At 49.7% G+C, this 121,896-nt stretch overlaps 5 protein-coding genes and 2 long non-coding RNA genes across 14 annotated transcripts; 4 read left to right on the forward strand and 3 right to left on the reverse strand.

Annotated features, from left to right (window-relative positions):
• Positions 1–26,297: 26,297 nt before the first annotated feature.
• On the reverse strand, positions 26,298–30,107 carry LOC114011921 (uncharacterized). 2 transcript variants are annotated; one of them, XR_008748244.1, is made up of 3 exons: positions 30,000–30,107; positions 28,879–29,188; positions 26,298–26,954 (listed from the first exon to the last, which is right to left on the reverse strand). It is a non-coding gene; the product is annotated as an uncharacterized LOC114011921 (long non-coding RNA). The 2 variants fall into 2 exon arrangements; XR_003554066.1 differs by lacking the exon at positions 30,000–30,107 and having other exon boundaries at positions 28,879–29,213.
• Positions 30,108–30,637: 530 nt separating this feature from the next.
• GATA4 (GATA binding protein 4) lies at positions 30,638–58,851 on the forward strand. 2 transcript variants are annotated; one of them, XM_013298499.3, is made up of 6 exons: positions 30,638–31,186; positions 50,217–50,386; positions 53,086–53,211; positions 54,370–54,457; positions 54,722–54,864; positions 55,976–58,851. In XM_013298499.3, exons 1-6 carry the CDS (start codon positions 30,661–30,663, stop codon positions 56,156–56,158), a joined length of 1,236 nt encoding a protein of 411 aa, XP_013153953.2. In that variant the 5' UTR covers positions 30,638–30,660; the 3' UTR covers positions 56,159–58,851. The 2 variants fall into 2 exon arrangements, with proteins under 2 accessions (XP_013153953.2, XP_005236694.2); XM_005236637.3 differs by having other exon boundaries at positions 50,220–50,386.
• Positions 58,852–63,158: 4,307 nt separating this feature from the next.
• On the forward strand, positions 63,159–68,521 carry NEIL2 (nei like DNA glycosylase 2). The gene is made up of 4 exons (XM_005236639.3): positions 63,159–64,074; positions 65,103–65,434; positions 66,663–66,859; positions 67,331–68,521. Exons 1-4 carry the CDS (start codon positions 63,937–63,939, stop codon positions 67,645–67,647), a joined length of 984 nt encoding a protein of 327 aa, XP_005236696.1. The 5' UTR covers positions 63,159–63,936; the 3' UTR covers positions 67,648–68,521.
• A 989-nt stretch (positions 68,522–69,510) lies between these two features.
• FDFT1 (farnesyl-diphosphate farnesyltransferase 1) lies at positions 69,511–83,110 on the forward strand. Of its 2 annotated transcripts, XM_055811241.1 has the most exons (8): positions 69,511–69,688; positions 71,126–71,223; positions 76,112–76,295; positions 78,807–78,935; positions 79,410–79,601; positions 80,648–80,824; positions 81,095–81,247; positions 82,504–83,110. In XM_055811241.1, the coding sequence occupies exons 1-8, from the start codon at positions 69,572–69,574 to the stop codon at positions 82,723–82,725; spliced, it is 1,272 nt and encodes a 423-aa protein (XP_055667216.1). In that variant the 5' UTR covers positions 69,511–69,571; the 3' UTR covers positions 82,726–83,110. The 2 variants fall into 2 exon arrangements, with proteins under 2 accessions (XP_055667216.1, XP_027641328.1); XM_027785527.2 differs by lacking the exons at positions 69,511–69,688; positions 71,126–71,223 and adding an exon at positions 71,275–71,817.
• A 1,738-nt stretch (positions 83,111–84,848) lies between these two features.
• On the reverse strand, positions 84,849–96,873 carry CTSB (cathepsin B). Of its 4 annotated transcripts, none has more exons than XM_055811249.1 (10): positions 96,775–96,873; positions 90,981–91,132; positions 90,345–90,430; positions 89,818–89,932; positions 89,447–89,565; positions 88,626–88,711; positions 87,776–87,922; positions 86,966–87,082; positions 86,291–86,419; positions 84,849–86,197 (listed from the first exon to the last, which is right to left on the reverse strand). In XM_055811249.1, the coding sequence occupies exons 2-10, from the start codon at positions 91,104–91,106 to the stop codon at positions 86,100–86,102; spliced, it is 1,023 nt and encodes a 340-aa protein (XP_055667224.1). In that variant the 5' UTR covers positions 91,107–91,132; positions 96,775–96,873; the 3' UTR covers positions 84,849–86,099. The 4 variants fall into 4 exon arrangements, with proteins under 4 accessions (XP_055667224.1, XP_055667225.1, XP_055667226.1 ...); XM_055811250.1 differs by lacking the exon at positions 96,775–96,873 and adding an exon at positions 96,636–96,657; XM_055811251.1 differs by lacking the exon at positions 96,775–96,873 and adding an exon at positions 96,402–96,424.
• Positions 96,874–96,931: 58 nt separating this feature from the next.
• On the forward strand, positions 96,932–116,602 carry LOC129784942 (uncharacterized). Of its 2 annotated transcripts, XR_008748242.1 has the most exons (4): positions 96,932–100,494; positions 100,987–103,516; positions 104,480–104,864; positions 105,126–116,602. It is a non-coding gene; the product is annotated as an uncharacterized LOC129784942 (long non-coding RNA). The 2 variants fall into 2 exon arrangements; XR_008748243.1 differs by having other exon boundaries at positions 104,480–116,602.
• Positions 116,603–119,657: 3,055 nt separating this feature from the next.
• LOC129784941 (gallinacin-13-like) lies at positions 119,658–121,222 on the reverse strand. Its single transcript, XM_055811254.1, has 2 exons — positions 121,068–121,222; positions 119,658–119,934 (listed from the first exon to the last, which is right to left on the reverse strand). Exons 1-2 carry the CDS (start codon positions 121,126–121,128, stop codon positions 119,813–119,815), a joined length of 183 nt encoding a protein of 60 aa, XP_055667229.1. The 5' UTR covers positions 121,129–121,222; the 3' UTR covers positions 119,658–119,812.
• Positions 121,223–121,896: the final 674 nt, after the last annotated feature.

Below are 121,896 nucleotides of genomic sequence, written 5' to 3' on the forward strand. Positions count from 1 at the left end.
TTTCACTTTCAATCAATATCTTTATGTCAAAGTCTGGAGTAAAAGAAGACAACTTGTGCCTTGAATTGATTTGAAACTGCAAAGGAAAAAGAAATTTTGCAGCCAAAGAAATTCCAAATCGGGTGTGTTCATTTTATAAATGTATTTTGCAAAAAAGCAATGACTCTCAGAGTGCGTCCTTTCATTGGTGGAGAAGGGTATATGTGGTCTTTGGAAATATTGCTGCTGAATTCCCCTTTTTTGGTCAGACATGTTTCCTCCCCACTGTGCCGAGACCCATGGGGGACACAACAGCTTGGGTGCTGGGGGTTGTTTCCATCACCTCAATGGGAATTTCATCCTCTCCTTCCCACGCTGCCAATGGGAAAGGGTCTCAGAGCTGGAGGTCCTGGCACAGGAGACTGGGTTGACCATGAAAAAGAGGGGGATGAGGATGGAAAGAGCAAGGGGAGAGGCGAGCTGTATTGATTGGTGTGTGAAAGGCTTCCTGGGAGCTCCGTTGCTGAGAGACAGCCCTTGGAGATGCAAGGCTGGAATTAATAACTGCTCCATTGGGGCCCTGTTTGCTCTCCTTGCCCAGAGCCAGAGGACTTTGGACACAGCTTATCACCCAGCAGAAAGCCCCAGGAATGTAGTCACAGGCAAATGTGCATGTTCACACAACATCTATTAATCAAACGGCTCCCCCACCCTTTAACTCTTTGCAGGTCAAGGAGGGGGAGGAGGTGAGCATAGCTGTGCTTTGTCTAAAATCAGGGTCCCATGAGTCTCTTTAGAGCAACTGGAGATAGGGGTAAGTCTCCTGTGAACATGAGTTAAGATGCCATCCCCTTGCTCTGCATCCAGGGCTTTACTAAAAGGATATCCCCCACCCTCTTCAAAATCCTTCATTTTGGTACCTGCATCTGAAGACATCCTTTTTCAGTGGGAGCTAAGCATCTAACCACCTTAAAATGCCTAGGAAGTCCCAATAATTGGCTCTGAAAAATTATCACAGACTTTGCTTCCTCTTGATTCTGTTTCACATTTCAGGTGTTGCTTGCACTCACACCATGGTGGTTGTGCTACAGCTTCCCTGAGCTGCCCGTGGCTACAGTTCCTCTTCTGCTGTACATGTCTGTAATGGGAAGATCTCCACTCTGAACAGCACAGAGCTAATCAGACATGCTCTTTCTCCCCAGCTTTCACCTGGGGACACAAAATATCACAGGTAAAGGGCTCTGCTGCAGCAGGCAGGGTTTACCCCCAACTTCATGTCTCCATGGCAAGACCCTCTTGCCTTGCTATTGGGTGCTTTAGTCTCAGCAGTGTGCAGCAGAGTGTGTTCCTGCCTGGACACATGAGGTTGAGGAAGGTGTTTGGGCTTTTGACTTGTCAGCAATTGTTTAGGCAGCTAAATTAGCCAGAGATTCTCTGTAGGCCCTCAATGGTAAAGGGAGAGACAGTGGTACATCCCGAGGGCAATTTAGCACATCAAAGTTAGGCTCCTGCTCTGTATCATCCCCTGGAAGACCCTGATGACAGAGGTCCCGGGAAAATATCACCTGCTGAATTAAATATTGCAAGCTGGCCAGGATGGACACGACTTCATTGGTTACCTTGAGATGTCACCTCAACCTTGCCAACACCCTGAAACCCACAGATTGGACCAACCAGTCAATCAAAGATGGACAGACACCAAAGAGACCCTTCAGGAAGGCACCAGGGATGCTCCACTGTTGCAAAGTACATGTAAGCCCTGAAAATGTAATCTGGGCATTAGAAGATGACCCCTACAGAGGAGTGAGGCTCTGGGATGCCCTCCTAGGAGAAGCAGATGAGACAAGAAGCCCACCCAACCTACACATGGACTCTGAGCAACTTCTGGTCTGGTAACTCAGAGTGGAGGCTGATGCTGCTCCTCCCTGCCCTCTCTCCCCTGTTCCTGGATAAACAATGCCTAGTGATAAGGTGCCCATTTGTAAATGGGGTGGGGACTGAGCAGTCTCAAGAAGTGTGGTCACTTTCCCATCACCTGAAGTTTTCCACCCGGACTGGCATCTCCTCCCACAATGCCACCTGCAGCAGCCATGTTGGGTGACAGGAGGAGGCCGTGGCTTTTGCCACAGGCTGGATCGGACTGGATGACAGAGTGGATGGCTTCTAGCCTTCCCGCACTGGGAATGAAGGAGAGATTTTTGTGCATCATGTCTTGAGAAGTCTTTAGCCCTGGGTCCTGTCCTCTTTACTTCATGTCAAGAGGAGGAGCAAGAGCTGAAGAAGGGGCTTGGATGAAGACAGAAGGCATCACCCCATAGGTGGGGTGTGGCATGTTTTTAATCTGCAATTGGGTTCCTAGCCTAATGAATGAAATCTCCCAGGTTTTGCCCCCAGGGTCTCCCAAGCAAAAGGTGCCAGGACAACAGCCCCCTTCTCATCAGGGCAGGTTTCATTAGCTGATATTTTTAGGAGTGCAATATTTTGGGTTCTTCTAGCTGTCAAAGAACCAAGCACATCCTTTGCGATTGACTCAGTTAATCTCTGAAGCATCACCACACTCCAGTCTCTGTTTTGAGCCTTGAAAAATTCCTCCTCAGATCCACCTGTGCCTAAAAACCTAAAATCCAACCAATGCACTACAGCTGCTAATGAGTCTTTTTGTCTATGGGACCCTTGAAGGGCTGGCCCAGAGGAAACCCCTGCTGAAATGTGTGTGGTGTGGACATCATGAACTGAAGACCAACAGATTGGCTCCGTGGACCTACTCCTATGTAGCCATCCCACTGGCTGATGTAGTTTTTCTTCTTGCTCTTCCACAGCCTGTTGCATAGAACTTGCCACGTGTCTGTGCAGCACCCAAAGCAAAGGGGCCCCAGCAGGAAAGACAAGCACTAATGAGGACTAACTCTCAAAGGATCCCATTCCTCATTTCTGATGAATCAATGCACAGAGAGGAAGAGATAGGAACAGGAAAAAAATGCATTGCAAATTCTGAAGTCCAAACAACCCTGGCAAACCAGGTATTAAGAAAGGGAAAGGGGGTGGTGGTGAAAAAAAAAACCAGAAAAACACTAAGAATTTGATACTTCTACCTGTAAATAATTATTCATCCAAACTCTATCGATAAGCGCATGATGCTGCCTATGCAGGTTAGGACCCCACCAGAGAAGAAAACCCTTCTTGCTTTCCTGCCTCCTTTCAAAGGCTGTATCGTTCCCAAAGAGTTAACAGCAAAGCAGGTCTGCAATTACCCGGGAATAATGGGGTGTGATTGGGGCACTAAAGAGCTGGAATTGATTTTTTTTCAGGCTTTCAGCCACAGAAGCCCCTCCCTGACTTCCTGGTAACTCATGACCAGCAGGGTCAATAGAGCAGAAATCCTTCTAAAGGGCCAATCTGTATTTGAATTATTTAAACAATGTAGTACAGCCAAGTTAAATGGGGCTTATCAAATATTACACCTCTTAAAGCACAATTGGAGACAGAGGGATATTAACTGCTGAATGCTCCACTGATGGCCCCAGAGAGGGGACCTGAGAAAAAAGAGGGGAGAAAGAAGAAGAAGGGAGGTCCAAGGCAGGCTGATTTGTACAAGGGGAGGAGCAGGTGTCTGCTGCAGGGTCCAGCCAGAGATGATCTCTTCTTCCTTTTGGAGACCCCCCAGCTTACCTAAACTCAGGTTGGCTTTACCATCTTTAACCAAAGTAATTAAAACCCCAGTCCTGGGGTATTTGAGTTCTTAATCTGCATCACCTCCCCACAGCTGGGGATGTGGCACTAGAGGATATGGGTCTTTTCTTCGTTTTTCCCAAAGGAAATACAAGCAGAGGTTGTTTCCACGTCATACAGGCTGTGGGTTATTATCCCTGTGCACAGCTCGGGATGTGCACTTTGCCCAGGAAGGCTGAGACACGGAGCCATCCATAGGGTGCAGTGGGAAAAGTAACAGGAAGCTAAAAACCATAATAACAGAAGAATTTTCCTCCAAATTTCGGAGCCAAACAAAAAACTTTCATCTGCTGAGAGGGGTTAAGGACAACTAGGGAAAGTCCAGCTCGCCAAGCAGCCCCAAAAGATGTCTGCGAGTATTTTTCCCATAAAAGCATTGAGTTTGCTTAGGTTTGGGAGCCAAGAATTTGTCCAGGACGACAGCCCTCGATTCTCTTACAAAGGTGAAAGCAAACAAGAATCCACCTGGACATTTTTCTGGCCATTTATCATGCTTTACCCCAAGTCTTTCATGGTGTTTCAGGTGACCAGCCATGCATCAGGAAGCTCGGAGGGTCCCTTTTGGGATTCAGGGGGTAAATAGTTCACAGGTAATTCACACACTGACATTTTCACATGGCTTACTTGACCCAGAGAAAAATATGTTTGCAAGTAAGAAAACGTGATCTGCCAACAGGCTGCAGACAGACCCCAAAAGCTCCTGAATTCAGTAGATGATGTATAGACAAGTGAGAAATAATTCACCCACTGACAGCCATGCAATAAGGATATAGGGGAAAGGATTTATAAATTATTCATGGCCTAAAATGTAGAAATATTGGTTAACTGACCCACAAAGGTTTTACCAGAAAGCCTTGAGTTTAAATCAAAGGAGAGCAGACGGGGAAAAAAGCAGATTAACAACACCGTCTTAAGGACCCATGTCCTTCATTAATACAGCTACTGTGCTGCCTCTGAGATAATTAACAGAGTTAATTAATGGGAATTCAAGCTGTTTTCTCTATGCTTTGTGCATAGAGGTACCAGCTCCCCTAGAGATGATTTCTAGGGGGGGGGAGGTTTTTGCCCCCCCCCCTCGAGCTGAGCTGCTGTGCCTAAGCTGAACCTTCAGCCTGATGGCAGCGGGTTGAGGATGTGCAGTCGGCCAGAGCTGGCCAGGAAAACCCTGAGGGAAACATTTCCTGCTGCAAAAGGCTCTCCCATCCACAGTGGAACATTTCAGGAGATGTTGCTGATTCCACTGAGGTTGTGGGTTGCTTTTTTTGTTAAAAAAAAAAAAAGAGGGGAAGGAGAGGATAGTTTTCCTGACTCTGTTCCATCCGTTTTATCAGAGGTTAGGAATATAAGAAGGTGCCTCGCGGCTCAAATCCAGCCCAGTGCTATCTCAGTATTTGACATTATTTGTCATTTGGGGAAGAATTTCAAAATGTTTAGATTTCGTTATGGTTCAAAATTAATCCCCAAACTCAACCCTTCCTCCCCCTCCCTGCCAAGCAGCGCTTGCCATCCTTCCCCAACCACACTTTCAGGACCATTGTGTGCTGCAAACCCAAACATGTTTTTGGGACAACATCTGTAACCTCCAACTCAAACAAAACCAGGTGCTGGGTTTGCTCACTTGGCCGTGACAGATCCAGGCCCAGGCACAATCTGCCTCCACATGCATGGGCAGGGGTATCCTGTCCCCACTGGCTCTGGACGTCACATCTCCGACGAGTTCTTCCACCTTGAATGCTGAACGTCTTGGCGAAGGTCATCATTGCCAGGAGCCCCTGCTTTTGCACGCTGCTTTCCCACCCCACAGCACTGGGTGACATTGGAAGGGGACAGGATGATCACAATATTGAGAAAGCTCAACCCAAGCAAACGGAGGATTTATAAACTCCTGGCCTAGCCCCCAGGCTGCAAGGTCACCCCTTATCTGAGTTTGCAGAGGGTTTGCAAAGTGCTGGCAGCCCTCCAAATATGTTTGGGAGTTTTTACTCTAACCTAAGGCTGCCGGACTCCCACATTTGACATTTTCCAAGTGCTGTTAAAAGACAAGGCAGCGACCGGGAACAATGTGTGATTCTAACAGCTGGCTGGGATAGGGAAAGCCGCTAGCTGAGGTTTTCCAAGAGCCGTAGCAAGTGTGAAGGCTCAGCAGCCTGGCTGCCTGCCCTGCAGGAGCTGTCTTCACCAGGGATGCAGCAGGGTGGAGAGGGGTGCCAACAAAGCCAGCGCTTGCCTCTTGAAAGTCTTTTAATTCCAGCCCAAAGGTGGAATAATGAAATTTTGCAAAGGGAGAAAAGTTGAGGTACCTTTTTCAGAGCTACTCCAGGAGCATCCCTGCCTGGTTGCTTCTGCTTTGCCTGCAGATACCCCATAGGCTGCATTGTTGCAGTGCAAGACCCTGCAACGGACCCTATGTATTGCTCTTAGACCATGGAGTCTGGGCTGCCACCCCCATTTCACAAAGAAATTAGACAAAAAGTAACCATATGGATGATTCAGAGTCAATAAAAGAGCTTGTGGACTTGAACCCGGGTTTCTCAAGGTCTTCATTAACCCCTGCATAGACTGTTCTTCCCCTTTGTGCCTTAATTAATCCGTCAGTAGCAAGGGGTAACCACAGCTAAGCAGCTGCATTCATTGATGGATGTGCTCAATATTGCACAATAATTTAAATAAGCTGAGGTGCCTTAATTCTCAGCTGCAAATATTGCTGTTATTTGGTGGAGAAAAGAGGAAGAGAGGAAAGCCATACTGAAGCCAGATAAAAATATAAACAACTCACTCATTGTTTTTATTTCCCCTTTTTCATCCTTTTATCTGGCTGGAAAACTGACTATGCAGGACAGGGAGTAAAACAAAACAAAAGAAAGAGGAAGCAAAACCAAAAAACAAAGGTGTTGATTTTCCTTCTATCTTTCTCAAGAAAAAAAGTGTAGAAAATTTCTTTGAAAATATTTTTTTCCTCTCAACAGCCACCCCCACTTAAAAATACATATTTTTGAGAAGGGAAAAGAAAGGAGAGGAATGGCTGAGAAGTGAGATGTGCTTGAATACCAACTGCACTCGAAGTGCAAAGGGGTTTATTAGTCAGAGAAGGAGGATATTTTTTACATCTCGACCATCTATACAACCATGCATACGACCACTTAAAAGAAATGTTGGCTTAATAATCCTGGTCAAAGTCCTCTGGTTACAAGGGAGGCTTGTTGTACTGTGGATTAAGGGGGGGTGGGGGTGGGGGGGGTGGGTAGAGGGCAGTATAAGAGATTCTGTATACACAGGTTTTCTGGTTTTGGTTAGAAACCCCAGGGTCAGAGCAAAGCTCTGATTTCAAACTGTATTTCGAGTGAACCTGTTTATTCCAAGTGTCTGCTGAGGCTTTGACTCCAAGCTATTAATACAAATTAAGTAATTTTCACATGAGCTGTTTTTATCTCTGTTGCCAGAAAAATAAAGAAAGGTGGCCACAGAAGTAACATGTGTGAACAGAGAGAAAGGGAGTGAGAGGGGCCCATGGGCTGCTGTGATTTTTTCAGCTCCTAAATGACAGACAGAGCACTGCTGGCAAAGGATGCTGAACGAGACCACCTTGGCCAATACAATGAAGGATGCTTTGCAACACACAGGGTGGTGGGAGACTCCCAGGGTGTGTTAGACCATGGGTTTTATGGCATCTAAATCCACCGCTGTTTGAGAGGGTGTGTGACCTGCAATAAAGGCAGCTTAGCCTCTGTGAGCAGTAGCCTCAAAAGCTGCCCATTGCAGATCCTGCCAGGCAGATGTGAGCCCAGACGATGCAGATGTGCTGGCACAAGACCCTGCAGTGTGTGAAAATGCATCCAGAGACCTGTATTTCTGTGGAGCTGGGTGCAAGTACGTTTTTGGGGAAGCAGCATCCCACCACAGTGCTCCCAAGTAGGTTTCCAAGGGTTCCCTCTCTAGGAGTGTCATTCCCCTGGTGTGGGACCCATCCAGGCTGGCTGGGATGCATTTGGACCCACAGCATTTGGATCCTCAGGGCAGGGGGGCAAGAGGTCAAGAGATAAAGGCAGCGGGTTCCTGCTCAGCTGTGTTCCCAGCAGATGCCAGGGATGAGCTGTATTTGCACACCTGCAGCCAAAGCCATGCTCATACACTCACAGCCCACTCACCTTCTCCACCAGCTGCTTTTCTGGTCCCCTTTTTGCAGGTCAGTGTCTCGAGTTCACTGGGTCTCTGCATCTCGGCACCGAATTTCAGATCTGGTGATGGAGTGAAATGGGAGGGAAACTCAGATGGTAGCATGCACTCCAATGATGGCCTCAGAGATGGGAAATAATTCTGCAAAGCCTCTGCAGAGGTCACAGGGCCTTTTGTGCTGTACTTGAAGGACAACCCTGCTATTTGTCTCCAAGAACCACTCTAAAGTCTCCAGCACTTGCTTGTGAACCCTGTAATAAAGGGGCTTCGCTAAGGTTTGGAAGTTCAGAAATGATGGCAGCCTTGTAGGCCATCAGCAAGGAAGAGGCAGCTAGTGAAAGTGCGGAGTGATTGCCTCTCAAAGTCACAGCCCTTAACCTATATACAGGTCAGGCACTCAAGTCTGCTTGGGCAAATGGAGACCTCTGCTAACACCATGGCCCCTCCATGGAAATAAGCACTAGCTGGACCAGGGAAGGCTCTCCTACCTCTGCTGGATACAAATCATGGAAGGATTGCAGCCTGACTCCCAGGTGTTTTGCATGCTCAGACTCAGCCACCAGGAAGGATCTTCCAAGTTCCTGGACAAAGGACCTGGAGGTGGAGGCTCCCTCCAGAGCAGACAGGGGATACTGATTGCTGCAGAGATGTGGGAGGTGTTTGCTGGAGCCTGAGAGTCTGCAGGGAGAGCATCATCTGGAAAACTATCTACCATTCACACCTGGGTCCCATAGTTTTGTTACTGGGTTTTAAGGATCTATTAAACTATGTATTGATCAATCTAGCTGGCTAGCTCAACCTTTATTAGGCTATAAAAAGAGATACATTCATTTAAGCTGTAAGATCTCAAAGACGGAACTGTGTCCTACACAAGGCGAGTGCTGCAGTATTTAAACTACTGGGATGCAGAAGAAGCAGACAAGGCTTTAGATATTCAGGCATTTCTTAAGGAAAAAAAATGAAGATAAATATTTAAACACATTTATATCAGTTCCGATTCTGGATATTCATCACCTGAAATTTTCTAAAGGCACGGGGAGTATTCCAGGGGGAAATCACTACAAGTTCACTTTGGCCTCATCTCTTCCCACAGATACCTCCTAACATCCACTATTTCCAGTTTGGGCAGAGGAGGTGTAAACACAGTCCATCACTGTCACAAATCATACATTTCAGTTTTCCATGTTTGGCAAAATCAGGGCTCAGCGTACCCCTAGCACAAAGCTCTGGCTTGATTTTACTGTCACCCCTGGAGACCCCAGGCATCACATTAATAAGGTCTTGATCTCAAACAGAGCACCTGTACACCCCGTAATGTGGCTAAATGTCAATAAAATTGTACATGTCCTGCCCATCGTCCCTGGCAGGGCTCGATATCTGCAATGTCCCAAAGGAAATCTAGGACTAACCCGAATCTGAGGTCCCCCCAGGACCAAGGCAGGAGAGCAGAGCCAGCTGCCTTTCCTGAGCTGTAGGCATCTATTAACAATTAGCTTTTTGGCTCCACTAAGTGCACTCAGCCTGACTTGGTTTTATTGGCATCACCCATCTCCCAGTAAATGTGATAAGAGAGTCTGATTAGCCGCGGTGTTCAGAGCAGGCTCTGAGCTAGTCTCCGGCACGGCTGTCTCAAGGCTACTTACCACATGCACTTTCCACGCCACGCTTCCAGACCCGGGAAGTGAATGAAGATTGTTCCTGGACCTCATTGTTTACTTTTAGGCAAGCATCAGAATTAAGACCAATTTAGCTGCCCATTCTTTTCCTTTTCTGTTTTTTTCAGGAGGCTCAGTCTAAACATGCATCTCAAGAAAGAGACCTTTTTTATTGCCAAGACAACACGTGATAAGGAAAGATCATCTGCTGTCTGCAAGAAAATCACTTTGGTGGGGTTCAGAAAGTGGTCCCAAGGGTCTGATTCCAGCACAGCAAAAGCCCCTGGAGAATATTAAAGAATTATAACCCCCACAATAAGGCACTTTCTTTCATAGTTTTTTATTTCATAGCAATAGTCACAGCTTAAAGATAAGAACAACATACATTTTGTTTAACTAGGCTCTTGTTCCTTGGTGTGGGGCTCACCATGAACTGACATCCATCAAACTCTTTTGTGATTTACATGAATACCTGATTCTTCTGATAAGGGGGAGTGTAAGTCAACACAGTTCTGTTGTAATTGGGTGTTACCTGTTTAGATACTGAACTGCTATCTCAGCATCAGTTCACAGGCAAGCTCCGACTTTACCTTTCCTTGCTAGGTGCAGAGAGAATGTCTTTTGGCTTTGCATTGGCCCCCAGGAGCTGCAACAAGCTGCCTGGAAGCATGTTTTCTCTCCAGTCTAGTGGAGGTGGCCACAGGACATTGCAGATGCAAAGCCAATATGCATTCAAGCAGGGATGGGAAAAAATTGCAGAAGAAAAATCCCCAGTTAAACCCAGAGTTCTCGCTTCAGGTTCAGCATAATCCTCGGCCACAGGCTGGTGGAGACTGTGTGGTCTAGCAAAGATGTATTGCCATATCCTTATTTTACTGATATACTTATTTATCTTAGTAAGCAGCATTTCATGCCTATAATATAAAAAAAAACAACTGATGTGTGTATGATTGCAGCAATCTCTCACTCCCAGCACACCAAGACTTTTTTTGCACTAGATGATAGAGATACTGAGACATCTCAAAGCCTGGTAAGTTTGCAACCTAAAAACAAACCAGAAAAGGAGCCATGAAGCAGGACTTCTCAGAAGACAGACCATAGCTCCTGCCTTGGACCATACCACCTTTAATTAGGTGCTAGTGTCCCAGGAGACAGATGCTTACTTCTGACAAAAATGAGAGTGCCTGATCTTCCATAACAAGCATAACTGGAAAGAAAAAAAAAAAAAAAAGGCAAGACCATGAACAGACTGTATCTCTCCACCTGAAGCCTCTGATGGCCAGAGGATTGAAGTAATGAAATGCAAACCACTAACCAAAACTGCTCACTTTGGACAAGGCATACCCCAGAGGCCACCCCATGTTTGCTCTCTCTCTTGCCTGACATCTTTATGAGAGCTGAGCTCAGGAACCTGAAGTGGAGAAGCAGGATGGCAGTGGGCCATTAGACCTTCCCCATGGATGTGGGCCAAGCCTCTTCTGCTTCCATCTCAAGTTTTAACATCAGCCTACCACACTTAGGATTTCCCTGGCCTAAGTCCCTGGAGCTGCAGAGGTGTAGACAGTAGCACAGGACTGCAGGGAACTCTCAGGAGAGGCTGGTAGAGGAGTCATAAGACCACCCACCAGCAAGTTGCAGATTGGGAAGATCCCATGCAAAGGCTGTGAAGGGATGTTTGGATCTATCTCTCAAAACAGAAAGTGAATCTGGGTGATTTTGCCAGCTCCTAGCTGCCATGATCCAGGAATGCCCAACGCTCTTTTATTATGCCAAATTGTCCTCTTGGTGTGAACCCACCTGATCACATGAAGGTGCAGCAATGCTTTGCCATGGAAGGGCTGTTCATGGCAGATCTCCCTGAACCACAGTGCTAACCCACGCGCTAACCCTACACCACTACCCAGATGGAAGGAACATTGCTTCCTGCCAGCAAACGCTCAGGGATGGATATGTAAGAGGAACAGCAGAGTGGATACGGCTTTCTTTCCAGAAGCGGGATCCATGTCTTCAAAAAGAGTAAAACTCAAACCTCAAGCCCTACTCAGCCTTACCAAAAGCTTCTGCTGAATGCAAAGCCTTGGTCAGGCCCCCCTTACGCAAGTGTGAGGCTCCAGGGCACAGTAGGTCACACACCACCTAAAACATCATCTTGGCCACACTTTGCCAAGGCCCCTCTCTGTGCAGCTAGCTACAGGTTGGGTGGGCACCTCTTGGCAAGCAAAGACTGTGGCTCTGTTGGCCTCAGGTGTCCTCAGAGGGTGCGAATGTTTGATATAAAATGCTCCAGCCTCTGTAGTTGAAAAGGCAGCTTGTTGTATTGGCTTATTTTTATGAGTTTAAAAGAATTTCTTGGCCACCAAACTGCTAGAAGGCAGGGGATTTATGGTGGCATAGTGAAAGACAGATATATAGATGTGCATATATATAAAATGCTAAATATACTTTTAGCACTGGAGAGCTGAGATTTAAAAGGCTATTTCCTGGCTTAGTCTAATTATCTCACTAGACACTTTCCTTCACACTAAGTGAAATTCTACTGAATTAAAGACCCGCTTTTCCTCTTATCTGCTGTTCCTGTTATCTAACTTCAAGGCAAAGGCTGGGAGCTGAAAGACAGCCAGGGCATACCATTTTACAGCTCACCTACCCACCATTCCCCCAGGCTTGAATCAAATACCAGGATGATTTGTTAAAAAACAGTCTGTCATTTTCAACCCAACCATATAGGGGGAACCCCAATGGGAAAGCCACAAAATAGGTCACTTTGCTGGATATCTTGATTTTTTTTAAGAGCAGTCTCCCAAGATCTCCTACAAACCCCAGTGAAATGGTTGCACTATGACCTCTGTGGACCCGGGAACATCCTTTCCATTCACATGTGCAAGCATCCAAGGGTATCATGAAAAGGGAAGGAATAAAATGCACCAACTCCATTCATTATCTACTGTCACTACTCGTTTCTGACTCCTGAAACAGATTGGTGCAGCTAGCAGGAGCCAAGAGACCACAGTGCCCTCCTTGACTTCACCACATCCTGCTTAGCCCTGGGCAAGTCCCTCCACTCATTTTCACCTCTTTTTTTCCCCTTCAACAAAGTTTCTCTCTTGGTTATAAAGATTGTCAGTTTTGGGGGAGCAGGATATATTTGTCCAACACCAAACACAACTGAGGCTCCTACTTCCAACTGATCCTCTTCATTCCATGGTGAGAACAATACTCATGTTTAATCAGGGCAGCCCTTAATGAAAAAACCTCTTTTATCCTTGGATTTCTCGCTGTGTCTTGTCCCAGAGTTATGCACATACCTTTCTCCAGGTTTCCTCCAAGTGTCCCCTTGTCTCAAGGTATCATAAACCGCTTCCACACTTCTTGTTTGTGTGTCCCAGGCTTTGCAACTGAGTTAGCTTTGCCAAGAGATGCACCCCTCACTCAGTCCAGGTTTATTAGGTTTGCATGGACATTGTGTGACATGTCCATTCCCTAAATTAAGAATACACTGCTAGTCACAGAGGTGTTTAGAGCCCTTGAAACCAATTAGCTACTGTCCATTTTGCTCACATACAGGCTCCTTAGATATATCCTTAATGCAGGGTTCTTGCAGCCCACCTCCTGGCAGCATCCTGCTGTCTCTGGTAACATCAAGCAAAAAACCACCAGCAAAATAAGTCCTTTCTTTTTATACATCCTTCCAAGAAGGACCCTCTTCCATGGTCAGCTGGGAATTGCAGCAGCCTCAATGTCAAAGTATGGAATGCCAACACTGGGTCTCAGGAGAAGCTGTTGTTTCCAAGTTTTTCCAGAAACAGACAAAGCAGCACAAATTTAGGTCTCTGGCAGACTGCACAAGCTGCAGTTGTGCCACTGCAAAGTTCTGCCTGTAAAGAAGTGTCAGAATGGGTATTGCCACAGGTGAAACATGGCTGTGGTTGGACATCCACTGGGGAACACTATTGGGGGCTGAGATGGTGCTGAATGCCCAGGTGTTGTTACTATTCCTTCCTCCCTTTTTCACCATCCTCTTGCACAGCCAGTGTTTCCATCTAGACCAGGAGGCCAATAAATGTCAGGAACTGGGAACTGGCAGATCCACTTCTGAGACACAGCCAAGAGGTCTGGGTCTGAAGCATGATCTCATGCCCAGACCAACGAACAGGCACAGAGTTCTGCCTGTCCTCCCAGCCGTCTCCCTCACCCTCTGAGGAACTTCAGGAAAGTCTTCTGCTCTGATTTTCCCTCCTGTAAAGCAAGAGGGAAATCTGCTTCCCCTGAGACTGGCTAGTGAAACGGGATGTGCAGCATCATAAAATGATGATGATTAGAATGATATGCCTCTTCCTATTTGAAATGGATACAGATCTGGCCCAATAATTCCACACAAAAAATCTTGACCTCAATATCTTGAATACACTGATCTGATTTAAGAAGAAACAGAAACCTGGAGTTAAAAAGCAGGTGGGTTTTATCACCTCTTTTATTATTTAATTTGGCTGGAATGTCTTTTGTTTTAAGCTGAATGAGCTTTCTGCTGACAGCAACTCCCTTATTTTTGCTTTCAAACCAAAACTGACAGGATTTTAGGGGATTTTCTGTTTAAAAAAACCAGCACCTTCCTAACAGTAGGAAGTGTGTTCAGCTGCTGTCATGAAAAACTCTGGCTAAAACCACAGTATCCTTCTGGGGAAGTTACGCTATGTAGAGTAGTTGCAGCCCAGAACATTTTCTGTCTTTCCTGCTCCAACAGGTTTAGATGTCCACATAAATTCAGGCTGTGGTAAGGACAACTTTAGGGCTCCTGAAACCAGGTCAGCATCCCTGCACCTACCTTCCACAATGCACTAATCAGGGCTTGGACCTCTTTATGGTTATGGTGAATCAGGTGGTGCGCACCTTGGCCAACACAACCAAAGTGTGGCTCACCACGCAAACTCCAGGGAACTCAGCCTCTAAGACACACAAAACTTGGTACAAGAAACCTTGCCATGGTATATGTCTTCCTAAAACCAAGCACTTGCTCGCACACTGCCAGAAGATGAGTATATACAGCACCACCCAGTTATACCTCCCAAACAATGGGCTCGGCCCCATCAATCTTCACTCACTCAAGTCCTCCCCTGTGAATCTATGGAGCTACTCAGTTAGATAAGACAAGGTAGCTGCAAATTCAGCTCCATGCCAAGCCTTACAGAGGTTTAGGTGGTATGGCCTTCACAGACAAGTGGCACAGAAAGGTTGGCTCACAGTATTGTTGACCAGCTCCCCAAGAAATAACATCACCAGCAAAACATCCTGGCTTATTTCATTTAGGTGAAGATGTAAACAAATGATCATCAGCATTACCTCAGCGACAGCTAAGCAGGGCCAAACCTGTGGATGCCCAGTGTTTGCTAGTAAAACTCTTTTTAAGCAGGAAACATGTGGCTTTCCCTCTAGACAAACGTTCTTCTGAGCAGCAGCATGAGAGCTGAAAACCCCCCATCTAGCACAGCATAAGCTGGAGACCTCTGAAACTTTTCTGAGAAACCTTTGATTTTTTGATAAAAAATAATAGTCACTTCTTTGCATTTCTTCTAGCACACCACATGGGCCTGTCCAACTAGCCATCATCAGCACCTTTACCTCCCTCCTCTTACCCTCGAGGAATGCCACCACTTAGCCCAGCAGTGAAGGACCCCAGCTGTCCCAGGAGACTCGTAAAGCAGAGCAGCAGCCTTACAACCTGAATAGAAAATACAGCAGGCAGCTACGTATTTTCTGTAGACAAGGCACACTGGGGACAGTTGGAGCCTGGATTTTGTTTCTTCACATTGTGTGGCTTATGAAGGTTTTTTCTTGCTGCAGCAATAGCCTGTGCTCACTAGCAGTAACCTCTGCATCTTTAAGTGCATAACTTGTGGGCTCTGGCAAGCGGACAGGAAATTCATGAAGTTTAAATGAAGAGGAGCTCCCTCTTCTAGCCATCTGATTAGTTATTTTGATTTAGTGTAATCCTGGCAGAGCACTCCTGATCTAATCACAGGAGATTGCACTTCATGATCCAATTACTGCAAGGTTTCTGGATGTTCCTATTGCTTTGATGGGAACATTTAGATGTGTGAGCTTCACAGGGACCTGCCGACAGCTCTCAGCTCTGGGATCTCATTTTCATTACAGACCCAGTAGGAAGGGGTGCATATTGGTTGTCTCAAAATATCACCTCCTAAGAGCAGGTTTCTCTTTATGGGAAAGCTAGAAACCCTTCATTTGGGGGGGTGGAGAATAAAACTCTGTGATTTTCCTTAGAACAGAACACCTGCTTCACCTTTAGCTAGTCTTGCAGCCTGCCCATAGCTCAGACACACAGAGTTCCTGGCTCAGCATTGCTTCTAGCCAGGGTCTATGAATCCTGATACCTGGTACCTATTCCTGCTTTTACCTGCAGGCCTCCACACCTTTCCCAAATCTGGTTTGAAGTAATCAGTAAAAGTAAACACTATCTGGACGAACGTGCAGCCAGCACAGTCACATAGTTTTGTTTCTTAAAAGGAAGCTACAGACACAGAGATAACATAGAGACTGTTTTCCAACAGCCTTCTCCAGCACAAAGTTGGGCTGAGAACTGATGATTTCAGTACACTTGGTGAGGGGGGCCAAGACATCTGCTTTGCACACTGATTTTCCAGTGCTTTCACCCAAACGCCACCACGCTGTACCCTCAGCCATCATTCATGACCTAAGGTTGCCACAGTCACCCTTAGGACACACAGACCCCCTTCCCAACACCACCGGGCAGAGAAGGCAGCTCCCAGCATCTGCCTTGCAAGACAGCATTACCCCACGGACTACCAAAGCCTTTCTTGCAATGACACTGCCCGATGTTTGCTTATGTCCTCGCATTGTCCCCAACCCCGATAACTTCTCTTGTCAGCATTATCGTCTTATCACCACAGTGGCACTGCCGAGCCATCAGCCCTCCAGATTTCTCAGGGAGGGCACCAAGCTCTAGCCACTGATAGACCTATCCATAAACCCATTCAGGATTGTTTTGATCAATGCCTAATCTCTGTTTGCATGGTCAAATCCCTCCCTCCCTTGTCTGCAAGCTGGATGTTGGGATGAATGTCCCCTCGGCCATCTCAGAGTCTGGCTATGTGGAGAGCATGTCGCAGTCAAAGATTCACCATTTGCACCCCATGGGGCTTTACTACCTTTATTTTAGCAGATGAGAAACTGAGGTCCCAAGGGAGGTGCAGTGGCCTTTCCGAAGCCTCAGGACAATTGAGAGTTGAGCTAGGGTTTTCCAGGCCTTAAGGACATCCTTCTCCTCCAACAATGCTGTAAAGGACCAGTCAAGTCAGGGCATTATTGTGCTGACAGCCAAACACAGCAGCCTTGGCCAGAGATACCTTTCCACCTAAAGTCCTGGTATCTTTTGAAGACGTGACCATTCCCTTGGCTTTATTTACTGAGCAACCCTCTTCCAGTTAATGGAGCAGAGATAAGCACCTGTAGAGATCTTGATGAGATCAGGACTCATCTGACAGAACAAGAACAGGGTGGAGAAGAAGAAAGAAAAAAGTAAAAGTAAAAGCTCTGTGATAATCCAGGCTCCAAATCAGGCCAAATCTGAAGGGTAGATTTCTCCCTCAAATACTTCTATTGTTTTGTGGGGGTTTTCCCCAAAAATGGCAATATGTAAGGCATTTGGGCTCCAGTATTGAACCAGCAGCAGAGAGGAAAAAATGAGAGTAGGGGAGAGAGAAACCAGGAAAAACTGATAAAAATGTGGAAACGCTCGTATGAAAAACCTGAAATTGTCTAAGAATTCTGGAAAAAAAATTAATCACCAACAGAAGATGTCCTCATCTTCCACCATGTTTTTAACACTGGTGGCCAACTGTATACAAGGGAAGGAAAAAAGCCCCATTTCTTAAAAGGATGACCTGGCCTGGAGGCCAGCTGGACCCACTTCAGATGCTTCCCAGTGTGTCTAAATTATTGTTGGTAACCAACAGAGAGGGACAGTTCCTTCACCTGAGAAGCACCCTCTGGAGTGACTGCAGAGTGACATTAAGCCTACATGACTTGACCAGAAGCTCCTGGACAGCTCACAGCAGAGCTAAGGGAATTGGCCACAGCATCTTTAGGAACATCAAGTAAATTATAACAGAGCCAGGCTTGAATTTTGGCCAGGTGGCCACATCCATCCTATTGAACTCCAGCTCCCAACTCAGAGTGGCAACAGCCAAGCCACCTCATGGGAATGGTTTGGGATATGTGTTTGCTTGCCCCTGTAGCTGATGTCCAGAACCCTTGCTCCACTGTGGCTAAACCTACTAGGAGACATCCTGCCTCAAAATCTGCCAGGAGACCCTTAGCAGAGAATTGCAGAACAAAGCAGACCCACAGCTGTCCACTGCCATCATCTCCTGATCTCTGCATTTAATGGGACTTTACCAGCTTCAGTCTATGGGCCCCTGGAAAAAGGGAAGGGGACTAACCCTGGAAGATTAAGGGGTGTGACTGTGGCCTTGCTTTCACCAGCTAAAACTCAGCCATGGTCCTGCCTGCAGTGGATGTGGTATATGTATAACTTGGGTTGATCCTGTTCAGATGAGGATGAAAGTGGGACATTCATTTTGCAATTCACAGGAGGAACATCTGGACAGCAGAGGAAAGCGGTGGATCAGAAAAATTTCCATGCTTACAAACAACCCCTGAATTTTGCCCCCAGCCTTGAAATTCAGAAGAAAGTAGAGACGGTGAGAGCCATTCTCCAAGAATCTCCCCTGTAGCCACAGCGCCTAGGCTCCATCAGATGTAAAGAGCTCTGCATGGCACACTAGCTCACAAACCTCTGATTTGGGGCTGAAATCCCAAGGACAGACAAAAAGCAGGAAACAGGACAGGCACAGCTAAGGCTCAAAGATGCTCTTCACAAAACTGGTCACTGGAAAATGGAAGATTTTAGGGTGCCCTCGAAAAAAACCTGTGATTTATTGTGAACGGGATATGAAGACGTGCAGAACAAACTGCAAAACCTCTGTTCCTATGTGAATCTCACCTACAGCCTCGAGGCCAGGGATGATGTGACCCAACTACAATGCTGAGATTTGTTTAAAGAACAGGTGAGTGCAAGAAACATCTGCAAGGGGTGATGACAGAAATGTTCATCCAATGCAAGCAAGTGAGAAAAAAAACATCAGAGACTTCTCTGTTATCCTGGTATTTGTGCTGCAGAGCTGCAGCTCTTATATTTTTAATAACATTTTCCATGGAAGATGAAAAGCCAAGAAATAAACAGTTAAACAACAAAGGTCCCATTGGGTGTTTGGGGGTTTTTTGTTTGTGAGTTTGGGTTTTGTCTGCAACAATATAAAACATAACATCTTTTGCCCATTCTGTGTTTTTCCGACTGCATGCTGTTAACAGCCAAGGCTTTTCAGGTGTGCAGGCGTGCAATAAGAAGACAGAGTTTTGAAAATGTTCTTTCTTCTCTATATGAACAACAAAAAAAAAACCCCAAAAAACCCAAAAAACAACCACGACTCTGGAAAGAAGGAATACATTTTTACTGCAAGCTAAGGAAAATATTTCAAAAAAAATTCAGTTATAATTAGTAAAGCCCATCTGAATTCATGATCCCATTATATTGCCCTTTCAAGAACAAAACTTCAACCCTAGATGTACCTGAAGACAATTAAAAATGATTAAAGTTCTTGTTTATAGCAGCTCAAGCCTAGTTTTTCTTTTTATTGAGTTTAAATAGCAATTCATCCAGAAATGTCTTCAAATCTTCTTAAAACAAGCAAACCAACCAAAACCAAACCAAAAACCCCAAAGTGAAATTAAATTCAATTAAAAAAAAAAAAAATTGAACAAAGCTATTACACTTCAGAGTTTTGTCCAGCCAGAAATACAAAAAGATTGAACCTCCCAGTTTGGTAATTTTGTATTTCTTCCTCTTCCAGATGAAACACAAATGATATTTTTCTTGATTTTGGGAAGATTTTCCACTGAACCAAAAAATGCATTTCCTAATCAGTTCTACTTCTGACATGTGTTTTTTCCTTGAGTGAACATTAGACGTACAGCTCTACCACAGTCTGTATGGAAAGGTGCTAAATATTGCCCTTTTGGCATGTCAGAAGACAGTAAATCAAAAGTATGCATTTTGCAGAGGAGCCCTCCGTGGGTGCATGCAACCATTTCTCCATGATGGTTTACGTATCTTTGGGTCTTAACAACTGGAATATGCTCCAATGTCCCACTAGCATTACAGTGAGACTTCACAGCTGTTCTGCCAAAAATACATAATCCTGTGTTAAGTAAGGCACGGGACTAAGTGCTCTGTGAGAGGCGGGTCCCATCCTGGATCTGCTGTCCCCCACAAGACCTTTAATCATCCTTTCCCTTGTATTCCCAGATATGAAGATCTACCTACCCTGCAGTGCTGTTGTGTGGCTTAACTTGGTAATCTTTATAAAGGGCCCAGGGATCCTTTGTAAGAGAGAAAAGAAACAGAAAAGAAAAAAGAAATTATCCAGCCTGATTCTGGTCTCATATGGCCGAGGAGTGATTCCCAGGGAGCTACAGCTGATCGACACAAGCAAGCCCAAGGTCAGATATCCCTCTTGGAGGTACCATGGCAGAACACAGGGGCCATCCCTCATTTAGCCCCTTGGGTACCAGTAAGGGTACGTGACACACGTTTTTCCAGCACATGTAAAGACCTGTGCTTTAGTGAAATCTTTGCTGTTATGTACTAAATCAAATTCTGCTTTGTCCCCCTTACTTGAAATGCTGTTGGTATATCTTTTCACCAGTGCAATATTACCCTTAGCATCAACCATGAAGATGGTGGCCACCCAGATGGGAGGGCAAAGGAAGACCTCTGCCTTTGCCTAGCCCCTCTGAAATGTCAGGGAACCCTGCTCACCCTAAAAAAGGTGAGATCTGTCAGGCAAAAGCATACTCTCTCTTTTTTTTTTTTTTTTTTCCTAAAGATGTCAACTGGTCTAATAAAAGCTACACCCTCTCCCTGCACTCCTGCTCCTCCTTTATTACTGGTTTTGCGCTACTGGCAAGAATGTTAAGCCAAAGAAATCTCAGACTGGTTACAGGGCAAGATCCCACCAGCAGGTGCAAGATGCAGCTCACACTGTCCAGCTCAAGCAGAAGTTTCACTTTCCTTAATGACAACATCTCCCAGTACCTTCCTTAGGGCATCCATCTAGTCCCTGGTACCTGGCCAGGGTAGGACAGCATGGGGCTGAGCCTGTGCTGTGCTCTCCTGTCTCCTGCAAGCCAAGAGGTATATACACCTACCCAAAGCACCGTCTATTCAGCCAGGTAGACTCCAAATTCAAATAGCTGCATGTATAAGCATATCATGTATCTAATTTATTTTATCTAATACCTGCATGTATAAGCATATCATGTATCTAATTTTTTTTGCCACCTGGAACAATAGATAAATTGATGTATTGATTGGCAGATGATAGCTAGAATTACAGACATTCAAGTCCAGGCTCCTCCTGCCTCTGACTGTTTGGTTGGGTTTTTTTCCCAGTAAAAATCTTCAAAACTCAAGTAATACCCAGGAGTCCACCTCTCCCCCTCCCACGCTGCCAGCCCCAGGACTCACAGCATCCCTCCCAGTTTGTGTGATGGACAAGAAATCAGAGCTGCATCTGTCTCCAAGTGCATTGCCTAACATGTATTACTGTTTATTAACAATATCAACACTGTATTATTGATCTAAGAATGAATTAATGATCTAAGAATGAGGGCTAACTAGATATAAATTTGCCAACATACCTGAGCATTCGTTCCACGGTGTGCTGCACTGCTGTTTTGCCTAACAGTAACAATATAATTTCACGATAAATTGAACTTTCACATTACAGGGCCTTTGACGATTATAGCACGTTGTGTATTTCCTCTCTTTTCCCCACAGGTGACAAGATGCCACCTTCACTCGAGACTTTCCACCCTGGAAAGCAGTCCTAGGTTGGTGTGAAGCTTCATGCTGAGTCTGAAAGCCAAAGCCAAGCTGGGTTTCAGCAGATTTAAGGGAGCATCAGCTCTGTGGTTGTCCAGTCACGCCAATGCATCAGCAATATCAACACTGGTGATATTTTTCTTTACAGTACAAACCCAGAAGTGGAGAAGCAAAAGAGCGAGCAGACTCCTCCTGATGGTAAAGGGAAACTGGAAGCTTTATTTGCACGGCCATAGGAATCTCAGTGGCATAGCCTGAATTCCTGCTGCTGGGAGTGAAGCCAGGGAAGGTTGCAGTGATCAACTTCGCTGAAGATCAGCAGCACAGGGGGTGCTCTGAGCAGCTTTTTTGTGGGACATTTCTGGAGTGTTGGGTGGACATTAATTAGGAAATAAAAAAATGTCCGTGGTGTTGCCTCTACTCCAGAAATTGTTGTGTAGATCACACGGAAATTAGATATAATCCAAAGGACTGGCAACACCTGGAGATTAACAACTATTTAATAGCAACAGATCCATTTATCCAGCCTCTGATCCCAAACATCCCCAGCTCTGATGGAGCTGAGTGCTTCCCACATGCAGCTACCCTAACACCTAAGGGTGCCTGAGGCTTTTAAGTCCCCAGTTCCCACAGGAGTTTGGGTCCCCTTTCCTTTGCAAAGCTGAGGCCGGGGGATTTGGGGGAGGCTGTGTGAGCATCTGCATGTGAGCACTGTTCCAGGCTCAAGGAATTTGTCTGTGACAGATCCAGGTGAAGAGAGGAAGGTTCATAGAGAGTTCCCAGACGACTCCAGTGTCCCTTGCTGGAGGACACTGTCAGCCTTAGATCACATGCTCACCCTGCGCCAAAGGGTTTTTTTTGCCTTGTTGAAGAAAATGAAGGAGTTTTATGCCTTTTTTTCAAGTTTTCCATTTTTAAAATTATCAGTGTTTTGTGGGGTTTGCCTGTTAATCTAATCCAAGGTCAAACCAACCTACGGTGTTACTGCTCAGTGCTGCCAGCACCTGAAACTGTTTGTCCTTTGCTCGTGTGAGACAATTTCACATGGATTTGGCGCTTGGAGGTTCAGTGCTTGGAGTCCTGAGCATCGATATGGAAAACTGCTGTTTAGCTCTGTCGTTTCAATTCTGTTTTTCTTTTTGTTTGTTTTTTCCCCTTTTCAGAATAGTTTTTTTCCAGTCCAGAAGAAAATCGGAGATGAAGCCTCCATCCTGACACAGCATCTGCCACTCAGGGGCAGAGGATATGGGTCAAGACTGGCCCTTTCTCATCATATCCAACCCCACCGCTGCAGTTGTCACAGCCCAGCACCTGGTGTGTGATGCTAGAAGGGGGAGCAGGGGCATCCCCTCCAGGTCCAGCCCTTCCCTTCCCGGCGGCGACGGGGCTGGCCAGGGGGCTGACCCCAGCGCCGGGGAGTCTGGAGTGAAGCCGGCGGACGGCCGTCGCTCCCTGCCATCAGCCCACACCTCATCAATAGGGGCTGACAACCACGGCCTCGCTGCCCCGACGGCACTGCTGACTGCACGGCACGGCTCGGCTCGGCTCGGCTCAGCTCGGCACGGCTCGGCACGGCTGAGAGTCAGGGCTGCAAGCAGGCAGCCCCCTAAGCTGGGCTTGCAGGCTCGAGGGTCTGAGGTGTGGGCAGCGCCATCAGTCTGAGCTGTAGGGAGAGCAGTGGGTTCGGGGTACAGCTATGGCAGAGTGCAGGCAGGGCTGTGGGTCCTGATGGAGGCAGTCCCAGGTGTCTTTGGGGTACAGGCAGCCTACAAGTTGGAGTGCAGAGAGCCTCGTGGGTTGGGTTGCAGGCAGCCCTGTTGATCTGGGGTAAGCAGCCCCATGGGTCAGGACACGGGCAGCCCCATAAGACCAGGGGTTGCAGGCATTCCCATGGCTGCCCCACAGGTCTGGGGTAGCAGCAGCATCACTTGTCAAGGGGTACAAACTGCCCTGTGGGTCTGTGAGACAGGCAGACCAGAGAATCAAGGCAGCCATGGATCTGGGAGGTCACAGGCAGCACCATTTGTCATGGGTTGTAGGGAGTCCTACAGGCCTGGGGGCACGGGCAGCCCCATAGCTGGGGTGGTACTGACTGCCGCGTGGGTCGGGGCTTAGCGCACGGACCCATAATAGACATCCAGTGAGGGACACACCAGTGCAGCCACACACAGAGATACAGTGACAGATAAGGATATACAGTGAATAGGTGTAGGCAGATAGACATATAAGTGAAAGAGACATAGACACATGGATACCCAGGTATAGAAAAATATATAGGTATTTTGGCAAGTAGATAGGCACAAATAGGCAAATAGACATAGGAATGACTGGAAAATTACATAGACATGTGGCTAGATGGCTAGCTAGATGGATAGATGGGTAGTGATACTGACTGGCGTTCTGCACTGCCAGGGCTCCAGCCCATGCATTCACAAGCAGCTCATCCTTCTGCCTGCTGCAGGAGGCTTTTCCAGCCTCTCCAACATGGGAAGGGGCTTTCCATCACTACTGCTGTGACTGCTGGACAGGAGCGGATGGGGACACTGTTACTGCCTGGGCCTGAGTGGTACCCAACAGCCATAAAAGTGATTTTATAAGCAGGTGTGCTCCACACATATGGTTTTATTGGTGCTTTGACATAATGACACTAAAACCACATGTGTGGATGGTGGTGTGAGCGGGCAACAGGGACTCCAGGGCTGACACACCTCCATCCACCCCTGTGGTATCACCCCACCCCTGGAGGTGATGCTCACCTATTCATCCCTGTGCCAGCAGCCCCGGGGGATGCCCCCACCCACCAGTGACATGTGCCCACGGCACAGCCCCTTGCGCCTGGGGGAAGCCCTCTCTGCACTGACCTTTCACAGATCCCTGCCAGTTGAGAGGGTCCCAGACTGGGAAATGCAGAGCCCTGATATTTGAGGCTCAATTCACTTGATTTTGGCAGTAAAGCTGAACAGGAACATAGCACATTGATCCACACGGTATTTTCAGTATACCCTGGGACATCTCTGTCACCTGCAGCAGGGATCCTCCACTCACACGCAGTGGTGCAGACATGCGTGGCATCACACAAAGGTATACATGTTCACATCATGTAGCCCCATTTCCCTAAAGAGTCTGATTCCACGTGGGCTTTGAATCCTGACTCTCCCCCAAAAAACCCAGCACTGACCCTCACTGCTCAGCCTCTCTCCACTCCTGCTGCATCGGAGCACAAAGCACACTGCTCCACGCACCCTGCATCCCACAGCTTTGTCCTTAAGGAAGTCATTTGTATTTATTTCCATTTGGGGGGGTGGGGGGGGTGGGGGTGGGGGTACGTGGGGAAGAGAAAACCAAAAAGCAATAACAATATTTGGGGGCAGTCAAAAACAATTTAGAAATGCCTCTGGAGCATCACATGATGCTCTTTGGACACCCTTCTTCCAAGTGGTAGTACCTGGTCTTTGGGAGGGGGGATGGGTATAAGTGGAGGTGTGGGGGGGTGCATTTTAGGACCACTGTCATCCTGTGAACAGATGTGATGTTTATTTAGGAAAGTGTCTCTGAAGGTGTGGCAAGGGCCTCTGATAAACCGGGCACCGGTGGTAGCCAGAGCCGGGACCCCTGCAGCTCTGGGGGTTTCCTTGGGCCGGGATGTCCCGATAGGGGCAGGGGGGTGCAAGGGGGTGCAAGGTGGTGCCAGAGCAAGGACTGCAAGGCTAACCTGGGGATGGGGAGAGCCAGGATCAGCCCCCCGGGAGGAAGGACTGTTTCATACTCACACACGGCACAGTATTCCACTGGGGTTTAATGCTCGGGAGTCACCCCCTTGCTCCGTCTCGGCCAGACGGGGGGCGGGCAGGGGCGGGGGGCGGTTAGCGGCATCCCTCCCCTCCCCCCTCCCTCCATCCCCAGAGCCCCAGAGGCTGGAGGGGAGGCAAGGGGAGGTTGGTGTGCTCCGCCGCGGTGCCGCCCCGAGACATCGCCGGGCTCGCAGGGCGCCTGGACACCCCCCTCCCTCCGTCGTCAGCCCCCCCACCCCGGCCTGATCCTGCCCTCAAAGCCGGGGGTGCATCCGTGCACCCCCCGCCTTCCACCTCCCCAACGGCACCGGCTGCTCTAATACAAGACAGCGCCGTGCAAACACCGCGGGCTGCATCTCCGTAGCCCCTGTACCTATCGATGGATCCCTATAGATGTATCCCGGAAGGTCTATCCCTACATACGTATTAAGTCTGTCCCTACGGATCTATACCGCCCGTAGATGCCACGCAGCCGAGGGCACCGGTGTTTTGAAGCCCGGTTGCGCGCCCTGCGCTACCCCGGGATGGCGCGTCCCCTCCCGCAGCCCGTAACGCCCAGACCCTCCTTACACAGGACATGAAATAAATAAAATAATATATTAAAAGAAAAAACAAGTTCACACCCCCCATCCCCGTGCAGGTTTGTCACAGCAGCCGCCGGCTGCATTTAGTCCTTTCACTCTGCCAAAACCATACTGTTTGGCTTGGGGGTTTTGTTGGGTTTTGTTTGTTTGGGGTTTTTTACCCACTGTTTAAAGAATTTTTTCGTGATTTTTAAAAAATTCAATTTCCGGCAAAGTCCTGAGGAGAAAATTTTAAATAAATCTTTCTCCCCCTCTCCCCTCAGCCCCAATACCTAATGTTTGGCGGCGTGGTGGTGGTGGTGTTATTTTTAAGTTCCCTGCTACTCGCGGGTGCATCTATCAACACCCGGAGTTTTAACTCTAGAACCGCCGAGGAATTCGATGCGGGGTGGGAAACCAAAACAACTGGCATCGTATCGATTTATTTCCTCCCTGGGGGAGAAGCGGGGCCTGGAAAGGAGAGTGGAAAGGCTGAGATTTGTTCCGTTGGGTTATTTTCACCCAGATTTCGTTAACGGCTTCGCTTTGCGGGCGAGCGCGCTCCGGAATCGCAGGGGAAAAAAATAAAAATGCCGGAGTGCAGAGCAGGGTTTTGTTTCCTGTCGCTGCGCTCCGCTGTGCCCCATCCTCTGCTGTTTTGGGAGATAAAAAGTGTCCCAAATCCATCCTCTCCCGCCCGGCTGGGGGTCGGCTCGACTCCTCAAGGCGCTGCTTTTTCGGGGTGCGCTCCCCGGGATGCGGTGCTCGGTACCAAGGGCCGATATTTCCCACTGAACGCGGCTGAATTCGGCCACTCACACGCAAAACCGACCTCGGAATACTTTTTTCTTTTCCTGTTTTTTCCTGGATGAGGCAAAGCCAAAGCAGGTCCTTGCAATCGGCTCTGCTCCTGGGGGAGATGCTCCGGCGGTTTTAATCGGGTTTAACTGGATTTTTTATTTCTTTTTTAAGGAAAGGGCTGTTATTCAGTAGGAATTCAACGGAGGTTCAGCAAAGAGAGAATCACCAGGGATTTTGCAAGGCTTGGAGAGGGAGATGCGTGTCTGAAATGCCGGATACTCTGCTGCTTTGGAGAAGAAAAAAAATAATAGAAGACATCGATATATTGAATTATCCTTTCTTTCTGTGCATGCCAATGGCCCTATGTTCAACAACGTATTTCTATATATACACGTGCCCACAGCGTGACATAAATTACACTGGATATTCAGATATGGGAGTACATACATATTGATAGTAACACACGTTCCCGTGTCCAACATGCATTAAGTCCCATCTATACGCAGTGTTTGTATCGGTATGTATATAACTATACACTCATTATTACATACCTATTTCCTCCGTATGCTTTAAGTACAAAGATCTGCAAGGCACACAGCGGCACCGTTGCCGATATTTCCCTGTGCTGTACTTCTGCCCCTGTAATTTTATTTCTATACGTGCCTATAATCATCTTCGTGCCTATATTTGTGTATCTGCCCGGATTTACCTCTAGCTGCGTTTTATTCTATTGTAGCATCCCCACCGGTCCCGCTTCCCCGGAGCTCTCCCTTTGCCTTCTGCCCCTGCTTCAATAAATCGCTTTCCCCCCCACCCCCCCGGCCTTTCCCCCCCCCCTTCCCCCCTCCTCCCTCCACCTTTTCCATACAGAGATTTTTAATTTCCTCAGGGATTATTTTTCTTTCCAAGTCCCAAAAGCCACTGCCAGACTCCCCCCACACCGCTTCCCTGCCAGGACCCCCCAGTTTCCAAGGGAAACCCTGGAGCTGGAGTGTAGGAAATATTCAGGGTGCGAGCATTATTCCCGGGGAGCAGGGCTCTGGGACGCCTCGGCAGCTCTCAAATGAGCCCCTGGGAGAAGGGGTCCGGTAGGGGCTGACCCCCCAGTGGCCTTTGGCCCCTCGGGACCCCACGTTGGTGGAGGGGTGCAGTTGCCCTGGGCTGTCCCTGCGCTGCACCACTGACTTTAAGACCCAGCGGCCTCTGCAGTGCACAGGGAGGAGGCAGGAGGCAAAAGATGGGTGTCCAGGTTTTCTTTTTTTGGGGGGGCACCCCTAAACAGGCTGGAGTGGAGGGGAGAGCAGCTGTAACCTCATCTCTTTGCTCGAACCATGGAGAATTTGGGGCAGGAGCTTGGAGATACCCCCCCCTCCCTGCAATATCTCCAAGGCAGGGGGTTGCCTCCAAAGCGATTGGGGAGCTGGTGGGGGGTGGGAGGGTGTCCATGCCCCCCCAGTAAATGCCTTTTGTTACTTCTGTGAGCTGGGCATGGGTGTCCTTCCAGGTGCACAGGGAGGTGTGGAGTAGGGCTGCCCGGCTGGACTTTGCCTGCAGCACGGGGCCAGCCGTGTGGCCATGCCCATGGTGGTGGTTTGATTGTATTATTTTATTCCTTTTTTTTTTTTTCTTTTTTTTTTTTTCATAACGCAATGAAACCTGGCGCCCAGCTGATGGTGCAACAGATATTAGCAAACCTCCACCCCCTTTGCCCCCCCACACCCCCCCACTTTTACCTCCCATCGCCGCCCACTTCCACGTGATGTGGGCAAACCAGTCAGCGAGTGGGACTGGGGAGTCTGGCCACACTGGGAAGCCAAAGGGGGGCCGGGGGATGGTGGTGGGGAGCAACACAGAGTCCCGCTGCCCCTAACGCCCCCCCTTCCCACGAAGCAGGAGCAGGCAGGAGCCAGGCATCTCCTAGCCCTCTGCCTTTCCCGCAGAGAGGGGGTGTCCTGCCCCACGGCCTCACTCCTTCCCACCCCTCGCCCCCCCAGCACCGAAGGTGGGTAGCGCTTCTCTGTCCCCTCGCTCCTCTCCCTCGTTGTCACACTGGGACCCGGCGAGCCCCTTCCCATGGGCCTCCCCTGAAAGCTTCCTCCTGTTGTCTCCTCAGGCTTGAAAACGGACTCGATTTTCCTTTTTGGGGTCGATTATTTTTTTATTATTATTATAATCATTACTATTTTTAAGGCAGGAGGGGAAGTCACTCCGTTTTGGCTTCATTTTGAGAGTCCCGTGGAAACGCTCCATCCCAGGCCGGTGACACGCACAGAACCAGCCGCTCCTCCGTCCCCTGGGTGGCGGAGGGAAGCAGAGGTTCCCTTAAACCCCCTTTTTCCCAGCTTGCTTCCATCCTTACCCCTTCCCAAAGCTGCCTCCGGCTTCTCCCCCTTTCCTCGGCCGCCTGCCCGTCTCCCGCTGTCCTCGGGGGTATCAGTCCTTATCTGCCGGTTATCTCTTCTGCTGCTAAATTCAGCCCAGCGGAGGGGTTCCGCCGGGGGAATCTGCTAGTTCAATCTAAATCAGTCCCAAGAGTTATTTCTCCGGCCATAATACACCCCACCCACCCCACCCCCACTCCAGCCCTTCGCCGGCTGTGATACGGTTTTCTAGGATCCCGCCATGATCTGCAGGGAAAACAGCACCTCGGGTGGTTTCACCCCCCTCCCAGACCCTCCTTGGGAAGGGTATTTCACCCTGAACCTCCGCCACAAGTGGGTTTTGGGGTCTCACCATTGCAAGACACATGCACACACCCCACCTCCACCCCGACCCCCCTCCCGTCACAGGAGCCCGAATCAGAAACCAAACCACGATGGGCAAGAAAAAGCACCCACCGCACCCACCCTGCCCCCCGGCTCTGGGAAGTGCCTCCCCCCCTCCCAGACCCACGGCATCCCCGTCCCCACAGCATCCCCGTCCCCAGTGGGTCACCCCGCTGCGCTTCCAGCCTCTCCCCACGCGGGAAAAGCCGGGGTGGTGGTGGGAAGAGAGGAATTATAAACACCCGGGGGGGGAAGTTTTGTGGGTGCTGCTAGGGGTCTGCTCCCCACATGCCATCACTTGCAAGTGGGTCCAGGCAGCATTGATGGGGGGGTGATGCCCCCCCCCCCCTCCTTGTAGGCACCCGTCCCCACGCGTGGCCGGCCTTTGGGGGGTGCGGACACACGTGGGGAGGGCACGGGGTGGGAGGGTCGAGTCACCCTTCCTCCTCCTCCTCCTCCTCTTCCCCCCCTTTCCCCACTGTCTGCCTAATTTAATACTCTATCCCGCCCCCCCCCAGCCCACATCAGCCCGGGCCATTAACAGCTTAAAGCACCGGTCGTACCTGCGGGACAAAGCTTTTTGCTCCAGGCCTTAGGAGAGAGCATCGCTGTCTCTCACCTTCCCGGCTGTGTGCCCCTCTCCCCTTCACACCCTCCCCACCCCCCACACACCCCCCACCCAAGACTGCTCTAACCTCCTTATCTCCTCCGCCCCGAGTGGGGCTCCGGGCCGCTGCCTCCCGCATCCCGGCCGCATCATCCCCTGCCTCCCCCGGAGGTGGTGTTGGACGGGGCGGGGGGGGGAAAGGCGGGGAGGAGACTGACCGAGGGTTTTAAGCAGCCCAGCCCCATCGTGGAGCCGGGGGGGAAAGCGGGGGGGGGGGAAAGCAGGAGGTGATGGATGGAGCCCAGTGGGAGAAGCTAAAGCCAGGCGGGAGCTAAATCTCTCCTCCGGAGGGACCTGGGCTTCTGGCTTGGGGTCTCGAAGAGGCGGCCAGACCTGCTGAAGGTGGGGAAGGTGGGTGGTGGGGAAGGGGGGTGGGTGGACGGAAATCGCATCTCTGGCGGTATTTCGGTTTTGGCTGGAAGGCTGTAGCACTGCGAAACCTCTCTGGCCACTGCTGACCACAGGGGAAAGCGAAGCCTGGGGGTTTCTCACTCGCTCCCCATCGCTCTGGATTGTGGCTGGGGACCCGGCTGGGGTTTGGGAAGGCCCATCGCGAGATGTACCAGAGTTTAGCCATGGCAGCTAACCCCGGCCCTCCAGCGTACGAGGGGGCAGGTGGCTTCATGCACAGCGCGGCCGCAGCGTCCCCCGTCTATGTGCCCACCACGAGGGTCACCTCCATGCTCCCCAGCCTGCCATACCTCCAGAGCAGCGGCTCTTCCCAGCAAGGCAGCCCCGTCTCCAGCCACTCCATCTGGACTCAACCCGGAGCCGAAGGTGCCGCTTACAACCCTGGATCTTCTCATCGTCCCATGTCACCTCGGTTCTCCTTCTCCACCAGCACCCCCATCCCTGCCACCTCTTCCCGGGAAGCTGCGGCGGCTTACAGCAGCTCCTTGAACCTTTCTGCTAACGGGAGGGAGCAGTACAGCAGGGGTTTCAGCAGCTCCTATTCCAGCCCCTACCCAGCTTATATGAGCCCTGAAATGGCCACAACCTGGACTTCTTCGCCCTTCGACAGCCCCATGCTGCACAACCTACAGAGCCGAGGGACGCCCGCAGCCGCCCGGCATGCCAACATAGGTGAGCGCAGACAGGGTTGGGATAGGGGAGGGAGGGTTGCGCCCCACTGCCCCCCCTAATTTTTTGTGCACGCACCCTGTTTTGGGTCAGGCGAGGAGGCAAGAAGGGCAGGAGGGAGAAATTCGGCATATTCAGGATGTCGCTGCTGGAGCCTCCTCTCTGATTGCAAAACTGCCATTTCAAATTATCCTCAAGGACCACAGTTTTAAAAAAAATAAATGTAGTTTAGGGTAGGTCTGGACTGGCAAGAAATGATGTGCTGAGCTACTGCACAAGGGCCTGCTGGGTCTACAAATAGCTCTGAGGGGATTTAGGGGATGTCCACAGTGTATGGGACCACAGTGCTCCATGGGCATGCAGGCAGTCCCTTCCTGGTCTTGCTTTAGGTGTAAAATAGGGAAAATTTATTTGGAAAATAGGGAAATGAAATTTGGCCTGTGAATCCCAGATCTTTCCTTGGGGCTGTTGCATATGACATCTTTTTTTAAAATTTTTTGAAAGGTCGGTTTTGGCTAGAGAAAGGGAAAGTGAAGGGAAATCTAGTGCTGAGAAGATATTGATTATCGTGTTTCCTGGGGGGCTCACAGGCACATCTGACTGACCCAGCCCTGTATTTCAGTGTCTGCTTGCCCCATAAAATCTCAGCCCTGATCTCTTGTGCCGATCCTGATCTCAGAACCTTTCAGTTCAATATGCGCCCCAGGTCCCACAGCCAGAAATCATCCCGAATGGCTTAAAAAATTGCTTTTGTATTTGGTATGGTGGAAGAAGGAGAAAAGGGGAGAGAAATGCGGGGCACATATTTGTATCGCGGTTTCATAAACCCTTTTTTCCTCCCTGCCTTCTCTCTATGAAGGTATTTCTGTCAGCTTCGGGGTCGGGGTTAACAAAGAAAACGACTCATATTTGTCTGCAAATAAATTTTAAGATTGAGTTCTTTAACCTGAATTTTGAAGGGTAATTTTTCCATCGTATCTAGCAAGATTTGCTTTATCTTTAGTATTATTTTAAAGCACTACAGAAAAGCAAGTTGGGCGCTGGTGAAGGCTTGGCCTTGCCAAAGCCTTCTGCTTTTCTTTGGGCATTATGAAATTGCTAAAAATCAGAGGCAGATTACCTTTAAGGGTAAAGTTTTGGCCAACTAGGCAAGTTTTTTGGGAAGCCATGAGAAGGTAGAAAGCATAGGAAAAAAAGCAGCACAAATCAAATAATCAAATAATAATTGGATATTTTCAACAAGGACATATGTGCATTTGTATCTGGCTACAGTGCCATCTCTCCCTTGGGGAAAAATATATTACCTTTTTGCAGTGGTCTCAGAAGGGTTCTTAGTAATAAAAATAACTTAAAGACAAAATAATGCAAATGAAGAATTGCAGTTGCAAAAACACCTGGCAGATTTTAAGGTGCCAGAGATTAAGCGTAGTGATTTTGGGGTTTCAAGCTCTGTGTTACGCAGCTGTTTGCGTTGCAGGTCTTGCAGCCTGCATTTTGGTGGCAAGAAGTGGTTTTTATCTGGGCCCTTAAATAACACCAGGAAGATGGGATGAATTGAACCAGTCCAGAAAACATTAGCAGTCGCTAACGAAGGAGGAAGGAGCTGGGATCCTTTTCATCGCCAGGTCCTGATTCGGGTGCTGCACTCACAGTATCATCTCCAGCATCGCCAAGGGCAGCACGGCAGAAACTGGGGGATTTATTAGCGTGGGTCTAATCATGTCTCTGCCTTGAAGGTGGAAAAAGCACTTGGGTTTTAAATAAAAAGTGCTTGGGTTTTGGTAAAAAAACCACCAAAACACAACCAAAAAAACCAAAAAACCAACACAAACCTGCTCGAGAGCTGGTGAGTTTTAAATTCAGGATTAATTTAAATTCAGGATTTTTTTGGAAGGCAGCTCCCCTGGCAACTATTTTAAGGTCTAGACCTTCCCCTTCCCCTCTTCTCCCTGAGTTGGGACGTGGCCGCTGCCTTCCCCTCTAGATGCTGGGGCAATGCTGTAGGCTGCAGGTACAGAGGGGGTTGTATGAAGCGTGGAAAGGCTGGCTGGTGGTTTCTGAGTGGGGAGAAGCGGGGATTTTTTATGAGCAAAGGTGAAAAGCCCCGATAGGCTGAAAAACTGAAGGCACTGAAAGATGTAGCAGGGGGGTGACACACACCGTCGTGGACAGACCCACTTTAATAACACATCCAAGCCTGGCTCGGCATCTGAGCAGTCCCTGGCACAGCAGTGCTTACTCCTTCCTTTGCCATTCCTTAGGACTAAAAATATTTTTATTCCCTGCACAATGAGGAATCTCAAGGTGGAAACGCAATCCTTAGTGCAAGGCTGGGTTAAATCCAGTGATTTTTGCAGCACTCTCATTTTCTTCCAGTGATTTTGCTTCCTGGAGAACCACCACCTCTGGATAGCACTAATTGCAGAGCACCCCTGGGATCTTTAGAATTTTAATTATTATCAATTTTTAATGATGAAGATCAAGTCTATGCAGGTGTAGGTGAATATGCAGACACAGATATGCAGTCTATGCAAGTGGGCATGACATTTTTTTCCTTGCTGTAAAGCAATGCACCAGGAAAAGAAGTTTAGTGAGAATCTATTCAAAGAAAATGATCCTTAAAGAAATAAACATCTTGTTTTTCCCTAATAAGAGGAATTTTGGCCAGGGTTAAAACGTGCCAATGCAGCTGTGCCGTGTGAAGCACTGGGAAGGATGGGTGGGTAAATCACATGGGCCGATTTGAAAAACATTCCCTGGTGTGAGTTCAAAATGCCAAATCTGGGCTTTTCAGGGTAAATTTGGTGAATTATTTCATTACCCTGAAGGGCAGGATCAGACCCTGTGGTTGAGGCCGTGAACTTGCTCCAGGCATTGCCTGGGGTGGGGTTACAGTGAATTCCCGACTTAATGAGGCATAAAAAGGACCCGCTGCGATGTCCCCATACGGGAGACTTGCCTGCCAGCACCAAAAAGCTCCTGAAATGTGTCCCAAAATTCGCAGGGTCAGGCAGCCTGCCCCTTCCCCCTTTCCCAGGCTGAGGGCAGCAGGGATCGAGGCCGGCACGGGAGCCCAGGCGTGTAGAGTCGCTGCCGCTTGCTGCCTCCTGGATGTCTCCAGGCTGGGGATGGAGGGCCACATCCTGGTTTGCGACCCCCCTACCCCCTGCAGTTTTGCTATTTGTAAAAAAGCAGCAGGTTTTTGGGTTGGTTTTTTGTTTTTTGTATTTTTTTTTTGGGGGGGGGGTGTGTGTTTTGTTTTCTGTGGCACTGAGAAGGTTGATGTGGTTGGGAGTAAGTGGGGGTGAGGGGCTATGGGTATTTCTGATGGGTGCTTTGCATTTTGTTTCGACTAAGTCCAAGTCAGGGTTCCTCAAGCAGGCACTGTTTGAACACAGCAGCAGCATCTGGGAAGATCAAAGCCTGGAGCAGACGCTGGGTTGGAAAATGTCTTCTCTACTGCTGGTGGGGGAGAGATTGTGAACCAGATCTTAAGTTTTCCCATAGGGATGCTAAGAGATTTGCCCTGTAGCATCCCAGAGCCGGCATTCCCAGTGACTCATTGGCATTTGTTACAACCCTCTGCCCTACAAGTGTCTCCTGACCTTCCCCATGCACCTAAGGACAAGGTGCCTGCTCCCCGTGGGGTAGTGGGTGATGAGGGGAGCCCAGAACCTCTGCTGTCCCTGCCCACGGAGGGATGGGGCCGTAGGACAGAGGGACAGGGTCATAGGACAGAGGGATGGGAGCATAGGATGGAGGGACGGGGCCAAAGGATAGAGGGATGGGGACACAGGATGCAGGGATGGGGCTGTAGATTGGAGGGTTGGGTCGTAGGACATGTCTTGCATTTTGCATGGGACCTTACATCCCCTGTTTTGCAAGTGGTTGCGTTTCTCGCCTCGGCTCCACTGGCTGGGAAAGCTGGCCCAGGGCTTTGTTCCCCCCTGTGGGTTTCAAGCCACCTTCTGCTCTCCTGCCTAATTTAATTGTCACTGGTTAGTCTGGGATTTGGGATGAAACCCACAGAATTAGGGTTTCTGATCTTTAAGCAAGATCAAGCTCAGACACACAACTGATTATTACCCCCCCAGTCCCCAAATAGTATATTTTAAATTGTAAATAAAGCAACAAGAAGAATAAAACAACAACCAAAAATCATGGGCACTATATTACCTTTATTAATAATACAATTATTTAATCAAAAATTGCACTTTATTACTGAATACAAATGCATTTTGCATAGAACAGCCATGGTGTAGTATATAATATATTATAAATGCTCATGGACTTTTGTAAAGCAGTAAAACTTCAGGCAGTGGATATTGGCACTGAATCTAAGACTTTATTAAGCCAGGATTAATTATTTTTCTCCTCTGCACTCGCACTCATGTGCGTGTCTTTATCCCTGCAAGAATAACAGCAATAGTTTTTTTATGAGACAGCCTATATTTTGCTCTCTCCATATTGATTTCCACCAGTTTTGGGGGAAAGAGGCAAAAACCTTGGAAACACATGTTTATCAGGCAGTGTTTCCCAAAGGGAATCGGGCCCGATCCTGCTGCCTCGTGCCTTTCTGATGTTGGAGAAACCTTTGCTCAGCAGGCACAGAGGGGCTTCTCAAAACTGGTTATCCCAAAAGCAGCTGTGTATTTTGAATGGGCAAAACATCTCACTCGGAAAAATTAAGGATAATTTAAAAAAACCCAAACATCAGCAAAGCACCAACCAGCAAATAAAAACCCAAATTGGGTGAAAAAGCAGCAATGCAGTGAGATGAGCAAGTTTTTGTGCCTGAAGGTCGGCAGCCTGTTGCTGCAAGGGGAGGATGTGTTCAGGGGCTCTTAAAATAAAGGTGGAAAAATGCAGTTTTAAGGAAAAATTATTTTTAAAAAAATTGATACTGTAGTCCCCAAACCTGCAGAAACCTTTTTGTCTCATTGGCATAGGGCTCTGGGCTGAAATTTTTGCTCCTCAAGCCCCACAGAGCTTTGCACGCACAGGAAAAAAGGGTGCAAATATATAATTTTTCAGAGGTTTTGTTCCCAAATTCACATGTCAGCCCAGTGTGTCCTTCCCACCCTACAATTTCCTTACTGCAAAGGAAATGCAAAAATGGGATATTCAGGGGGATCTTCCTCTGCTCAGTGATGTTCCTGGGGGGCACGAGGCAGAGGAAGGTGGGGAGATGCAGCTGAACATCGTGGGTCCTTTGAGGCTTTTGCAACCCTTACATAAAAAGATGTAGTGAAGTGTCTGCCTCCCATTTGGGGCTCACCACTGCCTGCGAAATCGGGTGGGGATCGGTGTCAAGAGCTCAGACTGTGGGCTTAAAGTGGCTGGTTTTGCTCATGCTGGGGAGGGCAGAAACAGAAATGTAGATTTTTTTGCTGGGATGGCTGTGCCGGCCCCGTGTTACGGGGACGGGACGTGTGATTGCCCAGTAATGTAATTATGTCGCCAAAGCCCCTCGGCTGTAATGGCAAGGTTAGGTAGTTACAGGTATGGCACGCTTTGGCAGGGGGGATGTGTGTAATTATGCCTGTAGGACTGCAAAAAGGGAGATTGGAAATGCCAAATATTCGCCATGTAGATGGATCCTGAATTCATGTTTCTGTCTGGCAGGAAGGTGTAAATACGCCTTTGGTGTGTGACTGTGAAGTGCTGCTTAAATAACCAGGGAAAGAGGTGAGAACGTGCTCTTGCCTCCAAAATTAACCCAAATTATAAAAGCAAATTTCATTATAAGGGTGGATCGAGTTTTTTTGGTGGGTTTGTTTTTTTAGGGGTGAAGAAAAAGACCTTGCAGGTCCCCTTTGTGAGACAAAAACCTTGCAGCTCTCTACGATAACGTCCAGCATTACGGCAAAATATTAAAATCTCTCTGGCCTTTACAAGTCTTCCCCAAATCATCGGTCATGGTGACCGGTCCAAGCTGTAAATACATCTGTAATGACAAATTAAACCCAATTATTTGCCACGCCTGAGCAGTGAGGTCTTTATACATGGGTGCTTACACGAGCGTGACAGCACTTGAAAATAATTTGATCATCATTGGCTTTGCAGGGGCTCATACAAGTGGCATTAAAGGCTCTTTTGAAAACCCCCACATTTCTGCTGTGCTAAGCGATGCCGTTGGAAGGTCTCATATGGCAGAAATGGTTTTTTTTTTGTCTCTTGCAGTTTTTCAGAAGGTCGCTTGCTGCAGGGTATGCTTGATTTTGCAGCATTCCCCATGCGGTTGCACCCTTTTAAACACTCGGAGCACTCAGTGGGGATTTCTTTTTCAAAATGATAAGCTGGAGCTGGGTTTTCTCATCTCAAAAAAGCGCAGGCGGGTGGGCAGGCACTGGATCTGCTAGGAAAGAAGAGCTGGGCAGAGATTTTCAAAGCTGAACATAGATCTGACCCTTCCATCTACACTGAAATGTTTCAGCTTTCAGGTTTTGTCAAGGTCTAGATTTTAAAGCCAAGTTTGGGGCAGCGTCAGCTGGAAGTGAAAATAATTTTTTATTTCCATGGTATGCCCAGTGCTTATGTTTTTCTCAATTATTTGCTGGCACAGAGGGGTTTTTAGCTTAATTATATGGACATCTAAATGTAGGACACATCCATTGCCTGAGCAGGGGCAAAGTTGGGTCCTTCCTCCGTCTTTCTGCTGTTTTTTCTGTCTTCCTGAGGCAGATGCTGCTATATCACCCAGGCAAGGTTTGCAGGATCAGCCCTTCCAACCACTCCCCCCCGCAACCAGATTCAGTATGTACTGTGAAAAAAAACAACAAAACCCAACCTCCAAAAACCCCCCAGTTTTCTTGCTCAGAGCTGAAACCATTTCTGTTTTAAAGCAAAATGGTGTTTGCCGGGAGCTGGTGCAGGATCAGGCCCATACAAGAAGCTTCCATAGGGAAGAAATGCAGTTCCTTGCAAATTATATGGGGCCGTTACAGGTTTTTTCGGGGGGGGTGAAGCCCCAAAGGCCAGTGGGACCTTTCTTTTTCCTTTCTGGAAAGTGGCCACTTGGCTTTTATGTTGCAGCATGTAGAGATTTGTGCTTTTTTTTCAAAATTATTTTTAGTGACCAGTAGAGCTGGTGAGCCCCTTATCGGAGCCAGCTGGGCTCAAACAGCTCATGCTGGCCTTGGGAGAGACTCTGAAATTCATTTTGTTTGTGAAAGAAGAAAAAAAAATATTCATGGAAAGTCAAGTAAAAGTAAGTTTTCCACCAGAGGTGGGGTGAGGGCAGCCGGCTAAGAGATGCGGTGGGGCTGATCTCCTGTCTCCACCAGGGACTGGTACTGGACGCTTCTGAATCTGGGATAACAAAATTGCTGCCTGGAAATGTTTCCTCCTAATCCCTGGGAATTAAGTCGGTGTCTGCTGGGGGAGCATTTCAGGAGAGGTCCCGCAGTGGGACGTCAATGCCTGCTCTTGCTCTTCTTCCCAAAGCTCGGCTGTTTTCCTCGGGTCGATGCTTCTAGCCGCAGCACAGTGTGTTTACGGGGTGCTGGGGTAGGGCTGCTGCCTGTTGCCATCAGACTCCTAAAAGGTTAAAACTCAAGCCTAGCGGAAGCGGTTGGGTGCAGAGATGGAGTAGCAGGGTCAGAAGGAGACCAGGCCGCTCCCTTGGCGTAAGATTTTGCCAATTCTTGCCTTTTTTTTTTTTTTTTTTTTCACAGCTCTGTCTTGCACGGTGCTCTCTGGCTGTGTCTATAACAATATTTAAGTAAGTCCAGGTTGTCCTCTGGCCTCAACGGCCGGGAGAGTGGGCTGTCTCCCTGGGTTCTGCAAACATCTCCAAACAGTTTGGGAGACACCTCCCACTTGTCTGCTTCTCAGCTGCCTGCCTCTGGCTGCTGCCAGTCCTCCTGCTTCAGTGCACCTCGGTTTTCCTTCAGGCTCCAGCTTCCCGAGTCATGTTATTATATTTGCAGGAAGGGAAGAAGCAGTTTTTCTGGACAAGAGAAAAGCTGGGAAACTCTGATTCCTTCATGCTGAAACTCTAGAAGACACAAAAACCCAACCTGATATTTATGATTTAAACTCCTGTGAGTTTCCAAGCCAGGCTCTTTGGTTTGCAACCCAGGGAGCCATCGTTATTTAATATTCACGGCTTGCAGCACTGGAGCTGTAAAAAGTCGGTGAAGCGATGAGCCCCAGACATCAGGACTCCTCCAAATGACATGTTTGGCCCCAGATTCCTGAGATTATTTTGGGAAGGGAGTGCTGGCCCCAGGGGCTGGCTGCTCGAGGGACTAGCTGCTGGGATGGATGCTGAGTTGGGACATGCCTTGGTGATGTGGAGCACAAGAGGGGCAGCTGTCTTGCGGTGATGTCTCCTCCTCATGCTCCCCTGGGCTGGGAGGATGCCCTGGATCCTGTGCACAAATATTAGGTTAATTTCTCTAGGGGCTTCCCATGTTTGGTCCTTCGTTGCTTCAGTGGGGCAGATCATTGATGCTGTGATTTACCCAGACCCTCTGGATGTGGAGGTCTGGCCTCAAGGGTTTTCTCAGTTCCCAGCACAAGCAGGGCCACAAGCAGGAGGGTGAAATCCCCCTTATGCCCCCTTCCCTTTGCCCCCAGCCAGGGAAGGGTCTTGCTCTGGCAGAGCTAGCTGCCTGCCCTGCTGCCTGCCCTCCCCAAGCATTTCTATTCCTACACCAACATCCCAGTCAGACTCTGTCACCTCCCTTCATGCGAAATCAATAACAACGGGTGAGCAGGTTAATTATAATCACAGAATAAACGCCGCGGTCTCAAAGTTCACTCAACTTCAGCAGCATTTCAAAATGAGCAGATGATGCCAAGAAATTTTCATTGATTCCTCTGGGGCAGGTGTGGGAGTTTGAACCTGTCCCCAAGTTGATCTTGATTCAAGACCTACTCAATTTTCTTCCTTATCTCAACTTTCGCCTATCTTATAATACCTGTTATTTTAGATAAAAAGTCCAATCAATTGAGTTAGAAAAACTGCAAGTTATACGTTGCCCTGATAAGTTCGGTACCTGCAGTTTCATTGGCCTGGGCTGCAGTCTCTGTGCGAACTGACCTTTGAAGATCTTTATCGGCAGCCGGAGGAATTGCTCCATCCTCCCACCCTACTCAGGGGCTGAGTTGACTTAACGTTCAGAATAACTAATAAAAGAGGAAAAGAGAAGGGCCAGGGGTTAGACAAACTGACTGCCCCCTGTAACGTGATGAACTGTAGTAAACACCTTTTTGTTTGTCCCTGGCTGGTGTCCCGTAGGGAGGCCAGGATCTGGCCTAACTTACTGTGGTGTAACTCTTCTGAGTGGGATTTGTCAGTGCAACACCTCCAAATTTGAGTCAGAGCCTGTGTCTAAATTGGTGAACTAAAGAAAACTGAGGCAGGGGTTTGGATATGCACATGATCCTCAGTATTGGTTACTGCTGTCATGCTCAGAGAGGGCTCAGACATGTGGAACCATATATACCTTACCTATTTCTTACATTCCTACACATGGTATATATATGTTTTTTATATACAAAGAGAGTCTTAAAATATATATGTGTGTGTGTTATATTTGTGCACGTATATATAAATGTATATATACACACACAATTCTATATAGGTATGTTCTATATAGCCATAGAATAGTAGTTCTAACAGCAAAACCAGAAATAACTGATTAGAGATGACTCCTAGCTTGCTACAATGGCATTCTTCAGGACATGGTATATGTGTAAATATACAAATATATACATTCATATGTATGTACATATACACTTACACATGTATAATACACATGCACACATATGATAACAATAATACAATTAATTGTATTCCTACAAGGAGGATTTTGCCCATTTGATTCAGATAAATGTCTTTCTGTCTGATCTGTGCTAGTCTGGGGCAAAAAAAACCCAAACCCAAGAATCTTTCTGTTTCTGGAGTTGCAGGGTCATAGACATGCAGATTGGAAGACCTCTAGTCCAGCCTCCTGCTTGAAGCAGGACAACTACTAGCAGTGGCTGAGGTCAGCTGTGGCTTTACCTTTTACCTTTACCTGGATGAGGCTTGGAAATGCCCAGGGATGGAAATTCCCCCACCCCCTCATGAAAACGCTTTTCCTAACGCCCAGCCTGTGGTTTGTGCTGCACCCCCTTGTGCCTTCTCCCACTATGGGGAAGAGTTTGGCTCTGTGGTCTGGCATACGTCTGGCTATCTGATGCCCTTGTAATGATCCCAAACAGCACCAATTTCCCTGGGCCCAGAGCTGGCTCTGGCTTTGGTCCACCTGGGTGCTGGTAGTTACTCCTATAGGCAGACCAGATGGTCACCGTCAGACAGACAGATGCTGCACTAGGATGTATGACCACAGTCCATTTTGTTCCCATTGTTTAAGGAGTTTCAGCTCATCATCTGCTCTGTAGGACCCCAAGTGGACCAAGAGCACGTGATGGCTGTGCCACCGTTGATGATGAACTAGTGCCAGATGCCAGCCGTGGCAGCCCAACAGACCACGCTCTTCAATCAGTAGCACAGCTCCTGGCATGGTCCAAGCACAGACCATCTGAGCCTGACCCAAGCATCTCCTGGTGCAGGTCCTCGGAAGCAGTTTGTATGTCACCCCTGTAGATTGGGGTTCGAGAGCATCTGAACATGGCTAGACTCTGTTAACTGGGCTTAGGGTCAGGGTTCACCAGTTACCCAGTAACTGGCCCCAATTCACCAGTCTCCCAGTAGCCATATGTCCAGTTCCCATGGCTCAGCCAGGGAGCAGCAGCTTGGCATGCCTCCACAGCACACCTGCTTGCGGTCTCTTGTGGGCACACCACACACAGCTGCACATGATGGAGATGATCCATTGCCTATGTTTAACCCAGAAATAGCTGCCTAGGTGAGATCATGGCATTGAAAATCCTAAACTTTTCTGACCCTCTACATTTTTTTCCCCATTGTCCCTTTCCCTGCAAGAAGAGCCTCTGGTAGACATGTCCATTTGGAGATGGGCCATATTTCAAGGAGGATAATGCTGTAGCTGGTTTTCCTTTGTCAAAAGAGAGAAAAACCATTTCCAGGTGCCTCCTGCCAAGCAGACCCCAGGCTGTGGATAGCCTCATTTTGGCCATTCCCTGGGCTCTCCATGCTAATCTAAGATTTGTTAAAAAATATTTGGACAGTCGATAAGCAGAGGAATCTCCTGTTTATCAGAAGAGCCTCAGATATTTACAAGTGTGAGAACTGTAAGTAAAAGTAAGAAAGGCGAGGTCATCTTGGTGGGTGGGATTAGGCATGCATCCCAGCAAAAGAAAGCAGACCTTAGAGTTCACTCACACACAAGTTGACAGCCAGCAGAAGTTGCTGTTGGACACCAGGTTGCTATCAAAGCGGTGGCCAGCAAGTGCTCCAACCCAAAGCAGCCTACATTCTTGGGGATGTGTGCATGCCTGTCTCCTGTATAGCAGACTGTGTACCTTTTGGATGTGGGACATAGTACTTTAGTGTGTGGGTCGACAGGCTTTCCACACAGCTCTGGTACAGCCATTGGGCTTGATGGTTTGGAGTCTGGTAGTTTTGGTGTGCCAGACAGCTGTCAATGTTTTTCTGAGCAATGAGGTTGGCCAGTCCCCCAGGACTTTCTCCTGCTCCTTCCCAAACCAGGCAGTTTGTTTGAATCTGCTTTAGAGGAATCCAATCCGTCTCCACCCACCTTTCCTCCAACCACTGTCTCCACATCTGTGACTGTGGCCTTTGAAAGCGGTCCTGTTGCCCCCTCCAGTGAGGCAGGGAAGAGCCTTTGCTCCTTCTCTGGGGGAAGAGGAGTGTTGCAAGATGAAAAGCCTTGCTCAAGGGAAGCCTATTGCAGAGCCAAGCCTGAACTCAAAGCCAGGCCCAGCATGTGACCAACCTTCCTGTTGTGCCCCTCTTGCATACAGTCTCAGCTGGTCCCTTGGCTGCTTCTAACTCCACCGTCCTTCAAACCAGGGAAAACATATCCATGAAGGAAAGGAGTATTCTTGGCTGTTGGCAATGGTGTGTGCCATAGACCTTGGCTTGCCGCAGGCAGAGGAGGGAGCTTTGCAGGGGAGGGACACAATGTTCCCTTTGCCTTGACATGAAACATTTGGTCTGGGAAGGGCCGCACAGGAACAGTCTTGCTGTGGTATTTCATGAAGCAAGGGAAAAAAACCCCCAGATTTCTTTGCCTTTTTAAAAGCAGTGTGTGGCTCAGCCAGATTGTAGGGTGAATGTTTCCTAAGCACTAAGCAGGGTCTTTAGGTTTGCAGGGGGAAAGCTGATCTAGGCAGCCAACTGAGCAACCAACCATTTTCTCCACTGCAGATGTGTCAGATAAACCCCAAAACATTCTTGGAACAGCATGAAGCCATTTCTGTGAAGCTGCACAATGATGTGTTTTGCTTGAAACTGTGTTTCTGGCTAAGCATAGGGAATTTACCTGCTTCTCCATTTCCTGCAGATCAGCAGTCACACAGGTGATGCCTTCTGTTAATCCAAATCAGAGGAGTGCAGGGAGCCACACTCCCACCAGCAACCAACTCAGTGATGGGCACTACTCAAACAGGCACTCTCCTGTTCTCCCCATGTCTAGGTCCCATATGGGGAGGTCCTAGTGGGGTCCTGGATGAATTTTCCCCAAATTCTGTTCAGAGGGGAAACAGGCAGAGAAGAGGGTGGGGGTGGGGTGGGGGGGAATGCCAACAGGCAGAACCTGTATTTACAGAAACATCCTTGGCTCCATTAGCTGAAGGGTAAGATAACACACATCAGCTTTCTGATTCCAGTCTATGTGTCAAACTGATGATGTTGAAAAAAGAAAGGCTCACTGACAGCTTTTTTTTTGGCTACAGATCTCTCCCATGCATAAATTTGGGCTCTTTTGTTTAGAGTCCCTCCCTGCCCTTTCTACTTCCATCTCTCCTTGTTTCTTGGTGCTGTCTTCCTTTCCAGTTCAGCCCTGCTCTGCCACAGTATTGAACCAACCAACACTTGTAACTTCTGTGATCTGACCAGAAAGCTTTTGCTAGGCTTTTCCACTTGAAACTTCAGCTTCTGGAGTCATGCAATTCATAGGAGCATCTCAACCTTTTCAAAAGAAATAGATGTGACTTTTCAGCCCCACTAGCTGCAGCAAAAGGCTTATTGAAAGGACCCCTAAAGGTTTGAGCTGTCGGAAGGATTTCCACACTGTCACTTTTTAATGGAAACCATCTTGGGATTTGGGACAAACCATCCTGAGCAACTGGGAGTGGCAAAACCTGTTTCCCCCTGCTGTGCAGTCATGTCTCTGCCTTGAAGAAGAAAGTGATGGTGTCTTGGGTGGAATCCTAGGATGTCCATAAGTCCAAGGGGCCAACGTCCTTTGCCTTCAGCTGTGAGTGCCCCTGAGAGTCCATTTGGGATTCACATATACACAGGATCGTGGCTTTCACCTTTTATCATAACAAATTGTTTTAGGAATCTGCTTCACTGCAGGGAAAACTGCTCTCAGGGTCTGTTTAAAGCCTGTAAGTGCTTGGCTGTGTTTGAAGAACAGCTTCTCCTTTATTGAGTTGCTTCTCTGGGTTGAGAAGACACTTCTGCAGGGGGAAATGTTGATATCAAGTGTCCCTCCAGCTGTAAACAAAACTCCAGTGCTGTATTAATGGAAGTCTCTTTCCATTCTTCTTTACCCAGAGGGAGTGAAGGCAGGAGGGGGCTGGAGGGCAGAAGAAGGTGGACAACCTCGTTGTTGTCTGACCAAAACCAGTGAAGGGAGGGCTTTTTGTCCCCTTCTAGAAGTTGATTTGGGAACATAAACTTGGAAGTGGTTGCTGGCTCTGAACTGAAGGATTCAAAATCTCTCTATTGCAGGTGCTTTTATTGTTATTATTCTTTTGGGTCCTGATCCATCAGGTTCGCGTATTCAAGATGATCTCTCCAAGGCTAAGAGATTTAGGATTGTCAAAGAAAAGCCCGAACAAACCCAGAAGGTCTGGACCTAGGAATGGACATACTGTCAGACTGGCAGAGCTGGGGTTTGCAGAGTTGCTGGGAAGACCCAAGGAAGGCAGTTCAAGCCACTCTTCAGACTCAAGCCCTGGGCAACCTCCCTATGAGCTGACTTGGTTGCAAGAGGGTATCTGATTCTCCTGCTTGGGAAGGCAAAAGTACTCAGACTTTGGGTGGGCCATGTCCTTGGTCAGAGATGCTGTCATGTCCTATCCATGCTGGATAAAGTGCCTGTAGGTGTGGGCTGGCTGGCGGTGCTCAGATCTGCTTTCTTGTTGAGCCCTGCATTGTCCATACCAGTTGATTTTTGTAGACCTGGTGGCGAATGTGAAGGACCACTCCCAATGACTAAAAGCCATGAAGGGCCATACCCAAGAATGCTTTTTCTCTACCAGACCCCAGCACCTCACTTAAGAGTTACTCCTGGCTCCCTGGGGACTGAATGTCCCATTGTGGAAAGTATTTCCGACATTAGCATGCTCAAGGCCTCACCCAAGATTAGGAGGCTGTTGTGCAACACACAAGTGACATTTCCTGCTCTGGCAACCTTGCAGTCCTCATAAATTCTAGGTGTGAGAGGGAAAAAGATCTCCTTTTACACAGCAAACTGATGACCAGGATAGGGACAGGACCCAATCCATCCTCTCCACCAGCTGGGTTGTTCAGCAAAATTTCATGATATGCTCTCACATGAGAAGCTCCTTCATGGACCAGAGGTAGGATCTTATGAAGAACTAAGTAGAAGGCCATTAGCTTTAGTCAACACCAGGGACCCAGCCCATAAGAAGTACTGAATGATCCCAAGATTGATATTATCCAAGATAAGGGCTCAGCAAAGGCATTTGGTGGTGCTATACGTTCAAAGAGGAAGATGAGGCCATTCACCACACTGGAGGCTACTCCAACCATGGGCCAGTGTCCTTCTCAGCCTATCCATCCGACGTTATCCTCTCCTCAACCCTGTCCCACACTGGCCATACCTGGCTTTGGAAGAGGGAGTAAATCTTTCTAGCAGAGAGGCTATTACAGAGGTCACCAGACGGACCCATAAATCTCCATTATCAGGCAGCGGCTCCTGTGCCACAAAACGGAAATTATTGCCCTGAGTGCGACTGGGGGAGCCTTTCCTTTCCCCAGCATTGTTCAAGGCCCTCCGGGAGTCGCTCAGGCAATTTGCTGCCTGAATAAACGTTTCCTTTCCCGGCTGCTAAGTACAAGGAATAAGTGTCAGGGGATCTCATAATGCCGGGATTTAGAGCACCAGCCCCGAGACAGAAGCCAAGAAAACACTTCGCTGCTTTTTCCCGGGGAGCCTCTTTAATCCCCATTATTAATAACAATGGCAAATTAAACGATTAGTGCACTTGAAGCCCAGTGACCTCCATGCCTAATATAGCTCAGCCTGCCAGTGGATCACCGTTCCTGCGGGCTCTGAGCCCTGGGAACATTTGAGTTTCCTAGGTCTTGGACACCCATCCACATCAAGCTGCATGGGCTGCAGCTCTTCGGGTGACACTTTCTCATTATTTTGTAGACCTTCAGGTTTTCAAGAGCAGCTGGGCTGTCTCAGCTGTGTGGCCAGAAGGTCAGCTCAGAAAGCTCCTCTTGGCAGCTTCAAACTTGGGTTTAGTGATGCTGTGAAATTATAGTACCTCTTTTAGAAATAAATCCAGTCTCTTGCCTTCCACTTCTCCGCTGGGGCCCAAATGCCCTTTGTTCACTAAAGGGCATGCACTAAGCCTACATCATCTTCTCTAAGCCGGTGTCCAGTGGTGTCCAAGACACATCCTTTGCTGTCATTAAGCATACTTTGAAGATGGAGAGGATAATTGTCCTCCAGGTGAGATCTCTTGAGGTCAAGGAGATCCCTCTGCTCTGATGGGGCTCCAGGAATGGTTTTAATGAGGTTGCACTCTACAGATGTCATCTTCTGACTCAGCACTGGGTGGTGCATGCAGGGGACGCACCCATCTGATATCACCCCATGAGGGCTGTGATTAGGGAGAGCCACCCATTGCGTGGAGCCTCAGTGTGCCCTGGGAACAAAGTCTGTTCCTTCCCCGTCTCCAGCACCAGTGATTCCTGTTTGTTAACGTTCACAAGGATCACCTTTGCCTGCAGCTGAGAGGAGAAAACCACACAAATGCTATTACTATGGAAGCAGAAGAGGACTTTTGGACACTTAAACCAGTAAAAGTCCCTCAAGAGAGAAGCTCCAGTCCAAATCCCGTGGAAACTGAAAACACCCCACCAATCAAACCACCAAACACATAGTGGAGAATGTAGCTTGAACAAATACAGATGAAAAAGGAGAGCAGGTCTCAAAACTGCTTTGTACTGGTGCTTTAGATGTCTGATGATAAACCAACAATGAAAATACTGTGGACACTGAAGCTGGGTATCACACAAACTCTTAGGAAATAACGCTTAATATTCAGCAGCAAATTTGATTATTGTCAGAAAATAAGAGACTTATACTTTGCCTTGGTTCAACTCTACATCCTCTGTTTTCTTCTAAAAATAGAAGTGTACCCATGCTTGATATTTCTTCATATTACACCCATTTTGAGGGAGCTCTTCTTATTCAAGAGCTAGTTCAACTCTTAATTTATGAGGGACTGTTAAGAAATTTCTCCTTTTTCTCTGGCTGAAAACGTTTGATTTTGGTTTTCTGGTGGAAAAATCTGCAGGAGAGATGATATTTTGTAATTAGTCACACTCAGAACTCAAATTGGTCAGGAGTTTTAGCTGTTACCTTTGGACTACCTCTGCTCTGCTAAATTCTTACTGGATTATGTCAACAACTTTGTAATGAATTATTTTCAAAGAAGAAGGGGTTTTCTTCTAGCACAAAAATTACTGTGAAAATAATTTGGCTTTTTCTTTGGAAAATGATAATCAAAAGCTTCAACAACTTTGAGATTAAAAAAGTAGTGAAATGTTTTCCTTTCTTGAGATTTTTCAAGGAAATGAGTTCTTTCCTGACCAGCTGTTCCAATCCTTTCTCTTTTCAAAGGAAGTTTATTTGATCTAGATTTTGGCTGTGACTCAATTATGGTTTTAAAGGGGAAAGTGAGGCATTATGGTTATGGTATCACTGAATCCATGTGTACAAAAATAACCTTGAGGGATTGCCATCTTTCCTAAACCACCAGAATTGCTCAAAGGTAATGAGATTTTCCTAAGGTGCTGAGAAGATGCTGGATTCCTTATTTTCTGTCTCCAGAGTCCCTTGGGTACGCTCATTTACTGTTTTCTATCATTTCCCCATGGGCACATGGTGTAATCCCTTGCCTTTTTTAGCCTGGTTTTCTAGAGAGAATTAGGCTCATGTGAATTATCTTCTCTGAGTCTTTGTTTACTGGTGCCACTTTCGTAATTTTTTAATCTTTTGCCTGTTTCATGGTTACTTAATTTCCTGCAGATTTTCCAAAAATAGTCAGGAGAAAAGAGAAAATAAGACTGATGTTTGAGCATAACCCTTATTAGATATCAGAGAATCCACATGGGGTCAAGGCACAGATCGGCAAGAAGCCAGATTCTGTGGGTTTGCTCTTTGGGGAACTATTGCCTTCCAGCAGAAAGCTGAGATACTCGTATAAGAAGCAGGCGGACAAGCACAAAAAGTAGCAAGATACATAATAAGATTTTAAGAGTTAATGGGGCACTGGCCTATAATGGCTGAAGGTCCCGATGCAAAGGTCTCTTACTGTCTCCAAACATCGCCTGTGCGCTGCAGTTTGTTGGGAATTTTTTCAGCAGCCTGGCTTATTCCCAGCCTATGCTAAGTAATGGAACCCTTTGCTGTCTTGTCATCTTCTTCTCCCCAGTTATTTTACCATATAGTGTTCCCTTTCTGGTGCCTATAACAGAACATGTCCATGTGCAGCAAGGAATGGTTTTGTAACAGAAGAAATCCATCCTCAAGCTGAACTCAATAGCCTATATTCTCCAGGTGGGATGACCGTCATCAACATGCATATTCAAGGGCCATGCCATCTGGATGCAGCTATATTTACATCTCAGCAAGGCCTATAGATGATGTTTATATTTTATTAGGCAAAGGTCTTGGCCTCTTGAGGGCATTATAGCCAAGGGTGAACTGACCTGTGTCTTTCCAAATGACTATGCAGTTGAGGCGTGTTGTGTTGACCTCTGCACCGCCTTGCAGATGATATGGACCTGCCATAGTCAGAGGGATTGGACTGGCTCGGCCCAGGGCAATTGTCCTCACACTCACATCACAGCTGCAGCCGGGCCCCGGTGGAGGATGAACCAGGAACATGGTGGGTGAACGCACCAAGCTCTAGAGAATGACATCAAGCACGATGGAAATCTGCATCAAAAGCTCAGCCTCTGACACACATCAATGCTCAATGATGTCTGTTAGCTGACAGTCTGAGCTGGGGTCATACATGCAGATTCTTGTAGTTCAGGAGGTGTTCATTGCAGAGAGTAGGTCTTAGGCACATGAACATCTCTCCCTCTTGGCTCTCTGCAGCCGCTACCGTCTGCAGAGAGGCTGGGTGGGAGCTGGCGTGGGCTGGGTGAGGAGAAGTCCTGTAGGGGAGCAGAGCACATGGCACAGCTTTCCCTGCCCACACCCCCTTGAGCCCCGCTGAGAGATGCTCAGGCATCTGATCTCTGGGCAGTTCTGCTTTGTGGGTCCAGGCTTGTGGTTGTCCATAGTAACAGGCAATTTGTCTTGACTGTAAACATGGCTGTTCACCTGCCCCAATCTGTTTGCCCTGGATATGTCCATTCTTGAAAACTGGATAACATCAGAGCAGAAGGGAAGTTTTCTATTTCTGTCTCCTTGTATCTATGTTCCCGCATATCCCTGCTGCCACAGAAGTCCTGCAGCCAACAGTGTATGGCAGGGAAAGGGGATCCTTTTCCCAATAATCCCAGGAAGAGCTATTTCTTGCAACCTATAAAATCTGAATGTTTGCGTTTTCTTGAAATGCCACTTCTGGGCTAAACTGAGAACCAGACCAGAAATTAAATGTACAGCTGCCTAAGTAACCAACTCTTTTCCCTTCTCTCTCATCATGGCAGCAGAATTTTTCGATGATTATTCAGAGGGGCGAGAGTGTGTCAACTGTGGGGCCATGTCCACCCCACTCTGGAGGAGAGATGGCACGGGGCACTACCTCTGCAATGCCTGCGGGCTCTACCACAAGATGAATGGCATCAACCGGCCCTTGTTCAAACCTCAGAGGAGGCTGGTAAGTCATGATCACACAACGCATGTGGGGCAAGGCTGTGTGCAAGGAAGAAGCAAAAAGACCTCAGCTAGGTGGAGATGCCAGGAGTGTTTCAACTCCTTGGGTTCCCAGCTGCCTAACCTAGGTGGGTTTGGTCCAGATTTCCAAAATAAGCCAGACTGTCTTGTGCTTGGTACACTCCAAGACCTTGTACTGTCCTGACCAGTTATGCAGACAGCCAGGCTGGCCAGTGGAAGGGGTTGTAGGACAAAGGGGCAGTACTGTGGTGTCAGTTTAGCAAAAGCCAGTCTTTGGTTTAGTATCCCTGAAGGCATATTAAGACAAGTGGAAACTCTTCTCAGCTCCACCGCACTACTAGTCCATCTCCTCTTACCCTCAGGGTCCTTATTCCCCAGTCACTGCTGCATGACCCCTCGCACTCCATGGTGAATGGCCACCTTTTCTGGATACCCCGCTCATGGCTCCACTGGGTGAGCTGAAGCAGAGCTTATGGGGCAGGTTAGGGCACCCCAAAGCCTGCAGGGTCAGGGCATCCCAATGCCTGTGGGGTTAGGATGGGGTATGCATAAGGGATGGGAACATCTCAGTGTTGATATCCTCCTGCCTGTACCTGCTGGTTTTGTTGAGGGGTTGTGGGAAGGTCTCTGTAGTCTCTGCTGCAGGGACGTGGACCCTGCAATCAATGATCCCAGGCAGAAAGGAGCCAAGAAGCCATCCCTGAGGGTCACGTTTCCCAACTCCTTGTCTTCCATGAGGCTCCATCCCCAACCTGCCCTGTCCTTCACAGTGCCTGCGCTCAAACACAGACTTCCCCTCCAAGTGTCAAAAATGGCACTGGTGGCTTGAGCACTGCCACCAGACACAGCCACCCAGCGCCCTCTTGTGAGAACCCCTTCCTAGATCCTGCACCGACTGAGCCAGGCAGTGTCTGCACCCTGGCACCCAGGCCCTCGCTCCCTTTCATTTACTGGTTGCTACATGTTATCCTTGGGTACATCTGTGTAGTCAAGAATGGCCCGTTGGGTACCAGGGCTGGTCCCTCAGGGCAAGCAGCAATGCACGTTGTTAACTCTGCACAGCCTTGGGGTAAGTCTTGGAAAACCCCATGAGAAATATAAATGCATGAACTGTACATATCTGTACCTGCACTTTTGTCACATGGCTGGGCATCTGGCAAACTGGAAATCTGGCAAAAATGGCCAAATTCCTGCTTTTTCTTCTAGAAGAGACTTTCCATGAAGAAAAGGACAAGTCTAGGCATGCAATATTTCGTTAAAATAATGCCAACTGGTCTACATAAATAAATATATTCAGTACAAGTGATTGGGTTTAACCTGTCACTGTGTAACCCCTTTTTTCAGAGACTGAGATATGCCAGAAGGCCCTGCAAGGGGAGATCTTTGCCTTTACTGCAAGCTCTCCTTTAAGCTCTTGGTCCACTTACAAAGTCTGATGATTGAAGCTAATACATGGTGAGGTTACAACTAAAGGAGTGTTAGTTTTCTCTGCACCACAAGGTTTTTCCAGCTGTCGAAGTCTTAAGAAGCACTCGAATTTCAATTTTTATTGTTCTGCAGCTGCAGACTAACTGATCCTGTTTTATAATGAGGGAGAAGACACAGAGAGAAAGCTGTAGCAAAGATCACAGAGGAAATCCCTGGCAGCTGCCAGGTCCTCATCTTTCAGGCTCTCACCCCAACAAATAGCTTCCAGCTATGCAATTCAGGCCTGCAGAGCTGGTTAGATGTCCAAGACCACCAGATTTCCTCCCTATAGGCTCCTCTTCAGGGACCTCAAGAACAGGCATCTTCACACAGCTCTGGTACTTCTGTTCACTCCCCAGTTTATCAGCAAGCAAAGAGGGAATTTGACCCCTGCCGATCCAGACTTTGTCCTCAACCTCATAAGACCTGAGCTTTGAAGGATGCTGAGAAGAGTCAGGGAGGCGTGGAGGATGTGGCTTTTTCTTCCTCTACCTCCCACTCTGCTTCCAAGTTCAAAACTTGTATTTTATATGGTTTCAAGACCATTGTCTTTCTCCTGTGGCATTTTGAGCCTGGCTAAACTAGCTCACCCAAAAAGGGAACTTCAGAAGGCCTGTTCCCCACACCGATTCATTAGTGGGGTTTCCTATCAATTATCCCTCTTTATCTTTAGGAAGATGCTGCTGCTGGAAGCACTCTTTTTCTTATCTCCCCCTCAAGCCACATGAGCAACATCACACAAAGCCAGCAAGGAGTATGTAACATTCATGGCATTGGTAACAACTTCTTGGGATACGCCATAATGCTTGGAAGGTGAAGGGCTTGGGAGCCTGAAAGGGCAGGAGGGTCTGAGATCCAGACATCTTAGTGTAGGTGTGTGCACGTGCAGTGGGTCTCTAAGCAGCTACTAGTTCTGCTGGAGATCTGGGGGTCTGTTTAAGCGATGTCTCTGGCACCATCTGAGATACTCCAGGACAGCTGAACTGTCTGTGCAGCACTGGCAGGCAGGAGGCAGTGGGAAGTCAGTGGAGCAGAAGCTGAAAGGCAAGAAGGGAGTAAAAAGACACTAGTGTTATCCACTGCAGCAGAGAAGTAAGAGAGGCAAGAGGAGAGGAGAACCTGAGGCATGCTGGAGTGAGCTTGTTGGGATCTGAGATGATGCTGGTGGTCGTGGTGGAGGGCTGATATGTTTTCTTCCTCTGCATTTTCTTGCAGTCGGCTTCCCGCCGCGTTGGCCTCTCTTGTGCCAACTGCCACACGACAACAACTACGCTCTGGCGCAGAAATGCTGAGGGAGAGCCCGTCTGTAATGCCTGCGGACTCTACATGAAGCTCCATGGGGTAACGCCTTTATTGCTCTCTGCTCTCTATGGGGAGGGTATCGACAGCACCAAGCTGGGGATTGGGTTTCTTGTGCAACTCTGTGCTCTCGTGGAACTGTTTTTCCTGCCATCCCTCTGGGCTTTAGTCCCTCTCAACATTACACCAAGTTTGTACTGGCAAGGGATGATGCACGCAGGGCATTTTTCACATACTAATTAACTACTCATTGCATCAAAGTCTTAAAACCCAATAAAACGAAGCTCAGATTCTTCCCACCTAAACTCACGCAATTTAGTGAAAAATCTGAGTCAGAAGCACAAAGAAGGGCTAAGCTTCTCCACACAGGGTGTCAGATCCCAGCTCAGACTTGGTTTTAGACTTGTCATGGGACTGATAGAAGACTTCTCTTGCACGGGTGTCCAGATATTTTCCTGTCAGTGGGGGGCTTCATGTATCTATGTCATGTCTGACACATCTAGAAGAGTTCTGTTAGAGTCCAAGGCGTAGCACGACTTCAAGATAAACATCTCCAGTCCTTCTCCCATCAGTCAGTGGCAATAGGGCCACCCCTATGATAGAGACAGAGGCCTTCAACACCCTGGTGATTGCTTAGTAGCAAACCCCATTCTGCTTCTCGTTGCTTCTCCTAGGGTTTTTATACACATCCATGCTCTCAGTGGTGTCCAGTGTTTCAGAGTGGAGAGACAGGTTAAAGCTGGAAGACAAGGATGAGGGGAAACCGTACCTAACCCAACAAGACTTCCCTGAGTGTTTCTGACTATGAGGGTGGCTACCTCAGTGGGATCAGTTCCCAAGGGACATCACCCCACACTAGCTTGGTAACTTTCCAGAAACCAGGCATTAGCAAGAAAGACATCTTCTGCTCTGAATTAAACAGGAAATTAAATAAGATGAGCCTTTGTTCCCTTCTGGCCTTAAAACACGCAATGCCTACGGTGTGAAAAGCCTATCTATTCCCATTTGGCTGCCTGTCTTTTAGCTTTGACATATATCTTCACACAGCAGTGCTGAACAGTGAACTTGGGCTCCATCCTGTTGCTTTCAATTAAATCAGCTGGTTTTCACAGAGCCTACAAGGTAGAGCTGGAATCATGTTCTCCTAGATGATCTTATGGACATAGAGAAACCAGTGTGCTTTTATATTTGGGTCCATAGGTTCCAAGGCCTTTAGCAATGAGAAAAGAGGGCATTCAGACAAGGAAACGCAAGCCGAAGAACCTTAACAAGACAAAGACGCCAGCAGGTAAGCGTTGAATGGAGGAGTTTATTGCATGTGTATACGTGTGTGTGCGTGTGTTTCTATCATGTAATGTGAGTTAGACACTCAAGCACAAAATGGGCTGATTCTTCAAGAACAGGGGATGCCTGAATGCCTTTCAGCAGTAACAAAGCCCTTCCCACTGCTTATTTTCTTAATTTTACCCACACTAATTTCTTGATGGGTGGTGACAGCTCTGTACTGAAAGGTCTTTGGAAAGAGCCTTGTTTATCATCTGCTTCCTCACAGGTCCATCCAGCAGTGAGAGTCTTACCCCAACAACCAGCTCCACTAGCAGCAGCAGCAGCACCATGCCCACTGAGGAAATGCGCCCCATAAAAACAGAACCTGGGCTCTCATCTCATTATGGGCACCCCAGCCCAATTTCTCAGGTACAGAGGGGAGATGGTGGCAGTGGGACAAAGATGGGAACTAGGGTGGTAGACATGGTGAGAAGAACATCCTCAAAAGCTCTGTAGAAAAAGGCTGCCTCTTTTCAACCCAGGGGTCTACGGGTTCACAGTAAGAGATCTATTCTCTGGGATGGGCAAAACCCCACATTCTTGTCACTATGTCTGCAGCACAATATAGCTTTTTAATGATGTGTGGTAGTTTTGAATGGACCACAAGAAGTAGTAGCTTTGTTGAAAACATGAAATTCCTTGTAGCTGGGCAGCTATATAGGTCCCATAGCAAGAAAATGCTCATTCCCTTTTTATGATTTGATTTGTTGTGAGCAAGGCAAAACTTGGGAATATTACCCTACTTTCTCTGCACTGTCTGTCTGTGTGTGGAACTATTTGAGAAACGCAGTGTGAGGGGAATAAACTCACACAGCACAAACTTAACTGAGCCCCTGCGAAGGTAGAGCAAGCCAGGATGATGGCAGAAGGCCGCAGGGTGGTGTGCTCTGTACTGTATCCACCACTAGATATCTTGAGACTAGCACTGCATCCACACAACAGCAACACCCAGCTCTGGCAGCTGATCTGTGTGTGGGTTTTCTAACTATGCCCTGATTAATCATCACACAGCACGACTATGAGACAGCAGTATATGATAGCTGGTCTCCTATTGGGTTCATGCAGAGAACTCCAGTTTTCTCCCTGGAGAGAAAAATACATGGTGGAGTGTTGTGCTGGACCAATCTTGCACCTGCAGCACTTTGCAGCACTGTGAGTGGGTCCTGCAATCCACAGGAGGCCATCTGAAAGCTAGGAGAGCCACAGGCCAATGAAATTTCAAGCCTTGAGAGGTAAAATGATCATTTCTGACATTTAGAAGACAACAAGATGCTCTGTATGCATCAGTAGGAAAGAGCAGGGTCTAGAACAAGAAGGAAAGAGCCTGTCCAAAGTATCATGCCTAAGCTCAATCTGCAGCTCTACAGCAAATCTACATTACATTACTTGTGTTATTACAATAGCACCAGACCCCCTAAAGGGATTCATATGGTCCTCTGTGGTCTGAAGCTTTGTTCACAGCTGTTTTCTTTTTCCATAGGCATTCTCAGTCTCTTCCATGTCTGGCCATGGATCATCTATTCACCCTGCCATTTCAGCTCTGAAGCTTTCCCCGCAGGCTTACCAGTCAGCCATCAGCCAGTCTCCACAAACCAGCTCCAAACAGGACTCCTGGAACAGCCTCGTGTTAGCTGAAAATCATGGGGACATCATAACTACATAACCTGGTCTTCCACCCATGAACTTCAGGCGGATCTGCTTGAGGGATGAAGAAGATGCCATGTAATCATCAAGTCAATGTTGTTTCCCACCTCCCCTGCTCTCCTGCATTCTCTCTCCTTGTGAGATGTTCCAGCAAAGAGGTAAAGAGGACTGACTTATCTGAGGTGTAGGAGAGCTCTTATGAAACGAACAGAGAAGACTCAAATCTCAAAGTAACTAATAGATTCGGTGCCTTTTTTTCCCACTTTAAATGAGCTTCTCTATTTGATTGTCATCACCTTCTATGAAATAGCCAGAAACACAAAGATGGACACAGTTCTAAAGTTGTTTTTTTTTTTTATTTAAAAATAACTGGCATTTAAGACTCAGACAATGGTGCAGCAGAGACTTTTTTTTTCTTCTGTCACCATCCGTTCTTTTCCTGACCAGAAGAAAATGCCATCATCTTCTCATTACTCAAATAGTGATACTCCACCAAATGGAGCCAGTTCCAGAACAGTTTGTTGAACAAACTTCATGAGACATGGTGTGGTGGCTTTAGTGGATTTGATATGATCTAAGGCAGAGAGGAGAAGAGATCCTCCCACACACATCTTCAGCTCACACATCTAGAGCATTGTCTTCATTTTCCTAGATGGTCTGAAAAGCTAATGAATGTCTATTTAATAGTAACTCCTTTCCTATTTATCATTACAAACCCATGGGACTTGTTTCCAAAAGGTTGTTGGCCAAGCATGGAGAAGGTCTGTCCAAAGTCAAAGGGGGATTTTGGAAGAAGGAACCTTCTGGAAGCACGTAGAGGAGACCCACATTGGTTATCAAATCCTGGAGAAAATCGCTGGGCTCTTCCCTTATGGATAGCTACAAGACAGGCCTAGAGATTATTTAAGAGCACAGTAAGTGAAAGACGCTCTCTCAACGCTGCTGTGCCATCGCTTTTGAGACAGTTAATTTAATTATTCTGCATAGTTTTGCATTGGTTTTGATGTCATTGATGAAATCTGATTGTCCTTTCTTTTCGGCTGTACTATGAGTGCCCACTTTCCACCTAAAGGCTGGGTCATGACCACTTCACAAATCTAACCCTTTAGGATTTCACCTTTTGCAACAAGCAAAGGCTTCAGCCTGTGATGGAGGTAGGCAGGGGCCATTTTCTGTACCAAGCATGTGCATAGACTTGCTTGCCTGCAAGAGAAGTATAACTCCATTCATGCATGAATATTAAGACTGGTGGTTTTTCTTGCCCATAAGGCTCTCAGCAACCAGGGAATCCTAGCAAATGGAGTTGGAAGAGATGCTGAGAGCTCACTGACTCATTCCCTTTTCCCAAAGGGATCAATTCTAGCTAACCTAGCCCAGACTGCTCTTTCTCTAGCATGTGCTTAACAAACTCCAGCATTGCAGATGCCACAGCTCTCCTGTGTAGTCTAAGTGCTTCACCAGATGCTTGCCATGGCATTTTCATCAACATTTCTGAGGAGGGACAGCTTTGCCTGCCCAGGCAGAGAACTCCTGGGAGACCTCATCCTACAAGATTATCCACTCTTGTTTCTGTCCACTCCCAAGCTCTGTTACTACTCTTGCCTTCCCTGCTCCTCTTTTCCTCCCTCCATCCAGGACTCCAGAATGCAACTGCCAAGTGAAAATCTAGAAGAGGGATTGTGCATCCCTCTCAAATGTGCCATTCTCTGTCTCCAAGTGTTTAACATTCCCACAAAGAATGTTTCCACTCAAACACCAAGATGCATGGCCTGGTGAAGAGGAAAGCCACGTACATGTTTGAAGCAAAAGAATGGCATTGTATTGTCTTTGAACTCTCCATTTTCCTCCTGATGGTAGAAAATCTTCTACAAGGAGAAGGATTCAACTGGACTGGTCAAGATAAAGACTAGAACTGGAGTCACAGTAGAGACCTGGACCCTTCCACATTCCCTGTGCTCTGTGTAACTCAGATTTGCAGGGTTTTGGAGGGCTGACAGACCCTCTGCACTCCCCAGAGTGAAACACCATGGCAGCGATGCCATGTTAAAGGCTGGAAGGTGTTTGCACCAGAGTTTCCACTCTGTCTTGCTGAGTTAAAGCAGGGTCTAGCCTCATTAGTGTTAATTACAGACAAGGAAGAGGCATTCATGAAACATGAATAAAATTTAACAAAATCCTGTGATTCTGCTCAGGCCTGGTAGGCTGCAGAGAAGAGGCCAGAAACAGTATATAAAAATACCAGTTTGGGGTGAAAACATAAATGCATTTCTCCCCAGGCATTCAGGTCTTTAGCCAACCTCCTCTTTGAACTATATTCCTTTGTAAATGGCAATTGAGCTCTCTGGGATCTGGCTGCAAATTCCTGTCTGAACAGAGAAGCATGCACCACAAAGATGCCACTTGGCTGATGCACACTAATGAGATACCTAGAACTACCCTGGACACCTGAGAGGGTGGGGAATAGGTGCCCTCCTGGAGAGGAGTTAAAGTCCAGACCGACCACAGGTCCCATTTCTTGTTCCATATGGATGCTCCCAGAAGCTCTGTCTACCTTGCCTTATTACTGTGCTCCTCCTCCTACCCTCAAAGCCAAACTCCCTGGCTGAATTTTTCTCCTGCCCCTAAAACACAATCTGAGATGCCATAAAGGAGCCTGCTTGCAATGCAAGAGGGGAAAAGCCCTGCAGGATATAGGCCTGCCCTATGCTTCCTCAGGTTATCTAGAAGGCCATGGTAAGGTTCTCAGCCTTCCTCAAAACCTTAAAAATAGTTCTTGAAACACAATGAGGAGCATTTACAAGAACCCCTGGAGGCTGTGAGGAAACTTGGCTCTCTTCAGTGAAATTGGCTCTTTTATCTCCCCTTCTGCACCACAAGCAGTAAAAGTCCACATACGTCTGGTTTTGTTGTTCTTTTCAATCACCCAAAACTGTTGTAGAGCTGTGGTCGGTCTAGGAGCATTTGCCACATTCTGGCTAACACTGATACCGAGATGGTGGGAGGCTGACCTCTGATGGAGCACCACCCTGCTAGGTGCTGTACAAACACACCGTAATAGGTGGGTCCTGTTCTACAGAGCTTGTAACAAGGGAATTACAGAGTAATTTAAATCAGAAGGGGCTAGATCAGGTTTCTCAAGGTCCAGTTCAGTCAAGTTTTGAACAACCCCAAGGGTGGAAATTCTACAGTCTGTTCTGGTGTTTAACCACCCTCATGGTGGAAATGTTTTTCCAAATAAACATTAGATTCTAATGAGTAAGAGGGAAGGGCCCAGTCCTGCAAAACACTTAAACACGTATATAAATGCCTTTGCAGGACTTGCTCCCTTAGAGGTCATCACTAATCACACACGCAAATTTTGGTGTTGAAAGGTTTGCAGCACAAGGTTTGGTTGTGCCAAACCAAACCTTCACAGTGGCTCAGCGGTCAGCAGAGTGAGATGGGCGGATGAGAACTGGGGCAGGGTGCCAGAGGGGTAGAAAGGTCAGTTAACCATTTTTAAGTGTCTTTCCCCTTTGTGGAAGTGCAATATATTGAATCACTTCAGTTATTGTTTTGTAAATTGATCAGAAGAGATCCATATTTCCCTTGCAATCTTATGGGCTGGCTGGAGAGGGTGCAATCAGGAGGAGCTCATGAATATTGTAAGGGAGCTTTAAAACCAATCCACAACTGTTAAAGTAACATTGAAACTGTGACTATGTCAGGGTGGTGGTTTGTTTTGCTTCTGTTCTCCCCACCTATAAAGTTTGAAGCTTCCCAGGTTAGCTGGGAAGGTCACATGGACACAGACACTTACTTGTAAGGGGGAGAGGGAAACCAACTAACTGAACAAGCTGTAATTATTTAAAGATGTAAAAAAATATATATTATGAAGTAGTATGGCTACCAATCCACATAACTTTACACCTTTAGAAATAATGGAAATAAAACAATGATAATAAAACCAGAAGGCTGCTGCTTGACTCTTAACTACGCTCGTGGGCTTCTTGGCAGGAGCTGGGATGATCACATATGAAGTGCACCTGGAGAAGCAATGCTGCAATGGGTCCTGTCCTAGGGAGCTCATGACAACAGAATTACAGAGTAATTTAAGTCAAATGGGACTATATCAGGTTTCTTAGGGTGCTGTTCAGTCAAGTTTTGAATATCTCCAAGGATGGAAAACCTACAGCCTCTCTGGGTTCTAGTTCCAGTGTCTGACCACCTTTACAGTAGAAATGTTTTTCCAAATAAACATTAGATTTTGATGAGACAAAATCATTGGCAAATTGACTCAAAAACTGAGTCATTGCAAGAGACTGAACATTCTCAGCTCTGGAGTCACACAGAGCCCCCTCGTAGGTAGGAACTGGATGACCAACACAGGATGACAAACACCAGAAGTGACAGACCCAGCAACAGAGCAGCAATTCAAGGCCAGGCTGGATGGGGCTTGAAGCAAACTGATCTGGTGGAAGGTGTCCCTGCCCATGGCAGAGAGGGTGAAACTAAATGATGTTTAAGGTCCCTTCTAACCCAAATTGTTCTATGATTTTAATACAAAGGGGTGAAAGCACCCAATATTTTTTCTATATAGCAGGTAATCCCCCTAGTACAGAGGGGCAAGGGAAAAACTCTTTAGGACACTTAAATACCATCATGACTTACCTTTTTAGTCTGCTCACTAACATGGTTGTGTGTAATAGGCTATTGCTCAGCCTAAATTCTTTCAGCTGAACTCAGAGGCACCACCCTCAAGCCCAAGTCATGTTACCAGCAAGTGCTGTACTTCTGCAGAGGGTGGAGGTGGCTGAGCACAGCTCTCCTACAAGCAGGCACCCAATCTTCCTCCTAGGGTGCTCCATTTCTCTCCTAAACCAACCAGGCCCTGGACACCAGTGCAACTGGTAGGACAAGTACAAACAAAACCCACCCCACCATCATCATCAGCAGCTGAGGCGCTCCCCTGCTATTTGAGGGGGAGGGATGGGGGTGGGATAGGTCCTCCTCCCCTATAAAAGTGGGTGGGTGGTTTTGGGTGTATAAGGTTATGTTGAGGTCAGGTAGGTATGTTAGGGGGTAGGTTAAGATGCTGTGGGAGGTGGTTGGGGGCAGAGGAATGCATATGGGGGAACAGAAGGGGGGGCAACAAAGTAGGGGAGAAAGGCTGTGTGGTCTGCTCCCCTGATGCATGTACAGGGTGGGCCTGAGAAGGGCAGTGGTTTGGGGGCTCGATGCAGGAATGTGGGGCTTGGGGGGGAGTGCAGTGGGTACCCCCACTGCCCTGGGGAGACATGGGTGAGAATAGAATGAGAGCTCTGGGCTCAGTTGTCTTGGAGAGCTGCAAATTGATGCTTGGCTGAATGTGAGAAGATGGGGAGCTCTGCCCCCCACCTAATTACACATGGAGGGTCTGGGCTTTGCCTTGAAATCCCTGCAGGAGCCTTGGACAGGTGTGTGAAGCTGTGGTGGGACATCCTCCACAGCAGATGTGTGGCTGCCATCCCTGTGTGCAGGTGAGCTGGCAGCACGGGTGTGTAGGTAAAGTTGTGCTGAGGTACATGAACCTGGCAGCTTCATCCTTGTTATGCTCCAGTGTGGGTGTTTGGCTTCTGTCTGAGCACAAGGACTGGAAATGAGCCCATATGTGGGGATGACTTCTCCTGCAGTGGTACCAGCTCAGGTGGTTTGCTGGGACAGGCTCTGGGGTGCGGTGGTCGTGCTCTTTGAGAGATGGGTGTTGTGCTCTGCAAGAGAGGGCTGGGGCTTGTTCTCCTCCTTGCAGGGGGACCATTTTGGAAGAGACTGTAGTAGGTCCAGAGTAAAAAGGTGAAGTAGGGAGAACCAGAGACAGCAGATGCTGGTTCTTCTGATGCCCTGGGGTAAAGGTTAGGCTCTCCTCTAGAACAGGAGCATTACTCTGCTGTCCGGAGTGGTTACAGCAGGGGGAGTATGTGCGTTAAAACCTTACAAAGTACTCGGCACTTGTAGTCTCTCTTGACAAGCTTGTTGTGACCTGAATGAGCAGCAATCAGAGCTGTGCAGCTCTGCAGGTGACGAGCTTCCTTGGGGCCTGGGCTCTGAGCTGTGTGAGAGGTCCTGGGGCTCATTCCATGCTGCTTGACATGAAGCCAGTGCCTGGATAGTCAGGAGGAAGACCCAAAGGGCATGGACAGACCCCTTGGGTGACCTGTGTCCAGCAGCCAATGCTGCTCCCAGGGATCCAGATTGCTGCTGGTGCCTTTGGCAGCAGGAGCATCTTTAGCTGATGACCTGCAACAGGCTTTTCTGTAAAGTCTGTACAAACTGTAGATTTTTTTGGGTGAAACTGGAGCAGGTCTGTGACTAATTATCCTGTGTCCTAGGTGATGCAGGAATGAAGCTCAGACTTTTGCTCCTGGTAAAGCTAGTTTGTACGACCAATTGATATCTTTGGTTTCATGTCTTGGATCCAGGTAATGTTCCCTGATGTGTTTTCCTCCTGAGTCCTTCCAAAAAGGATTTGATTTGTGCTGGAGCACATGAGGGCTTTACAGCCATGCTGCCTTGTCTGCTCCTGTTGAGGGCATGTCCATACATCAATGCTGTTCACAGCCCTGTGGAGGTAGCTGCTGGCTTAGATGCCTCTTCTGGGCTAAGATCTTCAGTGCACAAGGATTTCTCCTGGATGTGGCAGGAGCATGTGGCACTGAAGGCTTTGGTTTCACAGTCTCTCTGAGCTGATGCAAGTGTGGGCTGCTGTATCTGAGCTAGGTCAGACAGTGGAGAAGCTGAGATGCTAGCATGAGGTGGGAATGCCTCTTCTGATGGGGTGTCCATGCACAAGATTGCTGTTGATTTTCACATCAAGCACTCTGAACCTTGTACTGTGGGCTGTGGAGTTTGAAGCCGAGCCTCTGGTCAGTGCTGGTCTCTGGGATTAGTCTGCAGGGAGAATTGGCACTGTGGGATGAAAGCCAAACTGTGCTTTCCTTGTCCCAGAGCCTGTTTTCTTGTACACCCAGTCCTCAGAACTGCAAGTGACATGCGGCTGGGATTTCATGCTAGAAACAACTCCTTATGTACTGGTGTGACTTCCTGGAGGGAGCTACAGGGTGCTGTAGGGATGGCGCTGCTTCATCTCCCCTTCATCCAGAGTCTTCTGATGCTAGGAGACTTCAAGGTGCTGCTAGTAGAGTGTATGAATGCTCCCGAACTGGCCCCATGCTGTTGCAGTCAGTGGGGCAAGCAGCTGGTAAAGCAAGGGGAGGGGATGAACTAACTCCAGTGCTGATCAGGGAGCAGCACTTGTCATGGTAGCTGTATTGGGAAAAGGATGGCTCGCTGGCCTGTTTTGGTTCATTAATATCTATGTAAGGTTGCATTTCTCCTTTGTACTGGGACGTCAAGGCTGTAACTGAGGGAATGGTTGGAGTCAGCTAAGCTTTTGTTGTCGGTGGGGACAGAGATGCTAAACAGTCTGATTTTAGGTCCTCTATGACTCCTAGTGAACCTGCAGTAAGAAAGGATTTCAGGAGATCCCCAGGCCAAATTCCTGCTTGTGGGGCAAAAACTACCATTAGAGCAGGTTGCTCAGGGCCTTCTTTGATTGTCCTTGGGGATACCCTTAATTCAGAAATCCCCTCACCTCCCTGGGCCTGAAAGGAATCTGTATCTCTTTGTGTACTTTGCCACAGGGACTGGAGTGAGGACAGGGGTGAGGAGATTGTGGTGAACTCAGCCTCTGATTTTGTGTATTTCTGAGTTGCAACTTTCCTTCAAGTTCAAGGCACCAAGTGTGAGAAGGACCTGCTATTCCCTCAACAGTTGCAGGAGATGCCAGAGGGCCCATCAGTGAGGAAGTTCCAGCTGCTGACCTCCCCTTTTGTGGGACAAGTGGTGGCCAAGGTGGGGGGAAGCAGCCAGAAGATCAGTGTGAATGACCTGAATGCTCTGAGGCTCCAGGACTCTCAGGTGAGCTGTACTTGACAGGAAATTATTGGTCCATGACAAGTCTGAGGCAAACCACCGTTGTCCTGGATCTGGGTCACAGAAGGTGCACAACCTGCAAATGACACCAAGTTTGTGTTTGAGATGGACCATTGGCTTTGTTTATAGCTGCTAAATGGGTGCAGTGCCTGTTTTGGAGTACCATTCTGTGTTATGAAGTCTGGGATCAAGGTTACTGCAAGGAGAGGCTGTTGCAGTGATGTGGCTAGATATGGAGATACCCAAAATTATTTGCAGTTTTGAGTCAGTCATGCTAATTCTGTGCCTCTCAAGGGATGAGGAGTTGGTATTGGTGAGGGCTGTTTGTAGATGAGAGTTGATTTCTTCAGTATGCAGATGTCAGAAGCAGCAGCCTTGTTTCCCTCAGCTGTGAACTTGCATGATTACTTCCCTTATACCAGAGCAGGGTTTCACCTGGCTAGGTTGACATGTCTGTGCTGTGGGCACTTGTGAGATAGTCACACTGGGTCAGTCCTGCTGGGGGCTTCACTTGCTTGACTCCCCTCGGGTAATGACTTAAACTTGACTGACCAAGTGCTGGTGCAGCCTCAGCTCTGATTACATGATAGTCTCAGCTGGGGGCATAGATGTGAGCTGCTCAGCAGTCATTTCTGGCCAGGCTGTGACTTCAGAGCCACCCTTGAGTTAGGTCACCCTAGCCTGAGACACTTGAGGCCAGCACAAAGTGGGGAGGCAAACAGAAAGCAGTGATGACAGACTTCAGAACCCTGTGTTGTCTCTCCTGGTGTGTCTCTGGCCTGACAGGAGCCTCTGGTAGAGCTTCACATTGGAGTGGCATTTGAACACTTTGTGCTTCATGTAGACAAGGAAGGGATGCTGCAGCTCTGATGGGAATGGCTCAGATGCTAATAAATCCTGTGTTTGGGGTGGGGTGATGTGCCTTCTATCAAAAGGATGTTGTAGAAAAGTCACTTGTATGGAAACAACCAGAGGTTATATGGATCCTCAGTACATCCCACCTTTTTTCTCAGGTTCATGGGAAGAACTTGTACTTGGCATTTGTGGCAGCTGAAGGTCCCTTAGGACCAACTGCAGAAGAGACAGTGCTGCAAAGCGAGGCTGCTAGTGGGGCAAGTTCTCCTGCTCAGGAAGGGCAAGAACAGGTTTGTGCTCCGCAGACACATCCCCAGGATGAGGAGCTGCAGGAACTCCAGCCCTCAAGACCTGAAGTGCCAGATGCAGCAGAGGGTCCAGGCAACTGGCTGCGCTTCCACTTTGGCTTGTTTGGCAGCGTTCGGGCAAATGAGTTCTCAAGAGCAAAGAAAGCCAATAAGAGGGGAGACTGGAAGGACCCTGTACCCAGGTATTTAGTGGATTCCTCACAAACTATGCTTTCTCCTTGCCTCTCATTAAGGAGAGACACTCTTCTGTCTCTAAATTTTTGTAGGGATGCTTTTAGCCTTGTCTTTTCTCTCTTAATTAAGATAAGTAGGTGTGAGAGATGGCATGAGTGGGTGTGTTCAGCCAGGGAATCCACAGTGCACTTGCAGGATGCATGTTGCCTGCCAGCCTGGGGATCATAGAGATAAACTTTTAGGATGCCAGACTGAATCATGCCCACAAAATGCCAGTTTATCCCAATTACATGTCTTTTAAAAAAAGCCTTGGATAAATAGCATGCATCTAAGGCAGCTGAAGTGATGCTGTTAAAGGCAGCAGTGCACTGAAAACATGGACTACAGTCTGTATCCTAAGTCCCACTGGAAGTGTACTGAACAAGGTATAAATATTGGAAGATTGTATGGACTCTGCTTTTGTAAGCCATTTAGTCTGAGTGGTTAATAATGCACAAGGTGGGTCTGGCCCCTGTGTATGTGCTGTACTCCTTGGGGACAAACTCCATGCCCCCTCATCCTGCAATCTTTTGAAGAATTGCTTTATTTCTATACAAGTAATTTGAGATAGTTTTGTGTGCTACTTTCAGCATCTGTTTCCCTGACATATGGACCCTACCACTTGCTGGAGCCCTTGGTCATCTGGCTTGCCTGCTGAGGAGAGCCAAGGTGTTGATACCTGTCCCTGCCTGCTGCTTTCTCTCTGCTAGGGACCACAGGGCAGCAGCATGAACAATTGTCCACAAGCTGTGTGGGTTCACACCAAATTTTTTGGCTGAGATCATTACAGATGTTACTTTGAATTAAGGTGGTGGCCTGGTGTGTTGGAGTGCCTGCTGTCACCCTGTGCACACAAGTAAGTGCAGTGATAAGCTGCAGGGAAGCAGCAGCTGGACTAGGGTATGACCTTTGATTCCCACTTGAACTGTGGCAGTCCTCCTGCCTGAGGAGGCCTGGGGGACTAGTATGTCAAGATGTCTCCCTGGGTCTCATGAGAATGAGTAGCCATGTGTGAGGGCTGATGCCTCACTGCATTCTTCTCAAGTTTGTCCTGTACAGGCTTTTTTCTCACCTCCCAGTAGCTTTTCACTCCATTGCTATGCTGCGCTCTTTCCGTGCAAGTTTCTTCAGCCAAAGCAAGATTCAAATGGTTCAGGGATGTTTCTGATGAGACTTCAACTTCTCTGTTTCTCCCAGGCTGGTTCTGCACTTTGAGAGTGGAGGCTTCCTTGTTTTCTACAATTGCCGAATGCACTGGTGCTCCTCTCCGAGGGCGAATCCTGCTTCTGACATCCTGTCTGTGGAGTTCCACCGTGGCCAGGCACTGGATGCCCTCCGTGCACCCAATCCCATCTGCTACACCCTCTTAGACCAAAGATATTTTTCAGGGCTGGGTGAGTTCCAGGGCATAATGGAAGAGCAAGAAATAGAGGAAGGCGGGTGGGATGCCTCCAGACGCAGACCTGCATGTCTGAGCCTTTTTCTCCTTAGCCTTATGGCTTCTGGTTGATCCAGCTGAGGGTATGTGGTAATCTCTCTGAGTTCCAAGACTTGCAGTCTGTAGCCACTTCAGATACTTGGGTGCACCCTGTAAGCCCAATGGTGCAGTGCCCACTGAACTGTCTTAGTGTGGGTGGATTGGCTTGTACTTGTGGAAGAAAGGAAGGTCTGCTTAAGGGTAGTGGGAAGAGAACATCATCCAGTCCAGTCGCAGCTGTAAGTCTACTCTTGTATGCCACCTCTGACAGGGGCAGTGGCATTGCTAGCTGTGGTCCTTGAGGCAGAAGTCACAGACTGGAGCCATAGGTCTACATCATCTTGATAACAAATATCCTTATTGTCTCCTTATTTCTGACCGTTTCCAGGGAACATCATTAAGAATGAGATCTTGTACCTGGCCAAGATCCATCCGTTAACACAAGGCTCTCTCTTGGCGCACTCAGATCTGGAGCATCTGCTTGACTATGCCATTCAGTTTAGCTTTGACTGGCTGCACAGCAAGCTGCATGACAAAAGGCTGCATCTTCAGATCTACCAGAAGGAGCAGTGTCCCCTCGGGCATACAGTGATGAAAGGAACCCTTGGACCCTCAAATAGCTTTAAGAGACTCACATGGTGGTGTCCTCGGTGCCAGCCTGCAGTGCTGTCAGGGGACAGGGATCTTTCCCCAGTCACTGAGTGACCTGGCTTAGTGTTCCTCCTTTCCTGGAGAGTGTCTAGGTGGTCTCTGAACTATGCTCTTAGTTGTCCTGAGAAGGTTTTCATGGTTTCTTTTGAGGCTGTTGAGTTTGCTCCTTAGGGACAGTGAGTTGGCAGAGTTAAGTGCTTAGTGGAAGTCACAAGAATCACTGCAGTACTGTGTGCCCCTGGGTGCAAAAAGGGAAGCAGTGGTACATGCCTACTCTTTTTGTCACAATGATGCAACAGTGCAAATGGTTTGACCAGTTCTGAGGAGTCCTGGTCAGCCTGTTCAGACTACAGTAAATGGAAAGCATAGGGTGTTGAGGAGACAATTACTGTGGTCTGAAGTGAGCTTATCCCTTGACCCTGGTGTGGTAGAGTTTGTAGAAAGGAGTATATCCCTCTGCCTAAATAACTTGGTATTAGATAACCCTGCCTCTGCTTGTAGCTGAATACCTGTGTGCTGGGCTGCAATTAGGTGTGGTTAAAAGTAAGAGCTGTTCCTTCTGTCAGCTCTTACAGGAACAGCTGCTTCCTCTTGAGGGGAGAAAATAAACCTCAGTAGTGCTTGATGGAGCTCATCTCTGCCCCCACAGGTTTCAGTTCTGTGACAAACTTCCAATTCCAGATTTTGCTGTTGAACACAGTATTTTTACTTTTTTTTATGATGGAGATTGCATAAAACTCATGATCTCCAAGGTAACTTGAAAGCAGAAAGCCTTGGAAACAGAGATGATGTGGTCCCTCCTTTGTTGAGCTGTGTGTGTCTATGCAGTAGGCAGGATCTGTTGTTGTCCTCTCTCCCAGGATCTGGATTTATTTGAACAGACTGTTGACTTCTGTGAAAAATAAAAGCTGGAGTTAGAACTGCTGGTGATGTTTGTCTTTAGTTCAGTGTGTCTTTTCTGGATTTAAAAAGTGAGGTGTACAGGGGAAACTAGTGTTTGGCGCTGCCCTGTAGCGGATGGTACCTGCAGCTTTCCAAGGCCATGTAAGGGTGGCTCAGCAGGAAAACTCTGTGCAAGAGAACTGGATCTAAAGGTGATTGTAAATCAACTGGGGATGCTGGAGTTAAACACCTCGGTGGTAGGCTGCCTCCCAGGCAAGATTTGGACAGACTCTCCCCTGTGAACTGTGAGGCCCTTGAGTAGTCCCAGGTTATGAAACTGCAGAATAATCCAATTAATGGGGTTATGGTGCCAAGGAAGATGGTTAATGTCACTTCTGAGCATGTCCTGCAGAGTGTTAGCAAAGGCCTGGGAATGAAGCATGGTCTTTCCAGTGCCTTTCAAAAACAACCCACAGAGCAGCCCAAAAGCTAAACCTCACAGCTTGAGGGAATGAGATGGCAGCTGGGTGTCTGAAGGGGGGTGTGGGTGCAGGGAGCTGCTTGGAGGCCTCAGGTCCTGGCTCGAAGCAGTGGAGGGTGACCCCAGAGAAGTACCACGGGGGAGAACGATGAGACGTGACGTAAATCAAAGGAATAAATAAAAGCCCTGCCTCAGGTGGGGGGTGGCAGTGCGGGGCTGCCTCAGGGGCAGTGCGGGGCCGCCTCAGCGGGGCGGGGCAGGTGTTGTGTCTCCCCGCGCCGGGCCTCAGTGAGAGAGTGGGCCGGGCTCCGTGGCGGCCGGGCCGCGCGTGGGCCGCCCGGATCCTCCCGCCGCCGCCGCGTGTGGAGCCGCTGCCCAATCACCGCCGGCCGGCTGGCGTCACACCAGCTCCGCCGCCTTTCTATTGGCTGGCGCTTCCCTGGTGCGAGCGCGTCTCGGCCAATGGATGCCCCGCCGGCCCACCGAGCGATGGGACGAGCGGGTTGATTGGCGGAGGGGCGGGGCGGAGGCGGCACCACCCGGCTCTCGTTAAGCACCGGGCGGGTGGAGGGGGGGGGGGGCGGCGGGCGCAGGGCGGCGGCGGCGGGGGGGGGGATGAGCGCGGCCCCCATGGAGCTGCTGAGGAAATGGCTGGGCCACCCGGAGGACATCTACAACCTCCTGCGGTTCAAGATGGGCGGCTACCGTGCCATCATGCCGCGGATCGACCCGGTGAGCAGGATGGGATACGGGGCCGGGGGGGGATGCGCTTCGCTATCTCCGCCGATGCCCAGAGCGGGGGAGGAGGGGGTTGGCATCTCGCTGCGCGGCTGCGGCGTTGCCATAGGTGAGCGTTGCAGGGCCGCGCACCGGCTGGGCTGTGTGCGCCTTGCACGGGCTCGGTGCATCCCATGCGTTGCACCGACCCGGCGGGCATTGCACCGGCTTCGAGTTTCCCGGGTGTTGCGCGGGGCCGGTACCCTGCGTGCATTGCACGGGCTTGGTGCTTTGCACTGGCCCCAGGTTTCCCACGCGTTGCACAGGACCAGTGCTTTACGCTGATGCAGTTCGCAGCGTGCATTGCACCGGCTCCGGGCGTTGCAGGATCCCGCTGTCACCGGCTCCGAGCGGTGCATCATCGTGATGCTCCCCGTGCATGGCACTGACGCAGGGTATTGCACGGCCCGGGCGTTTTGCACCGGTGTCGCGCATCCCACGTATTGCACGGCCCGGGCGCTTCGCCTGCATTGCACCCGGTTGCACGGCCTGGGTGCTTCGCACCGGCTTTATGCTTACGTCTTCATTGCACGGCCTCAAGTATCACACCAACCCGGTGCCTCGCACCGGCTTCAGGTTGTCGGTGCATCGCTTGGGGCCGGTACCCTGCGTGCATCGCACCAGCCTCGAGTGATGCAGCGGTCCGGTGCTTTGCATGCATTGCACGGCCCGGGTGCTTTGGACCGGCTTCAGGCTTTCCATGCATCGCTCAGAGCCGGTACCCTACGTGCATCGCACCGGCCCCGAGTAACTCGGGGGCCCGGTGCTTTGCTTGCATCGCAGCGGTCCCGTGCATTGCACGGCCGGGGTGCTTCGCAGCGGCTTGATGCTTCCAGTGCCTTGCACGACTCCGGACACCGCACCAGCTTCATTCAGTGCTTTGCTCTTTCCATGCATTGCTCGGGGCTGGTACCATGTGTGCATGGCAGCGGCCCCGAGCCCTGCAGGGGCGCGGTGTTTTGCATGCATCGCACCGGCTCCGTGCATTGCACGGCCCGGGTGCTTTGCACCGGCTTCAGACTGTCGGTGCATTGTTCGGAGCCGGTGCCCTGCGTGCATCGCACCGGCTCCGTGCCCGGCAGGGCCGCGGCGCTCGGCCGGGACGGGCGCCGAGTGGGTTAAGGGGGCGGGCAGGCTGGGGGGGGGGGGGGGGGCGGAGCGGCCGCAGCCCCCCGCCGCCGCGCCCCCATGGCGGCTAGCTCCAAAGCCGTGGCCCTCCTCAAGCGGACTCTGGCCCTGTCACCGCCGCGGGGTCCCCCCCGGGCGCTGGGGCGGCTGCGGGGTGGCGGCCGGCGGGCGCAGCAGCAGCGCGGTGCCCCCGCGCCCCCCCCGGCCCCGCCGCTGCCCGCCGCCCGCCTCCAGCCGCCCTCCGGCGCCCCGCTCTGCCCGCAGGACTCGCTGGGATGTGGCCTCCGCACCTGCTACCGCTACCTCAACCAGACCAGCCGCAGCTTCGCCGCCGTCATCCAGGCCCTGGACGGAGAGTTGCGGTGAGCGGAAGGTGGGGGGTGGCTGGGAGGGGGCGGGTGCAGTGTCCCCCCCCACGCTGGGGTTCCCCGGGAGGTGGTGGCTGCAAGGCCCCCCCTGACACCATGGCTCCCCGGGAGGTGGTGGGTGCAAAGCCCCCCCCCGGCGCTGGGGCTCCCCGGGAAGTGGTGGGTGCAAGGCCCCCCTTGCACAGGGTCTCCCCGGCAGAGCCAGCCGGGCGGTGGTCTGTGCAGTTTCCCCCTATGCCATGTTCCTTCAGCTGAGCTGCTGGAAACGCTTCCCCTTCCACCCCTGTGCAAGCAGATCATGGGGGTCCAGGGCTGGGCTGGCCGGGAGAGCCGCCATCCAGCCCCACCCCCTGCAGCTGGACGTGGGGTTTCCCACGTCCCAGCTGGCTGTCACGCATGATTCCCCCCCCCACCCCCCAGCTGGGTTCCTGGGCCCAGCAGGCCTGGGGATGGGCACCAGCAGACGGTTTAAACTCGTTGCTTGGCCGTGTGCTGTTTATGACACCCTGGGAATGTGTCCCAGCAGTGCCAAGGCTGGCGCCGGCCTTCAGGCTGGCTGGAGGGACGTGGCTGTGCCAGTGGGAGGAGGTGAGCAAAAACCCTGGGGCTAACCGAGGGTCTGCACGCTGCCTGGAAGCAGCTGCCTCAAAATCTATGTGGGCACGGGGAGGGGGGGGTGACGGACTTGCTGCACAACTCATTTTTTTGCCATACAAATTTTGCTGACCCATGCAGGAAAGTTTCAGCTGGTCATAATTATTGCTGTTGTACCAGAGGACGCAAAGCTCAGCTGGCCTGTGGCCTCATGCATACGTGTGTATATATATATATATATATAATGTGCTTTATATAAATGCCTTATATTCACACAGTAGTAACTGATTTCAGTGTGTAGATCTCTCAAGTTAATCCCAGAATGGGTTAATCATCAAAATTATGGGTTTGTATAAATTGTACTGAATGTGTCTAATGCTGCAGTTGCAACTCCGCTGAGCAGTTGCAGGCGCCAGCCTGAACACTGGGTTATTTTTTGGGTTTCTGAGCCCTAATTTGGCATTTCGGATGGTGCCCCAGAGTTGTCCATTGATTATGAAATGGTGTCTGCAGCCTGTTTTGACAGGAAAGGCAAAGGAATTCAGGATTTTGGCTGGGGCTGAGTGGAAAGGTACAAGTGGGGCCAAGAATTAAACTTTTTTTTCCCCATGCTTGGTGTATATTACATAATGTAGAAATTAAGAAAAAAAAAAAAGAGCCAACCAATAAAACACCTTGAAACCTGTTAGCAGTGTCGGTATGTGGTGTGCTTGCCTTGATCATCCTGCAGTTATCTTTCTCGTCTGTCTTTTCTGTTCTTTAATTCTTGAATTGCGGCTTGCTGGGATCAGGAAGGCTCCCTCCCCTCAGGGCACAGAAGCTTCTGCGTGGCATCCTGAAAAAGCTGTTGCCAGATCTTTGCAACTTATGGCTGTGTGAGGGCTGCTGCTGAACTGCAGCTGGCTCTGTAGTGGAGCAGAAGGAACTAATTTTCAAAGTGTAGTAGCTCTGCTGAAGAGTTCAGGGACAAAAGAGGGAAATGCAAAATAGGCAGAATATAGAAACAGGCAGAGCAGCAAGCTTAACGAAGGAATTGATTTTGCTGGATTGTGTCAAAGAAGTGCTTTTGTTGATGTTATCTCCGTTAGGGGGTTAAACTGAACCTCTCTGGTTATGGACTACTTAATATTTGCCTCTGTGCTTGCTGGTTGAAGGAGCTGGTGGTAGGATTCAACACTGAAACAACCGTGTCATGCTGAGAAATGCAGCACTGCCTGGGGTCTGCTTCCAAGCACGCTGTCCTTTGCCACAGCCCAGTCCCCTGCCCTGCTGCAGCTTTGTTTGCAACTTCTGTAGAGTGAAATCTCCTTGTTTGAAGGCTGGGGAAGCGTGAAGCTCTTGCTCCCTGGTTCACATCCCTACCCTGGGGAGAGTTTCCATGCATCCCCCAAGGACTGTAGGAAAACAGAGAACTTCTGAATGAGCGCTTGGAGTGGTGCTTCCTGCACCAGGATATTTATTGGTAGTTGAGCTAAAATGTTTCATTCCTTCTTGCTTATGTTTTTTGGCCCCATAAACCGTGTGTTTTGCTGGCGAGGGCCCTGCCCAGCCCATTGCTCCATGATTAGGGTGTTTTCTTAGACGGTGGGAGGCTCAAAACTGCAGCTTCATCAGCAGCTGAGCCAACATCCTAGCTGGTGGTGGTGGAGAGGAGTGGTGAGCCAACATCCTAGCTCAGGGTGGTGGAGTGATGAGCCAACATCGTTGCTTGTGGTGGTGGAGAGGAGGAAGGGGATGCTCCTGCCTTCCCCTGCTGCCAGCCCCAGGGTCCTGCCTGTCCCTGGGACCCTTTGGGATCCATTCCTGTAGGTTCCGCTGCTTTGTGGGGCTGGCAGAGGGTGAATGGTGGCAAGGAGAAGGGAGACCTCCTCCCCTGGGAAGGGGGAGCTGTGCCTGGGACAGGGCTGGAGCTTGAGCCCTGAGATGAAACCAGGCTCGCCCTTCGGAAGTGAGTGCTTCCGTTGTGTAAAGTGGAGGTACTGCCAGAGTGTCCTCTTGCCAGCTTTGCTGCATGAGTTTTCTGGTGAAGACTGGCTTTGGTTGGCCCCTGCCATCCCCATGGATCTCAAGTTGGAGCCCCGCTGGGAGCATGGTGCCTGGGAACCCTGCAGAGAAATGGGGAGCTGCAGGCAGACCACGTTCACTATGTAATTGTTTTTATTTTATGTTTCATAGAATCATAGAATGGTTTGGGTTGCAAGGGACCCTTAAAGGCCAGCCCCCCTGCAATAAGCAGGGACATCTTCAACTAGATCAGGTTTCTCAGAGCCCTGTCTAGCCTGACCATGAATGTTTCTGGGGATGGGGCATCTACCACCTCTTCGGGCAACCTGTGCCACCGTCTCGCCACCCTCACTGTAAAAAATTTCTTCCTTTGATTTGCCCGAAGCATCACAGAGCTAAGCTCAGTGTATGATGCAAACTAGGGATGCCGTTAAGGTTTGGATGCAGAAGTGGGGTTAAATAAGTATTTTAATTATGCTGGGCTCTGGACTTGTTGCTAGCTCTTCCCTTGGGACAGTGTCAATGTGAGACATGCTTCTGAGATGGCATTTCAGGTTCTGCTCCACTTTTCTTGGTTGCTGCGGGTGGAAGTTGCTGCTGAGAAGGGAGCAGGGAGTCCTGGGCACTTGCATCGTGTCAGATAAACCTTTGCAACCCAGTTGAAATGGAAAAAACTCAGTCTTGTGAAGGAACAGGAGGGCATGAAGAGAGCTGCTCATGAGCACTCAGATGTGTGGTTTGGTGGATGTGTTAAATACCCTTCAGTTAAGCTAAAAATGCAAAATTTAACAGTATTGGCCCTAAGAACCAGTCAGTTTTCCCTGGCAACTTAATCAGCGCTTGCACATTGTCATCTTGGGAGAGCAACACTTTTGCCTAGTGATTAGCATTTAAGCAGTCCAAGCTGTTCTTCATTTGTTAAACAATTAATAAATGCATCATCCTGTTGACGCATCACTGCTTATCATTGCATTATAACTGCATTATCAATGCTAATCATTTAGCACTTGGGGATTGTTTTATGTAAATCCTGGAGCTGGAGCCAGTATTTCTTGCCATCAGGGCTGTTATTGCTCCACATGCAGAAATACAGAGCCTGGGTGGCGAAGGCAGGGGCGGTAGGGCCAGGGAGTGGCTCTCCAGCAGCTTCCCACTGGGGTGCTGGGACACCTGGGCTGGCTCCAGTGTCTTGTGCACGGAGATAGAAAATACGGGGTGGTTTTGGCTCTAAGCTGTGAGTCTTAATGTTCCTGTTGCACAGTGAGGCACCCCCTTACACCCCCCTCCCACCAAACAGGATGAAAGTGTGCTGGGTGCAGAGTATGGGAAACGCTAGGAAAAGTACACCTGCGTTTTTTCCCCTTCCCTGTTTTGTATTTGCTTTTTCCGATGAACTGACCTCAGGCTCTGTCCTCTGGGTCCTGGCGAGCGCTGGCTTTGCTTGCATGGTTGAATCTTGCTTGCGGGGTTGGACCTGGCAGGGACCTGTCCTACCCGGGGAGACCTTACAGGCCTGTCCCTTCCCCAGTACGCATCTTAGCCAAAAGCCATGCCATAGTTCTCCACATGAAGGAAAAAACCTGGGTTTTCTAACCCAGCTCAGGCATGCCACAGCTTTTGCAGCAGTCAGCCCGTAGGGACTGTGTGCCAAGGCACCTCTGTTGCTCAGAGTGGAGGTTCAAGGAGATGATGAGCAATGTAGGTAGGTGGGAAGTGCTGCTCTTGGTGCTTTCCATCCCTAACCTGCTCCTGTGACCCTGGGATTCTGAGCAGCGTGTTTCTAATTCATTTATGTTCCTGCACTGTGGGGGACAGCCACAGTCCCCAGGTGAGGGCTGGGGAAGCTGGCACCCTGAATCTAGTTGAAGATGTCCCAGCTCATTGCAGGGGACTTGGACAAGATGACCTTTAATGATCCCTTCCCATGCAAACCATTCTGTGATTTGATGGAGGAGGGATTATTGCATGTGGGCATCCCTTGACCAAAGCTGGTTTCCAAACTAGGAGACGCTAGGGTACAACAGTGGGAGCCGGGAAGGTGGCCACATCACTGCGTTCTTCTGCTCAATGACTGAAGTATTTTATTACTTGAAATGTGAAAGTGAGTTGTGCTGGAAGTGCTCACATCCTCCAAAGGCACCAATGACCTGGCAGTGCCAGTGTGTGCCATGTTGAGCATGCAGTGCGTCTGCCAAAGGCTGTGCGGTTCATCTTGGCTGTTTGTCCTGCCTAATAGGCAATCCTGAGTAAGGGATTTTTGTTTTTTCTTCCTCCCCACTCCCAGACATGCCGTCTGTATATTCTACCTAGTTCTCCGTGCCCTGGACACTATAGAGGATGATATGAGCATCAGCTTAGATATAAAGGTCCCGATGCTGCATGAGTTTCACTCCTATCTTTATCAACCAGAGTGGAAATACATGGAGAGCAAGGAGAAGGACCGGCAGGTGCTGGAAGACTTCCCAACGGTAAGGCATCCATCTTCTTGCTTCAGCTGCCTTGTGTCACCTTTGTGTGCATGGTTGTCTTTCCATGTACACCTGCCTGTGCCTGCTGAGCTCGCTGAGTCCCTGGTGTGCCCATAGCTCTTTCAAAGAGCTCCATCACCTGCACGTGGGGCTGATGCAGAGCTGGGGGGAGAAACCCAGACATTGTGCAACTCTCTGTATGAGCCAGAGATGATCTGTCTGTGGAAAAGTTCCAGCTCTAAAAAGTGGCTTTTTGCCTCCGCTGTTGGAAGAGTAGGTGACAGTTGCCTTGCGGACAGCGGTTTTGGATTTGTTGTCGAACACTGTGCATTGCCTGGCTTGGGTGTCCTGTGATCCCTAACAGGGTAGGGAGAGGAGGAAAGCTTGTCTGGCCATCCGGCTTGTGGATAGGTTAGCATTTGCAGTGGTCCTGCAGGATGTGCCCTAGAGCTACAGGAGTCTCTGTGCAGATCTTTAACATGCTTATGAGATATAAAGCTCCCCTGGGTGTTGGTAACAATATTGCCCAAAGTCTTATTGCTCTAAGGATCCATCTAAAAGGAAGCCACAGAGAGTCTGCATCTCCACTAGCAAGCTGAAGCAGTATCAGAGCCTGTTCTTTGACCTGGAGGCAGATTGAGAAAGTCTGGCCATGTCCAAGCCATTACACTCTCTCAGCGTGCTGAACAGCATGGTTGCATCGCAGACTGTCCTTGGGAAGTGTTTTCTGACCCACGCGACTTCCCAAGCACTGCCTGGGGATTGCTTGGGGTCAGAAGCACATCAGGGACCATGCTGCTTGGAGGTAGCTGCAGGGGACTGAGTCCGTACTTGATATTTAAGCTACTGGTGCAGATGTAGCTGTAGGGCCTTGACTTTGTGCTGAAGGTGCTCAGGATGGCAGGCAGCAGAGCTGAAACGACGATGCTCATCCTCAGCTCCTGCCAGGTTTCAGCCCCAGCAGAAGCGGTGGGGTGGTGGAGCTTTGCTGCGCCGAGATGCAGCATCTCCCAGTGCCATGTGAACCCACAGAGTAGAAAGAGGAATCTGTCTGGCCAGTCACCCTAGAGGGGATGGACCATTAAGCCTCCAGCCCAGGGAGATGCTGTGGCTGGAAGGCAAGGCTGGGCTCTGCTGGGTGGGATACAGATGTCTGGTTTCGGTGAGGGCCAAGGAGCGGCCCTCGGTGAATGCTGGAGTTTTGCTGATGCTTGTGTTGATCAGTAATAACTGGGTTTATTATAAGTTCTGTTTAAGAGAAAGTATAATAATTAGTGAGGAGCATTTCATTTCTGAGGAAGTTCTATTTTGTTCAGCTTCTTAACATTTTAAATTTTTTGTACCCTTACCAGGCTTTCCCCAGCAGCAGGAATAGGGTGATTGTTTGGAAAACTGAGATGTATTGTAAATTTTGATGCTCAGCATTGGGATAACAGTGGCTGTGCCCTACCTAGGAGGGAGATGCACTATAGGGCGTGACTGTGTCAGAGGATTTTTGATGTATAATGATAGAGAGATAGCAGGTGTGTGAATGACTTGGTACTTTAGAAGAGCTTTTGAGAAGGTGTTTATGGCACTTAGTTGTTCTCTCTTGGTTATTCACTGGCGCAATCTGAGCTCATGTTCAGGTATGGTTTTAATAATATTTGGCAGAGGTGTACTTGCAAGTCGTGCTTCTCTGGGTAGTGGATTGAAGCCATTGAGACAGAAGCAGAGTCGATATGCTTATGTTATAGACAGAGTGAGGCACAGGGCAAGGACGTGCCACCAGCCGTGGATAGAGTCAGGAGGAGAGCCTGGGTCTGCAGTGGTGCCTGAGCAGCAGTTGTTCAGACCGCTGTCCTTATCAGACGCACACCCTGGGCTGGCTGCAGTTACCCACTGGTGGAGAATAAAGCTTAGTGCAATAAAATGTGGTGCTCCACAGTTCTGGGAAGGGGAGGGATGCACTTTTAAATTTCTTTTCACTGTGAAAAGGGATTGAGTCACTGCATCATGTTATTGGACATGCAGAAGAAAGATTTCACACTTTCTCTGTTGCTTGATGCCTTTCCAGTTGTGCAAAGAGTGTCCTGCAAAGCCAGAGCTGGAGAGGGCTCAGGGGATCAGGACACCAGAAGCCTCCTTGGTCTTTTCCCATGGTTGAAATAATGGAGTGCTCTCACAAATTACAAAAAAACCCAACCCAGCTCTGTGTACCAAGCATAGCTAGTTTTGTCCTGTAGCTCCCAAACGATACTAGCCCAAGGCCACAGAGCCTTCCCAAAGATACTGCTGTGTCTGATCTCTTGCCAGAGACCATACATAGTGTTAGACTGAGAACACACTGAGCCTCTCCTGTAAGGGCCTTGAAACAGCTCTGGTTGTTGGAGTTGTCCTAGGTCTCCAGCCAAGGCAGCATAAGAGCCTGGTAAACAGTCTTTTTCTGATTTCTTAATAAATGTGGAGCTCTGCTGGTTTTTCCTGACTTTGTTTCCTCCCCCACCCGCTCCATGTTCATTTGTGCTGCAGATCTCCATGGAGTTCAGGAACCTGTCAAAGGTCTACCAGGATGTGATTTCAGATATTTGCCACAAGATGGGCATTGGGATGGCAGAGTTCTTGGAGAAGAAGGTGGATTCTCAGCATGAGTGGGATAAGGTAAGTCAGCCCAGACTGAACGTGAGTAGAGTCCACCTTGTCTCTGGGGAAAGAGGAGATGGAGCATCCCTGTGGGCAGAGGGTTCAGTTGGGTGAGGGAGGCTGTGTGGAATTGGGAAGGCTTTAAGAGACTGCTGGCCCTGTGGTTAACAGGAGGACAGTGCAGATTGTGGTTGTTGCCTACCAGCACGTGTTTTGGGTCACCCATCATGTCCACTGTTCCCCCGTGGGCAGTTCATTCAGCTGCTGGAGGCAGAGTGGCAGCTTGGTGGGACATCCTTGGTAAGGTGTTTGCTGGCCATGGGAAAGCTGAGACATTCTAGGGAGGGCAATGAGAACTTGCAGAAAATGCACTGTCAATTACTTCTGAGCATCATTTTTTCAGAACTTGCTGTGGGAAATAGGCAGCATTTTGTAACAGCTGTTCCTTTTATCTTGGTTTTTTCTGTCCCTTCCTTTCTCGGTGCCTCACAGTATTGTCACTACGTTGCTGGGCTGGTGGGGATTGGCCTTTCCCGTCTCTTCTCTGCATCAGAGCTAGAAGATCCTATCGTTGGGCAGGACACAGAGCTGGCAAACTCCATGGGCCTTTTCCTGCAGAAAACCAACATAATCCGTGACTATCTGGAGGACCAGCTGGAGGGAAGGGAGTTCTGGCCCAGAGAGGTGAGGGAAAGCACTGCCTTGGGGTGAGTGTTTCTGCTGTCCTTCTTTGGGAAATGCACTAGGACTGAAGGTGCTGCTGTCGCTGCTCCAATACAGTGAGTTGCATCCTCTCATTAGAAGGGTTCCTGCTGGAATTCCCTTTGAAATCCTCAAAGCCAGGTTTTTTCCCACTGTTTGTTGGTGTCCCTTGACAGTCTTTCATATTCTGTCCAAGACCTATAATGGATGGAGCCAACCATCCATGCTTCCCAGGACACCTGCCTTGGGAATGCATTAAAGGGTGCACAGCAGAAAGGGCACAGCTAAAATTGCATTATCTCTCATGTCCCTGTAGATCAAAGTTAATAGGAGAGACATGGTTGTCTGCTTTAATTTTACTGAAACCCTACAGTAAAGCTGTGCTGTGTGAGATCACTACTGTTGGCTGTACATCTTCTTGATAGTAACATTTCTTCTAGTGACAGCCGGCTGACAAGTTCCACATCTATCTACCGCTGTCTGGGTACAGATGTGGGGACAAGGTGATGTCTCCCCACACCACCAAGAATTTATTGAGCAGCTTTTCCTTTCCCCCTCTCTGTTAGGTTGTTAGGAATGAGGGAGAATAAGCCTGTGTGAGATGAGGGTACCTAGTTGGTTCCCAAAGGCAGGATTCAGCTCTGCCTGTGCCTGACAGATGTTTGTCTGCTCTTCTTCAGGCTCTCCAAGAATTTTTCTCTCCCTTTTCCACGTGGCTCACCTGTCTCAAGAGTATTTCTTGACGTGAGCCCGATGTGTGACTCACCTTTTCCTTGCTGTAGCTAGAGAAGATGGGAGATGAGTTGCATCTTTCTTCTTTACAATCCCTTTGTATATACAAAGGCCACTGTCATATCTCTGCAGCCTGCCCGCCCTTCTTTTCTTTAGCCTAGTAAGCCTCAATCCTTCAAGGCTTTTGTGGGTCTCTGGCGGTTCTTGTTGCTCTCCCAGACCTCAGACTGTTAGTGATGTCTCTCTTAAGGCATGCATGTGCCCTCCAACTTGTGAGTCGTTATCTTGATGTTTAGGTTTGGAGCAGATACGCAAAGAAGCTCTCAGATCTTGCCAAACCAGAGAACATTGATATGGCTGTCCAGTGTCTGAATGAGCTCATCACCAATGCCCTCCACCATGTCCCTGATGTCCTCACATACTTATCCCGCCTGAAAAACCAGAGTGTCTTTAACTTCTGTGCTATCCCCCAGGTGAGTTATGTTTTTAAGTGGTTCTTCATCATCTGCAGCCCAGCTGATGAGACATTGGAAGTGAAGGAGGTTATTTATCATGTTGGTATTAGCTGGTTTTACTCTTCATCTCTTCTGTCTCTTCTTTCTGTCCTTGTACCTACGATTTCTGCTGCTGGTGAGATTGTGGCTCCACTCCAGAATGTCTTGCCATTGATTTCACTAGGGCCAAGGTTACTCCTTTGACAAGCTCCCCACAGTGCGGTAAGGGCTCTTCATGTTTCTCCTTAGGTGATGGCTATTGCCACGTTGGCTGCTTGCTATAACAACAAGCAGGTTTTCAGGGGTGTAGTGAAGATCCGGAAGGGACAAGCCGTCACTCTCATGATGGATGCCACAAACATACAAGCTGTCAAAGCCATCATGTACCAGTATGTGGAAGAGGTAAGTTGAACAGTTTGCTTTGAGTACTCTCTGGCTGGTCCCATCGTCGCTCCTGGCGTGGGATTGAGAAGACATGTAAATCTGTTAATCCTTTCCTAGGAATCCTAGGATTCAAGGAATGTTAGGATTCCCAGAATCCTAGTTGGTTCAGTGCTGGCACTGGTTTTGGCCTGGACCAGGCTGGGTGCTTGATGGGTTCCCTTGAACGTACCCTTGGTCTGTGCCTGTGTTGAGGGGTAGAGACTGAAGTCCTGCCATCCTTCTGGTGGAAGGACTTCAGTGGAAGGACTTCAGAAGGGAATCAGGGCTTCACCTGGGCTGGGCAGGCACAGGGGACCTTCCCCACAGCACACTTCTGAACAGGCGCCATCGTCTCCCCATGGGCAGCGCCAGCAAGCAGTCTTGTTTTCTCTGTGTCTGTAGTTGCAGCTGGCAGCATGATGTGGTGGTGGTTTCCTTGTGCTGTGTGGCCAACAGTAGTAAGAGCAGCTCTTCACAGGTGGTTAAAGCAGTGGGACTCCCAGCTTCAGGGTACAGTGGAGGTTAAGACTTCATGTGGTGGAACAACTGGTGGATGGTTTCACGGGGGGTAAAAAAACCCAACCCCAAACTCAAATCCAGTGAGGGCTGTTAAATAAAAAGACATTACTTCTGCACCAGGGAGACCCTTTAGTTATTAGAGCTCCCTTTGCGGGCTGGCCAACCCCATGGCAAGGGACAGTGACACACCTCAGCACCTTAGTCCAGAAGAGGCTCTCTGTGCACACTTCCTGAAGAACCGTGCAGACAAGTATCCCAAAAGCCATGGGGTTTGCAGACCACGAAGAGAAAAACCCAAAGACCATGGTGTTATGTGATGGAGGGTGGCAGTCACACCAGCTGCTGGTCACCACTGGGGTATCCTCACTGGTTTGAGGTGGGATGTAGCGCAGCGGCAGTGGGTGAGGGCTGGGGGCAAGAACCGCTGGTCCCAGCAGCACCACCTGTGGTTGAGGGATTGTGTCTGCGGTTGCGTGGTCCATCTGCCATCGCGGGGTGCCCTCAAGAGGCTGCTTGGCTTAGTGCAGTGCTCAAGGGAAGCAGGCCCTGGCCCCATCCAGGCATCCCTTGCAGCTGGTTCTTGCTCCATGGCAGTCCACCACTGAGGTTGCTCTTGAGGATGTGGTGGCCCTTAAGGCTTCCTCTTGCACCTGTTTGTCCTGTTTGTCCCCTTAACCTTGAGCAGGAACCATAACTACTCCTTCTTCCCTCCCCAGATCTACCAGAAGATCCCAAGCACTGACCCGTCATCCAACAAGACACAGCAGGTCATCGCCTCCATCCGTGCCATGAGCTTGCCCGGCAGCCCCATGGCATCACGCCACCACTACTCCCCCATCTACCTGTCATGCGCCATGCTTCTGGCCGCCCTGAGCTGGCAGTACCTGAGCACCATCTCCAAGGCCACCGAGGAGTACGTCCAGGCGGGCGAGAACTGATGGCCAGCGGGCGGGCGGGGGGAGAGATGGTTGGCAGATGGGCAGTGGAGGCAGGAGACTCCTCGCCCCCTGCCGCTGGGGATGGCCAGGCACCCGAGGTGCCGCAGGGCCTGGGCCAGTGATGAGGATGGGATGCTGGTGATGAGGATGGGATGCTGGCGATGAGGATGGGATGCTGGTGAGCTGCAGCCCCAGGGCAATGGTGTGGCATTGCCAGACTCCGCTCCTCACCACCCTTGCCATCTGCTTGGATCGTTACAAACACTAATTGGAGTCTTACTGTTTGGAGTTGATTTTTTTTTTCCCTGTCCTGTTGGACAGTTTATGTGAATTATTTTTTTTTTTTGTTAGGATGGTTTTAAATAGAAACTCCAGTTGCCTCTTTTCTTGCTTGAGATTTGAGACACATTTCCAGCTCAGAGCTGAGCAAAACCTTCTGGGTTTTGCCTCCCTTTCTTAGGCAGCCTCTTTTTCATTGCCTCTGGTGCCTGCTCCACACTGGAAGGATTGCTGCTTCAGCCAGGAGAGGAACATACTTCCTTATTCAGGGAAAAAGCTCTGGCCACCTTCTGGTCCTCAGCCCAGGCTGGCTGAGACATCCTGCAGCCTGGAAACAGGCAGAGGCAATCACATTTCTGTTGTGCTGAAGGAGGCTGCTAGGCTTGACACAAGCCCTTTTAATGTTCAGTTCATAGGAGGTGGGATGCTCTCTCGACTTTAATGCACCCCCTGCTGAAAGCAGCCTGTTGCAGATCCCTGCTCTCCAGCACATGGCACCCTGTACTTGCAGAGCTTCATGCTTTCAGGGCTGGGAGGTGATTAAAATGAGAAGGGCTGCCGCATGGCCCTGAGCTAATCACCCCGTACCCGACCCAGGGTCTGGGCTCTGCACCACTTCTTCAGCCCAAGGGGGTGGGTGGCCATGGCAGGGCAGCACCACTGCAGCAGCGCCAGGTGCCTCTGCAAGGCCAGGGGAGCAAGGGTTTGCACCGTGCTGTCCCTCATGTGGTGCTTCTTGGGGGGCCTTGGTGTGTTGGTCACCCTGAAAAGGCAGCAGGGTGGGCTGGGAAGGCTTGAGCCACCGAGGGGGTGGCCAGGGCAGGTTTCCCTGGCCTACTTAGCTCCAGCTTGGGATGACACTTCGGGTTAGACTGACGTGCAAGCTGGAAGAGGTTTCTACTGTGCTAGACTTAACTTCAAGAGGAAACAACGCAGTAAAGGGAAGTCCTGTTTTGTTGGGGTGGGTTTTTGTTTTCAGGGTCCCCACCCGCCCCTCCTCCAATGGTGCTTTTGCCTTTGCGAAGGGAAGGTCAGCCCATCTCCTGGTACAGGACAGAGCTGTCTGCCAGGTGCAGTTTGGTGGCCTTTGCAAGGCAAAGCCCCTGCAGCCAGGCTGTTACTGGAAGAAGGACCCCTACTCCACAAGTACCAATGTAGATAGTTTTAAGCTGTTGTTCAAAAGAAACTTGCGGTAGCTCTCTTTGTGCAGCTTCCTGTCTTGTTGAAATTAAAAGTTTTCTTTGGGGGGAAAAAAAAAAAAGAAAAAAGTGTTTGGTATGTTTATTTTTTTGTTAGCTGTCATTTCTTTTACACCAGTAATTCCTCACTATGACCCAAGATATGAGCCCTCAGCTCAGATGAAATGCAGATGCGTCCTTGCCGCCACTCAGGGCATCACAGTAAAGCGCTGTGTGCCAGGCCTAAAAGAATTGTAACCAGGGTGAGAAAGAGCTAAAGGTTGGTAAATAAATTTTTAATGGCCCTTGCACTGCAGGCAGCAGGAGTGGTGGCACAGCCGGGGGCTGCAGGTGCCTTGGTACATCCGTCTCACCACGCACCCTCCATGCCAGCGTGCAGAGGTGCTGGGGGCAGTCCTGGCTGCACCCTCGCCCATGTTGAAGCACGTTCCCCTGACCAGTGGGCAATGCCCAGGGGCTGCTCAGGAGGCAGCACAAGCTGCAGGCAGTGGCTGCATCCATGCTGGCACCAGTACAGCCAGAGGGCAGGGCTGGGACTGACCACGCTGGCATGACAGAAGGGTCTCGCCTGGTTTCCACAATGCAGGGAACAGAAGAATGGTTTGAGGGGGTCTAAAGTCAACCAAGGGCCAGGAGACAAAGACATCGGAGAAATCATTTATTGGCACAGTTGTTCCAATCACATACACCACAGCTCTGTCTCACTGGTGTCTGAGTAAGCAGAGGTAAGGGGCTATTTTAAAGTGCAAGGGAGAGCCTGCTTCACACATTTCAGGCATGTAGCCTCAGCTCAGCAATATACTTTGTGCTTTAAAATAATAATAAAAAAAAGCTCTTTTGCTATATTAGTGTTGACAAATCACGATTCCTCCTACATGGCTATTACATCTGCCCCCAGTAACAAAAATAAGGGGTTTTGTTCTTAATGCCTGTGGCTGAAGAAAAAAAAAAGGTTCAGTTGTGTGCAATTTAGTGAGATACCTCCAAGCATCTGCATGAGCTCCCTGCAGCAAACATGGGGAACATCCCTCATCTCTGGTCAGTGTTCAGCACCCGCAGTCCCAAAGCATCACACCAGTTTTGGGTGCAGCACCCCCACTGAGGTGTGACCTGCTGCACACCAACCTGCCCAGCCATGGCTGAAGGGTGGTTTGCTCTTTTCAGTGTGCTCCTAGATGCTTGCAAGACATTGGATCCAAGGCTCATGGACCTCCAGCCAGGCCCTTCCCTAGGATCGATAACCCCAAACTACAGCAGGAAAAAAAAAAACCCTAAACAAGCAGCTGACGAACAAGTGGTTTAAAAAGCAGCCAAATGGATGGAGCAGAGCAAGCTACGCACAAAGGGCTTGTTGCGGGCAGGAAGGGGCCTTAACACAGCTCCAGGCAGAGCCAGCCCCTCATCAAGTTTGTCAGTATTTTGTCATTAATAGGTCTAAATTTAGCCAATTCAAGGCACACGCTAACATATCGGGCACTAACAGACCAACCCAGCCAGGGGTACGCGAATCACCCCCACTATGGTTTCCCAGCAGGGTCCATCTCCACTGCCCCACCACATCCCTAGTACCAGCAAAACTACTGCTTCCTACCCTCCCGGTAACAGACCGGTCTGGAAAGGGTGCAGGCTAACCAACTGCCATGGTGCAAGAGGCCAGCAAGCCCTCCAGCAGTCCTTTGAGCATGGAATGCCCCACAGCTGTGACTCACCAGGAGCAGAGGGCTTGCAGGGAGCAGTTTCACTTCCAGCTCCGCCATACCATTAAAAAAAATAAAACATAAAAAGCTTTAATAAAGTAACCTCAACTACAGTCTCTTAGGAGAAAGGGGCTCTGCACCCAATCTGCTATCAGTTAAAAGCATTGGGGGCTCAGGATTATTTGTGGTTTGATCAAGGTTACATCTTCTTCCAGTATTGCTCCGTGCTGGGGATGCCAGCCACAATCTCAGACTCGATGCCACAGTGGTCCTCTCCTCGAAGGATTTTGAAGAAGCCTGGAAGCACAGCAAGAACAAAAATCAACCTCCCCATCGCACCAAGGAGAATTGGGAGGGGGTTCCCTCTGGCAGCCCCCAGGGGTACCTCACCATTGTCTCCCCAGTCGGTGTTCCAGGAGTTGGCAGCCAGCCAGTATGGAGTACCATTGTCCACCCCCCAGCCCAGGATCCGGATTGCATGGCCTCCAACCTGCTCGCCAGACACGTGCTGGTAGACACCTGCAAGGCAACAAGTCAACACATCAACAGGCGCTGTGTCTCCACACTTCAGAGCGCTGACAGCTCATGAGACGTTTGATATCAAAACTCAGAGACCAGCCGAGAAGGTGGCTTTGGTTAAATGCGGACCCGAAGCTTAGTGTAGAGTCTGGAGGAAGGACTGATGCCAAGCATCAGCTCAACATGCAGGACACCTAGAGACGCTCAGCAAGGGGCCCAAATACAGCACATACCAAGCAGTTCCAAACAGGGAATTAGGGTCCACACCAGGAGAGCCATCTGCCAGGAGTTTACCTACAATACCAGCTGCTGTTCTCAGCTGCAGTTCTGGGGGTTCCCCATTGGGGCTTCCTCCCTGAGCCAGTCCGGAGCAGAAACCAATGGATACAGGAGATGGTATCTCCCCACGTTCTTGCAACACCAGATACTCAAGCGTGAACTTGAAGTCTCCTTTCAGACTTGAGCAGCAGGACAAGGGCCACAAAAGACAGACCTATGGATGAAGCAGGGAACGGGGCTCCCTACAGCCTCAGTGCTGATGCTCACCAGACTTGTACATCAGGAAGTCCTCGTAGACAATAAAGGCTCCTTCCACTGGGCCATTCTTGTAGATCTCAGCCATGATTTCCTTCTCACTGTGAGGGACACCATAAGATGTGATGCCTGGGGAGGAAAAAAGTCCCACCATTAATACGGCATTGTCAGGCCACATGGGTCTTGGGACTTGCAGAGACTGCTCAGCATGTCTGTGCAAGAGGCCTTCTCCACTTAAAGGTTAAATTCAAACTCTAAGGTTCCAGAGGCACCGACACAGACAGGCAGGAAAAGTGGGCTCCAACCATCCTCTTCCAGAGGAAATGATTTAACCTGAGTCCTATTCCGTACCCGCAGACCTACTTCAGACAGCTTCACTGGGTATTTTTCTCCTTACACACCCTCACTTCCAAAAAACCCCAAACTACTCAAGGCTAAGACAAATCTCCAAGAAGCAGCCAGGTTATCCTACATGTATAGGGCTGGCTACCACTAAGGAATAAGGAGGTGACTTTGACAGCGTAATCCCACAGGGCTCAGCACCATGCCCTTCAACCCAGGCACGTGCACCACGAGGACTCAAATCAGTTCCCGTCCCTGCCCCCCCCCCCCCCGCCCCAACTCAGCTGGGTCTCAGCAAATACAAACTGTGCATCTGCCAGGCTTATCTTTCCTCCAGGACCACCCATCCCGAGGGCACGAAAATAACCACCATAAACCAGTTTAGGATAAGGTCCAACCCTGCCAAGCCCACCAAGCTACCACTAGGAGCAGCTCTGGAGCTGCTGTGCACTGAGCGGTGTTGGAGGCCACCTCCCTTACCGTAGTGCTTGTCCTCCTTGTATGAGGGCGAGTAGCCTGGTTCGCAGTGCCGGCTGCACCTGGGGGTTTCTCCCCCCTCCCCAGTGCACGGTGGCCGGGAGCCGTTGACATGGTGCTCACAGGGTGGGATGGAGTAGGGACGGCAGCCTGTTGAGGACAGAGGCAGCATGAACCGGCTGTCCCCAAGCACCCCTGTCTATCAGCCATGCTGGAGGAAGTACCATATGCTCCAAGAATGGGCACAACCTTTCTGACCCCAAAACCCCACATATCACGGGGTGCAAGCAAGAGCAGGTCTGTCACAGCCAGATGGCCAATCCTTGCATTGGCAATGAGTTTCCTTCTGGACCTGCTTCCCGCCATCTCCCCTCTTGACAAGGTGATGGAAAAGATGAAAACATGAACCAACTTATGGCCACGCTAGGAGGAAGCAGAGGTTTCCAGTCTAGAAGTTGCTTTTTGACGGGGAAACACGCCAGGAAGACTCCTGCCCTCATCCAAAGTGTATTGAACTGGTCCAAAACCACCACCACCAAAATATTCACAGCCTGATTCATTCCTGCTACGGAAGCAGGTGCCTTGTGGGGTTGTTAAGTCAGGCTACTGTGCTCCCTTCCTGGATGGGTCTCCTGACTCTAGGTGGTCTTCAGGGGCCCTTGTCCTAAAGGGGTGACCAAAAGGAGCCATGGGGACAGGAGCAGCCAGCTGGGATAGCAGAAGTGTTTGAGCAGAGATCTGAAGGAAGGAGCAGCCACAAGGATGCAGACCAGAAGAGAAGCACCCTGAAGGACATGAAGCTGTAACAGAGATGCTCCTCTTTGCTTTCATAAGGGTACTGACCAGGACTTACCCACATGGGAATCATAGAGACCCCCAGACACGAGGCCCCTCTCTGTCCAGTACCTCCATGCGCCAGAGGGGTAACCACCATTGCACCTGAAGAAAGAAGCAGCAGTTCCAGCTCCAGCCTTCCCCCCTTTTGGGAGAAGAGGGGAAACGGAGCCATCATGGGATGGCTGAAGGGAAGCGTTCAGCATGTTGAACCTTTTTAAGCCTGTCCCTGCCTTCCCCAGGATTTCTAGGCCTCGAGACATCAAAGCCTCAGGGCAAGAAGGAGCTAAGAGCATCCATGCCTCCAAATCCCAAAGCAGTGGTGCTTCACCAGGTCCCTGGTCAGCCTCTGCCACCAGAGGCAGCAAAAGCCACACAACTTGGAGACACACACACCCCTACGCCCCCACCCCCCACCCCCATCCCCCACACCCATCCGCTCTCAACAACTGCAAAAGCCACAGGCAAAATTTGGCTTGTGCCTGAAAACCAAGGCATTGGGGCTATTAAAAGATCCTTCCTTTGGCTTAGGCTGCCGGCGACTCTGCATGGGAAAGCATCGACTCTGCATGGGAAAGCATCGTTATCTGCTTGCCCTCCATCCACCAGCCATCATCATCCACTGCTGCTGGGGCAAGACGTGGCCCTCAGGGACTTTCAGTCCACGCAGACAACTTTCTGTTCCCACCTAACCCCAGCAACTACAGCATAAACCACTGGTGGGGCTTCCTGTTCATTAGGGAGACTAGGAAAATGGGGCTGAAATGGTCAGCATCTTCAGGTTGTGGCCCCACTCCTCCCACCCACCTTTTAAGCGCACGAGAACCCAGAGCAGCTCACCCCATGCCGCACTCGAAGCCGCAGCATGACAGCAAGTCCTCCGCTGAGACCTCCACGCTCACCTTGGCGTTTGTGTGAACGCAGATTCTGTCTGAAATTGCTTCGACGGCACCAAAAGCCTGCAGGCAGCCCCAAAAACCCAAGGGAAGACCATTAGAGCCAGCCACGGGAGAGAAACCAGGCAAACTTCTGGCAATGAGTGCAGCAAGCACAAGCCTGGCTGGGAGAAGCCCACCCAGAGGAAGCTCAGACACTGCAGGACTTCCCGTGCCCCACCACCCCATTTATGTAATTCAGTCGCAAACTCAACAGCATGTTTTTGGTCCAGCAAACTCTGCATTGGCAGGACCTTAAGCCACCCATGCTCTTACCCAGCAAGAACCACAAGAGCCTTGGTCTCTTATCTCGTTGATGGTAGGACAGTTAGGCCACTGCGTCCGGGAGTCAAAGTTATCAGGCAGCTCCATATCTGCAGCAAAATCTACCCTGCAAGCGAGAACATAGAAGTCCTGTTATAGGAACACCAGAGTAACAGGACTGGGTGCACAAGACTCTCCAACCTCCTCTGAAGGTGATCTGGAGGATAAGGGCTCTTGTTTGCTTACTGAAGTAGAATAAATACTTCAAGTCCTCAAACCAGGTAGGCAGCTCTACCAACGTTTTAAGTTTCAAGGAGTACAAATTACATTATTGGTCAAGTATCTGGCATGACAGAGGATGGATGTTCCCCCCACACATGCATCTGTGCTTAATTCCATGCAAGATGTCCAACAAGCTGCACCCAGGGGAACCCTGCTCACATCTCCTCTGCCAGGTGAGATCCTCACCCACTCCAGACACACCAGGAGCATCCACACAAACTTTTACAGGGCCTTCATCTCCTTCTCCTGGCACTCACCTCTCAGGGAGCTTGGGCCCGCCCAGGAAGGTGCCGCAGAGCTTCTTCACGTAGCTCATGTCAGTGTTGCGGAAGTTGTGCCCTGCCTGGGAAGAGACACAGAGAAATAGGACATGACTCTTCACAGCCACCAAGTGCACTGCTGGGACCAGCTCCAGATCTCCCTCAAATCCAACCAGTGCCTGACCCTTGCTATAAAACCCAGGGGCCAAAGACCAAGCTACCTACAGACACAGAACACCTCCCTTTCCAGGATCAGTGCATCATGACCCATAATCTATGGTCCAGCTCTAGGCTTTGGTCACAGCAGCCTGGCCAAGGAGGGTTTGGCCAGTCACCAATACAGCTTGACAGGTGCTGCTTGTTTCCAGCCTTCCACAGAGTCTTCTCCTCTTAGCATTGCTCCTACTCTTCAAATTCATCAGTGCTCTGCTCCAAAGAGGAGAAGCTCCACAGGTACTGCCACCACAAGAATCCCTGACAGCACCAACTCACCTAGGACAAGGCTGGTTTGAATGCAACCACCGTGGTGAGACTCCCAAATCTTGGCTCTTGAGTCCCACAGACAGACTGTTGAGCGATGCATCCCAGAAAAAAAAAAAAACAAAAACCACCACAAAAAAACCCGGGACTTACCTTCCAAGTGGTATTGAGCTTGTTTATGTGGTTGACCAGGTCGTTGGAGAGAGGAGGGTAGTAAGGAATGCTGCGAGCATTGGCGAAGGCCACCAGGGCACACAGGATGGACACGGATGGCCACATTTTGGCTACAGAACAGGACACTCCACCTGCAGCCAGATATGGGCATCATTGGAAACCTTCCCAAGGCAGGCTCAGACTGCGAGCAAGGGCTTGGCAGAAGGACCGTCACAGTAACACGTGGGATGACAAACCACGTGGCTGCACGCAGTCTCTCCCAATCCCGATTTACTCCAAAGGTCAGGAGAGACACAGTACAGGACTCATAAACCCCCTCCTCCAGCTCAGAAGAAATCAGACAAGGCAACCCTGTTTCTTTACCACTGCAGGATTAGTAGCTGCAGGAAAATACCTTTTGAAGCAGATCCAAGGGATTTGGAGGGTATTAAAAGCTATGTTTACTTCCACAAAAACAGAGAATAAGGACTAGGACAAAGAATAAGTGACACCCCACCTCCATGGCAAATGGCCGGCAGGACTGCAGGCCCGGGGACCGGCTAGCCCCTGCCCTAGTGCAGTCCTCTTCCCTTTGAAGGGATCATTCTAAACCACATTTTTGGACTTTATGGCCTCATTTTGGCCAGCCCGTTGCCCTGGGGACCTGACTGGGGTCACAGCCCTGGGGCAGGGACCCCTCCTGCCCATGCTGAGTGGGGTCTGCATGCACCGGGAGCTGCCCACAGCTGCTGCCTGCGCTCCCCTCCCACGGGGGCTTTTCATGGCAGAGGCTCTGAAGCCACATCCCTTCGCACAGGGCACCAGGAAAGTCCCATTCTGTGGAACAGAAACACAGGGGAAATCCAGGAGCACCTCAAGGGTGGGCCACAGCCTCTGGAATGCATCACCCAGCCCAGAGATCCTTGAATTTAACCCCCAATGCCAGCAGCCGCTGCTTCCTCCTCGCTGCTTCCTCCTCATCCCCACGCCTGACTCAGATGCACAGCAAGGCCACCAGCTGCTTGATCTCTACAAACACACCAGGGCACCCTTCTCCTCCTGAAAAGCCCCCCAGCTCCCCTTCCACCACTGCCACGTCCATCCTGATGAGCTCCAAGCCTGGTGAGCGACCCAAGACCTCAGATACTCCACTACAGCCTGGACAGCAGAGATATTCAGGCTTTAATTCCTACTCATCTGAGCGAGCTGAACGTGTCATCGCCTTTGCAAGCCTGGGCTTAAACCCTTCTGGGCAAATACGCCCCAGCAGCCGGGCAGGCAGCTCTTGCCAGCAGCTCCTCATCCCTGTGGCACCAGAGCTTACGGAGCTGCCGCAGGGGATGGGGAGACACACACGCATCTCCATGCAGCCTGCCTCCACCCACTCGCAGCCAAGTTTAGCCTTTACAGAGAAGAAAACCCAGCAGGAGTGTCCTACTTTCTGCCAGCGACAAGCCCAGGCAGCTGCAGCTAACTGTATAAAGGGGCTTGGTTTTTTTCCTTTCCCCCTCCTCCTTCCACCATTTATTTATTTCTCCCCCCACTCTGCGCTTTCAGCAGGATGCTCAGCCCAAAAGCCAGTTGAGTTTCAGCAGCACATGGGTCCTCCTACCCCTAAATCTCACCTCTTCAAAAGGGTTTCATATGTATTTGCATACTTGGAAGCTTCTCGTGGATAAGGGACTCGCTAGCATTGCTGGTGTCCCCACCATGCTCCACTGCTTATGCAGCAGGAAGCAGGTTACACTCAGAAAAACAAATATATATTTCTAAGGCTACTGTGATTTTTTACCTTGTGCCCCTTCAACATGGCCACAGAAGCCTGCAGGTGGCCAGCCTGTGCTGAAGCACCTTGTCTAATGAAAAAATCTTAGAAAAACCCGAAACACCAACAAAACAAAAATCACAAACAAACAAACAAAAAACCTGAAAAACTTCTGTACTCCCTGCAGGCAATTTCCTACTTTCTGTAGCACAGAAGGGAGGCATTTTTGAGGCCTGAAGCCACCTGATACACTTTTGTTTTCAGCAGGATGCTTGTCAATTCGCTGACATGCTGAACCCCATGCTGCAAAGCCTCCTGCATCACACTGCTGCTTGTGCCAAGCTCTTGATGGACGGACACAGGAGATCTCACAGCTTCAGGTTACCAGGACCACACCAGCTGCAGACTGCAAGCTCTGGGCAACCCGAGACCAACATGAAAAAAGATATGAGGAGGTTTCCCCTCCAACGGGTGCTCGCCTTTTAAGCTCTGCACGCCATGGCTGGCTGCCAGCAGACCCAGCAGAAACAGAGAGACCTCACCCAGCACAACTCAAAACACCCGGGGAGCCAGTCGGGTTTTCCAGCTAACGAGCCTCTTGCCAAGTCTCCTACAGGCACGAAGCCTCCCCACGGGCCACGGGAGAGCTGGGGTGGTTCAGCCTGGAGAACAGAAGGCTCTGGGGTGACCTTACTGCAGCCTTTCGTTACCTAAAGGGGGCTTGTAAAAAAAATGGGGATGGATTTTTTAGTAGGGCCTGTAGTGATTGGACAAGGCGGAATGGTTTTCAACTGGAAGAGGGGCGATACAGACTAGATATAAGGAAGAAATTCCTGATGATGAGGGTGGTGAGACACTGGCAGAGGTTGCCCAGAGAGGCGGTAGATGCCCCGTCCCTGGGACCACTCAAGGCCAAGTTGGACGGGGCTGAGCAATCTCATCTACTTGAAGATGTCCCTGCAGGGGGGTTGGACTAGACTGGCCTTTAACCTTCCATCCCAAACCTTTCTGTGATTCTATGAAGTCTCCTGTGGCCACAGCGTCTCAGCGGGGAGCTGATGCTCTCAGCTGGATGGCACAGAGCTTCCCAAGATCTGGGTGGAGAAGGAAGGGGAAATCCTTCATCTCATATGATTTCTTCCTCCCTACCCACCCACACCCCCAGCTTGAGCAAGCCCCCAGTGTACTGTAAATCTATCTGTAGAGAACGTAGGCATGGGACTCACAGGCCAACGTCCACCGACAGCAAGTCACATGCAGCCAGAGACAAAGCAGCCCCAGAGGCGATGCAGCAAGTTAAGAAAAAGCTGCTGGTTTCCACCATCACCCCCTTTTCCCCACAGATACTAGCAGCAAGACACTTCCTATGTCAGTGTTATCACGTGTGTTTCCCCCACCACCGCTATCTCCTCCACACACACCTTCCCCTCCCCACACCCACAGCTGTTTTAAATGTCACCAAAAGAGCAGCACCAAAACCAAACTTGCGTAACACCTGCTGCATCCAACAGAGATCTGCTCTTCTTTCCGCACAGTGAACAGGCCAGGGGAGTTTCTCCAGCACCCCCAGGAGAACCCTTCCCTTTGCACCCCCCATGCCTCTGGAGGTCCCTTGCAGCTTCAGCATGACCCTGGCAAAGGCTGTTGTCATGGGTCACATCCCACTACAGCTTAGTAGCTTGGAAACAGAAGCAAAGCATGGCTGTCGGACTTTAAGACACTGCAGCTTTGCCCCAGTGAATTCTCCAGATGGCAGGAGGATGCTTGAGGCTTGCAAAGAGCCCGCCCAAGCTGCTGCACCTCCTACAGGGCTGCAGACCTGGGAGCTGAAAACAAGTTCCCTGCCCCCTGCTTTGGGATGCAAAGTAGCTGGGGTAATGCAATTTCTTGAAGGATGAGCAAGAAGGAACTGCAGAAAGCTGCTATCTATCCATCAGTACAGCTGACCCTGGGCAAGACTGGCAATTCAGCCGGCTTGGTTGCTTAAAAAGAGGACATTTGGGCCACTTGAGTGCAGCCCTTGAGCCCCCCCCCCCCCCTCCAGCCAGTGAAGAGGAAGCACTGAGACTGCAGACCCTCCAACACGAGCTGCTCAGAGCAGCTGCAGCGTGCAAGAGAGAGGAGCACCTGAAGCGAGATGGCCATGGCTGGTGCTGCACCACCCACCCGCACTCCCTCTTCACTGCAGCTCTGCCTGCAGGGACACAGGGAGGAGGGAAGGTGACATCACCCAGATGCCTTCTCCATCCCTCCCGACGAAGAGATCTTGGACTCAGCTGCAGTTCCCTGCCTGCTTTCCCAGGGATGGAGCTCCAACTATTTGGACCACATTATGCCGGGGATCAGCAGGGTCCCACAGCCTCCTCCCAGCCAGCACCCAAGGGAGATGCAGAGTGCCGGCAACACCAAAGCCCTCTGTGGTTCACCGCTGCGGAGTCCCACCACGAAGACTTTCTTCACATCACCCAGAAATCAAAGCTCACAACACCCATTTAGCTGGGCATTTCTTTGCACAGTCAAAACCAGCCAACCCAAACCCCAAACAGGCTAGTCAAAGCCCAGCTCAAATGACTCAGTTCAGGCAGGTCAGGCCATGAGATAAGTCACAGCCCTGAAGCACCTCAGCTCCTCCAATGTCTGGGCCAAACCCCTCCAGGCACAGAGGCACCCCCACACCCTTTTCCAAGGCTTTAAGGATGATCACGGCTGTCCCCACCCCCACAGCTACAACACCCCCACCCCTGCAGGGTCAGAGGTACTCAGCAAAGCTCAAGTCATGTGTCCTCCTTCAGCAAGCAGCCCTTTACCGAAACCCAGCTTTGTCCTTTGTTCTGGCTGCCAGTATTTGTGTGTGACTCTAAGCCACAATAAAGCAAGCCTACAAACAACACCATCCAGCTCAGCTGGCTGCGCTGCCAGGTTAGCTTGGGCACACCAAACTCATGGCCTGGTGACTTCATTACAGCTATTGCTGCATTATCAAAGCTTGATTTTTTTGTCTTAAAAGAAGAAAAAGCATGAGTCACTCTGCCCCATACCCATTCCTTTCCAGGAAAGCCGAATCGCTAGCAGATTAGGTATCTGACAAAATAAATACATCCTGAGGCAAGTTGTGGTGCTCGCATCTACAGCTTATGTTCACAGAAGGCGCAAGATTCCTCCCAAATGGAGCTGCACTTAAATTTTTTTTTTCTTCCTCTCTCTCTCTCTCCTCCTTACAGGCCCATCCATAAACCTGAGTCTTGCACAAGCCCTCAGCTGCTGTAGCAGACTCCCCGCACCCCCAACTTTGCAGCCTGGGGGTAAACACAAGAAGGAGGCGATCTTTGCTGCATCCTGCCTGCAGCGCAGCCTGGGCCGATCCACGGTGTGCCAGATGGGTGCAAGGCAGCACCCACCTAGAGCCGTCTCCAAGCTGTGGTCCTGGTGCCAGACCCAAGCTCGGCCGCACATCACGGGATGTTCCCAGAAGCACTTCAGTGGGTGCCAAACCGGCCTCCTTTGCGTCAGGGCTGGGACTGAGGTTTGGTTGGGGGTTTTTTCCCTATCTTCATTACAAAAACAAGAGTCCCTCCCTCCTCCCGACATTTTTACAAGGTTTGCTGGTTTTGAGGCGCACTGAGGGTTAATGGCATTTTCCCTGCAACAAACCTCACCCCTGAGCTGCAGAGCATCCCTCCTGGATCCGCCACGGCCAAAAATACCCTGAAACGCCGCTGGGAAACTGGGGAGACGCTGCTGCCCCCCCAAGGGCCGCTCCGCAACATCCCCCGGGCGCGGGGCTCGCCCCGCTCCGCTGCTCCCCGCCCCACGGAGGCAGTGGATGGGGATACCCCATCCCTGCCCCCCCCCGCCTGTCCCCCGCGCGGCGCGGCATCCCTACCCCTTACCTGCCCCCGCCGCAGCGCCCGCACCCCCGCCCCGCCGCGCGCCTTATGCCCGGCCCGGCTCGGCCCCCGCCGGGTCCCCCCGCCCCCCCCCGGCCCCCCCCCCCCCGCCGGGTCCCCCCGCGCCCCCGCCGGGTCTCACCGCCCCGCAAGGCGCCGCGCTCCCTCGGCGGCCGCGGAAGGGGCAGCTCCCGGCGGCTGAGTCACCCCGGCCCGCCCCCAGCGTGACTGCATCCTGCCCGCAGCCTGCCCGCCCCCCGCCGCCCGCCGCCCGCTCCCCGCCCCCAGCCTGCCCCCAGCCTGCCTCCAGCACGGCCGGTTCGCCTCCTCCGACCAGCCAGCCCGCCGCCTTGCCCGACACCGCGTGCATCCCATCCGCCTCCCCCTGCCATCCCACCTCCATCCCGCCTGCATCCCCTCCTCAAGCCCACCTGCGTGCCTCCGCAATCATGGACTCACAGAATGGGTTGGGTGGGAAGGGACCTTAAAGACCATCCAGTTCCCACCCCCCTGCCACGGGCAGGGCCCCCTCCCCCCAGCCCAGGCTGCCCCCAGCCCCATCCAGCCTGGCCTTGAGCACTGCCAGGGATGGGGCACCCACAGCTGCTCTGGGCAGCCTGGGCCAGCGCCTCGCCGCCCTCACAGGGAAGAATTTCTGCCTCATCTCTCATCTCCATCTCCCCTCTCTCTTGTAAAGCCATTCCCCCATGTCCTGTCACTATAAGTCCTGCTAAAAAGTCTGTCCTTATCTTTTTTATAAGCCCCCTTTAACTACTGGAAGGTGCAACAACATCTCCCCGGAGCCTTCTCTTTTCCAGGCTGAACCACCCCAACTCTCTCAGCCTGACCCCGCAGGAGAGATGCTCCATCCTGTGCACACCCTGCCTGCTTCTCTCCAGCAACCTGTCTCCTCTGTCCCCTGCCCACCCCGCCAGCCTCCTTTGAAGTTTTTCTCTGGAAGTTCAGCAATTTTTTGCTGTGTTACTGCATTAACTAACTTTTTTTCCCCCTCATTTTGGCTGATTTTCACAGGCAGTATGTACAGCACATAAAGGTCATCTTAAGAGCCAGTTTCAATCCCTGCTCTAAACCACAACTATGCTAAAGCTTCTCTTTAATGAGAAAGACCATCTGTTTTTGTTTGGGTTTTTTTTAGCCCCTTCCCCTTCCTCAGCCCTCTCTGGGAGAAGGTGGGGATAAAATATATTCCTCATCACTCTCAGGAATGGACAGACCGTTTGGCCTGGAGTAGAAAATAATTAAGCAGTGATCAAAAGTCTACTGACATCCGGCAACCAGGGGAAAATCAAAGCTTGGCAAAGGGAGTCACCTGGGATTGAAATGACATTTCAATTTGAAAAGGGAATGCTGAGGCCTCCTCTGCAGTAGCTGAGGGCAGTAGGGATGGTCTGTGGCGCTCGGTGCTGCACAGAGGGAGCAGAAGGGCTTGGTCTGCAGGGGCTGAAGGGATGCAGTGCTGCTGACCGGCTTCTCTAGACTTTCAGAAGTTTTAGATGCCTTACAGGAGCGCAGGCTTTGTGGCAGGACACAAGCAGATGCCGAACAGGATGCAGTAAAAGCAGATGATTAATCCATGTTTCTTCCCAGCTTTCCAGCTTTGCTTGTGGTGCCTGGGCAAGGCTGCCTCAGACTCTCCAGCCACCTGAGAGCATTTCTGCAAGGTAACAAATGCCTCCCTTGGCAGCTGGTGACATCCCTCTCTCTTGGTTTTTTTATGAGCATTATGCTTCATACTTATTTTTACATAAGAATTTGCATTCTACTTTTTGGAAGGTTTGTTACATATTTTTTCTAGAAGATCAGTGAGTATACTTTTTCCTCCCCTGCTGCCGTTTATATCCAATCATTTTTTGGTCACATTCACATTTTAAAGATTGATTTTGTGTTGGAAGGCTTCCTAGTGAGGTGCTGAAAAAAAATCAAAGGAATATTATTTAATACACTTGAATGTGTGTCCCAGTATTTATGCAGTAAAACTGGAGATGATCTTGCTGTGGTTAAGTGTATTTATGCTTCGATATGCTGTATGCAAAGGCCCTTAGACCATTGCCTGCCTTTACATATAATTTTTAACCAGCAAAGAGTAAAGTCCCTCACTATGCTTTATTTATGCTTTGGCAATTAAAATAACAATAAAAAAGTAAATTAATTACTTGTAACTTGCCTAACCTCCCTCTGACTCACACAGGATTTCCTCACTACACTCACTGCCGTTTGATTTTGCAGTTTTCCCTTGCCTATGAGGTTTTGTTGACATTAAACACAGGCAACAGAACCCGATTTTTGCCCTGCTCTCTGTGTGACCCGGCTCTGACGTCCTCAGTCTGCCAGCCATGTGGGCACAGCATGCGATGCTGGGGGGCTGGAGTCAGGACATGGCTAATGTTTATTTTTCTCAGTAACTTGCTGTGGTTGCTTCCTCATTCCCAATACCTCCTTATTTCCAACTAGGTTTTTGCCTAGAAGTTGGATATTAGCAATTTTAAGCCTGTGCAGGCCTATAAGATGTGTTTTAGTCTGCCTTGTTACGCGGCATTCCGGAGCCCATCCTTTGGGCTATGCCAATGTCCTCCACTGTTTGCCCGGGGCAGGGAGCAGCAAACTGTTTTTCTACATATATTTTTCAAGAGCCAAAAGCCTGAAACTTCGCACAGACCGCTGGCCTTTCTTCCCACTTTGTGTTGAAGTTGCCATCCCTTTGTCAGTCGGTTTGGGCTGAAAATGCGCTAATTTTTGAGATACATTGTGTTTATATATGAAGCTGAATGCAACCAGGAAAGTTTCCCCATTGGAGATGCTCTCCAAGGAACCTGTAAATCCTTTGTGTGCCCAAACCAGGTATGAAACAACCCCCTTTTTTGCTTTTGAGGGATTTTTTTTTTTTTTTGTAAGTGTATCAGAGAAGTAAATGGCATTTGCTCAGGCCATAGCAAGCTTCAGACTTTGAAGCAAAATCCGCCACTATGAGAATGAGATAAGAAAAATAGCCAGGAGACTTTGGGCGACATCCTCTTATTGCTTGTTAAATCGCTGCTGAGTGACTCATGGTGTCCCTGCTTCAACATCAAGCAGCAAACAGTTCCTAAAGAAGCTGCTGCAGGACCCATACTTCTAAGTTTAAGACAGAAAGTTTCTACGCGTATTGATCTTCCACCAAAAATATAAATAAAGAAGCCCTAAATAATGCAAGTATGTTTTTATCATCTCCAGGGTTTAAAATCTCTATTGCTTACGACAAAGGTGTGAAATGCAGATTTATTTAATAAGCACATAGTTTGGCTTAGGATAGGCGTGAAGCTCTTCTCAACGCCAGTTTTCCTCTTGGCATCCCTCTTGTCATGGGGCATTGAATCACCTAATCCACAAAATATTGCAGGTGACCTATCATGGGACATTTGTTCAATAAATGAAATAAATGGAATGAAAAGATTGAATGAAATGGGAATGCATTTCTGGCCCAAGAGACATTACTTCAAGGGTGCACCTCAGCATTTATTATGTTAAATTGAGAAGTAACCAGCCTAGATTGGTCTCTCTTGTCATTTTAGCTAACATAGCTAGGTTTTTCATCTATGAAACAGAAAAGCAACCTCTCAGTGATTTTAAAAGGTGCATCAGATATACACCTTGTACCCCGATTTGCAAACTAATTGATTTGAGTGTGAGTTATATCTGCATCTCTAACAGCAAGCTATTGTTTCTGTGGATTTTGCAGCTGACTTGCACACCCTCACAGCAGCAGAACATCTCCTGTGACTCATCAGTTAGGTTTTGATGGGGATAATAATGGTTATTACAGCTGGATCAGCTGCCCAAGAAAATAACTTGCCCAAGGCAACAGGTAAGCAGGATTTTTAGAAAGCCATAACCCTGTCTGATAAATCCTTGCTGGCAGGGTTAGACACCGACATAATTCTCACCTCTCCATGGGAGCTGGGACAGCTGGAGTTCAAATCCTTGCTCTCCAAGCTTTCAACAGATGCCAGAGCTATTGCTGGAGCATGTGGCTTTAGAAAACTCACTGAAACATGCCTTGGACCTCCTGTTGGCTAATTCTAGTGGATTTAGGCTTGTCCAGTGGCATATGGGGGTTTGTTGACCAGATTTTTCAGCCCAGACAGAAAATGAGCTTTGCTGCCTGCGTTGAGCAAGAGGCTGGCTGGGCTTCCCTGTTGCTGGCCGGGTCAGGAGCTGTGTGCTCCTGTCGTGGATGCCAGTAAGTAAAGCTCTCCAATGCCACAGGGGATGGCTCCTCAGCCATGGGGGAGACATGGGAAGGGTTTCTCTGAGGGCTGAGCCTGGTTTTGCAGCTCTGCTTCTTCCCCTTTTGCAGGTTTGGTCCGTATCTAACCCAAAAACAGCTGAGCAAGAGGCAGCAGCGCTTGGCTGAGCCATAAAGGCATCAGCAGAACTAAACCCCACACCAAGCCTGGATTTCCATCCATTCAGCAAGGCAGGTGGAAAGTGTGTGTGTGGGTGGTGGTGTCTTGGTGTGCTCCATCCCCTGTGCACCCCTTTTGCCTTATGTTGCTGATGCTCTGGGGGATCCTGTGGCACTCTTGCCCCCAGTTCCTGCAAATCCTTGCAAATGTTGTGGTCTGGTTATGCAAGCTGCAGCACCTGGTGACTCAGCCAAACTCATGAGGAAGCAGGTGACTTTGCTGGGAGCTGACTCAGGAATGGGTGACACAAGCAAAAAGCTTCTTCCCACCATTACTGGGACAAGTTGAATCCAGGTCTGGGTGAGCAGAGAGATGGCAAGGGCAGAGCCTGCTGGCCCCAGCTTGGTGTGGAAAGGCAATGTCAGGGCTACCATTTGCTTCTGCAAAGCTTAGGTCTCTTTGCACAGCAAAAAAATTGTTCCTTGGCTCTAACACAAGGCAAAATCCTTGCCTAATTTAAACACTAATAGCATTTTCCGTATTTTCTGTTGAAAAGCTCTCCTTGCTTCCCTTGCTTCATCCATCTTGTCTTCCTGGGGTGTCTCCTTGACTTCAAGCAAATGATCAGCTGTGCTAAGTCTATGCTGTACCCAAGGAGGTGGCAAATGGCTCTCATCCAAAGGCAGAAATGTCTGTCTACATGCCTGGCACATAAGAGAGGCTGAGAGCAAAGCTCATCCTATGTTTGGTTTGAGACAGACCTTTGCAGCATCCTGGTGTGAACATTGCTGTTCTGCTGTTTGGTGTGGCCAGACCTCTGTTGCCAGCTCTCCCAGCAATTTTTGGCTGTGGTACTCTTGGGGTCACAGGTAGACTTGTGTGACAATCTTTCCTCCATGACTCTGGCAGATTTTTGAAGATATGGGAAATTTTTCCATCTACTCTGTCCCTCACCAAGAGGTCTTCTTCCTTAGCTCTTTGGGCTGAGCCAGCTCCCCAGTGCTGTCTCCCCATCAGTGTGGAGCTGGCTGGGGCAGCTGCTACGGTCCCAGGTAGACCAAGATGTTCCTCTTGGGGAAAGACCTTACCTCTAGGGCACCTTTCCCACCTGCTTTCCATATGACATGTCAGGCAGCTTCAGACACTTTGGGCCAGATGCTGTGGCTTCACTTGTGGTACGTGCCTGACTTTGGCCTTGCTTCTATCATACCCCAGCCTCCAGGAAATTCAAGAGCAGCAGCAAGAGCTCCGATCTCAGCGGCTCTCCCCAGGCACCTGACCTGCTCTTTCCACCACTTGCTGAGCTTGTGCTTTCGAGCTGCCTGGCTGCAATATCCATCTGCCCGTCCTGGATTGTGACAGAAAGCAGGAACTGACTTTGCCTCCGTGGCCCTCTGTGGTCACCCCCTGCTCAGATGACAGATTTGTGTAAGAAAAGCCAAGGATGGGAACAGCTCTTGTGCTTCAAAAAGAAACCTCCAGCTGACCTCAGAGGAGGAAGCCTACTGGAAAGAAGAAGTGAGAGAAGCCTGGGCACTGACAAACATCACAAAAATTTACATCCAGAGAATTTTTTTCTGTGAGTGCTGGGCAGAGGGACAGATAAAGCAAACATACACCCCCACACCCCCCCTTTTTGTGTCCTTTGCTCTTCTGCAGGAGCAGTGTGCCTTCTGTGGAGAGCAACTTTGACATCATGACCTTACAGGGAGAGCTCTGGGCACAGCCTGTTCTGGGGGGGTGTTCAACAGTTTTGCCTTTCTCTGCAGGCTCTGAGGTTGGCCGTGGCCCAGGCAAGAGCCCGAGCAAAGTGCGCATCTGGGCTTTTGGCTGATGGGGCTTGTTCCTACACTCACGTGAGTCTTGCCTCCTGATTCAGGGTTGGGGAAGATGCTTTCCCAGAGTGGCTGGCCAAGGAATGGGGCTGTACTTGCCCTTGTCTATTCGAAGAGACACCCAAGCTCTTATCTGTGTCACTGGATTTATCTCCATCTCTTGATCTCTCCTGCTCATAGCATGAAACACACATTGAGGGTGGTGGGGTAGGGTAGGTCAAGATATTCTGTATTGTGTTGGGGGTTGAAAGGTGATATAGGGATGGAGGCTGTCTTGTACATGCAGAATTCAGCTTCAGGGGGATAAAGTTTCTCTGTAGAGCCATTATTAGTGTCTGCTTTGCAGAAGGGAAACTGAGGCATTAAAGGCTCCATTCCATAGTGAGCCCAGATGGAGAAAGCAGAAGTCCTGGCCCATGGGGAGCCCTGCTGCAACCACTTGGCCATGCTGCCTGCACTCTTTGCCTGCCTGCAAGACTAGAAGCGTTGCTGGCTCCTGGCAGGAAGAGAAACCTCCCAAGATCCTCCAGAAATGAGTGGATTTTGGTGCTCCAATGAAAGGTTATCTCATCAGGCACCATGCCAGGCACTCAGTGACGTGTGAGGGTCCATTGCACGCCAGCCACCCGGGACCCATTTTCTCCTGGTAACCCTGTTTTTCCCTGTTCTTTGCTTTGTTTATACATGAGCCTCAGGGGGGAAATGGAAATAGGAGGAGGACTGGTGGGACTGGAAATCAGGGTCATTTGTAAGGAGCTGGGGCAGGAAGGGCAAAGTGCTGGGAGGGTTTTCTGAGGGTCAGCGGCAAGGGACTACGGGCTGGGTGAGACTGGTACCTAAAAGCTAGCTTGGACCTATTTTGGATATGGGGAAAACTGGAAGAACTTTTAACTTCATTGTAATTTATTTAGAAAAAATATGCAGGACAAGGAAGCCAATGGGGAGTTTCCCACAGGCAGAAAGGAGGTGCCTGCAAGGAGGGACGCACTGTGCCATCCATCCCAGCAGGCTCCCACCGGGGACCTCTGGGTTTGCTGGATGAGGCCAGACCAGAGGGGAAACCAGTCTGATTCAGGTTGCACTGGTTTTTGATGCCATCTCGTGGTCCGGGAAGTCTTTACAAAGGGATGTGTGGAGCATATTTTCTTGGCTAGGCAGACAACTGCAGAGTAAAGTAGCTCCTGCTGCCGTTTCCCAGGGCATTGTGAAATCTGGCCCTAGCCCCACTGCTTTTGAGCAGGACTCATCCCTGGAGGGTGATTTCCACCACCTCTTCCCCCATCTGTTTGGGAATTGCTGTCCTGAATACCTCTAGGGAGCGGGGCTATCTCATCCCATCTCATTTCAAGCTCTGATGGGGGAATGTCCCTCCCCCCAGTATCCCCCCCGAGGGAGTGGGGAGAGGTGAGCAGGGAGGGTTCACCTCACCTTCGGCCCTAACCCTCTCCAGATGTGGTCATTGCCCTCTGTCCTTGCAGAATGGGCTCAGTGGGTCCCCTCCTCTTTATGCCCCTTCCTAAATGAAACAAAGGCAGATCCACTTCAGAAGCGAGGAGAGTCGGGAGGTGATGAGGTACTGGAGCTGCAGCATCCTTATCTGTGTCTACAGGAGAGATTGAATCAAGTCCCAGCCCAATGACACCGCTGGCAGCTGCTCAAGCTGGGAACAGCCTCGTTGCACAGTATTTAGCAAGTATTGACCCTCACAGAAACTGATGGGAGCATTCAAAGTGCCTGCTGGCAGCTCAACAAAGTGACTGCAGAGCCCTGCTTCATCGCAGCACAGAAAGAAAAAAACACATCAGAAACCGAAACGCAAGGGGTGTGTGCATCAGGAGTGAACAGGAAGCTGAACACCATAAAATCTCTACTGCAAAGAGGATTGAAACTCTGTTGCTGCAAACCCAGTTGCCCAGCAAGAGCCCACGTGCTTGTGGCGCGTGGCAGAAGTCACATGCGAAGCTTGCTCAACATCTGCAGCTGCAGAGATTTGAGTGAGTACCTCCTGACTGGCACGGGCAGGGCTTCCAGCTAGGAAGATCTTAAAAAGGGTTGCAAAAAAGTGAGGATTAAAAGGCAACTGCATATTGTCCTTTCTCACCGTGGCGGTTTTGGAAAGGTTTTGTGTGTTATTTTCCTCTGGTGTCTCTGCCACAGGATAGCGTGGAGGTGTCCAAACTTTTTTAGGTACTTACAATGCACCAATCTCACTTTCATCAGTAAGAATTCCCATTTTAGGTTGACTATCCCTGTAGATTCAGACGGACAGGACTGATGGACAAGGGGAGGACAAATTGCTTCGCATGATCTCCTGGGCAGAAGAAAAGTGGCACCGGCTCATCCTGGAAATCTCCAGCTGGAGATGAGGATTAAGAAGGTTTGGGAGGCAAGCAGGTCTCCAGCACAAGGACAACGAGCCCAGCTGGCCATGCACAAGGGCACTAAAGACATTAAAATTATCTGCGGAGCATGAGCAGTTCAACAAATGGTGAGCAGCCTCCCAGCTTTACACTGGAATTACCCCGAGGGAGAGGTGAGAGCATCTTGCAACAGCCACATCAGGACAGAGGCGGCTGCAGGTTTTCTCCCATGGCTGATTTCCAAGGTCGCTCCACCCCTGCTCTGCCTCCCCAAGCACTTTCCAACCAGCTAAATCATTCAGATAAATATAGCAGGAGGAAGGCAGCAGGTTTGGCTTGGGAAGAACGGATGGAGCTGGCTCTGAGACAGCGAGCGTGCTTTGTACTCATTGCGACAGAGTCACATGCATGTATTGAAACTGAGACCTAAGTGTAAAATTATGCTGTTCTGGGACTTTGGACAAGTCTTGAGTTTTTGGAGGGGAAGCTGGCAGCTGGCTTTCTTCCCCAGCTGATGAGGTAGCGAGTCAGCTAGATTGAATTGGGTCATCTTTAGCTATGAGGTGGTCTTCTTCACCTCGGGTAAGGGAAGCCGATGTCCCAACACACAGCCCTTTGCACAGTCCCATTGGTGTCTCCAGCTGCACCTGTGCAGCAGGGGCCTGGATATCTCCCAAGTCTTTGTTGCTGTTCCCCACCCCAGAGCACCACTTGGCTGCAGGAGGTTTCTGGGACAAAGAGCCTCTGGGATGGGGAAATAGGTGGTGGTGACTTCTGGCTGCAGCCTCCACTGTGCTGAGGCACCTGGTCACCTGCTGAGGGATGGACCTCAGCATCTGAGGGCTGACAAAACACCATGGGGTCTTCCCAGAGGGGCCTGGCTGCCTGCTCTGAGCTCAGGGAGCATCTGCAGCCTCTCTGACGACTGGTAGCCATCAAATACTGTGTGCTGGCATTTGCAAGAGCCATGGGCTCTTGAGACTGGCCCACTAAGGTTTATGGTGGACACCACCTATGGTACTCCTCGCAAGGCAGGCAGCTGTCCCACAGGTTGGGCTATGTCACTTGTGGCCCCATGTGTGCCCCAAGTGCCTGTAGGTCCCACCTGAGGGGCAAGGGACAGCCCTGAATCTTTCCAGCATCTGGCACAGTGAGGTCCTAACCTTGAATTGGCACCCACCCAAGGCAACAAACACCAAAAAAAGAAGGCAACTTCTCCTGGGAACTGCTGTGTCAGGGCTTGGCCCTCCTAACATTGTCTCCCCATGGCTTTGAGCATCTTCCTTGCTGACGCAGTGCTGAGCTGCACGTCCCAAGGTGAGAAGAGGCTGAATAAACAATTGCCCCCACCCCAAAAAGGATGCTGGCGCCTGCTGGGAAAGCCCAGACTGGTGTTTATGCCAGAAGACACACAAACATCTCAGGCAAACAGCCCTGACCTCCTCCTCCTCCCCCCCCAAAATGAGGCTTTTTCTGCTTATCTCTGCATCCCTGGGGTAACCCTTTGTGGAGATATTCTGGGATCCCAGTGCCGTTGCCGTTTCCTTCCAGCACCATTTCCTTCCAGCACCGTTTCCTTTGGCATGGGGTCAGCACCACCATCCTCTCCCGATGGGGCCCTGCGGGATGCCCGTGGTCCCCCAGGATGCCTGGGGCTATCACTGGGAACACATTAGCTAGAGAAGTAGGAAGCACTTCAACAGGAGCCAATGGTCCAGGAGCCAGGGAGGCTGGAGGGTGCTAGGCAAGGAAGAAAAACAGGAAGGTGATGGCAGATAAGCAAAAGACCCTGGAAGAGGAATATAGAGGAATAATGGAGGGTAGGAGGGAAGTGAAGATCATGGCTTCTCCTACAGCAGACATAGTACTGTGAGAGGAAGCTGCTGAAAGAAAAGCAGCCCAGAAAAATCCTTTTCATCATGTTAGGTCTCACCTCACAGCAAGGTGGGAGCTGGGGATGCTCTAGCAGGTCTGTGTGTGAGGGAGCTGTCACACACCCATGAGGGCTTATACCTGGCTGAGAAACTCCAAACACAGCCCTGTGGGAAACTTAATTAGCATGTGGTGAAGCCCTGCTAATTAACCTGTTAGTGGCACGCTTCCCATCGAGAGGAGACCATCACTGCCTTGTGCATAGACAGCCCTAGAGCGGGAGTGTCCTGGGGACAGGACTTGATGTGAACCCAACACCTTGCTGTCCTGCTGGGATGAAATATATCAGAGACAGGGGCTTGTGTCCATGTCCCAGGTCTGCCCTGCCTCAGGGTTTCCTTTGCACGTGTCCTGGTGTTTAATTTTACTGTGCCAGAACATAACAACCCGTGTTTTCCGACTGATTTCTGCAGACACCTCTACTGTCCTGCTGATCTCTCAGGCTTATGCTCTTGGTATGACCCTTGAGCAAATCTTGCTCACGGCACATGCAAATCTTGTCCTTTTGCATAGTTTCTCCAACACACAGCCTGTCTTCAACACCTGCATGGATAAAACCCCAATCCAGGTGCTTACCATCTTCCATCCTGATCATGGCTGTAACCATGATCTTTGGTGTAACCCTCCGCAAAGCACAGATGGGTGCAATGGAAGGATGCTTAACCAGGTGGCCCTTCAGAAACACTTCTCTACCCACAGGGTCCTGGCAGTATACCAGGTCTGAGACCTCTTCACTGCAGGAGAGCTTGTTGGGAATGTACTGATGGCCAAACTGTGCCCAGGGTTTGTTGAGCTCAGTGCTCCCCGGTCAGTGTTAAAAGCAAGGACCTAGTAATTTAAAAGTGTAGACAAAGGCACTTATTTAATTCCCTCCTTGATAGGGGGGATTATCTGTGTCCTGCCAAGGTAACCTGGCAACAGTGGGGGTCTGGTAGATGATAACCCCAGAAAGGAAGAGGTCAATCCTTAATCCTTCAGATACACCAGAGGTTGAAGAGACCTACAGAGTGATTGTGTTCCCCGTGATGATACGGGAGCCAGCACACCAGCCTCCACTGCTGGACAAGGGATGTGGGCAGATGAGCCCAAGCAGAATCATCTGAGTAACCTGATCCAGGAGCCACCACTGATGGTACTGGGAATGGAAACTAAAATCCCAGCCTAGAGTGACAACCACAAGCGCATAGGGAACTGGTGGACTTGGCCAGGACATGGCTGGTGTCCACCAAAGGCAGAACCAGTTCCTCTAACACCTGGGAAGTGGGACATGGGCCAAAAGGTAAGAGGTGCAGTATCTGTGGCCTGAGTCCCTTCATCTGTGCCACAAGGTCATCTTCTATTCCTCTCTTCATGTTTCCCCTGGGCTCCCCATCTCTGTGGTTAAGGGTGGGGCATCATGTTAGATGATGAAGAGCTGGGTAATGGTAGCCAAACTACCCTGACACTTCCAGGCATGGCTTGGGCAGCCTTGAGAAGAGGGGACAAAGGAAGAGCTTGGCCATAAGCTTTCTCTAGAGACAGTCCATCTCAATCCACCACTAACATTAGTGATACGCTGAAGCAGAGCCTGTGCTTATGGTACCCTGACAGTCTCCAGCTGGCATCAGTGGGGCAAGGCTGGACCACAGACAATTGGTGAAGCCCAGCCAGGTCACATGGAGAAAATAATGAGGGAAGCCCAGGGGCTGTGTGATCCGTCCCTCAGCATCCTACTGCTGACCTAGGTGTCTCCAAGTATGCACTAGAGATGGGTACCATGCATCCTTGTCAGATGGGTCTAAGGTAGACATGTGATCACATCGTGGCCATGATGTGGAGTGTGGGATGTGAGAAGGTGGTGCCTGAGATGGGCCATGACAAGAGAAGACCATGATACTAGATTGCATCTAGTTAGTGAAAGAAAGGTGGGCTGAGTTGTTCGTGTGTGGGCTGCGTGAAGGAGGAGCCCTTCTTTTCTTTCCAACATAAAAAGGAGAGAGCGAGTGACATACAACGCCCTGTCACACTAGCATTGTGGTCTTTGGCCAAGGAGACCAGACGAGTTTCTGTGGGCCTGATGAGAAAGCCTTTGGAGGGAAGGACAAGCTCCCTCATGGCTTGTTAGGTGGTAAGATGCCAACAATACAAAAGTCTGGGTAACTCTGCACATGAAAGTGCAATGTCCAAAGCTGGGTCAGCTCCAGGACTGCTGTCCAGGAATTGCTGAGCCCAGGACTATGCTTGTCTCCTTTGCTGAGCCACCCAAAGGGCAGCATCACTGGAAGAGTTAAGGAAACAAGTGAGAGCAGAAGCCAGCCCCCAAAGCATGGTCTACTTGCAGCGGCTTCACTTCCTCCATACATATGCAAAACATAACCAGACTCCATCGACAGCACTATTATGAACAGCACTGGGTTTGGGAGAGCACTTGGTAACCCACCAGCCTCCAGCTCTGCCACCAGCAGGCTGTGCGACCTTGGTCACATCACCACATGCCCTCTCCCTGGCCTGCAAGTCTGGAGATGAAGAGGGTCACACTAGGTATTGGTGGCTGGGTGGTCCTCCCCAAAGGGGTGGGGAGGACGTTTTTCTGAATGGAAATTCGTTGCTGGATCCCTGGCTGGGTTGCTTATCTCTGATGCTATTTCAGTCAGCAAGAAACCGCCAAGCATGTGCCAGACGTGGTGGTGGTAGTGTCAGGAGGAGAGCGGGGGGATGGGAGAGGGGAGACGGGGCAGCTCCTGTGCTGTCAGACAGCCATGAGCCCCCATCAAGGTCTCAGCCAGTGCCAGAGATAGTGGGGGTCCCCTGGTGTTGGGGCCGACCCCATGGTGGGCGCATGGTGGCTGAGCTAAGTGGGATCAGTGGCAGGGTGCACATGAATGCCGATAAGAACCGGGAAGCGGTAGCCAAACTCCCACAGTCTCTTCAGGCATGGCTGGGTACCCTGGGACTGGCAGAGGGGGAGGCAGCCTGGGGGCTCCCCAGGAAGACCCTGTGAACAGCTTAGAGCTGCCCTGCTCATGGGGTCTGCATGACCACCAGTCAACCCATCTTCTCCAGGTGGTGAGGGAAACAGAGGGAGATGGGTTCACCCCCTCCACCACCCCCAAGAAGGGAAGTGTTGGAAGAAGGGTTCGCCGGAGTCAAGAAGACGCTCAATATGAGTTATGCATCTTGCTCAACTTTATTAGTTTCTAACACTACTTATATAGAACCCATACACATGCATATTCGTAAAGCAGAAATATAATTGGTTAGTAGTCTCTAAACGCGTGCGGTTCTCACACCCCTAATTATCATGACTAAAATAAGCGTTCTATCCATGTAGCTAATTGTGTTGCTGTGCTTCAGCCTTGTGGTTTGTTACTCCCTATTTTCCAGTACCGGTCCCTATCTTTCTTGGCCCTGCACCTGCTTTCCCAGCAGCTGTAGCTTGTTACAGCCACGGCCTGTTGGCACAACATAATTACTTGGTCTCAGGATTCAAGAATAGCTCAAGGCTACCTTTCTTGTTAACTTCAGCACAGCAACTTCAGTACAATTCTGATTACAGGCCTACTCTAATACCAGGCCTGGATTGTGCAGATCTTCAGAGATTCTAAAGCCATGCTTCTGCAGGGAAATTTCATTGTAAGAAGTAAAAATCGCTTTTTAAGACTTTTTTTTTTGGTTGTGGGTTGTTTTTTGGTTGTTTTTGGGTTTGGGGTTTTTTTTTGACAGTCTATGGAGGAATTTTCTTGCTGAATGCTTTTGCTTTTCAATTTGTGCAAGTTATAAAAAACCACACAGGGTCACAGGATGTTTCTGTGGGAGGTTTAATTCTGCCAGAAATCACTTTCTTCAGCATAGCTGTCTCTGACAGCTTGTCCCAAGATAGCCTTTACTATTTTAAGTTATTATAAAGATAATATTCTAAGATATTTTTTAAAAATCTAATAAATGCTTTTTGACACCTTGGGACCACTCCTTCAGCTTTCTCCAAAAGCAGCTGATCTAGGCTGCCCTGGCTGGAGCAGGGCGTGGATCAGAGATCTCCTGAGGTCCCCCTCAGTCTCAGTTACTCCGTGTTTTCATAAGCTGTTCTGCAGCAATTCCCTTTGGGAGGGGAGAGAGAGAGTTACCTTTGCCCCCACCCTACAGATGGGTAAACTGAGGCAGTAAACCTTGCAAAGCTGTTCAGAGGCAGGAGTGGAGACCAGCACTCCACGTGCCCAGTCACATACTGTAGGAAAAACTCTATCCTGAAGCTGAATGAGAGCCAAGCCTTAAATAGGGTTGTTTCCCACAGCAAGGCTTTGCTGACCTCCCGTTTGCTGGGATGCTGGCTCAAGCAGGCTCAGCCCAGAAAAAACCCACTGATTTTTGGGGGTTTCAGCATTTCTGTCAGTGTCTGGGAGGAGCATCTGGAACAAGAGACATTTCTGGACCATTGCACGCACTCATCCAGACAGGCAGCACCTCCTTCAAAGTAGACGTTGTTGTAGCTGTTTTGCTCTGTGTGTCTATTGGCAGTGGGGCTAAATGAGTCAGAGATCTGGTTTAGTCCTGGGATTTTTCAAGGAGGACAAATCACCAGGGAAGCTTCTTCTCTGTTCCCCCTGTGGCTCGTGCAAATGATTTCACTAGCTAATCAGTACACGGTTGAATGTTAATTTGGGAGCTGTAACATGTCGCTGGGGTCAGCCAGTGATGCCCTATGCGATTTTGGCAAATGGATGACACAGGCACTCCCAACTTTCTGTATCACCACTGCTTATGGAGGGAAGAGGGAACCCTGGTTGTGCTCATGCTCATTTTGCACACTGGGGAGTTGGGTCTGCAGCCTCATAAGCTCTTGCTGGCTGGTTGCCCGATCCAAGCCAGGACAGGCCCACAAGGATGGGTTCCCAAAAGGCTTTGTGGTACATGGGTGCCTTGGCTTTACCATCTGTTACATGGGGTTTTGCCAGCTAATGGAGGACCTTCCCACATCCCTCAAAACAAGCATATCTGTGTACTCACTGCCCTGTGGGGAAAAGGAAAGAAAAATGTAAAATGTCTGCTAAGCACCCAGTCCATCACTTTTGGTGCCCTACAGACATCCACTGATACCTCTTGAGTTCAAAGAACAGTCCCAGACACAGGGAGCAGAGCTGCCAGCTCAGGTAATGTGACCCTTGGGGACAGTTCACATAGACATGTGAGTGTGGCAGGTTGAAATATAGAATCTTTGCAAGGGAATGGGGTTGCTCTTTTGCTATACATGAGAGCCGGCTTCTTCCTGTTCCTGATGGCATGTGGTGACTTGTCCCCTGGCACTTGGCCAATATATTCCTGTCTGGTTCCTACCTACTTGGGCTGTTGTGTCTTGGTCCATGCAAGTTGGCTCATGCCTCACCTGTGTTATCTGGCCTATGACCCCAGCAGTGGGTCCTTCACCTCCATTACCATTAGCTCACCTTCCTTCCCTGTTGCAGATACCACTTCTTCAGAGCAGGTTCTCCTCACTGTGGTGACCTACAAGCTGTGAAGACAGAACAGCAAAGAGGTGGACAAGGAACACCTGGGCAAGGAAACAACTGGAGTTCTCTCTGTTGTCTGCCAGGCCGCCAGCCCTGTGGTCCAGGCTGGACTACTGATCTGCTGAATGGCCAGGTTTGGAAGACCTTCTGGGTGTCAAGGGAAACTCTTCACCCCTTCAGTTGCCTGGATGGTGAAAGGGCAATCTGACAATTCTGTTCTCAAGAGCAGCACAGCATTGATATGGATGCATTGTGCTCATGTACAGATAAGAGAGAATTAAAAAAAATCCCAGTCCAAGGCACCTTCTCCTTTCCCACCCTACTAGGAGATATTTGTTTGCCTTATAACACTTTCCTTCACAAACCTCATTTATTGGTCTAAGGATGACCACTGACCTCATGAAAGTGTAACTGCTGCAGCCATCCATGAGAAACCCACTGGTCTCTGTCCTATGCTCAAGTCACAGAAGGTCTCCACATGTATTTTGGCATTCAGTTTCATCTCAGGATGATCCAGCTGGTGGCTTGGGGGCTGGCAATGGCTGGTGGGATGATTCTGCCTGTCTCTGAAGAGAGAGCTTTTTCAGAGCTTTCACCATGTGACGCTGGTGAGTGACAGAGCTGTTGTGGGGGCTGATAACTGGGTTAGCTCCAGTGGAAAATGCTTCTGCCTATGCTCAGCAGGACCTTGGGTCATCCCCCACTGTGTCAGCTCACAAAACACTAAAGACCCTCTTCCAGCCTGTGCTTCACCTACCACAGTCAGCCACCCTCCCGGGGGATTCTGCTAACGAACTGTGCTTGAAGACTATCATCTCCCAGCAGATAGCAGCTCCCCAAGGAACAGGCAGCCTGGCAGTAACGATGCTGAAGGTGAAACCTCCCATTAATCACAGAAGCACAGCTGCCACCTCCCCACACAAGCAACCAGAAGTAACCACATCACTGAACAGACAAAACATGCACATTTTTCCCCTGTCATGTGCTCCAGGGTGTTTTCTCTCCCCTGTGCTCAGTGTCAGGAGATGTCTGGTGCTCAGATAGGGCTGCCCCCGGACTGTGGACCATACATTAAAAGATTGTGTTGTCAGCCAGTCCCATCCTTGGAAACACAAGCCTGGGAGACTCCATAATGTGCTTAACAGTCAAATCCACAACTGCCCTCCTTGGGAAGATAAATCTATTCACATGCCAGCAAGGGGGACCTCAGCTTCACCTCTGCCTTCAGAGGTGGCTCCTTTGGGCATTTACCTCCCTGTGGTGCTGAGATAGCATTACCAAACTTCTCCCCATGAAGCAAAACCAGGACAGTGTTGGCTTGGGCTTTGCTTCCAAGCAACAGCTTGGCAGGAGGGGTTATTTAATTTTTTTTTTCTCATCCCAGGAACCATGTTTTATTTGAGGTGGCTACTTTAAAGAGCTGCTGGGGCCAAGCAGAAATCCAACACTTGGGAGGAAAGAGGCTAATGGCAAACTTGGGGTATGCTTGACTTCCCCACCTTGGAATAAATCTAGTGACTTCCAGAGGAAATGTACAGACCCCTTGAAATTACACCTGTATCCTCAATTCCTTGTCCTGCAGACCTCACTGAGATATGTTGCCATTGCAAGTGCTGCCAACTCCAGACCTGTATCAGAAGGCTCACCAAGTCTTGTAAATCTCTAAAGCCTTCCTGTCGTCCAGCTGCAGGTTTGGTTTTGTCCCCACAGCTCCTGTAGCTCCACAAACCTTGCTGTTCCTGGTGCCCCAGGACCGTGGCATCAGGTCCTCCAGGCTGGGGATGGATTGCCAGGCTTGAAGAACCATGCCCTACTTCTTCTCCCTCTGTCTTCTCCAGATGAAGACTGAGAAAGCCAGGTTTCAGGTTCTGCTCAACAAAACAGGGCTGTGGGCCAAGACCCTGCCTTCTCAGGGCTTTGTAAAAGTGACCGCTGCAAAAACCCAGTGAGATGCAATGCGTAGTTCACAACTGCAGCCACAGAGATGGGGCCCCAGTTGCCCTGTCCGTGTCTGATACAGCTGAGCTTTTTGCTGTATTAATACATTTCCTGCTGGCTGGAGCTTCCACCAGTCCTGGGAAGGATCAGTCTGACACCAGGAAGGGGTCATACGCCTTGGGGTCTGGCTAGCCCAGCCAACGTCCTTGCAGAAGGTCTCTCCATATGTACACCCATATGAATTGAGATGTGTTTTCAGGAAGAGTGTTTTCGGATCTTACCCAAGGAATTTAATTAGGAGTGTCTCTACTGGGCCAGGAGGCTGTAGGTCTGACACAACTGCTTTGCCAACATGTTCCTCCAAAACCCCATTTTTCTTTTCCTTTCATAGATGTGGGGAGCATGGGGTGGGTGAAAGATGGTGTATGTGGGTGTTCATGCCCGTGCACCTCCCCTCCTTCCCCTGTCCTCTTCATCACCCTCCCCAGCCCCTTCCCCTCTTCTCAGCAATGATAAGCTCGAGGATGGAAAAAATGTTGTCACACATATCTCATTTCCAGTGTGTGGGAGTGACTGACAGCGGCATGAAGATCTGGACAATAAAACCTCCTGACAGCTTTTGTGTCCATCCCAGGCATGGGGACATGGTCCTGGAGGAAGGGCCGAGTGCTTGTGGGGCTTGGGGAAGGGTGCTGCAAGTGGTGGCCCTGGGGAGGAGGATGGAGAGGGGAAAGGGCTTGTTCAGCCCTCCTCATCTGGGGTGCAAAGTCCTTCCCCAAATTCAGCATTGTCTCTCATCCCAAACGAAGAGCCACAAGCTTTTGGCTGCAGGTGGCTTTGCAGGCGTGATGGGGAGCAGCCTGACAGCTGCTAGCCACAGTGTTTGTTTTGGAGCATCCCCACCGGCCAGCGCTCCCTCCCTGGGGCTGGGGGGGCTGCACTGCTCCAGCACTGCTGTTCTTCCCTGTAGGGCTGCCAAAAAAGCCCAGAGCACCTCGCCAGAAGGGTGAAGTCATTTATTTATGCCTGGAAAAAAAAAAAAAAGAAAGTACTTTATTACACAGCCTCTGAGATGCTAGGGCTGACCTACTGCCAGGCTTTCACTCTAATGTGGACAGCTGAGGTCAGCACAGGGCAGTCCCAGTGGCTGAGTCTTTTCTTAGTCCCCTTGTAGGGGCATACAAACAGGACATCAATTTACTTATGGTAAAAAAAAATAAAAGAAAAAGTGCCAAGGTTTTGCTGGCAGAGGTTCGTTTGACTGACAGAAGTGTGTCCGTGGTGGCAGCTCACCCTGGGCTCCCTTTGCCATCCGCAGAGATAAGAAAACCCTTGTAAGACATAATTTCTTGCCTTTCCTCTGGCTCTCAAGGGAGATGTGGAGGCCAAGGAGACAGAAGCCTTTGCTTCGTAGATGTTCAGATTGCTTACCCGATGCAAGGGCTTGGCTCTGCCTGAGATGAGAGGGGCTCTTCTGAAACAGGGCTTGGGTCTGAGAGTCCCTGACAGTGACTCTGATTTTATAGCACTCCGAGTTTTTCAGCATCTATTTTCTCACCGTAATTACAAGTGAGAAGGATTTTTACAGAAAATCTGGTTTATTCTAAGCAAAAAAACCACAACCCAAAACATTTTATAAATTTTCCAACTGGAAAGAGAACCATTCATTGTTTACATTTCTGCCCCATGCCTTGGGGGCTGTCATTCCTCTCCCTAAAGTCTCCATATTCCTCTAGAGCACTGCTCTCCTAAGTGGGGTATGAGCAAGATGATCCATTGAAGTGGTGGAAAAAATATTCTTTGTAACATTAATAAATAATATAAAATAAAATATATTAAAAGACCACTGCTGTAGGGAACCATCTCTCTCCTTGGGCTGCAGCATCCATGTCCCACAAGGCTTTTCCCTCCCAAGGGCTGTGTTGTAGCAGATAGGAAGCACAGTTTGTTTTGGGTTTAGCCAAAAATATTTCATACTTTTCTGGTCAAACCACACTTCTGGGGGAGAGAAGAAAAGAGGGGGTTATTGCTGTTTTATGGAGAATTAAGGTTTTCCATTCCAAATTAGGAAAAAATTGCCAAAAACATTTAGAAGAGGACCTGATGCTCCATCTCCAAACTATTTCCATGGTAAATTTGTACCCAGCCCTGCCAGAGATCACTGTTGACTGCAAGCTTTGGGTATGGGGCAGCTGGATCACCTCCCTCTCTTTGCCCTGGCCTCCTCCTTTGCTGGCAAGGGGCAGCTTTTAAACACTTTCCAGACAGTCACGCAGGATTTTCCAGGTTGGCTGCCTGGGATATGAGAGGTTAAACTCTCCCAGGCCTTAGTAGGAGCTGAGCTGGGTGAAGGCATCGCCCTTGGCTTGGCTGGGCTTTGGCACAGAGGCATTTTCTTGTCTGTGGCAGCTGATAGCTGGCTCCATCCTGCTGGGAGCAATTTCCCTCTGCAGCTCCTGCCAGTGAGCACACACACACACACACACACACAATCCCTGCGCACACCCAGGCAGGCGTGCTTCTTACGAGGCTTGCATACAGGGGCTCCCCACCTCCTTTCCCTTGTAACCCCGGCAGCCTGCCCCCGAGATGTCATCCTGCCCCTGATAAGGTGCAGAGGCGGCTGTGAAAGGAAGGTTCCCAGTTGCTCCTGGCGCCAGGCGGGGTAGAAGCAGACATGTCTAACCCTGCCTTCCCCAGCAGCGCCTGCTTCTCTGCAGGGCCAAAAACAGATGACATCAGCCCCTCGTGGTGCCCCCTCCCAGAATCTCGATCAGCCCCACCGAGAGGCGAGAGGCGTGTGCATGGAGGAGTGAGGAGGAAGAGGGAAGGTGGCAGGGAGGAGGTCCCGGAAAAGGAGGGAAGATGAAGGCTAGAGCTGGAAGTTGGTTACTTTGGCAAAAAGACAAAGTTCTGCGAAACTTCACCGGCTAGACTTCAAAAAGGTGGAAAAACTGGAGGCTCATTTCTGGCAGGTCTTGTTATCAAGGAGAGCCTTATCTGCTCGATGGGACTGATGGCTCATGCGAGCCAGAGTGGCTGCTGACCTCTGGCTGAGCTTTCCAAGGCCTCCAAGGAGCCGAACTGTCACTCAGTGGAGAGGAGAAACATCCAGGAGAGGGGACTGTGTGAAGGCTTGCCACTGTGTTTGCAGCCTGCAGAGCGAGAGGAGCAAGGACAGGGGTGTTTGCAGCCCTGGAGCACACGGAGCCCAGTCCCTTGCTGGTTTAATCCATGGTGGTAGGAGGAGCAGGGGAATCACTCCATGCTCAGAACCCAGACAGACATGGGACGGACGATGTCCACTAGGTGTCAACCAGCATAGTTGAGTCACTGGTTTTACTGGTTTCCCTCTGTTTTCTCCAGGACAAGACTGGTCCCTCTGGGATAGATAGTGGAGTGGGTTTAGGTTAAAGCCAGGTGTGTAGCTGATGGTTTCAAAATTCAAGGAAGCTTTTGGGTGGGAATTTTGGCCACCTCGTTGCTTGCATGTCCCAGATATCACACTATGTGTTTCCAGAGATGAACCTTCCAGCTTTTCTCACAAGAAGACTTTCATATACCTTCATGCCCCCTCTCTCCTTGCACCTCCAAGACATCTCTGTTTTTGCTCACCCTACACCACCTCCTCTCCTAGGTGAGGACCTGCTCCTGGGATCCTACTCCAGAGTACATCATGGTGAGCAGTTCCTCTTCCTGCTTAGTACTGCAGCCAACAACATCTACTCGCTGGCGAAAAGCTGCTGTAAATGAACTTGGCCTTGGCCCATTCCCACTTGTAATGCCACTCAACAGATCAGCATATGGAGGAAAAGAGGCAGTGGTGCCCCTCACATAATATTGTGATATGGTTTGAAATACGAGAGTTTATTTTCTTTCACTTCCTGAAACACTGCATGGATGAGGCATGGGTGAAAGTGCCCCAAAGGTTTTGGTCTGTGCCGGCTAGTCCAGATGACCATGGCATGGCTCAGGGAACAGCAGAGGCCAGATGGTCTTCCTACCATGCAGGCATCGACTAATAGGGGTGGAAAGCTGAGCTTTCCTTTAATTTCCTTGCCTTGCCTTCTCTTGCTTCCCTTGCCTCACCTTCCCTTCCTTTGACGTGTGTCCCAAGCCTTTCTTTTGGTTGGGTGCCCAGGGTAGCAGGGTTTGCAGAGATGCTCCCCAGCCAGGGTGGTGGTTTGCTGGATCTGGTATCTCGTCCTTCTTCACACCCGTGTTCGTCATTTCTTCTCTGGTGAAAATTTTCTTCCTTTTTTCCCCACTAAGCAAACCGCATTTTTTTCAGCTATTTTACACACACCCCAAAATCACGTGCTTTGTATGTGTCACTGTTCAGGGCCTGTCCAAAGTCAGGTTGGATGCTTCAGTCCTTTACTGTCCCCAGACCCACAACGACCCTCAGCCTGGGTTATCCCTCACCAGCAAATAGCAGTGAGGCTAGAAAAGCTCATTTTGCCTTTATCATCAGCCTTATGAGCAGTTTCTCTTTTCATTTAAACCTTGCACTATGCAAGTAAGATTTCACATGAGAATCACTCCATGCAGAAGCAGGGCAGATACAGAACCCACCATACTCGTGGTGCAACTGCCAGGTGAATTGTTTTGCCCCTGGGAGTGGGATTTCTCCATCTCACCCATCTTTACCTTGTGTTAGAGGTGAATAACCTGAGCCATCCACCCAGGTTTGCCTTGTTATGGGGGAGGAAGAGGTACTTCTGGAGGCTAAATCATACCTCTGTCTTGGATCCATCTCCCTGAAGAGGATGGATCCTGCTGTGGTCTCTTCTGTAGACAGAGCAAGAGATAAATGTTGATAAAGGGTGTAACAGAGACAGAGATAGAGGTATGGGTGAAGAGAGGTTTCAAAACTGCTAGGACAAGCCCAGAAGATCCCTCTCTTACTGTCACACTGGAAGGGCACAGGTGTCCCCTTGGTCAAGTGCCATATCTGCCAGCCTTGTGCAAATGTTCCTGATACCCCAGCGCATCTCAAGCAGCATCAGACCCCAAGCATTAGGCAGGATGGTCCATCTCAGAGGGAAACACAGCTGCACTTTGGACCCAGAAGGACATACAAACCCAACAGGTTTATTGGTGATGCACAAACCAAGGTACTGGTGTAGGCGCGCAGGTGTCTGAGAGCAGATCTATGTACAGTTGTGGTTGCAGGGTCACTGGGCTGGTCCCCCTGGGGTGCCAGGGTCCATCGCAGCGCAGCCACTCTCATCGGCAGCAGCGCAGACGGCCATTGCTGCAGGTCCCTTCCCAGCGCTCCATGTGGAAGCAAAGCCTCCGGCAGTGGCCATGGTTACTTCTGCATTGCTGGCTATCTGAAAGGCCTCTTGCTGCAGGGGGAAAGGGGACAGAAGACCTGCTTAGGGGACCTGCAAACCCACTTGGAGCCCTGCTGGTGTTGGTGGCTGAGCAATGAGATGCTTGCAGTTGGCAACAGGGAAATTCAGCTGGCTTCATGGTGAAGGTTGGATGTGCTTGGGAGGAGCACCTCCCTCCAGCAAGCATTGGGAGTCTCTTAATGACTAGCCTAGGTGAGATGGCTAGCTCTGGGTTGGCTAAGCTGGGTTAGATGAGTTAGGTGAAGCAGATCCCTCAGGTAATATCAAAAGTCAGAGAAGTGTCTTTTTGGAAGAGGTGTTTTACCTATTGGTTTGTTTGGAGATTCTTGTGATTGTTGGTTTCTTGGTGTTTTGCGTTGGTTTGGTTGTTTCAAATCTGCCTGTTTTGATAAAAAGGGTATGTGCTGCTTCTCTTTACACACAGCAGGAACACCAAGTTTGGGGTTTCTGGAGGCAGTGGTGGACATCCACCATCAGTGGAGTGGGCAAACCCTTCTCTCTCCCTTCTTTATCCCTAGGACTTCAGTTAGCTAAACAAGAACATAAACAGGCTGAGCAAGTAAATATCTTCTTGGTTATCAGGTTTGTTTTCTGTGAAAGTTATACCACCATAGTCCTAGTAACATCATCGTGACCTCACAGCTGAATGAAACCTGAATTCCTAACATATATATACAAGCAACCAGTGAAAAAGCCAAGCCAAGGAAGATTTTTCTATTAAAACAGAATCGCAGAAGAAAACATGAACAAAAAAATAAACCAGCAGTCTTTCCCCCTGCTTCTTTTCCCCTGAAAGATGCTTTTGATTTCATGGTGTTCTCTTTGCTTTGTGGAGGATGAGGCTTGTATCCTGGTCAGGAGCAGAGCTCAAGCTCCTGGCTTAGGCTTAGCATTTCTGGGTGGGTTTGAGGGGTGGAAAGGAGGGGATGTACAGTCTATGAACCTGGAACACCTGCATCCAGGAACTTCATGGAGACCATTTCAGAAGAAAATTGGAAGCAAGAGTCAGGTCAGCCTTGGTTTGACTTGAGGGCCCCGTCTTGTCCTTTTCTACCTCAGGGTAGGAACCTGTCTGTTCTCTCTCCACAGTCCTGCAGAATCCCCTGGGAGTATTTTGTCCTTACCGGGAATGTCCTGGAGGAGGAGAATGACAATGACTGCAAAGAACAGCTGGAGGATCTTCATGGCTGAATGTGGGTGGAGGTTCCACCACGAGGAGGAGTGAAGGGCTGTGAAGAGATGGAGAAGAGGGAAGTCCTGGATTTATATTGCCCGAGGGGTTGTGTAATGCTCCTGGAGCAGAGGGAACTTTGTCAATCTCAGATGCATTTCAACATGACAGCAAACAGTTGCACTGGGATGTGCCCATTCTTGAACACACCATGTTACAGGAAAAAAAAAAAGAAAAAAAAAAAGAAAAAAAAAAAAGAAAAAAAAAAAGAAAAAAAAAAAAAGAGGTTTTTTTCAACAAATTGCACCGAGCACTGGGGAGTCTGCTACTGCTTGCTCCTGGAGACAGGATGTTGGGGCTGACCCAGTCTTGTGTTTGTGGGCTCGAGCATTTGATGTTAAAATCCCATCCAAGTGTTTGCAGTATCAAAGTGGTTGGTTTTTTTTCTTCCATTTCCAGCTCCCAGTCTCTGTGTTTAGCACTGACACAGTCAAGCATGAAAAAATCCAGTTTCCTCTTCAGCACTCCCTGACACACAAAGTTAGCTTGAAAATCATGTGATCCTTAAAAAATCAAAGGTCTGTTTGCGTTTCCCAATTTCTAGGCTGCAGAGACTGTTTGCCAAGGTTTTGTTTACAACTGTCAAGAAAAAAGGCAATTTAGCATCTTATTGATTTATATATTTATTAAATGAGAAAGCTGGGATACCTCTCCATAATTATCAGGAGCAGGAGCGTTAGGAAAGGTTGTGTATTGCACCTCTCCCAAGAAAGCTGGCAGGC

The sequence above is a fragment of the Falco peregrinus genome, chromosome 7 (genome assembly GCF_023634155.1).
Source record: "Falco peregrinus isolate bFalPer1 chromosome 7, bFalPer1.pri, whole genome shotgun sequence".
Taxonomy (NCBI): Eukaryota; Metazoa; Chordata; class Aves; order Falconiformes; family Falconidae; genus Falco; species Falco peregrinus.

What these genes read in the sequence shown, in the direction of transcription:
- FDFT1 (XM_055811241.1), top strand. Translation starts at nt 69,572, where the DNA reads ATGAGCGCGGCCCCCATGGAGCTGCTGAGGAAATGGCTGGGCCACCCG. An exon ending in GGGAGTTCTGGCCCAGAGAG is followed by an intron (nt 79,602 to 80,647) that starts GTGAGGGAAAGC and finishes CTTGATGTTTAG; the next exon opens with GTTTGGAGCAGATACGCAAA. An exon ending in TGTACCAGTATGTGGAAGAG is followed by an intron (nt 81,248 to 82,503) that starts GTAAGTTGAACA and finishes TTCCCTCCCCAG; the next exon opens with ATCTACCAGAAGATCCCAAG.
- LOC129784941 (XM_055811254.1), bottom strand. Translation starts at nt 121,128, where the DNA reads ATGAAGATCCTCCAGCTGTTCTTTGCAGTCATTGTCATTCTCCTCCTC. An exon ending in CCTCCTCCAGGACATTCCCG is followed by an intron (nt 119,935 to 121,067) that starts GTAAGGACAAAA and finishes TTCCCCCTGCAG; the next exon opens with CAAGAGGCCTTTCAGATAGC.
- GATA4 (XM_013298499.3), top strand. Translation starts at nt 30,661, where the DNA reads ATGTACCAGAGTTTAGCCATGGCAGCTAACCCCGGCCCTCCAGCGTAC. An exon ending in TCAAACCTCAGAGGAGGCTG is followed by an intron (nt 50,387 to 53,085) that starts GTAAGTCATGAT and finishes ATTTTCTTGCAG; the next exon opens with TCGGCTTCCCGCCGCGTTGG. An exon ending in ACCCCAGCCCAATTTCTCAG is followed by an intron (nt 54,865 to 55,975) that starts GTACAGAGGGGA and finishes CTTTTTCCATAG; the next exon opens with GCATTCTCAGTCTCTTCCAT.
- CTSB (XM_055811249.1), bottom strand. Translation starts at nt 91,106, where the DNA reads ATGTGGCCATCCGTGTCCATCCTGTGTGCCCTGGTGGCCTTCGCCAAT. An exon ending in AGCTCAATACCACTTGGAAG is followed by an intron (nt 90,431 to 90,980) that starts GTAAGTCCCGGG and finishes GTCTCTTCCCAG; the next exon opens with GCAGGGCACAACTTCCGCAA. An exon ending in CAAGGAGGACAAGCACTACG is followed by an intron (nt 87,083 to 87,775) that starts GTAAGGGAGGTG and finishes TTTCCTCCCCAG; the next exon opens with GCATCACATCTTATGGTGTC.
- NEIL2 (XM_005236639.3), top strand. Translation starts at nt 63,937, where the DNA reads ATGCCAGAGGGCCCATCAGTGAGGAAGTTCCAGCTGCTGACCTCCCCT. An exon ending in TGAGGCTCCAGGACTCTCAG is followed by an intron (nt 64,075 to 65,102) that starts GTGAGCTGTACT and finishes CTTTTTTCTCAG; the next exon opens with GTTCATGGGAAGAACTTGTA. An exon ending in TGGAAGGACCCTGTACCCAG is followed by an intron (nt 65,435 to 66,662) that starts GTATTTAGTGGA and finishes TGTTTCTCCCAG; the next exon opens with GCTGGTTCTGCACTTTGAGA.